Source organism: Haematobia irritans, chromosome 1 (genome assembly GCF_050003625.1).
Source record: "Haematobia irritans isolate KBUSLIRL chromosome 1, ASM5000362v1, whole genome shotgun sequence".
Lineage (NCBI taxonomy): Eukaryota > Metazoa > Arthropoda > Insecta > Diptera > Muscidae > Haematobia > Haematobia irritans.
Window position 1 is genome coordinate 107,625,048 of NC_134397.1, and position 111,757 is coordinate 107,736,804.

The 111,757-nt window shown below is 34.3% G+C and overlaps 4 protein-coding genes and 5 long non-coding RNA genes across 12 annotated transcripts; 3 read left to right on the plus strand and 6 right to left on the minus strand.

The window, feature by feature from the left end:
• Positions 1 to 18,390: 18,390 nt before the first annotated feature.
• On the minus strand, positions 18,391 to 18,868 carry LOC142241061 (uncharacterized). Its single transcript, XR_012723470.1, has 2 exons — positions 18,661 to 18,868; positions 18,391 to 18,593 (listed from the first exon to the last, which is right to left on the minus strand). It is a non-coding gene; the product is annotated as an uncharacterized LOC142241061 (long non-coding RNA).
• A 1,372-nt stretch (positions 18,869 to 20,240) lies between these two features.
• PolE1 (DNA polymerase epsilon catalytic subunit 1) lies at positions 20,241 to 27,364 on the plus strand. The gene is made up of 5 exons (XM_075291368.1): positions 20,241 to 20,387; positions 20,449 to 20,575; positions 20,636 to 21,658; positions 21,741 to 26,983; positions 27,043 to 27,364. Exons 1-5 carry the CDS (start codon positions 20,314 to 20,316, stop codon positions 27,341 to 27,343), a joined length of 6,768 nt encoding a protein of 2,255 aa, XP_075147483.1. The 5' UTR covers positions 20,241 to 20,313; the 3' UTR covers positions 27,344 to 27,364.
• Positions 27,365 to 27,379: 15 nt separating this feature from the next.
• Positions 27,380 to 28,279, minus strand: ATPsynCF6 (ATP synthase, coupling factor 6). Its single transcript, XM_075291370.1, has 3 exons — positions 28,121 to 28,279; positions 27,745 to 27,896; positions 27,380 to 27,681 (listed from the first exon to the last, which is right to left on the minus strand). The coding sequence occupies exons 2-3, from the start codon at positions 27,894 to 27,896 to the stop codon at positions 27,516 to 27,518; spliced, it is 318 nt and encodes a 105-aa protein (XP_075147485.1). The 5' UTR covers positions 28,121 to 28,279; the 3' UTR covers positions 27,380 to 27,515.
• A 22,829-nt stretch (positions 28,280 to 51,108) lies between these two features.
• LOC142241068 (uncharacterized) lies at positions 51,109 to 52,160 on the minus strand. The gene is made up of 3 exons (XR_012723474.1): positions 52,042 to 52,160; positions 51,650 to 51,976; positions 51,109 to 51,585 (listed from the first exon to the last, which is right to left on the minus strand). It is a non-coding gene; the product is annotated as an uncharacterized LOC142241068 (long non-coding RNA).
• Positions 52,161 to 52,184: 24 nt separating this feature from the next.
• Positions 52,185 to 52,540, plus strand: LOC142241075 (uncharacterized). Its single transcript, XR_012723478.1, has 2 exons — positions 52,185 to 52,289; positions 52,347 to 52,540. It is a non-coding gene; the product is annotated as an uncharacterized LOC142241075 (long non-coding RNA).
• A 1,439-nt stretch (positions 52,541 to 53,979) lies between these two features.
• On the minus strand, positions 53,980 to 54,467 carry LOC142241081 (uncharacterized). Its single transcript, XR_012723479.1, has 2 exons — positions 54,231 to 54,467; positions 53,980 to 54,173 (listed from the first exon to the last, which is right to left on the minus strand). It is a non-coding gene; the product is annotated as an uncharacterized LOC142241081 (long non-coding RNA).
• A 7,703-nt stretch (positions 54,468 to 62,170) lies between these two features.
• LOC142221621 (uncharacterized) lies at positions 62,171 to 65,158 on the minus strand. Its single transcript, XR_012718153.1, has 4 exons — positions 64,303 to 65,158; positions 63,104 to 64,245; positions 62,712 to 63,038; positions 62,171 to 62,647 (listed from the first exon to the last, which is right to left on the minus strand). It is a non-coding gene; the product is annotated as an uncharacterized LOC142221621 (long non-coding RNA).
• tex (THO complex 3 homolog tex) lies at positions 65,042 to 94,034 on the plus strand. 4 transcript variants are annotated; one of them, XM_075291372.1, is made up of 6 exons: positions 65,077 to 65,141; positions 65,217 to 65,266; positions 65,736 to 65,848; positions 65,899 to 65,994; positions 93,127 to 93,411; positions 93,465 to 94,034. In XM_075291372.1, the coding sequence occupies exons 3-6, from the start codon at positions 65,756 to 65,758 to the stop codon at positions 93,957 to 93,959; spliced, it is 969 nt and encodes a 322-aa protein (XP_075147487.1). In that variant the 5' UTR covers positions 65,077 to 65,141; positions 65,217 to 65,266; positions 65,736 to 65,755; the 3' UTR covers positions 93,960 to 94,034. The 4 variants fall into 4 exon arrangements, with proteins under 4 accessions (XP_075147488.1, XP_075147487.1, XP_075147486.1 ...); XM_075291373.1 differs by lacking the exon at positions 65,217 to 65,266 and having other exon boundaries at positions 65,042 to 65,141; XM_075291371.1 differs by having other exon boundaries at positions 65,127 to 65,266.
• Positions 94,035 to 96,377: 2,343 nt separating this feature from the next.
• On the minus strand, positions 96,378 to 96,776 carry LOC142230629 (uncharacterized). Its single transcript, XM_075301274.1, has one exon. The coding sequence runs from the start codon at positions 96,774 to 96,776 to the stop codon at positions 96,378 to 96,380; it is 399 nt and encodes a 132-aa protein (XP_075157389.1).
• Positions 96,777 to 111,757: the final 14,981 nt, after the last annotated feature.

The window sequence follows — 111,757 nt, forward strand, 5'->3', positions numbered from 1 at the left end:
TCCTCAATTTCATAGAGGCATCTACCAATTGGCTTCACAATTCTACATTTCAAGTATTTCCTGTTCATCTTGGCATTTATATTCCTGCTAAAATCGCTTAGCTGATGATTACGGCGATACACCTCTTGCCCGGGGTAAAATTTTACTAATCTCGTTCGCGTATTGTATTTCCTGGCTCTATCATTATAGCTACTCTCAAGATTTCTCCTTACTTTATCCCTAATCAATTCCAATTGTGTAGCCCTTGGTATCACGTTGAACTCCGGGTCTCGCATAGTATCCAGTTGTCTCACTAATCGGTATACACTACCATGGGTCACCATGTTCGTCCCAAACAGCGCGAAATATGGGGTCATTCCCAACGAGGAGTGGACCGATGACCGTAGCGCGCATTCTATAGCCGACAGATTTTCATACCACTCCCTTTGGTCCTCGCATAAATATGACCTTATGGCTGCCAAAATTGACTGGTTGACCCTTTCAGATGAATTCGCCTGTGGAGAGTACAGTCCAGTCTTGACGTGGTTTATTCCATATGCCTTGAGAAAGTCGGAAAAATCTCTTCCAACAAATTGCTTTCCATTGTCGGACATAACCGTCTCCGGTACCCCGAATTTGTGGAATACCTCGGCCGTCATGAACCTAATCACGTTCCTCGATGTCGCCTTGGCCATTGGTTTCAAAAGAACATATTTAGTAAAATGGTCCAATACAATGAATATAAAAGAATTACCCGATTTGGATCTAACGTATGGTCCCAAAAAATCCACGTAAAGTTTCTGAAATGGCCTCTCGATTTCCTCTCCAGAAGTCATAGGCTGTCGCATATTTCTATAATTCGGTTTCGATTCCTTACAAATGGTGCAATTGGCCACAAAATCTCTTACTTGGGCGTTCATATTTGGCCAATAATATAATTCTTTAAGCCTTTTTAAAGTCTTATGGTAACCGCCATGTGCAGCTGTGGGTGGAATATGTGCGTTTCGCATAACTGTGGTGGTCAAAGCCGCCGGTACCCAAAGTTTCCATACAAAATCTTCGCATGGTACATCGACGGTGATTGGTACGGTTCTCTTGTAAATGTAACCATCTTTAACAATCAAATCTGGCAGCGAATCCTTGTTGTTCTCTACGGTTTTTATCCTTTCCATGTATTCCTCACTTTGGAATTCCTTTGCATCCAGATCGATAAGCTGACAAAAATCTTGGCACAATTCCTCTATGTTATATCGAGAAAGGACATCTGGAACTATATTTTGACTGCCACGACGATGTTCAATTGCAAAGTCATGGCCTTGTAGCAACAAACTCCATCGAGCCAATCGTCCACTGAGGTCCTTGTTGGACATCAACCACTTCAATGAAGAATGATCTGTTATGACAGTGAAGGGCATGAGTTCTATGTAGGGTCTAAATTTCCTTATTGCCATGACCACAGCTAAGCACTCTCGCTCAGTTACAGAATAATTTTTCTGCGCCGACGTCAACTTCTGCGACATGTACGCTATAGGGTGTTCTCCCCCATCCTCGTCCTTTTGAAATAAAACCCCTCCTATTGCAACATCGGATGCATCGCATTGTATAAAGAAATGTTTCTCAAAATCCGGATGTTGTAAAATTGGAGTTTGGGTCAAACATTCCTTCATCTTATCAAAAGCCACTTTGGCCTCCTCGTCAAATTCAAAATTTTTCCCCTTCCGCAACGTATTAAACACAGGCGCAGCCATAGTGGCATAATCGGCAATGAAACGGCGGTACCACCCTGTCATTCCGGTAAACCTTCTAACTTGTTTTGCATTCTTAGGGTAGTCAAAATTTAAAATCGCCGATACTTTCTCCGGGTCTGGCCGCAACTTACCACCACCTATAACATAGCCTAAATATCGCAACTCACGGAAACAAAATTTAGACTTGGCGACGTTAATTGTGAGATTTGCCTCAGCCAATAATCTGGCCACTTCGCCTAACAGGTGTAGATGCGTCTCAAAGTCCGGGGCCACAATCAACAAATCGTCCAAGTAGACGAACACTCTCTCACGGATATGGGCTGGAATCACCTTATCCATTAACCGACACATCCTTTGGGCTGCATTACACAACCCAAAGGGCATGACGGTGAAATGATATAAGGGTCTGCCTGGCACAGTGAAGGCTGTTTTCTCACGACTTTTCACCTCCAGTGGGATCTGCCAGAAGGCATCCTTTAGATCCACGCTGGAAATAAAATGTGTGTCCCCTAACCTGCTGAGCAACCCCTCAATGTTTGGGAGAGGATAGGCATCCTTGACGGTGAGTACATTGAGTTTCCTAGCATCGAGGCACAAACGGTTTTTCGTACCCTTCCGTACCAATGTAACCGGGTTGTTCCACGGGCTCTGGCTTTCCTCAATGACTCCCATATCAAGCATCCTATCCAGCTCCGCATACATTAGTCGTTGCACAGCTGGCGATACTGGGTAATGCTTCTGCTTCACTGGCTCTGCACATGCCGTGTCGATTATGTGCGTCTCCAAGGGCGTTTTGCCTAGGCCGCGTATCTCAAATGATGGGAAAAGCTGTATGACCTTGTTCAAACGCGCCTCTTCCTCACTGCTCAGATCGTGTTTCTGCAATTCCTCATTCCCGGCTGCCGCATCCAAACAAATACTATCAATATTGATGTGCAAACCGAAAGACCGCATAAAATCCACCCCCAGATACAATTCTTTCTCCAAGGTTGGAATTAAAAAGAACGTAAATTCCTTCTCCACTTTCCGAACCGTTATCCTAACACGAACACGTCCTAAGATTCTGTGAGGTGTGCGATCTGCGGTTCTAATATAGGAATGATAGGGATAGACTGCCACGCCGGTTTTCTCCACCAGATCCATACACCCTTTCCCCAGACAACTCACTGTGGCTCCACTATCTAGGAGTCCCTCAACTTCCACTCCAGCGATCATAATCCTGACGTAAATCCTAGTATCTTCACCCTCATATAATGAGGCGGCGGCAATTTCTTTCCTGAGTGCCTTTCTGGCCCTAAATCTTTCCCTCGCCTTTTCCACTCTTGCCAATTTCTTATCTCCTGTATTTTCACTAAAGATTCTACTCCTTACTTCTAGATATTCCTTCATTCTTACGTGCCAAGGCCTAATTTCCTTAGCTTTTACTATTGTTTCTTCTCCCAAACTACTCCTATTACCTAAAATTATTTTTTCGCTCGCTTTCTGTTCATTCCAATCGATTTTTACTGGGGCTGTTGGGCCTTTGGGCGCGTCTGCCCCATCGTCGCACCCGCTGATATGTTTCCCTGACAACGAGGGCATTGGGGCTTCACAACATTATCCATGCCGCAGCCATAACAGAACAACCTCCTTGTTGTAGATGGACAGTCCATGAATCCATGTCCTTTTTCACGGCAATTCCAGCAAACATAACTCGCTTGTTTGCTTATGGCCTCCACTTCGAAATTGGGTTCAATCTCATCTTGTTCCAGCTCATGCACTCGTGGGGCAAACTGCTGACGGTTAGCCTGGGCCAATTGTCTTTGATTTGAAAGAAGAATCTCTGCCTTTCTACACTCCTCCCGGAAATGTTGAAGCCCAAATATTCGTACAGGAAACACAAGTGCTGCCATCGCGGGTTTCAAATTCCCCTTCATCATTTCGACAAACATGTTCTCGTCTATCGGTTCTCGCTGTTGGTTTCGAAGCCGTAGCATGGCAGTACAAAAATCTTCGAACGCCTCATGTGATCCTTGTCTACGGTCCATCATCTTTCTCTGAATATCAAAGTCGCTTTCAAACTTTCTAAACTGGGACAGAAAAGCTTGTTTGAGTTCCGGAAAGCTTCTAATGTATCCTAGACGTCTCTGTAACCAATACCATTCCTCCGCTGGCCCCTCGAGTAGCTGAGGAAACTTTATCAGAACTTCATCCCAATCGCATTGGTAATCCTCTCGAAGCTGTTCAAGTCTGAACATGAAATCTTCTGCACTAATGGTTTTTGATGTGCCGTCGAATTTTATACGCCATTTCTCTACATCTACCTTTTTCACATTAGCTCTAGATGGGCCTGGAGAAGACATTGGTGCATCCGATGTGTAGCCATGGTGCTCAAAACGCTGTGACGCCGCTTGGGGTATTTGTGGCAAAGTATTATGTTGTAGTCTTTGCCGACATACAGCCTCTGGTCTATTTAATGCCGGCCGGTTTGACATTTGCCGATTGTCGTCCGCTGCTGGTGCATTCTGTGTTTGTTGTAAATCTGATTGGTTGGTTGAAAGGTTCAAGTTCGCCAGGCTTTGTTGAACCAACTGTGGTACTAGCTGCCTCAACTTTTCCTCTAGCACTCGGAGAAGCTCCAATTGACCCACTCCAATTGCCGATGCTATCACCTCATTTAAGGAGCCTCCATGATGATGTACAGAGAGATCTGGTTGCTGCATACGCATTGGCTCATCATTCAACCTACGAGCCTCTGCTATAGCTTGTGCAGTTGCACTATTGAACTCCGGCGTGCTGGGGCCCTCGGACACATCTGACGTGGACGATGACGTGGTAGTGGTATCCGAAACATCTATGGACCCACCAACCGCTACATTTTGTTCTATCGTTGAAACCATCGGCGCATTCATAGCAACCCCCAATGCCGTGGTGTATGTTAATGTTGTGTTTGTTGTTGTTGCTGTTGTTGTTGTTGTCTCCATTGTCATTGATGGTCCCATAACCGTGTTGGAAGGAACAGAAATACCAAGTGAATATCTCCTTGCTCTAGTGTTAACCATGAAAAATCCCCCTAGAACCTAAAGATATCGTTATTTGGATACTAAATCTAGTTATCAAAAAAAAAATATATATATATTACCTCCTCTTCTAAAAACACTCAAAATACTATAACATCTATAAGGAAGGGTATCGCTTTAATCCTACTAGGAAAACAGGTGGACATATAAAGAGTAACGAGTTATCTAATGTACAGTTCCGTACCGAAATTAAGATCCAAATCTACCTCCCAGATCGAATCTTAGTATCCTTCTCCTGTGTTCTATGTACTGTGCGATCAGTATGAAAAGCAAAAAAATAACTGGTATTCCACTTGCCACTCTCGGACGTAACCACACGGCTATTGTATAAGACTGTAACAGCCTGCTCGACAATGTCTCATATGGCTCGCTGCAAAACAAATAATAAAGTAAATCTAAAATCGGACGGACCGGTGGACAAAATGGAATTTGGGCTATTGAATCCAAATCTATTGCATTAATGGTAATCCCTTTCTTACAGAAAACATCGCAATCAACCAAAGTAACTACAAAGCTCATAATCCGTTGAGTCTTACATTCCTGCATCGATCGAGAAATACCCATCCGCCACAACATTACCCTGGATTCTATGCTTCCTAGCTTGGCACTCGACAATCGCTTACAAAAAAAAACACCTGTCGGGACTCAAGCTAGTAATAATAGAAAACCCAAGCAATGTTGCTGGAGAATGATATTTTGAAACGGTAACTCCCGATTACTCGGGCCCCATGCTCGGGCGCCATTTTTGTCCTGTTCCCCTTAAAGTAGGGGCCGCTCTATTCTATGGAGGTGACAAAATGTGTTGACAGGCGCTGGTTGCTAGCGGTAGAGCTCCGGCTGTGGCTCAGTCGACGGGGCGCGGATTCTTGCCAACACAATTGCCGAGAATAGGGACAAAAAAAAAATTCTAAATCAACCAGCTTTATTGGATGTAAAATAAAAAAACAAACCACCACATTCCCTAGCACACAATAAGACTCAACTCGTTCGACTCAAGCACTCAACAGTTCATTATCTAGAGTGCCCTGGACATTCCCACCCCTCCATTGGCATCCTTCGTCCAACATTCTTCAATGGATACCCCATATCCTCTCACCTGTTTATCCCAGCTGGTCGCTCTATCCCTTCCTTACCTTTTTTTTTCTAGCCTTCCATCTTCAAAAGAAATACTCAATTCATTCCAATTTCAAAATTCAACAAAAAATTACAATTTTGGCTTTATTTCCTATTTCCCTTTTCAAATGACTATGTCAATTCATACTTTTTCTTAAAACAATCCTTATCAACAAAACGGAAAAATATTATAATATACAAAAAAAGAAAATATGCAAGAACTAAAACAATTTCGGCAAAAATTTCATTAAAAACAGAAAAAAAAAACAATCTCGTACATAAATTTTTCTCAAATAAATTCAAATATATAATTTATGTTATAATTGGTCTTTAAATATTATTATATTTTTTTCTTTCTCAATTTTATTGCAGGAATCTTCGGCAAGCATTCTCGGATCAACCATATCTCTAGCCTGGTCCCTCTATCGACTCTTGAACTCTGAATATATTTCATTCGTCTCATGGAATGTATATTCACTACTGTGTGTCTGTCCGTCTGTGTAAAAAAAATGTCGAGGTAAGTATAACAGTGTTGTCAAATCCTTTCCTTCGAATAAAGTTAAGTGTGTATTTTACTTTATTTCTTTACAGGATATTTTTAATTTTTTTTATCCTTTTTTTTTTTGCAGGATTTTTGTTTTATTCTTTTTCAGGTATTTTTCTTCTTTTTCTCTTTTTTTTTTTTTTATGGAGTAACAAACCACTTCTCTCCTATTTGTAAAGGGACAACATTAACTAATTTCCTATGGAGGACAAAACTTCTCTCTCCTGATTACGATGACGTCAGTACTAGAATGAGCTCAGCCTAAAACTGTACTATCTTGGGGCAATTTAGCCATGTAAACTAGGTAATTATTTCATTAATGTCTACCCTTGTCCTGCTTATTCTTTATTCAAACGTGATTACTCTTAATCTTTATTTTTCAGTTGGAAAAAGGTCTGTCCGTCCGTTATTGTGTTTGCAGTCGAAGTAAATGTGGAACAGTAGGAATAATACAGATGTACCTTGGCACTGTGGTTTGACCAGTGCTTGAAATTCCAGTCTGGAGGAGCAGATTCCCACGTTGCGGCAGAGGAGGTGGATAGTAAACGGGAAGTATCAGTTTGCTTTTTCTTATCTTCTTTGGTTCCCTTTTCCACTAAAGTCTTTTTATTTCGTTTCAGCTCAATTTTGTGAGGTTTCAGGTTTCGTCACAATGCTTCTTAAAGCTATTCACGATTTTTGCTTTATATAGTTATTTTTAAGTTTTTCTTCAGTTTTATATAGTTATTTTAAGTTTTTCTTCAGTTTTATATAGTTATTTTAAGTTCTTTCTCTTGTTTTATTTCAACTTTAATTCTAATTTCATTGTTCCTTTATTTGATCTCTGAAATACAACATTGCCTTTGTATAAGTTCCAGATCTCATTTCTTTAATAAATTTCACTTAAAATTCAATTGTTCACTTGTCCTTTTTTTTTTTTTGAGCTCACACCTCCGGCTGCCTCGTTGTTCGAAACCAAAAAGAAAGATCTTTTTTTCGATCTATTCCTCCTCCATTATAAAACCAGCGTTCCAAAATGACAACAATAAAAACATATGGGCCAAAAGGTGTAATATTGTCCCTAAAGGTACTCCATGAAAAAGTTCATACCTAGGGGGCGTTTCATGAACAAACACAGGGTGCACGCTACAACTCATACAAATACGTCCGCACGACTCTTAATAGTGTTGGAATCAAATCATGTTTAGTGCAAATTGAATCATCGTCCAACAATGGAAACAAAAGGTACTTAGTTAGATCAGTTTACATTCCATGTAACATCAACATACACTCTCTGAATTCCGATCTTCAGAAATTACTACAACTATGTGGTAATTACGATGGATTTGTTCTAGGCGGTGACTTGAACGCAAGAAACATCGTATGGGGTGATAGTTCAGATAACCCGAATGGTAAAACTCTGTCGAAATGGCTAGATGATAACAGCATAGATATTACTCGCCTATGTGATACTTCACCATCTTATCCAAACGGGCAATCCTTCCTGGATCACTTTTTAATAAGTGCTAACCTCATTGACAGAATCAGTAGTAACTTCGAAATCTCATCCCTTTCAACCTTTTCAGATCATTTCCACTTTTTCTGAAATTAAAAATGTGTTCAGATATTATAATGGTTTCACCTCGAACTTTTATTTCATATAAAAATACGAATTGGTATAATTTTCGCAATGACTTGGATAGCGTGACGCGTCAAATTACTCCAGAACACTCAATTAATCTCAATAATCAAGAGATTGATGCTCTCATAACACAGTTCAATAGTGCTTTCACGAATGTACATAATAATCATTCTGCCAAAACAGTCATCAAAGATGGCAAACCTCCCCTGTCGGAGAAAGCTAAAAAATACTAAAAATCAAACATCAATGGCAAAAAGAGCTTAAGAAGATATTTCACAGACATGGGAACAGACTTAGTAGCCAGTATAAGATTTTATCTAAGCAAATTCAACTTTTAAAGATAATTTTAAAAGAAACCATAGCATTGGAAAGCGCTCAAAAGTTTAGAAATAAACTGGCTAAAGGCCGGTACTATGTTCATTCTTGCGAAAAACTTTTATAGAAACCATTATTTCGCACATAGAAAGCGGTGTTTATTTAGGTAACTTGGAGCGCTATTTTACAGGGAGCGATATTGAATTAAGTTGGTGGTTGCTGCTTGTTATTACAAAATAAACATTTTATTTTCCTTGCGCAATTGATCTGCTACTCCTTTGATCCTTTGTATAGTTTCGGAACAAAAATATAATCCGTGTTTGTGTTATAAACCCACACAAATAGTTTTAATAAATAAATTATTTCTTAATTCACATTGCAAATGGCGCCATGCTATAAACGTCAGTTTTTCAACTCGAAAAAACAAAGTACCACAAATGGAAAAATTTCGCTAGTTTTTCGCATTTTTTAATTTAAGAGTACCGGCCTTAACATAAAACCAGATCCTTCAGCGTTTAAAGATATTTATAGTATATCTGGTAAAAATAAATCTCCTTTTTGCAATCAACTATGTACCAATGGCACAATAATTACAAGCAGCAGTGAAATAGCAGATCAATTCAAAAACTTTTATTCATCAATATTTCGTGAAACCATTCCATTAAATCCAGTACCTGATCTGGACAATAAGGTGACATCTTGCGTAGAATCCATTCCAGAACACATTTACACTTTTGATCAACATTTTCGCTCTTTTGACAATCCGGATGACTACCACTTCACAAGTCCTGAAAAGGTTAAAGAGGTTATTAATGCACTGAATAATAAAAAATCCTGTGGTATCGATGGAATTTCAAACTTCATCATTAAGAAATATACAGATTCAACAATAAAGTTAGTTATGTTAATATACAATCACTCCATCAACAACGGGTATTTTCCAACAGATTGAAAATGGCAAAAAATCATACCCATTAAAAAGAAGCAAGACGCTATGACAACTGCTGATTTTCGTCCAATTTCATTACTGTCCTTGCTCCATTCCTGTTTAACCTCTTCCTTCACCATTCTATATGCTGATGACTACATAATATACTCGCATCATAAATCACCAAGCCAAGCCTTACACAACGCGTCAAACCAACTGAACATTATCAGCAATTTTTATAAAACGTGGGGCATCAAGATTAACGCTGCAAAATCCGAAGCCATTTGCATCCGAAACGCGTCCGGAAAATGCCCGAAAAATGTTGTCCCAGAAAGTAAGACACTAGCCGCCTTCCTAGACGGAATTGAAATACCATTTAAAACATCTTTACTTAGGAGTATTATTTGACAATCTATTGAAATTCAACTCGCATGGAAGAACAACACTACAAAAAGAATAGCTGGGTCTTTTTCATTTCTATTTAAAGGCCGGTACTCTGTTTGTTGGTGCGAAAAAAGTTCCACTCAATCATTGTTTCGCGTTGAAAAATGATAGTGTTGACAATATATTTTGAGGGGAAAAATAACAGCCATTTTGGGACTTTTTTGCGTTTATTTCGTCGAAATGTATTGACAACATCGCAGACTGTCACGAAATGATTACATATACATACGCAACTAGTGGCTCGATTTACACACACACGCATACAAAATAAATAATTTGAAAAAGAAGAAGCAGGCGAAGTTATTTTACAAATATCTTTGGAAATAAAAAACTAATTTTACAGTGCTGCATGTTATTTTTTGGAACATAGCAATTAATTCTTGTGATTCCATTCATTGCTACTTCGGTACTATACATGTTGGATGAAGTGCTAATGCTTGTTTTGGAACATCAATTGCTGTGCCTCCTTTTGTTTACATTATGGTTTGTGTTTATTATCCCGATGCCCAGTACAAATGAAACGATTGTAAAATATAATTCACCAAATAAAGCTTTTATTTTTTTAACATTTGTGTTTAAATTTCATGTTATATATGTACATTATTTATATTCTACCATATAGTAGGGAGCGGCTAGATATTGTTGCTAGTTTATTATGGAAATACAACTCAATCTTATACTTTGTTTTATCAATCATCAGATTACATTTTTAAATAATAATCAGATCCACTTTTGTGTTATAAATTCACAAAAATCAGTTTAATAAATAAATTATTTCTTAATTCACATTGCAACTGGCGCCATGTTATGAAAATACTGACTACGCGAGTTACGTCAGTTTTTCAACTCTAAAAAAACAAAGTACCACAAATGGGAAAAATTTCGCTAGTTTGGTTTTTTTGGTTTTGTATGGATTTTCAACGCGAAAACCGAACAGAGTACCGGCCTTAACAACAAATACTTACCCATGAAAACAAAACTGCTCCTATACAAGGTGGCGATTAGGTCCGTGTTATTATACGGATTCCCTATATGGTTCACAATATCCCCAACAGTAGCCAAAGAGGTGGAAATATTTGAACGGAAAATCCTGCGTAAGTGTGTGAACAAACACTATGCACACAGGACAAAGAAATATTCCAATACTTATATATATGAAAACTCAGGAGTTGAGCCATTTTGCACATACGCTCTTCGACATCAAAAACTTTTTGCCGAAAAACTGCAAAGCCATGAAAATATCCTAATGAACAAAATCTGCATGTTATTTTTTGGAACATAGCAATTAATTCTTGTGATTCCATTCATTGCTACTTCGGTACTATACATGTTGGATGAAGTGCTAATGCTTGTTTTGGAACATCAATTGCTGTGCCTCCTTTTGTTTACATTATGGTTTGTGTTTATTATCCCGATGCCCAGTACAAATGAAACGATTGTAAAATATAATTCACCAAATAAAGCTTTTATTTTTTTAACATTTGTGTTTAAATTTCATGTTATATATGTACATTATTTATATTCTACCATATAGTAGGGAGCGGCTAGATATTGTTGCTAGTTTATTATGGAAATACAACTCAATCTTATACTTTGTTTTATCAATCATCAGATTACATTTTTAAATAATAATCAGATCCACTTTTGTGTTATAAATTCACAAAAATCAGTTTAATAAATAAATTATTTCTTAATTCACATTGCAACTGGCGCCATGTTATGAAAATACTGACTACGCGAGTTACGTCAGTTTTTCAACTCTAAAAAAACAAAGTACCACAAATGGGAAAAATTTCGCTAGTTTGGTTTTTTTGGTTTTGTATGGATTTTCAACGCGAAAACCGAACAGAGTACCGGCCTTAACAACAAATACTTACCCATGAAAACAAAACTGCTCCTATACAAGGTGGCGATTAGGTCCGTGTTATTATACGGATTCCCTATATGGTTCACAATATCCCCAACAGTAGCCAAAGAGGTGGAAATATTTGAACGGAAAATCCTGCGTAAGTGTGTGAACAAACACTATGCACACAGGACAAAGAAATATTCCAATACTTATATATATGAAAACTCAGGAGTTGAGCCATTTTGCACATACGCTCTTCGACATCAAAAACTTTTTGCCGAAAAACTGCAAAGCCATGAAAATATCCTAATGAACAAAATCTATGATATTGAAAGACAAACTATATGGGCTGAGTCAACTTACCTTTCCTCCGTTGGAATCCGCAACGAAATCCTCAGCAACTCAACGATCCACGATCAGCCTCCTCTCTACAAAAAAACATCTGGCTCCCACGGGGCTAAAACACATAAAAAAAGAAAATAATTTAGTATAAGTTTTAAACTAAATCCAAGACAAAAAAAAACAAATTTTACAAAATTTTGGTATCAAATAACACAGTACCTGAACGACCGCTTCAATTGTAGTCACTTTAAAATTATATATTATATAGCAGACACTTAAGCACTCATGTTATCAGCAGACACTATGTTTGCTTTCGTTATTTAGTTTATAGACTGTTGTTTTGTTTTTATATTTATTATTTATTTATGTTTGACCGCAACCATTGCCTGTCAGGTCTCTGTTAAGGCCGCGAGCAAGCCTTATTGTCTAGTCAATATGTATGTTAGTTAACATATAATCCATCTCAATCATGCTAGTAGCATTTCTCACACTTCATCGTGTATTAGAATACTCTGTTCGGTTTTCGCGTTGAAACTCCATACAAAACCAAAACATGCGAAAAACTAGCGAAATTTTTTCCATTTGTGGTACTTTGTTTTTTTTTTTTCGAGTTGAAAAACTGACGTAACTCGCGTATTCAGTATTTTCATAACATGGCGCCATTTGCAATGTGAATTAAGAAATAATTTATTTATTAAACTGATTTTTGTGAATTTATAACACTAAAGTGGATCTGATTATTATTTAAAAATGTACTCTAAAGGCCGGTACTCTGTTTGTTGGTGCGAAAAAAGTTCCACTCAATCATTGTTTCGCGTTGAAAAATGATAGTGTTGACAATATATTTTGAAGGAAAAAAACAGCCATTTTGGAACTTGTTCGCGTTTATTTCATCGAAATGTATTGACAACATCGCAAAATGTCACGAAATGATTACATATACATAGGCAACTAGTGGCTCGATTTACACACATACACGCATACATAATAATTAAATTAAAAAAGAAGAAGCAGAAGTTATTTTACAAATAACTTTGGATTTAAAAAATCTAATTTTACAATGCTTTACAATTTTATTTTTTGGACACAGCAATTAATTCTTGTGATTCCATTCATTGCTACCCCGGTACTATACATGTTGGTTAAAGTTCTAATGCTTGGTTGGTTGAAGTCAATTGCTGTTCTCCTTTTGTTAACATTTTGTTTTATGTGTATTATCCCGATACCCAGTACAAATGAAACGATTGTAAAATATTATTCACAAAATAAAGCTTTTATTTGTTAACATTTGTGATTAAATTTCATGTTTTATACATTATTTATGTTCTACAAGCGGCTAGATCTTGGTTGCTAGTTTATTACGGAAATACAACTCCATGTTATACTTTGTTTTCTCAATCGATCAGATTACATTTTTAAATAATAATCCGATCCACTTTTGCATTATAAATTCACCAAAATCAGTTTAATAAATAAATTATTTCTTAATTCACATTGCAAATGGCGCCATGTTAATAATTTAAACAAAAGGAGGTACAGCAATTGATGTTCCATACAAGCATTAGCACTTCAACCAACATGTATAGTACCGAGGTAGCAATGAATGGAATCACAAGAATTAATTACTATGTTCCAAAAAATAAAATGCAGCACTGTAAAATTAGTTTTTAATTCCAAAGATATTTGTAAAATAACTTCGCCTGCTTCTTCTTTTTCAAATTATTTATTTTGTATGCGTGTGTGTGTAAATCGAGCAACTAGTTGCTTATGTATATGTAATCATTTCGTGACAGTCTGCGATGTTGTCAATACATTTCGACGAAATAAACGCAAAAAAGTCCCAAAATGGCTGTTTTTTCCTCTCAAAATATATTGTCAACACTATCATTTTTCAACGCGAAACAATGATTTAGGGGAACTTTTTTCGCACCAACAAATGTATTGACAACATCGCAAAATGTCACGAAATGATTACATATACATAGGCAACTAGTGGCTCGATTTACACACATACACGCATACATAATAATTAAATTGAAAAAGAAGAAGCAGAAGTTATTTTACAAATAACTTTGGATTTAAAAAATCTAATTTTACAATGCTTTACAATTTTATTTTTTGGACACAGCAATTAATTCTTGTGATTCCATTCATTGCTACCCCGGTACTATACATGTTGGTTAAAGTTCTAATGCTTGGTTGGTTGAAGTCAATTGCTGTTCTCCTTTTGTTAACATTTTGTTTTATGTGTATTATCCCGATGCCCAGTACAAATGAAACGATTGTAAAATATAATTCACCAAATAAAGCTTTTATTTTGTTAACATTTGTGATTAAATTTCATGTTTTATACATTATTTATGTTCTACAAGTGGCTAGATGTTGGTTGCTAGTTTATTACGGATATACAACTCCATGTTATAAGGCCGGTACTCTGTTCGGTTTTCGCGTTGAAACTCCATACAAAATTAAAAAATGCGAAAAACTAGCGAAAATTTTCCATTTGTGGTACTTTGTTTTTTTCGAGTTGAAAAACTGACGTTTATAGCATGGCGCCATTTGCAATGTGAATTAAGAAATAATTTATTTATTAAAACTATTTGTGTGGGTTTATAACACAAACACGGATTATATTTTTGTTCCGAAACTATACAAAGGATCAAAGGAGTAGCAGATCAATTGCGCAAGGAAAATAAAATGTTTATTTTGTAATAACAAGCAGCAACCACCAACTTAATTCAATATCGCTCCCTGTAAAATAGCGCTCCAAGTTACCTAAATAAACACCGCTTTCTATGTGCGAAATAATGGTTTCTATAAAAAATTTTCGCAAGAATGAACATATTACCGGCCTATACTTTGTTTTCTCAATCGATCAGATTACATTTTTAAATAATAATCCGATCCACTTTTGCATTATAAATTCACCAAAATCAGTTTAATAAATAAATTATTTCTTAATTCACATTGCAAATGGCGCCATGTTATGAAAATACTGACTGATCGATTTACGTCAGTTTTTCAACTCGAAAAAAACAAAGTATCACAAATGGAAAAAATTTCGCTAGTTTTTCGCATTTTTTGGTTTTGTATGGAGTTTCAACGCGAAAACCGAACAGAGTACCGGCCTTAAAAGAAAGAAAATAGGCATCAATAAAATGTTATTCTATTCTATTCTTTACAAACACCGACATTCCGTCCGGAATAACTGATAATCTGTAAAGCGCATAAAGGTGAGTACTATGTTCTGTTTTCGAGTTGAAAATCACTTTATTTTCGCGATTACTTTTCCTGAAACAATTAAAATTATAAATGAAAACAAACATATTCCCATAATGTCTTGCCGACATTTGGAGGAACAAGAAACTGCGCATCAATTGAGTTAATTTATCTGCATTATGTTGAACTGTTTTAATAAAGTAACCGCGAAAATGTCAACTCGAAAAGCGAACATAGTACTTACCTTAAAGGTGGGTATTAAGTTCGAGTTTAGTCGCTAAAATAGTCATTTTTTCACGATTACTTTTCTTTAATAATCCATTTTAAGAAATGCAAACTTTGTGAAATTTGCTTTGGGTTATTCCCCATCAAGTTATAATGAAATCTGCAACAAATGTATATAATTTTATGACTTTTTTTACTGCTTTAGTTTTCACTTTAGTGAAAATTAGCGGCTAAACTCAAACTTAATACTCACCTTTAGCCGCTAATTAAATTGAAAAAGAAGAAGCAGAAGTTATTTTACAAATAACTTTGGATTTAAAAAATCTAATTTTACAATGCTTTACAATTTTATTTTTTGGACACAGCAATTAATTCTTGTGATTCCATTCATTGCTACCCCGGTACTATACATGTTGGTTAAAGTTCTAATGCTTGGTTGGTTGAAGTCAATTGCTGTTCTCCTTTTGTTAACATTTTGTTTTATGTGTATTATCCCGATGCCCAGTACAAATGAAACGATTGTAAAATATAATTCACCAAATAAAGCTTTTATTTTGTTAACATTTGTGATTAAATTTCATGTTTTATACATTATTTATGTTCTACAAGTGGCTAGATGTTGGTTGCTAGTTTATTACGGATATACAACTCCATGTTATAAGGCCGGTACTCTGTTCGGTTTTCGCGTTGAAACTCCATACAAAATTAAAAAATGCGAAAAACTAGCGAAAATTTTCCATTTGTGGTACTTTGTTTTTTTTCGAGTTGAAAAACTGACGTTTATAGCATGGCGCCATTTGCAATGTGAATTAAGAAATAATTTATTTATTAAAACTATTTGTGTGGGTTTATAACACAAACACGGATTATATTTTTGTTCCGAAACTATACAAAGGATCAAAGGAGTAGCAGATCAATTGCGCAAGGAAAATAAAATGTTTATTTTGTAATAACAAGCAGCAACCACCAACTTAATTCAATATCGCTCCCTGTAAAATAGCGCTCCAAGTTACCTAAATAAACACCGCTTTCTATGTGCGAAATAATGGTTTCTATAAAAAATTTTCGCAAGAATGAACATATTACCGGCCTATACTTTGTTTTCTCAATCGATCAGATTACATTTTTAAATAATAACCCGATCCACTTTTGCATTATAAATTCACCAAAATCAGTTTAATAAATAAATTATTTCTTAATTCACATTGCAAATGGCGCCATGTTATGAAAATACTGACTGATCGATTTACGTCAGTTTTTCAACTCGAAAAAAACAAAGTATCACAAATGGAAAAAATTCCGCTAGTTTTTCGCATTTTTTGGTTTTGTATGGAGTTTCAACGCGAAAACCGAACAGAGTACCGGCCTTAAAAGAAAGAAAATAGGCATCAATAAAATGTTATTCTATTCTATTCTTTACAAACACCGACATTCCGTCCGGAATAACTGATAATCTGTAAAGCGCATAAAGGTGAGTACTATGTTCTGTTTTCGAGTTGAAAATCACTTTATTTTCGCGATTACTTTTCCTGAAACAATTAAAATTATAAATGAAAACAAACATATTCCCATAATGTCTTGCCGACATTTGGAGGAACAAGAAACTGCGCATCAATTGAGTTAATTTATCTGCATTATGTTGAACTGTTTTAATAAAGTAACCGCGAAAATGTCAACTCGAAAAGCGAACATAGTACTTACCTTAAAGGTGGGTATTAAGTTCGAGTTTAGTCGCTAAAATAGTCATTTTTTCACGATTACTTTTCTTTAATAATCCATTTTAAGAAATGCAAACTTTGTGAAATTTGCTTTGGGTTATTCCCCATCAAGTTATAATGAAATCTGCAACAAATGTATATAATTTTATGACTTTTTTTACTGCTTTAGTTTTCACTTTAGTGAAAATTAGCGGCTAAAGTTGGGTATTAAGTTCGAGTTTAGCCGCTAAAAACGTCATTTTTTCACGATTAATTTTCTTTAATAATCCATTTTAAGGAATACAAACTTTGTGAAAATTTGCTTTGGGCTTTTCCCCATAAAGTTATAATAAAGTTTGCAACAAATATGTATAATTTCATGCATTTTTCTTACTGATTTAGTTTTCACTTTAGCCGCTAAAAACGTAATTTTTTCACGATTACTTTTCTTTAATAATCCATTTTAAGGAATACAAACTTTGTGAAAATTTGCTTTGGGCTTTTCCCCGTCAAGTTATAACAAAATTTGCAACAAATATGTATAATTTCATGCATTTTTCTTACTGATTTAGTTTTCACTTTAGCGATGTTAGCGGCTAAAGGTGAGTATTAAGTTTGAGTTTAGCCGCTAAAATCGCTAAAGTGAAAACTAAATCAGTAAGAAAAATGCATGAAATTATACATATTTGTTGCAAATTTTATTATAACTTAAAGGGGAAAAGCCCAAAGCTAATTTTCACAAAGTTTGTATTCCTTAAAATGGATTATTAAAGAAAAGTAATCGTGAAAAATGACGATTTTAGCGGCTCAACTCGAACTTAATACCCACCTTATGCGCTTTACAGACTATCAGTCGGAATGTCGGTATTTGTAAAGAATCTTACAGTGTGTCGGATCGATACGACATGTCGGCGATGACTAAATAATCGGTAAATGTGTTATCGATTCCATAAACATGCAGCAGTATCGATTATGCCTTCGGACTTAACTGATAATGTGCACAATATATGAGATATGTTCGACACGAGCTCTGTCGTCCGGAATAACTGATACCCTGCCAACATTTTTTGAATTTGGGGGCGCTTCTGAGAATCCCCAGTACGTCGAAAACAATCATATACGATATCAAAAACTCGTCAGAAAAGCGCCGTCACTATTGAGAAGTTGTACCACGCCAAGTTACTACAAAAAGGTTTCGCATGAGTGCAATTATTAGGTGCCTTTATAGATCAATTTAGAACGACGCCAATAAGAGACCCTCCAAACAATCAGAAAAAGCACATTTTAAGATAGTGGTAAAAGAATCATTGTGGTCGAGTAAAACACGTTTGTTTAGATATTTATTAATTTGATTAATCATTTACAAATTCTTAAAAATATAACATTTATACCACTATCACATCACATTTAACATAATTTTTTGCATTAATGATGATGTAGAGTTACAAGTAGCGAGTTACATGTTACAGCGTCTATCAGCCAGTGTTTTTATTCGATGGAGGCAGCGTGTCTGTAAAATATTTGAAAAACAAACACTTTATTCCATTTGGAAAATCAAAAATTGTTCACCAATATACCTTTCACAATTTTAATCGTAAAATCTATGTTTTCAGAACTTTATTTTCGTTTTTATTTAAATAAAATATAACAAGCTGGTTGCGCTTGGCGTTTAACAAAAAATGAAATGGCTTTTGTAAAAGTAGTGATGGCAAAATACATGTATGAAGTACATTTTGTACTTTATGATATGCTGCCCCCCATCACAGTAGGATGGTTGTAGTGACATTTACGAGTCTGTGGTAGCGATGAAGATGAAATGGAACTTTGAAATGCTGGCAGGGATAGTATGTAAAGCGCATTATGCGCTTTACAGACTATCAGTTATTCCGGACGGAATGTAGGTGTTTGTAAAGAATCCTACAGTGTGTCGGATCGACACGACTTGTCGGCGATGACTAAACAATCGGTAAATGTGTTATCGATCCCATAAACATGCAGCAGTATCGATTATGCCTTCGGACTGAACTTATAATGTGCACAATATATGGGATATGTTCGACACGAGCACTGTCGTCCGGAATAACTGATAGTTTGTAAAGCGCATTAAGGGCAAACCTGAACAAACAAACAAATAGGGGAACTATAGTCTGAACGGCGCATTAGAGAGATGTAAACATTTTATTTATTCAGTACGTGGTAACACTAAACAAAGAAATGAAATAAACAGTGTTGCCAATTTGGTGCTTTTAGCACCAAATTTAGTGCTTTTTGATTTCTAAAAAGCACCAAATTGCCTTTTTGGTGCCTTTTCAAAAAAAGCACCAACTTGGTGCTTTCTGGCATTTCATTTAGTGCTTTTGGTGCTTTTTTTATTTTGAACAGTATTAAGTTTAATTGATACAAACATTTTGATTAGACTTTCAAAAGCCGAAGAAACTCAAATTTATTACCAAATATAGAATTTTATTGTTATGAAGTTGGTATTGATTATTTTTTAATTAATATTGTTATTTAGGGTATTCTGTAGGAAAGTCGAGCGATGAGTGTCGAATTTTCGAATTTGGTAAAGATGTCATTAAAAACGTTTGTATTAAATTCACAAAAGCACGCACAACTGAAATAAGACTCCTTCCATATATTAATATAGACTCCTTCCATATATTAATATTTTGAAAGTTGAAAAACATCACTGATCAAAATGAATTGGACGAAAGCATTAAAACTGATCAAAGTGTATACTTGAATAGCGGTTCATAATGGTGAGTACTAAGTTCGAGTTTTGCCGCTAAAGTGAAAACTATATCAGTAAAAAAGGCATAAAATTATGCATATTTGCTGCAAATTTTATTATAACTTGATGGGGAATAGCCAAAAGCAAATTTTCACAAAGTTTGTATTCCTTAAAATGAATTATTAAAGAAATTGTAATTGTCAAAAAATGAATATTTTAGCAGCTAAACTCGATCTTAATACCCACCTTAACTTCTTAAAACTCAATTCACAAAAGTTCTATAATAGGTACATCTTCGGAAGTTTTTTTTTTTTTTTTTAGTAGAGCATTTAATTTTCGATTTTGTGGTGGAAGGTGGTATGTTAGAATTTATAATATATTTTTGGTGCTTTTTGGCCTTGGGGAGTTGGCAACACTGGAAATAAAAAAAATATTTCTTATTTGGCGCCAAGATTGTGCAATATTCTTATCCCTTTTCTTGTTTATCTATATTTTTACGATGGAAACAAATGCAGGCAGACAGCAAATATTGCAAAATACAGGAAAATTTGTTCCAGAAACAAGGACAGAAGGGTAATATTAATACTTACCAAATAAGTGCAATATGTTGTAATGATATTGTTTTTTAATATAGAGACGATTTTTTCAATGAAGCTGGGTATCGCCAATCAAGAGAAAATGATAAAATCGATTCAAAATATGGCTTCGATCGTGTTAAAGATGGATTGGAAAGAACAGGCTATCTCATAAATATGCATACTGTAAGTTCATTGTCAGCTTTTGAATAGTATGATTTCTATTGGGCACAAACTATTCCACAGACTGAAGTTTTGGATGAAGATCGACGTTTGGTTGCAGCTTTAGATTTGTTTTTTATACAGATGGATGGATCACGCTTCAAGTGTACCGTAGCTTACAAACCCTATATGCTAGTTAAACCCGACGAGAAACAGGCATTGGAATTAGCTAGATTTTTAAGCCGCAAATATTCTGGACAACTAGCCGGAGTTGAACACGTTTATAAGGAAGATTTAGATTTGCCCAATCACTTAGCAGGACTTAAACAACAATATCTTAAACTATCATTTCTTAACCAAACAGCAATGACGAAAGTGCGTCGAGAAATTATGGCAGCTGTTCGCAAGAATATCGAACGTGAAAAATCTAATACATTTTATTTACAAATGTTAGCATCGTCCCTAGCAGCCACATCGGCAAGTGAAAATGATAACAATAAGAAACAGTTGGATTATATGGATTCTATAAAGGAAGTTAGAGAGCATGATGTGCCTTATCACGTAAGAGTTTCCATCGATTTGAAAATATTTTGCGGTCAATGGTACAATATACGATGCAGAAGTGGTGGTTTGGAATTGCCAATTATAACATCGCGTCCAGATATTTTGGAGCGTCCGGAGCCTGTAGTTCTAGCTTTTGACATAGAGACCACAAAACTTCCTTTAAAATTTCCTGATGCACAAACAGATCAAATTATGATGATATCGTACATGATAGATGGGCAAGGCTATTTAATTACCAATCGCGAAATAATTTCAACGGATGTGGATGACTTTGAATATACACCAAAGCCTGAATTTGAAGGAAATTTTATTGTATTTAATGAAGAAAATGAAATGCAGTTAATCCAAAAATTTTTTGACCACATAATGGAAGTGCGGCCACATATTGTTGCAACATACAATGGAGATTTTTTTGATTGGCCATTTGTTGAGACCCGTGCAGCCCTATACGATTTGGATATGAAACAGGAAATTGGTTTCTCGAAATCAAGAGATGGTAATTACTTATCCAGGCCATCAATTCACATGGATTGTCTTTGTTGGGTAAGTGGAAATAAAAATAAAATAAAAACAACATGAATATATTTAGGCAATGCACACATATGTGTTGTTAATTTTAACGTAGGTAAGACGTGATTCGTACCTTCCGGTTGGATCACAGGGCTTAAAAGCAGTAGCAAAAGCGAAATTGCGTTATGACCCAGTTGAATTAGATCCAGAAGATATGTGTAAAATGGCTGTGGAGCAACCACAGGTTTTATCGAATTATTCTGTGTCGGATGCTGTCGCCACATATTATTTATATATGAAATACGTACATCCATTTATATTTGCATTAAACACCATTATTCCTATGGAACCAGATGAAATTTTACGCAAGGGATCTGGCACACTTTGTGAAACATTACTAATGGTGCAGGCTTATCATGCTAACATTGTCTATCCAAACAAGCAACAGAGTGAACTAAATAAATTGTCAAATGAAGGACATGTATTGGATTCAGAAACCTATGTTGGAGGACATGTAGAAGCACTAGAGTCTGGGGTATTTCGTGCTGATATACCTTGTCGTTTTCGTTTGGATCCTAATATGGTACAAACTTTAATGGATAATGTCGATCGCGTCTTAAAGCATGCTATTGAAGTCGAAGAGGGCATACCCCTTGAAAAAGTTACAAATTTGGACGAAGTCCACAAAGAGATTTGCCAAGGCCTACAAGGTCTACATGATATTCCCAACCGACTGGAACAACCAGTTATTTATCACCTCGATGTCGGAGCTATGTATCCCAATATTATATTAACCAATCGCCTACAGCCATCAGCTATGGTCAATGACACAGATTGTGCGGCATGTGACTTTAATAGGCCAGGAGCGAAATGCAAACGTGTTATGGACTGGTTATGGCGCGGAGAGATGTTGCCCGCGAGTCGCAACGAATTTCAAAGGATTCAACAACAGCTGGAAACAGAAAAATTTCCATCTCTTTTTCCGGGCGGCCCAACTAGGGCTTTTCACGAGCTGTCGAAAGAAGATCAAGCGGCATATGAAAAGAAACGTCTTGCTGACTATTGTAGGAAGGCTTACAAGAAAACCAAGATTACCAAATTAGAAACCAGAACTTCGACTATTTGTCAGAAAGAGAATAGTTTCTATGTAGATACGGTAAGAGCATTTCGTGATCGACGTTATGAATATAAGGGTCTGACGAAAGTGGCAAAAGCTGCAGTTAGCGCCGCTATTGCTTCTGGAGATGCATCGGAAATCAAAGCAGCCAAAGGTCGAGAAGTTTTATATGACTCATTGCAATTGGCGCACAAATGTATTCTAAACTCGTTCTATGGGTATGTCATGAGGCGCGGTGCGAGGTGGCATTCTATGCCTATGGCTGGAATAGTTTGTTTGACGGGATCCAATATAATTACAAAAGCGAGAGAAATAATAGAAAGAGTGGGTAGACCTTTGGAGTTGGATACCGATGGTATTTGGTGTATACTTCCGGCGTCATTTCCTCAGGAGTTTACTGTCTTAACAACACACGACAAGAAAAAGAAAATTAATATATCTTATCCGAATGCTGTTCTAAATACTATGGTCAAAGACCACTTTACTAACGATCAGTATCACGAATTGGTGAAGAAGAGAGACGAAGGTTCAACGGAGCCCCCAGAATATACAATTAGGGAAGAAAATTCTATTTTCTTTGAAGTTGATGGGCCCTACTTGGCAATGGTTTTGCCGGCTGCCAAAGAAGAAGGAAAAAAATTAAAAAAGCGCTACGCTGTATTTAACTTTGATGGATCACTCGCTGAGCTGAAAGGCTTTGAAGTCAAGCGACGTGGTGAATTACAGTTAATTAAAAATTTTCAAAGTTCTGTTTTTGAAGCATTTTTGGCTGGCAGCACATTGGAAGAGTGCTATGCTTCCGTGGCAAAAGTTGCAGATTATTGGTTAGATGTTTTATATAGTCGTGGATCTAATTTACCAGATTCTGAACTTTTTGAGTTGATTTCTGAAAATAAATCAATGTCGAAGAAGTTGGAAGAATATGGTGCACAAAAAAGCACTTCAATATCGACGGCTAAGCGATTGGCGGAATTCTTAGGTGAACAAATGGTGAAAGATGCGGGATTAGCTTGTAAATACATAATTTCAAGGAAACCTGAGGGTGCTCCTGTTACAGAAAGAGCAATTCCTTTGGCTATTTTCCAATCGGAACCTAGTGTTCGGAGACATCACCTGCGACGCTGGTTGAAGGATAATACCATGGGTGATTCTGATATCAGAGATGTTCTCGATTGGAACTACTACATTGAACGGTTGGGTGGAGCGATACAAAAAATTATTACCATTCCTGCAGCTTTGCAAGGATTGTCTAATCCTGTACCAAGGGTTCAACATCCAGATTGGTTGCACAAAAAAATATCCGAAAAAAATGACATCTTCAAACAGCGCAGAATAAATGAAATGTTTACAGCCAGACCAAAACCAAAAGTGGCCTTTCCTTCGTCCAGTAAAGACAATGAGGCTAAAAATGTAGATATAGCCGATATGGAAGATCTAGTCGGTTGCGAGAAGAATTTAGATGGCAGACCAAAGGTTACAAAGAGAAGACGAAATAATTCAGGCGATGAGGAAACGGGTACCTCACAACCTGAGGCGTCAACGTGGCGGCAGGCTTTTGGAGCGCCTCCACCAGTCGGAACAACACGCCAAGAAATAGTAGAATGGGTAAAATTTCAGAAACGTAAATGGGAGTGGCAATTGGAACGACGTCACAGATACAAACAGCAAAGTAAGCGCATAAGAAACGACAACTCAAGTAATATTAATGAACACCAAAGTTCATCCAGAGAGCCGACATCAACGGCAACATTAGGTGGTTTTTTAAGAAGGGCACAAAGAACTTTACTCGATCATGTATGGCAAATATTACAAATAGTTCCTGTTGACGATTTAGGACATTTCACTGTATGGGCTATGATTGGTGAAGAATTGCACAGAATTAAGCTAACTGTACCTCGCATATTTTATGTTAATCAAAGGAGTTTAGCCCCACCTGAAAAAGATCAAATGTGGAAAAAAGTTAACCGTGTTCTGCCACGATCTCGCCCAGTATATAATCTATACAGATATAGCGTTCCCGAGCAAGTTTTCAAAGACAATTGCTTGGGAATGTTGGCTGATCTTGCCACGCCCGATATCGAAGGAATTTACGAAACACAGATGTCATTAGAATTTAGAGCACTTATGGATATGGGCTGCCTATGTTCGGTGCAACGCGAAGAATCCCGTCGCTTAGTGTCATTGGCAACAAAAGATCTTGAATGCTTCTCTATAGAACAGTTAGAACAAAAATCGCAAGCTCATATTCAGTATCTCCAGGGCTCGAATACGAAATTGAGAAAAATTTTCTTATATCAGCATAACATTCCTACTGCAAGGAAGGAGATATGGGCTTTATTTCTTGTAGCTAGTAAAAAGGCAATAGTAATTGCTTTAGATACGGTACGTGCTAACCAAATGCCAAATTTGAAGAACTTGTACACAGCAGAACGATTAGCTCTCCTAAAGAATCTTCAAAAGCCTGATGATATTGATAAAATTCCAGCTGAAGATTTCCAATTTGAAATCTTTATAGAAGTGGATGTTAAACAAGTATATCGCCACATACAAAAAGCTTTGATGACGTACAAAGAGGAGAAACGGGGACCGTCGTTGATATGTATGCAAACAGCCATTGAATCTCGCAAGTTATGTGTGAACATGCCAATTGTTCTCGACTTTCCTCAAGCTCAAATTCACATATCAGATGATGCTTCATTATTATCTGGCTTAGATTGGCAGAGACAAGGATCTCGGGCTTTAGTTCGACATTTTTTGAATCTCAATAATGTAGTCGAACTGATGCTGGATCAATGCAGATATTTCCATGTACCTATAGGCAATATGCCTCCCGATACGGTATTATTTGGAGCAGATTTATTTTTTGCTCGTTTATTACAAAAACACAATTTCGTTCTTTGGTGGTCTTCTACAACAAGGCCCGACTTAGGTGGACGTGAAGCAGATGATAGCAGATTATTAGCCGAGTTTGAAGACAGTGTAACAGTGGTTCAAAATCAAGCAGGATTTTACCCTGATGTATGTGTGGAATTGGCCTTGGACAGTTTAGCTGTCTCGGCATTATTACAGGCTACTAAAATTCAGGAAATGGAAGGTGCGTCATCTGCCATAACATTTGATGTGATACCTCAAGCCTCGCTGGAGGAGATGATCGGAACAGTTCCAGCTGCAACACTACCTAGCTATGACGAAACGGCTTTGTGTTCGGCTGCTTTCAGAGTAATGCGTTCCATGGTAAATGGATGGCTGCGAGAAGTCTCAATAAACCGAAATATCTTTTCCGATTTTCAAATTGTTCACTTCTACAGATGGGTGCGATCCAGCAATGCTTTGTTGTATGATCCAGCCCTTAGAAGATCTCTGAACAACTTAATGCGAAAAATGTTCTTGCGAATTGTAGCTGAATTCAAAAGATTGGGCGCAATCATCATTTATGCGGACTTCAATCGTATAATAATATCGTCTGGGAAAAAGAGTGTTGCGGATGCCTTAGCATACGTTGATTACGTAGTTCAGTCATTAAGAAACAAAGAAATGTTCCATTCAATACAATTATCATTTGAGCAATGTTGGGAATTTATGCTATGGCTTGATCACGCGAATTATTCTGGAATACGTGGTCGTCTACCTAAAAGTATAGATGAAACTATCTTAGGAGATGTAACAGCAGCCGCTTTAGCAGCACAAACGGAACAGCGAAAGAACGTTGTTGATTCCGACAATAACGATGAAAGCGATGTAGAGGAAGTCATTAGAACTGAAGATGATGGTAATAGAATAAATGAAGAACAACTATCGCTAGAATTGAACTGGACAATTAGTGAACATTTGCCCGAAGAAAACGAATGCCGCGGGAAATTTGAAGCAATAATAACGCTTTTCATGCAATCTCTGGCAGAACGTAAAACGACTAAACAAGCCATCAAGGATATATCTCATGCCGCTTTTGACTTCGTTATAAAGTTACACAGAAATTACGGTAAAGGAAAATCTAGTCCTGGATTAGATTTAATACGTACAATTATTAAAGTTTTGAGCGTTGACAAGGGCTTAATGGAGGACATCAACGACTTACGTCGTAATATGTTGCGGTTAGTGGGTGTAGGTGAATTCTCAGATTTAGCCGAATGGAATGACCCATGCGATAGCTATACTATCTCCGAGGTTATTTGCAAGGCATGTAACCATTGCCGAGATTTGGATCTATGCAAGGATAAACATAGGGCCATAAAGGATGGAATGTAAGTACAATTAAAAATACGAACATCAAGTAACTGAATAAGATATGAATTCCTTTCAGACCTGTTTGGCTATGTGCTCATTGTTTTGTGGCGTATGACAATGAAGAAATCGAAATGCGTATAATCGATGTTGCTCAACGAAAATTAATGTCTTACGTCTTACAAGATCTTCGATGCGCCCGTTGCAATGAAATCAAAAGAGAGAATCTTGCACAATTTTGTACCTGTGCTGGGGATTTTGTGCCTCTTATATCGCATCATGAGATCGATCAACTTTTAAGAACCTTCCGAAAAGTAGCAGATTATCACAAAATGGATTTATTGTACGAAACAGTCCAACAAATTGTGTATAGTAAATAAAGCTGCAACATTCTAAACAAACACACTCTCCGATAGTTACTGATTTCAATTGTTTTATTTTTTACACATTTCTGTTAAAACAGAAGATAGACAAGGTATTTTCAAGACCTCGCATCAATCAACTTGAACAAAGGTAGGAATTATTTCTCTATTGCAGCTTTCGAAAATTATATTAGTTGGCAGATGTAATGGGATCCACTTTAACTTCGGGGAACTTGAATTCAGGGAATTTAGTCATGTCGGTATTACCATCACTACCATATTGTTTTGCAACTCGATCTAATTCGTTCTTCATTTCGCGTTGAATTTCGGGAGAAGGATCAACTATTTTTCCGCCACTAAAAAATTAGAAAAAAAAAAATTATATATGGGGTTAATACGCCAATGTCACTTGTACTTACGAACTCTTCTGTTTGTACTCCCGAACTTTGTCCAAGAACAATTGCTGAATAGGATCTGAAGCTTTGTTCATGGCTGGTGCAACGATGCCAATGCTGCGGCGAGCTTCAACTCGCAATACACGAACTCCATTCAATATTGTTTGCGACAACATCTGCAAGAATATAAACTCAGTTATACGCACTGAACAATTTTGTTAAAATTCTGCAAATATAGTAACCTAAAAACATATAACTAACTCATTACATAACCTTTAAAAAGAGATACCCTGTTACGTTTTTCTCTACAATACATGGCAAAAAAAAAACTAATATCCACTAACTCGTTCTTTCAATGCCATAAGAATCTTCTTTATATATTGATAATTGTTAATATTACCTTCTCCTTTCGGTTTTTGTACAATTGTAATTATCCTACAGAACTAAAATTCAATCGAAATCGGAGTGCAAGGTAGAGATGCAAAATAATCGTATCGATTTTAAATTCGATACTATCGATTGTTTTTTAGAAACTGTCGGAAATATCGAATGGTGCGAATATCGACCGTTTTGATCACTAATGCGCTTTATGTGCTTTACAGACTATCAGTTATTCCGGACGGAATGTCGGTGTTTATAAAGAATCTGATAGTCTGTAATGCGCTTTACAGACCATCAGTTATTCCGGACGACAGTGCTCGTGTCGAACATATCCCATATATTGTGCACATTATAAGTTAGAGGGCACCTTATAAGGTCGGATAAACCCTGCGACACAACACGTTGCGGCGACAAATCCGATTGTATAATGCGCTTTACAGACTATCAGTTATTCCGGACGACAGTGCTCGTGTCGAACATATCCCATATATTGTGCACATTATAAGTTAAGTCCGACGGCATAATCGATACTGCTGCATGTTTATGGGATCGATAACACATTTACCGATTATTTAGTCATCGCCGACAAGTCGTATCGATCCGACACACTGTAAGATTCTTTACAAACACCGAAATTCCGTCCGGAATAACTGATAGTCTGTAAAGCGCATAAGGTCGTGTTCGGCTGTCGCGGGGACGTGTTGGCATAAAATCAAAACAACTTTGATTTTTTCTGGTTGGGTGGTACTAATCATTGAGTGTAATGCGCTTTACAGACTATCAGTTATTCCGGACGACAGTGCTCGTGTCGAACATATCCCATATATTGTGCACATTATAAGTTAAGTCCGAAGGCATAATCGATACTGCTGCATGTTTATGGGATCGATAACACATTTACCGATTATTTAGTCATCGCCGACAAGTCGTATCGATCCGACACATTGTAAGATTCTTTACAAACACCGACATTCCGTCCGGAATAACTGATAATCTGTAAAGCGCATAAGGGGATGTTCGACAAACATCAAAGACAAATTTATTTTTACATTAAAAACAGGCATTTCTGCAATGAAATTAATGATGGATCGCCAATTCTGGTTGAAAATTAAAGAAATATATAAATCTAAACCAGTATTGTGGCAAAAACGTGGAAAATATCCACTTCCAATCAATGGGAAACCAGGCGACAAGTATTTTAAATTCATCAAGTAATTTGTAATATATTAAATGTGGATTACTTCAGGAATCATTGTTTTGACACATATACCAGGATTTTTTTTATTATTTTCTTCCATTTTTTCAGTAAAAAATGGTTTCACCCATAAATCTTCGTACAACTTCATTGTTTGTTTATGCTTCTTCTTATTGTTTCATGTTGTCATCACATTTGTTCGTGCAGTGTAAGGGCAAAACTTGAACGAACACACAACAAATAGACGAACCTCTGTCGGAGTGTTTATCCGACCGTCTAAGGTCCGCTTAAGTCCGAAGGCATAATCGATACTGCTGCATGTTTATAGGATCGATAACACATTTACCGATTATTTAGTCATCGCCGACAAGTCGTATCGATCCGACACACTGTAAGATTCTTTACAAACAACGACATTCCGTCCGGAATAACTGATATTCTGTAAAGCGCATAATGCGCCGTCCATACATATAAGTTTATCCGGACGACTGTGTTCGTGACGAACATATCCCAGATATTGGCCACACAATAAGTTATTTCCGACCGCATAATCGATACTGTTGTTTGTTATTGTGATCGATAACACATTTCATATTGATGGGCACAGTGTAAGATTCTTTACAAACACATATTCCGCCGGAATAACGTATAGTCTGGTCGGCGCATAATACAAGGTCGCCGTTCCTTTGTGGCGATCAGTCCTATCAACTCTTGGAGACTAAAAATAGCTAGGTCAAATGAAATTTGTGGCAGAAAAATTTACAGCCTATTTGCTATCCGAATTCTAGTCTTCGTTCGCATACAAAACGAAAATCAGCTGATTTGGATTTCTCTAAGCTCTATCTAAACCAAAGATTATAAATTGTAGGATGATAGGAAATTAGCTACTGAGGAGATCGAACCATTTACCATATTAGTTTAATACTCGAACCAAACGAGTATGCGACAAGTATTCACATAGCATTAAAATGCAAAAAAAAAGAAATTAAGTGCACCAAATAAATTTCCACAAAGGGGAAAATGTAATTTTGTTGTTGCCTAAAATTTAACATTGTTTCATTAAGAAATTTTTCATTTAAAAAATAAAAAGGAAAAACAACTAAAAGATTACAAACATGTATTAAACTAATCTGGTAAATCCAACACTTGGTATGACGCAAGCCAATTTCCTATCTTCCTCAAATCTATAATCTTTGATCTAAACGACAAGTGAGACGAAAATCAATGCGAACGAAAACGTAACGTTATGCGCTTTGCAGACTATTGCGCTTTACAGACTATCAGTTATTCCGGACGACAGTGCTCGTGTCGAACATATCCCATATATTGTGCACATTATAAGTTAAGTCCGAAGGCATAATCGATACTGCTGCATGTTTATGGGATCGATAGCACATTTACCGATTATTTAGTCATCGCCGACAAGTCGTATCGATCCGACACATTGTAAGATTCTTTACAAACACCGACATTCCGTCCGGAATAACTGATAGTCTGTAAAGCGCATATCAGTTATTCCGGACGACAGTGCTCGTGTCGAACATATTCCATATATTGTGAACATTATAAGTTAAGTCCGAAGGCATAATCGATACTGCTGCATGTTTATGGGATCGTTAACACATTAACCGATTATTTAGTCATCGCCGACAAGTCGTATCGATCCGACACACTGTAAGATTCTTTACAAACACCGACATTCCGTCCGGAATAACTGATATTATATAAAGCGCATTACACTGCACGAATAAAAATGATGACAACATGAAAAAATATGGAGAAGCATAAACATAAACAATAAAATTATTGTTGAAGCCATTTTTTACTAAAAAAAATGGAAGAAAACAATAAAAATCCAGGTATATGTGGCAACACAATGATTCCTGAAGTAATCCACAGCTAATAAATTACAAATTACTTTATGAATTTCAAAATACTTCTCGCCTAGTTTTCCATGAATGGAAGTGGAGTTTTTCTATATTTTTGCCACAATTCTGGTTTAGATTTATATATTTCTTAAATTCCCATTCAGGATTTTGCTATCCAACATTAATTTAATTGCAGAAATGCTTGTTTTTATTATCGAACATCTCCTTACACGTAAAGATTTGTGCCTCCCAACCAAAAAAAATAAAAGTTGTCCCCGCATCACGCGAACATAACCTCCCTGTCGTACATGTAGTTAACTTTAAATTAATTTAAAGCTAGCTATTTCTCAATTAGTAATGGTTGACACTTGGATTGATTTTATATGGACTCAACTAACTATTTTAACATGGCGATGTCATACGTTAATTTCAAGTTAGTTTTTAATCAACTAAAAGTTAGTTAATTAAAAGTTGTCGCTAAAATCTATATTTTTAAGCTTACAACAATAAAAGGGGGTTCAAAGATGTATATTTTAATAAATAACTGATAGTCTGTAAAGCGCATTAAGGCCGGTATGCACCTCTAGCGAAAAATTTAATTCCCATAAGAAATGCATTGCTATTTATGCTAACGAAATTTTCGGTAGCGTTCAATTTCGTAAGCTGGTACGCACCTCTAATGAAAATAACAGGGTTGTCAAAAGCATATTTTGGCAGCAAACATTTAATTTATTACAATCATTGTGTGCGTAAAAGTTTTAAAAGGTCTGTAAATAATAAACAATTTATTTGAGGAATATTTGGAACATATATTAATGGCCAGTTTCTCATCCTCCGATTAATTTTAACCGGAGGATAGACCTCCGGTTAGTAAAATTTTTGTATGGGATCAGCTGTTTTATCGACACCATAAATAATAAAACAACATTGAGAAACTGGCCCTAACAATTTTTTAAAGCGATTAGCTGGTTTAAAATTTGTGCACACAGCCCTGTTTTTTTGTTGTAGACTTAAATAAATTTTTGCTACCGAAAATTTCGCTAGAGGTGCATACCGGCCTTTAAGTAAAAAGACGTTGTGTTTTCAACTTCAATAATTTATTAGGTCCAAGTGACCTACTTCTCTTCAGCTTCTTAACTTAACTAAACTTTTGAATTCATTTTGGTTTTAACAAAAGGTAAATAAAGGCAAAAGGAAACGGTATTCATGTACAAAAAAAGGGAGATAGAAGCATAACAACAAAATGGAATATAAGTAAGTAAAAATAAAAAGTAATTTCAGGATGAATGTGAAAAACGATAAATACGTATATGAATGGGAAAACAAATAATAAAGGAAAAATAGAAAAATATTGGTGCGAAACCATTTGAGCTCTTCGTAAGTCGATAATGCCGTGAATTCATCTTTATTGTTGAACTTGCTTCAACAAATGGAAATATTGTATTTTGAGAAAGTTTCAACTCTATTAATTTTTTGTGTACGTTTGTTAAACTAACTAAAACAGGAAAAAAATTAACACAAATAATGCGCTTTACAGACTATCTGTTATTCCGGACGACAGTGCTCGTGTCGAACATATCCCATATATTGTGCACATATAAGTTAAGTCCGAAGGCATAATCGATACTGCTGCATGTTTATGGGATCGATAACACATTTACCGATTATTTAGTCATCGCCGACATGTCGTATCGATCCGACACACTGTATGATACTTTACAAACACCGACATTCCGTCCGGAATAACTGATAGTCTGTAAAGCGCCTAAAGTGTAAATATTTAATAAATCCGTGTTTCTCACAATTTCAGAATTTCTTAACAATTTTAAATTTCACCGCAAAGGCATTCGTGCAATTTTGAGCTCCATTTTTTTCTTTCAAACTAAATCCGTGTTTAGGCCGGTACTATGTTCATTCTTGCGAAAAATTTTTATGGAAACCATTATTTCGCACATAGAAAGCGGCGTTTTTTTAGGTAGCTTGGAGCGCTATTTTACAGGGAGCGATATTGGATTAAGTTGGTGGTTGTTGCTTGTTTTTACAAAATAACATTTTATTTTTCCTTGGGCAATTGATCTGCTATTCCTTTGTATAGTTTCGGAACAAAAATATGGTCCGTGTTTGATTAATAAACCCGCACAAATAGTTTTTAATAAATAAATTATTTCTTAATTCACATTGCAAATGGCGCCGTGCTATAAACGTCAGTTTTTCAACACGAAAAAACAAAGTATCACAAATGGAAAAAATTTCGCAAATTTTTCGCATTTTTTTGGTTTTGTATGGAGTTTCAACGCGAAACCCGAACAGAGTACCGGCCTTTTCTCACAAAACAGTTCAGAATTTCTTAACAATTTTAAATTTCACCGCAAAGGCATTCGTGCAATTTTGAGCTCCATTTTTTTCTTTCAAACTACGAAATTTCCTTTAACAATTGAAAAAAATAATTAATTTCCTTGATTTAGTCGACACTTACTTTTGTGATAACCGCGTTTCAAAGATCATTTGATGACAATGTAAAAGAAATTGAAGTTTTTACATTCTTCAACCAAAATTGTTGCATCGGCTTTAAAGGGAACAATCCGTCTTCTATTAAAATTCACGAAGAACCGTAAAATTGAGACAATGAGCAATCTTAAATTTCAATAATTGTGTAGATAATCTGTAAAGCCTAGTACTAACTCACGTTTTCACACGAAAAACTGTTATACTCCTTATAAAAAACGTTAGCGCGGAATAAATCCGAAATTTTTGTTTTGAGCATTTCTAAACACATATTTATACAACCCTGGATTTTTCGCACCAAAAATAGGCAGACATATTATTTCGCATAAATAAGTTAACATCCCTGCGTTTGAGACCCTATATACGGAGGTAGATAAAGATATTCGTTTTTCGCAGAAACGAACTTAGTACTAAGTATAAGTTAGCTTTTTCGAGTTAAGGTAGGTACTATGTTCGGTTTCCGCAGCGAAATCCCATACAAAACCAAAAATGCGAAAAACTACCGAAATATTTTTTCATTTGTGGTACTTTATTTTTTTTTTCGAGTTGAAAAACTAACGTAAAGCGCACAGTCCCTAATTAGATCGTGTTAAATCCTTCCATATGTTGAGATTAGTTAGTTTCAAAACATGGCGCCATTTGCAATGTGAATTAAGAAATAATTTATTTATTCAAATGATTTGTGTGAAATTGCAACACAAATGTGGTTCGCATTGTTATTTAAAAATGCAATAAGATCGATTGACAAAATAAAAATAACTTGGAGTGGTGTTTTCGTAATAAAGCCACCATCTAGCGGCTCCCTACTACATGATAGAATAGAAATAATGTACATAACATGAAATTTATAGAAAAGTGTTAACAAAATAAAGTTCTATTTAGTGAATTTCATTTTACAATCGTTTCTTTTTACTAGGTTTAGGGATAATAAACACAAATGCTGGCCGTGCATCGTAATTATAAAGAAGGCAGTGCGATTGATGTTGCAGTACTATGGTAGCTACGAATGGAATCACAAGAATAAATTGCTATGTTCCAAAAATAAAATGCAAAAATTAATTATGCATATATATTGCATTTTATCGATTCAAAACACTGGTTGAATTTTATAACGTGACTGAAATAGTTATAAAATTATACATTGGGAGAGTAAACATTCTTCAGTAAACCAGCCACTTTGCATCTCAATGTATTAATTTCAGTCAACGAAGAGTTCCTGGTATAGAACACTAACATCCCTTTGTGACGAATTATCTTGCGAAATATAAGTTGGGAACAGTGACTTTTGCTTAGGAACTACCCTTGAACGTGAGTTATGCGCTTTACGCATTATAGGCTTATGTTGATTGAACAAAAAGTTTCACTTTGACTATAGCTATTGTCAAGGCATATTATTAAAGGTAAAGTCACGAGCAAACGTGTGTACCCCCCATGATAATTATAATGTCAAACTAAAATGGCAGATGACTTAAGTTGACATTTTGTGTATGTGTAGTGTTGTTTTCAGCCAACAATTGTTTATTACAAAGAACAAAAAGTCATTTGAAGTTAAATATATGCCTATGGCAGACATCAATACAAAACAACAACAAAAAATGGGGCGAAATTTTTCCGCTACATAAGCGAACGGTATCCTTGTCTCAGTGAATTGGCCTGGAAACAATGCGTAAGTGTGGAGTGACATGTAACAAGTTGGAGGACATAATTATGAGCTTCTTGTGTATTCTATTTAGGTTCCCGATTTTGATAATCTTTATTTGGATATGAATGGCATTATTCACAATTGCTCCCATTCCGATGATACAAACATCCATCTCAACATAACAGGAGGATATGTTGAAGGACATATTCAACTATATTGACAAGTTGTTTTTTTCTAATTAAACCATAGAAATTATTCTTTATGGCCATTGACGGCGTGGCCCCTCGTGCAAAAATGAATCAACAGCGTAGTAGACGTTTTCGTTCAGCCAAGGAAGCTGAACTTTGGAACGATTAGCGCAGAGCCTGGGTTAAGTGAGAGAACACGAACGATTCGGTAGCAATTGTATTACACCAGGAACAGAATTTATGGATCGTTTGCATGAGGCATTGCGCTATTTCATAAAAAATTATTACTGATCCTATGTGGCAGAAGTGCAGAGTTACCCATCAAAAAATTTGGAAGTTCTTCCGAAGGCACAACTTTAAAAGATCTTCCAGAAGATGTACTCCCAATGATGTTCTTCATTTTAACTACACAGGAAGTTCTTTTCATTCAATTTTTTATAACATGTTTATTCATATTTTTAATTGGTAATGTTAAATTTTTTGTTTCAAATTGGTTAAAAACTGTTTAAGCATTCATAAAATGGTACAAATTATTTAAATTTTGTCGAAAAAATGCTAAATTCAATCTGAAAAAGTTATGAATTTTTGAAAATATTTGAGGTCAAACGTTTCAGACAAGCGATAGAATCCATTAAAAATTATAAAAAAATATAAAAATTATTTATTATTTATCTTTCCGGTATTATGAGGTATTGCTCAATTCAATTCTATTTGCTTTCCGTGCAGATGTGTCCAATAAATAGTTATAGGACATAAATACATTGTCTGCATCTTCAATCAATTCTTTGGCTCCATAATATGGACACATTTTGAGTTTTTACCTACTTTAACCAAGTCTTCAATGTCCAGATCATCTTTGCGCGATTCCACACGATGATGAAAGGCACAAGTTCTTTTTTGGACTCGCAATCGACAAATCGATCTGTGTTTTATTCGAATTGCCCTGTTCTCGCAATACCTCGGGATATATACACAATTGATCTCTGGATCCCAAAACCACCGCTCTCGTAAATGAGTAAGATGTCCGCTTTAATTCTTACATAGCTTGCGTTAGTTGTGAATGGGTACCTCAAGTACCCATTATATATATTATTTTAGGAAGACCCCAGCTATCACCCTTTGACTTTGCACGAGCAATCATTTACAGGTGCTCCGCCTAAATAGGATTGTTTTTAAAATAATTGGTGGCGGTGCTGTTTGTTGTATTTGCATCTTCATTTCCTCTTTTCGGGATTGCAGCTATTCCAAAGATGAACATAAGGTTTTACCGGTTCCTATGAGAAAGTTTTTGTTTTATTGGTGGTTACATTGTTGTACATTATTTTATACACGTTGGGGATTCCAGAAAACCATTTGATCCATCTCGTCGACATATGATGACCTTTTCCATATAAGCTCTTTGAACTTCATAGGAATCCCATGATTTATTGCTATTGCATCTCTTAGACTCCTTAATGGCTCAATTCGTACACTCGAACCATAGTGTTTCAGTTTAATGTAAATAAAAGCAATATATATGTAAACAAAGAATGTAAACAAATCTACTAAACGTAAACAAAGCTTTTGACAAGATGAATGTCGATATTAGTCACCTGATTGCATGACTTTACCTGGATTAATATGCCTTGCGCTATTGTATGGTGTACGTGTTTTAACTGGTCACCCCATGATGTTGTTCCCCCGAGGTAACAACATTGGCAAATGAAATGGAGTTATTATCCTTTGTGGGAACCGTGGCCACTTGATTTGAAATTGCTAGTGAGGCGGCAACAGCATGGGCATAAGTACACTCTTGTCCGCTGGTATTGCAATGCGATTGTGTAGATAATGTGGACACCAACGAATTAAGTTTGTTGATGAATGAGTCCATTGCTGCGCATGATGTAAAAGTTAGCATAACACCGGAATCATATGTTTGTTAGATGGGCGTTACAAATTGACAGTATCCATTTGGAAAATCTGAAGAAGACGACAATGTACCACATGTCGTTAAAGCTGTTGCCGAATGTGGTAAGACACCAGGAGTAGAGCGGCTGGCGTTTTATTCTTAACAATTATTAGTGTCCAGTGCTGTGTGAGGTTTGGTTGCAAAACAATTTAAAAACTGGTAGAAGAAACTTTTCAAAACAATTATCATGAATGCGTGTGTGTAAACAATCTAATCAGTTGCTGCGTATACATATGTAATAATTTTATGACGTTTGGCGATGTTGTCAATTAAATTTCGGAGAAATAAACGCGAAATATTTCCAAAATGGCTGTTTTCTTCCATCGAAATCTATTGTCAACACTCTCATTTTTCAACGCGAAAGAATGATTTAGGGACTTTTTTTTTCGTGCCAATAAACATAGTACCTACCTTTAGCCGCCACTTTTCACTATTATTTTTTCTCTAATTATAAAGAAATTAAACCTTATGAAAATTTGCTTTATGATATTCCCCATTTTAATAAATTTTGCATCAGAGGTATAATTTTATACTGTTTCGAACTTAATACCCCCCTTATAATAAATAACAAACTATTTACAATTTTTATTTTATTTCATTTTATTCTACTTATTTTTTTTCAATAAATCCTAAAAATGACTAAATTACAATTTACGGCCATTTTCATGCATCTTCGTTAGGATTTAAGTTAACAGAAAGATATATACTGAAAAAATTTTCGGCAATAAACTGGCTGATAGACGCTACAACATTTAACTTACAACTTGTAACTCAACATCAATCTCTTATTAATGCATAAAAATGTGTTAAATGTGATGTGATAGCTGTATAAATGTTATATTTATGAGAATTTATAAATGTTTCATAATATTAATAAACATCTAAACAATCGTGTTTTACTTGACCACAATGATTCTTTTACAACTATCTTAAAATGCACTTTGTCTGATTGTTTGAAGGGGCTCTTATTGGCGTCCTTCTAAATGTATCTAGAAGGGCTCCTAATAATTGCACTCATGCGATACTTTTTTGTAGTAACTTGGCGTGGTACAACTTCTCAATAGTGACGGCGCTTTTCCTGTTTTCGACGTAGTGGGGATTCTCTGAAGCGCCCCCAAATTCAAAAAATGTTGGCAGGGAATATAATTACTTTGGTTGCGGCCGTTGGCAAGGCATTAACATCATCTTCTAAATTGTAAGCTAGTCCATTTTGGTGTATATATTAAACAAAAAAAAGCCGATTTAATACGTATATAATTTAGTTTGACAAATTTTCTGTAGAGATAACATTTTGACAACATTTTCTATAGAAATAAAACTTTGACAAAATTCTCTATAGAAATACAATTTTGACAAAATTTTTTATAGAAATTAAATTTTGACAAAATTTTCTATAGTAATAAAATGTTGACAAAATTTTCTATAGAAAAAAAGTTTTGGTAGATTTTCTTTTAAATAATTTAAAATTAAACAAAGACCATTAAAAGATTGATAATTTCTCACTTATTCAGGTTTTCACATGATTCGAATAAACACACTGAAAAAAATATTGTATTGAGGCCAAAGATTTTTTGCTCTTAAAATGAGAGTGCGCGTAATACTTAGAGACGAATTTCGCTAATATAACGAATGGATAAACATTTACATCAATTTTCATGAAGCTCCGTTAGTGCTACGTTAGCTAACGAACTTTTAAACCGCACTATGAACATATCTGTCATCTTGCCTATATATTCCAGATGTCAGTTCGGAACTTAACTGCTGACAATTTTTCAGTTAACGTTAACCGAAGAGAAGATATTTGCAATTTACTTTCTGTTAACTGGCAGTTAAAGCCTAACGGAGCTATATGAAAATGGCCGTTAATGAAATTGTTTTGACCTTACATTTAAGTGATTCGACTTCAAAATGGGTATCTTTACAAGAAAGAAAATGTTGTTGGACTATGGACAACTTGGCTTTAATAATTCTAAAAATTTCTTTAAAATTAATGAGGTCATATAAGTGTTATTCCGGCATTAAGGTGAGTACTATGTTCGGTTTTTTCACCAAAACACTGAATTAAAAGTACAAATATATTTATGAAGACGATTATATTTTGATCGATTCTTGCCAAATAATGGATGGAAAAGATTCAAGGAATTGATAGTAAATAATTTTATATTTCTAAACTAATTAATTAAAAAAAGTAACCGTGAAGACAAGCTGGTTTTCAGCTTGAAAACTGAACATAGTATTCAGCTTTAAACCGAAATTATGATGAAAATACAAATATTCAAACTAAGACTTTCAACCAATGTTGCTGCTTATTAAGACCGTTTTAAATATTTCAAGGAATAAAATTATTTAAAAATAAACATTTACAACTACTGTTGTTTTCTTTTCTGAAAAAGTGCTTTGCCTTTATTTTGTCTGAACAGAATGCGCATTTTTTAATTTTGCCAGCAACCTAGAATAATGCTATAATTGCATCGGGTAGAAAAGAATTCAAAGGAACAAACAGGGCAATCGCAGCACTCTCGTTTGTCGGCAGTGCTGAAAATGCCTGCATTTTGCATTTTCGCACTTTTTTTAGAAATTAACCTAAAAGTACATTTTCCGGGCAAAATGCAAAAGAAGTGCGCATTTTTTACAAGAAAAGTAAAAACCATGATATTAAGTGTCTCATACATTTAAAAATCTTTAAAGTTTTTGTAACTTTTAACTATAAATGTTAATAGTTGATACCATAGCCATGCTGTTTGATTACTTCATTTGATACGGCGATCGTGATCGCGCTGAATAATCCATGCAGACGGATTTCTCGGGATTGTTATGGTAATATTATATGAGGCAAATGTTTTTGAAGACTCGGGGCAATAACCAGAAAATGACCCCCAGACCATAATATTGTCCCCACCAAGATTGATGAAACTTTTTGGATGAATTTGATTAAAATTGCGACCTCGCCTTTGATTACAAATTTTGTTCACAGACATTGCTAGATCGACTCAGAGGCCGGATCGTCTCCTTAGAATATTACACATTCCACGAGAGTAATGCGCTTTACAAACTATCAGTTATTCCGGACGACAGTGCTCGTGTCGAACATATCCCATATATTGTGCACATTATAAGTTAAGTCCGAAGGCATAATCGATACTGCTGCGTGTTTATGGGATCGATAACACATTTACCGATTATTTAGTCATCGCCGACAAGTCCTATCGATCCGACACACTGTAAGATTCTTTACAAACACCGACATTCCGTCCGGAATAACTGATGGTCTGTAAAGCGCATAAAGGTGAGTACTAAGTTCGAATTTAGCCGCTAAATTGAAGACTAAATCAGCAAAAAAAAGCATAAAATTATACATAGAATAGCCCAAAGCAAATTTTCACAAAGTTTGTATTCCTTAAAATGGATTATTAAAGGAAAGTAATCGTGAAAAACGACGAATTTAGCGGCTCAACTTGAACTTAATACCCACCTTAACGCAAAATCCAAACAAATTCTTTTTTGTATTTGAAATTCACTTGAGATGTGTTCCTTTCCGAGTATTATTTTAGTTGCCAACTCATATTTTTACAACTACAAAATTCGCATATCATGGTGACTCTGGTGCGACTTGCACTGATAGATGTTCTGGATAGAACACCAGTGCAACGATTGCCATACAAAAGTTGTAATAAGTGCAAAAAGAAAACAGCCCTATAGTTGTAAAAGAATCATTGTGGTCAAGTATAACACGATTGTTTAGATGTTTATTAAACATTTATAAATTCTCATAAATATAAAATTTATACGACTATCATATCACATTTAACATATTTTTTATGCATTAATAAAAGATTGATGTTGAGTTACAAGTTGCAAGTTAAGGCCGGTACTCTGTTCGGTTTTCGCGTTGAAACTCCATACAAAACCAAAAAATGCGAAAAATTAGCGAAATTTTTTCCATTTGTGATACTTTGTTTTTTCGTGTTGAAAAACTGACGTTTATAGCACGGCGCCATTTGCAATGTGAATTAAGAAATAATTTATTTATTAAAAACTATTTGTGCGGGTTTATAAATCAAACACGGACCATATTTTTGTTCCGAAACTATACAAAGGATCAAAGGAATAGCAGATCAATTGCCCAAGGAAAAATAAAATTTTATTTTGTAAAAACAAGCAACAACCACCAACTTAATCCAATATCGCTCCCTGTAAAATAGCGCTCCAAGCTACCTAAAAAAACGCCGCTTTTTATGTGCGAAATAATGGTTTCCATAAATATTTTTCGCAAGAATGAACATAGTACCGGCCTTTACATGTTGTCTATCAGCCAGTGCTTTTGTTCCCAATGGAGGTAGCGTGTCTGGAAAAATATTTGAAAAACTATCACTTTATTCCATTTGGAAAGTCAAAAGTTGTTCACCAATATACCTTTCACAATTTTAAGTGAAATAAGTATGTTTTCAGCACTTCATTATAATTTTTATTTAAATAAATTATAAGAAGCTAGTTGTGCTTGGTGTTTCACAGAATATAAAGTGGCTCTTGTAACAATAGTGATGGCAAAATACTTTCATGCGAATAGTAATGGCAAAATACTATCACAGTTGGCGATTGTTGCAGTGTCACTTACGAGTCTGTGGTAGCGATGAGAATGAAATGGAACTTTGAAATGCTGGCAGGGAAATTAAAACTTAAGATTAAAACTGTTTTCTTTTAGCACTGGATACCCTAAGCCGTGAAGGACTAAAAGAAAACAGAGTGCTCGTTTAAGGCCGGTACTCTGTTCGGTTTTCACGTTGAAACTCCATACAAAACCCAAAAATGCGAAAAACTAGCGAAATTTTTTCCATTTGCAATACTTTGTTTTTTTTCGAGTTGAAAAACTGACGTAAATCGATCAGTCAGTATTTTCATAACATGGCGCCATTTGCAATGTGAATTAAGAAATAATTTATTTATTAAACTGATTTTTGTGAATTTATAATGCAGAAGTGTATCGGAGTATTATTTAAAAATGTAATCTGATAGATTGATAAAACAAAGTATAACATGGAGTTGTATTTCCGTATCTAGCCGCTCGCTACTATATTGTAGAACATAAATAATGTATAAAACATGACATTTAAAAACAAATGTTAACAAAACAAAAGCTTTATTTGGTGAATTATATTTTACAATGGTTTCATTTGTACTGGGTATCGGGATAATAAACACAAAACAAAATGTTAACAAAAGGAGCACAGCAATTGATGTTGCAAAACAAGCATTAGCACTTCAACCGACATGTATTGTACCGAGAATGAATGGAATCACAAGAATTAATTGCTATGTTCCAAAAAATAAAATGCAGCATTGTAAAATTAGATTTTTAAATCCAAAGTTAAGGTGGATATTAAGTTCGAGTTTAGCCGCTAAAATCGTCGTTTTCTCACTAAAGTGAAAACTAAGTCAGTAAAAAAAGGCATAAAATTATACATATTTATTGCAGGTTTCATTATAACTTGATAGGGAATAGCCCAAAGCAAATTTTCACAAAGTTTGTATTCCATAAAATGGAATACAATCGTGAAAAAATTACGATTTTAGCGGCTAAACTCGAACTTAATACCCACCTTTAAGCTCAGATTACGTTCAGTTTTCAAGCTGAAAACCAGGTTGTTTTCACGGTTACTTTTTTAATTAATTAATTTAGAAATATAAAATTATTTGCAATCAATTTCTTGCATCTTTTCCATCCACTATTTGGCAAGACTTGATCAAAATATAATCTGTAGTATGGCCGTTGTCCGAATAAAACACAATACGCCTGCTTCGTTCTTCAAATATTTTCAAACTAAACTCATTTTTATTCATATGACAATTAAAGTTGATCCAAAGTCTAATCGAAAATAACTTAGCATGCTATGACAAATAAAAACTCAAAAACTACTTGAACAAATGTAACATTCCATGTTGTTAACACATACATACATAAATACAGAAAGTACAATATTGAAACTACTTAGACTAAAATATATTAATATAATAACAAGTATATATAGCATGGGTAACTGCTTGGGTATTAAAAGTATTATACATATATCTTCTTAATCCAAAGGATACCTTATTGCTACAACTCGGCCATTCTGACCGAGAGAACTCCTGGTCTCTCATCAACTACTTTTCCTACCATCAAACCAAGGACGTATGTTTGAAACTGCCCACACACCTTTATAGGGTGTCCGAGACTGCTGAAACCCATCCACATCCTCGAGCAAATAACGATCATTTCTTAATACCTTAGAGACTCGATAATGACCCCTAAATTTCGGTATTAACTTCTTCGAAACTCCTGTTGTGGTGTCAAAATTTTTCACCATTACGTAGTCACCAGTATTGAATACTCTTGGTTCTTTTCTATATTTGTTAACGTAACCCTCATTGTAACGCTGAAGTTTCTGCTCACGTTCTCTAGCATTATCTCTTATCCTCTTGTGGTCAACTTTGGGATCCGCATTATTTTAAAAAATTGCACCGGAGTTAAAATATTCAATTAATTTAGCCAACCTATCATCTTCCTTTCCTCTCTGTCTTAATCCAAATAACATTACACTTGGATACTCACCTACAGAACGATGTATTGTATTATTAAGAACGTATTCTACTTGTTCTACTACATTGTCCCAGTATGTGCCATTCTCGGCATCTACTAATTTCGCCAACATTGGGCCTATGGACCTATTCAATCTTTCGACTTGGCCGTTGGCTTGGGGAGAACCCGTAGCCACTGATATTTGTGAAACTTCATTCGACTCCAAAAAACTCTTGAACTCTTTCGATGTGAAACAGGATCCTCTATCACTAATCAAACATTTCGGACGGCTATACGATCTGAAATAGTCTCCTAGTGCCGCAATGGCCTCCTTAGATCCAGTTGCTTTAGCAGGGTAAAGTCTAACAAACTTCGTGCAAGCATCCACAATCACTAAAAGGTGTTTCATGAACCTACCATTATCAATAGGACCAATGTGATCGACATGGATAACTTCAAAAGGAGCATTGGGCTTCGGAATATTATGAAGAAACCCCTCCATTTTGCCCTGCTTGCATGAATATGAAATGCACCTTAAGCAGTTTTGAATATGCGCTGAAACTTTCGACCTAAGTTTGGGAAACCAATAACTCTTCATTATTAAATCCACCATTTTATCTATCCCAATGTGACCCATCTGATCATGATATTTAAATAAAACATGGCCTTCCATAGCTTCCGGTACATAAAATAATAATCTATCACCTGCATGTTTTCTATATAACACCCCGTTTCGCATCTCAAAATATGGGTCTTCATCTTCTTGCAATTTCTGTGTCATTTCCTTTATTTTTTTCATAGCGATTCTGGCAAATTATCAAATTTTCCTCAAAGGTATTGGACTCAATAACTATTATGCTGGTGCTTCTGCTCAATGCATCCACATGTTCCATTCTCTTTCCTGACCTATGTTCTAAAATATAGTCATAGTTCTGTAGCTCCAAAGCCCAACGAGCAATTCTTGGATTCAATTCCTTTTTATTCAGGGTCAAAGTTAGGGAATCGCAATCAGTAATAATCTTAAATCGTTTTCCCTGCAAATAAACCCTGAAACGTTGTACAGCGTATATTATGGCAAGTGTTTCAAGCTCGAAACTATGATATTTTGATTCTGTATCCGTTGTTCTTTTAGAGAAGTAAAATACTGGGTGAAGCTTTCCATCCTGTTTACGTTGTAATAAAACAGCCCCAAAACCTATCGAACTCGCATCACAATGGAGTTCCGTTTCATCTCTTGGATCGTACAAGGCCAACACAGGAGATTCCACTAACTTTCTTTTTAGCTCCTCGAATGCTTCTAACTCCATTTCTCCAAAAACAAACTTCTTGTCTTTCCTAGTCAAATCATGCAATGGCTTAGCAATTACAGAAAAATTTTTAACAAAACGTCTAAAATATGAACATAGTCCTAGAAATCTTTGTACGGAATGCGTATTCTCTGGAATTGGAAAGTCTCGTACAGCAGATAACCCGGAATCGTCAGCCCTAATACCACTCCCATCGATATTGTATCCTAAATATTTTACAGAAGTCTGCAAAAAATCACATTTATCGGTTCTTATGCGCTTTACAGACTATCAGTTATTCCGGACGACAGTGCTCGTGTCGAACATATCCCATATATTGTGCACATTATAAGTTAAGTCCGAAGGCATAATCGATACTGCTGCATGTTTATGGGATCGATAACACATTTACCGATTATTTAGTCATCGCCGACAAGTCGTATCGATCCGACACATTGTAAGATTCTTTACAAACACCGACATTCCGTCCGGAATAACTGATAGTCTGTAAAGCGCATTACTTCCAACTTATTTTCTACCAATCTTTCAAATACATCTTAAAACCAAGAAGTGTTCTTCCATGGTAGTCGTCGCTATCATTATATCGTCCATATATATAATCAATTTATCATCTCTTACCATATCCGCAAAAACCTTATTTACAAATCGTTGAAACACTGACGGGGCATTTTTTAAGCCAAACGGCATCCTCAAAAACTCGAATTGACCCAAAGGTGTCACAAAAGACGTGTATTTCACCGAATCCTGATTAACAAATACATGGAAAAATCCGTTTTTTAAGTCCAATTTAGTGAAAAATTTCTTCCCAGTAAGTCTGTCTAACAAGTCGTCAATTAAGGGTATGGGATAGTTATCCTTTGCCGTAACTTTGTTCAATGTACGATAATCTACACACATCCTTAATTCACCGGTTTTCTTTTTAACAAGCACAATTGGAGAAACATACTCGGAGTCACTAGGTCTTATATATCCTTTCGTTAAATACTCATCCAAAAGCTTTCTTAGTTCGTTCTTCTCAGAATAAGACAACCTCCTTGGCCTACAACAAAACGGTTTTGTATCATTTAAAGTTAACTTGATCTCTCCATACGTCTTTGGTTCTGATGGGCGTTCTGGGCGCAAGTAGACTTTATCATACAAATTCACTAGTTTTTGCCTGTTCTCAAAGCTTGTTGACTTACATATTTTGAGTTCGGACATATCACTTTCATCCAAATCTATTGACATAATTGCTTGCTCAAACTGATCCTCACGATCCTGCAATTTCTCTACATGAGCAAGCCGCAAATTACACTTCCCTAAAAAATCCCTTCCCAATACACACTACTAACAATTCTACAGAAACACATTTTTTATCAAATTTCATAAAACAATTGAATTTTCCGAAAACTCTCAATTGAGATCTATTTATTCCATAAAATTCAAATTCAGAATGCGAAAGAACATCAAAATCGATCCTGCCTACCATGCATGACTTCCTTACAAAGCTGACCGGACTCCCAGAATCAATTAGACACTCTAACGAAAATTTTGAAGTAAAATTAGAATTTAAAGATAAATCTATATACTTAACATACTCATTGTCTTCCATCTGCTTCTGCACATCTGACTGGGATTTCGGGCAAGTTGCTATTCTGTGTTCAAAGCTTCCACAAGCGTAACATGCACCAAAAGTTTTTTTAGGTTTCTTGCATTCCACCGCCATGTGACCAAATGAGCGACAATTGAAACACTGAAAATTGTTCACATTTTGCTTTTCAAAGGACCCATTGTCACTGAAAGATTTCATTCGTGATTGTTCAACTTTCGAAAGGGCTTGCAAAAGTTGTGATCTGTTTTTAAAGCTCTGCAGACTAGCTTGCATCTTAAGTTGTTTATCAGTAATGCCATATATTATGTTATCTATGAGCTCATCTTCGGCAATGTCTAAATGAGAAGCCAGCTCAATTTTGTCATTATAATAATCTACGAAAGATTCATTATATTTCCACATACGTGCCTCAAACTTTCGTCTCATTACGAGTTTTGACTCCTTCATAGAAAAAACTGCTTCCATTTCTTCTAACAATTCACTTACATTTTGGGCAGCGAAATTGGGTTTGGAGTGCAACCAAGCCTGCACTTTTCCTTTAAGTTTACTTAATAAAAGCGCTTTAGCAGTGACATCATTCACATCGTAAACTTTGACTATGCTAAGGAATTGATTTATCCATATTTCTGGGTACACTTTTCCATTATAATCAGGAACAATATCCTTAATAACGACAAAAGACGAATCTATTTTGCCACGGTTGCTGTCATCCATTTTTTGATCTAAACAATATTTTGTTTTCGGCATACTTTCAAAGCCATGACAGACATTTTTTCCCACCACTGCACTCTTCAGGAGCTCGTTCTCTCGGCGAAGCAATTCTTTTTCACGTTTTACAATATCCAGCTCCTTTTTTATCAAATTGTACTGCACCAATTTGTTTTTCTCATACAAAGCTTCGAAATTTTGAGTTACATTATTTTCTGGCATACCTTTTTCTTCTGATGCAACTATTTCATCATCGCTTTTTCTTGGAAAGTTAGATGTTGCTCCGATTTCAGCATTCTCACAATTTTGCCGCTTGCCTTCTTATCATCGTGAGCATCATCAATGTCATCTTCCACATTAACCAACATTTCAGGACATTCTCCTCGTTCTAGGGGATCAATCTCATTGAGTCTTATTACCAACGTATTTTTTGTACCCGATGATGATTTTCCAAGTCGTTGCAACCAAAACCGCAATTGAGGCACGGTATAATCTTTAGCACAAATATTCTCCATTATTGCAAAAACACAAAAAGCACTGGGAAAAAAAATTTGTGTCCCACTTCTGAAAATTGTAGTATGGCCGTTGTCCGAATAAAACACAATACGCCTGCTTCGTTCTTCAAATATTTTCAAACTAAACTCATTTTTATTCATATGACAATTAAAGTTGATCCAAAGTCTAATCGAAAATAACTTAGCATGCTATGACAAATAAAAACTCAACGACTACTTGAACAAATGTAACATTCCATGTTGTTAACACATACATACATAAATACAGAAAGTACAATATTGAAACTACTTAAACTAAAATAAATTAATATAATAACAAGTATATATAGCATGGGTAACTGCTTGGGTATTAAAAGTATTATACATATATCTTCTTAATCCAAAGGATACCTTATTGCTACAAATCATCTTCATAAATGTATTTGTACTTTTAATTTAGTGTTTTGGTGAAAAACCCGAACATAGTACTCACGTTTAAGGTGAGTACTAAGTTCTTATTTTTCACCAAAACACTAACTTAAAAGTACAAAAATATATATGAAGACGATTATTTTTTTATAAAGTCTTGTGAAATAATGAATTGAAAATATCTAAGGAATTGATTGTGAACCATTTTATATTTATAATTTCATTAATTTAAAAAAGTAACAGTGAAAACAAGCTGATTTTCAGCTTGAAAACTGAACATAGTACCCAGCTTTAAGGTGGGTATTAAGTTCGAATTTAGCCGCTAATTTTCACTAAAGTGAAAACTAGATCAGTAAAAAAAGTCATAAAATTATACATTTTTGTTGCAGATTTCATTATAACTTGATGGGGAATATCCCAAAGCACATTTTCACAAAGTTTGTATTCATTAAAATGGATTATTAAAGAAAAGTAATCGTGAAAAAATTACGATTTTAGCGGCTAAACTCGAACTTAATACCCACCTTTATTTGTAAAATAACTTCTGCTTCTTCTTTTTCAATTTAATTGTTATGTATTCGTGTGTGTGCCTATGTATATGTAGTCATTTCGTGACATTTTGCGATGTTGTCAATACATTTCGATGAAATAAACGCGAAAAAGTTCCAAAAGTTTTTTTTCCTTCAAAATATATTGTCAACACTATCATTTTTCAACGTGAAACATTGAGGGGAACTTTTTTCGCACCAATAAACAGAGTACCGGCCTTTATCCAAGACATCTCCAAAAATATGCAACACTGTCATCAGCTATTTAAAAACAATCACAGAAAGGAAGTGAAATTTTGCATTTTTAAAGTATGAAATGCTGTATCACTTTGAATTTCGTGTTTTTCGAAAAAAAAAAATAGTCACAATAAATTACTATTGTGAATCGAAGAAGCGTCATTTTATCAAAATACCATCTGGCAACATCGGGGCGACTTGCACTGATGAGATGTTCTTGATAGAACACCAGTGCAACGATGTTCTGGATAGCCCATACAAATGTTGCATCCACTGCTAAAAGAAAACAGCCCTATTGTTGCAAATATTTTTCAACCAAAATTTGTATAAATATATAAATTCTATGAATTTTATATAATTTATTAATTTTCGTCAAAATAAAATATATAATGACACACTACACTACATCCCTGGCAAAATTTTTGAATTTCACGGCACTACTGAATCCCCACCACGTCGAAAACAATCATATACGACATCCAAAACTCGTCGGAAAAGCGCCGTCACTATTGAGAAGTTGTACCACGCCAACTTACTACAAAAAGTTTCTCATCAGTGCAATTATTAGGTGCCTTTTTAGATTAATTTTAAAATAATAGCCCCTTCAAACTATCAGAAAAAGTGCACTTTAAGGTAGTTGTATTAAAACAGTTCAATAGGAAGCAGATAGATTAATTCAATTGATGTACAGTTTCTTGTTCATCTAGATTTCGGCAAGACTCTACAGGAATATGTCTGTTTTAATTTATAATTTCGATTATTTCAGGAAAAGTAATCGCGAAAATAAAGTGATTTTCAACTCGAAAACCGAAGATAGTACCCACCTTAAACATGAACTTAATGCCCACCTTTAAGGCCGGTATGCACCTCTAGCGAAATTTTCGGTAGCAAAAATTTATTTAAGTCTACAACAAAACAGGGCTGTGTACACAAATTGTAAACCAGCTAATCGCTTTTAAAAATTGTTAATATATGTTCCAAATATTCCTCAAATAAATTATTTATTATTTACAGACCTTTTAAAACTTTTACGCACACAATGATTGTAATAAATTAAATGTTTGCTGCCAAAATATGCTTTTGACAACCCTGTTATTTTCATTAGAGGTGCCTACCAGCTTACGAAATTGAAGGCTACCGAAAATTTTGTTAGCATAAATAGCAATGCATTTCTTATGGGAATGAAATTTTTCGCTAGAGGTGCATACCGGCCTTAAGGCCTTACAATCATTGGATGCGTAAAAATTTTAAAAGGTCTGTAAATAATAAACAATTTATTTGAGGACTATTTGGAACATATATTAACAATTTTTAAAAGCTATTAGCTGGTTTAAAATTTGTGTACACAGCCCTGTTTTTTGTTGTAGACTTAAATAAATTTTTGCTACTGAAAATTTCGCTAGAGGTGCATACCGGCCTTTAACAGAAAAGCTGTTGCATTTGACGCTCATCCTGTGTTTATTCCCAATAAACACAAACGTTTGAAAAATACTAAAATTCAATAATTTTTCAAACATTTTTTCAAAGGATTAGGGTAATATTCAAGTTGAGAAATTGTTGAGAAAATCGCGTTCTCAACAAAAAACAGACATTACCCTCAACAGTAAAATTCAACACAATAGCAATAATTTCTCAATTGTAATCCTCAAATTGAAATGTATCGCTACTCAATAATTTCTCAAACAGTTTTCAATGTGAGAAAAATAAAAAATTAGCATTGTTGCGAATACTTTCAAACCACAATTTGTATGAAAGTCAATCCTAGTTCTAACTGAAAGTCAATACTAAATATCTAGGGATTTTGTAAATTTTATTATTTTTTTTCGTTAACAAATATAATAATCTTAAAAATAACATTAATAATATATAAAAATAATAATATAATACCAATCAAAATGTAATTATCTTATTAAACGTATTAATGAATAAAACTATGAATATTATACAATACAATACAATGTTGGTGTCAAATAACTATTTTTTAATATGCTGGCAATTTGAAATAATTACTATCGGGGAACTTGCTGGCTTGTGTGTTAGAATAGATTCCAGCAAGAGGAAATCACAAAATATCAAACTGATGACGGGATGTAAATTGATGTAAAATGCATATTTTCATCCAGAAGTTCTTGATATAGGAATTGTTGCACTTTGTTTTAATTGGTTGCACTTTGTAAGTTTTCTGAAAACTTTTCTTTGTTGTTTCCTTCATCGGTTTTTCATCGGCCAACATCTTCCAAGAATATACCATCCAATGATTTTAGTTTTCTGCAAAACAATCGAGTTTTGTGATTTCCATTATGTTTTCATTTCACTTTTTATTTTGACTTACCAATTTGTATTTCTTCCAACTGACCACGTACTTCGTGATTTCCTCAAGAACGTTGGTGTTACAAAATTGTTGTTATTAAAATACTGGCAATTTTCAGGAACTTGATGACCAGATAATTGGAATAAATTTCCAGCAATTTCAATTCACAAAATAACAAATTAAACCGATGTTGCGATGTAAATTAAACTGTCGATGTGATGCGAATTATCATCCAGTAGTTGTTGATATGGAAAAGCATAAATACCAAGTTTTTTTGGTTGTACTTTGATTTTTGGAAACTTTCTCTCGATAAGTGTCCAAGAATCAGCATCCAAATATTTTAGTTGTCTGCAAAGAGATTTGAGTTTAGTGACTTCCTTAAAGTTTTCATTTCGTGTTTTAGTTTTACTTACCAATTATTACCCTGCCAGCATTTCAAAGTTCCATTTCAACCTCATCGTTACCACAGACTCGTAAATGTCACTTCAACCATCATGAAAAGGTACATCAAAAAGTACATGCAAGTAATTTGCCATCCCTACTGTTAAAAAAGCCATTTTTTTTGTGAAACGCCAAGCGCAACCAGCTTGTTATATTTTAATTAAATAAAAACGAAAATAAAGTTCTGAAAACATAGATTATACGCTTAAAATCGTGAAAGGTATATTGGTGAACAATTTGGTGATTTTCCAAATGGAATAAAGTGATTGTTTTTCAGATATTTTACAGACACGCTGCCTCCATGGAATAAAAACACTGGTTGATAGACGCAGCAACATGTAACTCGCTACTTGTAACTCAACATCATCATTAATGCCAAAAATTATGTTAAATGTAATGTGATAGTGGTATAAATGTTATATTTTTAAGAATTTGTAAATGTTTAATCAAATTAATAAATATCTAAACAAACGTGTTTTACTCGACCACAATGATTCTTTTACAACTATCTTAAAATGCACTTTTTCTGATTGTTTGGAGGGTCCCTTATTGGCGTCGTTCTAAATTGATCTATAAAGGCACCTAATAATTGCACTCATGCGAAACATTTTTGTAGTAACTTGGCGTGGTACAACTTCTCAATAGTGACGGCGCTTTTCCGACGAGTTTTTGATGTCGTATATGATTGTTTTCGACGTAGTGGGGATTCTCAAAAGAGTCCCCAAATTCAAAAAATGTTGGCAGGGTATGTTCCAAATATTCCTCAAATAAATTATTTATTATTTACAGACCTTTTAAAACTTTTACGCACACAATGATTGTAATAAATTAAATTTTTGCTGCCAAAATATGCTTTTGACAACCCTGTTATTTTCATTAGAGGTGCGACCAGCTTACGAAATTGAACGCTACCGAAAATTTCGTTAGCATAAATAGCAATGCATTTCTTATGGGAATGAAATTTTTCGCTAGAGGTGCATACCGGCCTTTAATGAAAAAAGTTATGTTAAATGTGACGAGATAAACGGAAAAATGTTTTATTTTTAATGTTTAACCAAATTAATAAACATCTACAAAACCGTGTTTTACTTGACCACAATGATTCTTCTACAATTACCTTAAAATTCACTTTTTCTGATAGTTTGCAGGGGTTCTTATTGGCGTCCTTCGAAATTGATCTAAATAGGCACCTAATAATTACACTGATAAGAAATTTTTTCGTAGTAACTTGGTGCTTTGCCTTCATTTTGTCTGTACAGAATGCGCATTTTTAAAATGTTACCAGCAACCTAAAAAAATGCTATCATTTCAGCGGGCAGAAAAGAATTCAAAGAAGGAAACAGGGCAATCGCAGCACTCTCGTTTGTTGGCAGTGCTGAAAATGCCCGTAATTTGCCTCTATGCGTGGCGCTATTTTCACAACAGAATTCGAAGGCTTTTCGCACTTTTGCCTGTTTTTTTAGAAAAGAACCTAAAGAGTACATTTTCCGGGCAAAATGCAAAAAAAGTGTGCATTTTTTACAAGAAAAGAAAACGCCATAAGTCTACAACAAAACAGGGCTGTGTACACAAATTGTAAACCAGCTAATCGCTTTTAAAAATTGTTAATATATGTTCCAAATATTCCTCAAATAACCCTGCCAACATTTTTTGAATTTGGGGACTCTTTTGAGAATCCCCACTACGTCGAAAACAATCATATACGACATCAAAAACTCGTCGGAAAAGCGCCGTCACTATTGAGAAGTTGTACCACGCCAAGTTACTACAAAAATGTTTCGCATGAGTGCAATTATTAGGTGCCTTTATAGATCAATTTAGAACGACGCCAATAAGGGACCCCCCAAACAATCAGAAAAAGTGCATTTTAAGATAGTTGTAAAAGAATCATTGTGGTCGAGTAAAACACGTTTGTTTAGATATTTTTTAATTTGATTAAACATTTACAAATTCTTAAAAATATAACATTTATACCACTATCACATTACATTTAACATAATTTTTGGCATTAATGATGATGTTGAGTTACAAGTAGCGAGTTACATGTTGCTGCGTCTATCAACCAGTGTTTTTATTCCATGGAGGCAGCGTGTCTGTAAAATATCTGAAAAACAATCACTTTATTCCATTTGGAAAATCACCAAATTGTTCACCAATATACCTTTCACAATTTTAAGCGTATAATCTATGTTTTCAGAACTTTATTTTCGGTTTTATTTAATTAAAATATAACAAGCTGGTTGCGCTTGGCGTTTCACAAAAAAATGGCTTTTTTTAACAGTAGGGATGGCAAATTACTTGCATGTACTTTTTGATGTACCTTTTCATGATGGTTGAAGTGACATTTACGAGTCTGTGGTAACGATGAGGTTGAAATGGAACTTTGAAATGCTGGCAGGGAAATTATTTATTATTTACAGACCTTTTAAAACTTTTACGCACACAATGATTGTAATAAATTAAATTTTTGCTGCCAAAATATGCTTTTGACAACCCTGTTATTTTCATTAGAGGTGCGACCAGCTTACGAAATTGAACGCTACCGAAAATTTCGTTAGCATAAATAGCAATGCATTTCTTATGGGAATGAAATTTTTCGCTAGAGGTGCATACCGGCCTTTAATGAAAAAAGTTATGTTAAATGTGATGAGATAAACGGAAAAATGTTTTATTTATAAATGTTTAATCAAATTAATAAACATCTACAAAACCGTGTTTTACTTGACCACAATGATTCTTCTACAATTACCTTAAAATTCACTTTTTCTGATAGTTTGCAGGGGTTCTTATTGGCGTCCTTCGAAATTGATCTAAATAGGCACCTAATAATTACACTGATAAGAAATTTTTTCGTAGTAACTTGGCGTGGTACAACTTCTCAATAGTGACGGCGCTTTTCCGACGATTTTTGATGTCGTATATGATTGTTTTCGACGTAGTGGGGATTCTCAGAAGCGCCCCCAAATTCAAAAAATGTTGGCAGGGTATATGGGATATGTTCGACACGAGCACTGTAGTCCAGAATAACTGGTATTCTGTAAAGCGCATGATAGATGCTGCAATACGTAACTTGCTACGTGTAAAACAACATCGTTCTTTTGTTAAAGGCCGGTATGCACCTCTAGCGAAATTTTCGGTAGCAAAAATTTATTTAAGTGTGTAAATATAACCATAGCGATAGGCGGTAGGCGAACACTTATTTACGTGTATTTCTTATGGGAAGCCCAAAATCCGCGACGGAATACCGTGACGGCTAGCGGAGTGTCGCTAAATTAAAACTTATTCTAACTCCTTGACGAAAACTGGTATAGTGTTGCATCGCTTATCAATTTTTTTAACTCACCACTAGGAATTGCTGTTGCCTGGACACGTGTAGATTGTTTTTTCTTGAAATAACTCAACAAATAACAAGCCATTGTATGTTTTTATTCAACTTCATTGTTTAATATTGTCAAAGCATGCTGTATTGACAACAAAAACGCTAGGAAACGTGAAAAAGGGAATTATTCGCCGTCAAGCTTATTGTATTTGCCGTTGCGGCAAAAATGTTTCGCCTACCGCCTATCGCTATGGTTATATTTACACACTAATGGTGTTTTCTTTTCTGAAAAAAGTGCTTTGCCTTCATTTTGTCTGTACAGAATGCGCATTTTTAAAATGTTACCAGCAACCTAAAAAAATGCTATCATTTCAGCGGGCAGAAAAGAATTCAAAGAAGGAAACAGGGCAATGGCAGCACTCTCGTTTGTTGGCAGTGCTGAAAATGCCCGTAATTTGCCTCTATGCGTGGCTGAAACTTTCGACCTAAGTTTGGGAAACCAGTAACTCTTCATTATTAAATCCACCATCTTATCTATCCCAATGTGACCCATCTGATCATGATATTTAAATAAAACATGGCCTTCCATAGCTTCCGGTACATAAAATAATAATCTATCACCTGCATGTTTTCTATATAACACCCCGTTTCGCATCTCAAAATATGAGTCTTCATCTTCTTGCAATTTCTGTGTCATTTCCTTTATTTTTTCATAGCGATTCTGGCAAATTATCAAATTTTCCTCAAAGGTATTGGACTCAATAACTATTATGCTGGTGCTTCTGCTCAATGCATCCACATGTTCCATTCTCTTTCCTGACCTATGTTCTAAAATATAGTCATAGTTCTGTAGCTCCAAAGCCCAACGAGCAATTCTTGGATTCAATTCCTTTTTATTCAGGGTCAAAGTTAGGGAATCGCAATCATTAATAATCTTAAATCGTTTTCCCTGCAAATAAACCCTGAAACGTTGTAGAGCGTATATTATGGCAAGTGTTTCAAGCTCGAAACTATGATATTTTGATTCTGTATCCGTTGTTCTTTTAGAGAAGTAAAATACTGGGTGAAGCTTTCCATCCTGTTTACGTTGTAATAAAACAGCCCCAAAACCTATCGAACTCGCATCACAATGGAGTTCCGTTTCATCTCTTGGATCGTACAAGGCCAACACAGGAGATTCCACTAACTTTCTTTTTAGCTCCTCGAATGCTTCTAACTCCATTTCTCCAAAAACAAACTTCTTGTCTTTCCTAGTCAAATCATGCAATGGCTTAGCAATTACAGAAAAATTTTTAACAAAACGTCTAAAATATGAACATAGTCCTAGAAATCTTTGTACGGAATGCGTATTCTCTGGAATTGGAAAGTCTCGTACAGCAGATAACCCGGAATCGTCAGCCCTAATACCACTCCCATCGATATTGTATCCTAAATATTTTACAGAAGTCTGCAAAAAATCACATTTATCGGTTCTTACTTCCAACTTATTTTCTACCAATCTTTCAAATACATCTTAAAACCAAGAAGTGTTCTTCCATGGTAGTCGCTATCATTATATCGTCCATATATATAATCAATTTATCATCTCTTACCATATCCGCAAAAACCTTATTTACAAATCGTTGAAACTCTGACGGGGCATTTTTTAAGCCAAACGGCATCCTCAAAAACTCGAATTGACCCAAAGGTGTCACAAAAGACGTGTATTTCACCGAATCCTGATTAACAAATACATGGAAAAATCCGTTTTTTAAGTCCAATTTAGTGAAAAACTTCTTCCCAGTAAGTCTGTCTAACAAGTCGTCAATTAAGGGTATGGGATAGTTATCCTTTGCCGTAACTTTGTTCAATGTACGATAATCTACACACATCCTTAATTCACCGGTTTTCTTTTTAACTAGCACAATTGGAGAAACATACTCGGAGTCACTAGGTCTTATATATCCTTTCGTTAAATACTCATCCAAAAGCTTTCTTAGTTCGTTCTTCTCAGAATAAGACAACCTCCTTGGCCTACAACAAAACGGTTTGGTATCATTTAAAGTTAACTTGATGTCTCCATACGTCTTTGGTTCTGATGGGTGTTCTGGGCGCAAGTAGACTTTATCATACAAATTCACTAGTTTTTGCCTGTTCTCAAAGCTTGTTGACTTACATATTTTGAGTTCGGACATATCACTTTCATCCAAATCTATTGACATAATTGCTTGCTCAAACTGATCCTCACGATCCTGCAATTTCTCTACATGAGCAAGCCGCAAATTACACTTCCCTAAAAAATCCCTTCCCAATACACACTACTAACAATTCTACAGAAACACATTTTTTATCAAATTTCATAAAACAATTGAATTTTCCGAAAACTCTCAATTGAGATCTATTTATTCCATAAAATTCAAATTCAGAATGCGAAAGAACATCAAAATCGATCCTGCCTACCATGCATGACTTCCTTACAAAGCTGACCGGACTCCCAGAATCAATTAGACACTCTAACGAAAATTTTGAAGTAAAATTAGAATTTAAAGATAAATCTATATACTTAACATACTCATTGTCTTCCATCTGCTTCTGCACATCTGACTGGGATTTCGGGCAAGTTGCTATTCTGTGTTCAAAGCTTCCACAAGCGTAACATGCACCAAAAGTTTTTTTAGGTTTCTTGCATTCCACCGCCATGTGACCAAATGAGCGACAATTGAAACACTGAAAATTGTTCACATTTTGCTTTTCAAAGGACCCATTGTCACTGAAAGATTTCATTCGTGATTGTTCAACTTTCGAAAGGGCTTGCAAAAGTTGTGATCTGTTTTTAAAGCTCTGCAGACTAGCTTGCATCTTAAGTTGTTTATCAGTAATGCCATATTATGTTATCTATGAGCTCATCTTCGGCAATGTCTAAATGAGAAGCCAGCTCAATTTTGTCATTATAATAATCTACGAAAGATTCATTATATTTCCACATACGTGCCTCAAACTTTCGTCTCATTACGAGTTTTGACTCCTTCATAGAAAAAACTGCTTCCATTTCTTCTAACAATTCACTTACATTTTGGGCAGCGAAATTGGGTTTGGAGTGCAACCAAGCCTGCACTTTTCCTTTAAGTTTACTTAATAAAAGCGCTTTAGCAGTGACATCATTCACATCGTAAACTTTGACTATGCTAAGGAATTGATTTATCCATATTTCTGGGTACACTTTTCCATTATAATCAGGAACAATATCCTTAATAACGACAAAAGACGAATCTATTTTGCCACGGTTGCTGTCATCCATTTTTTGATCTAAACAATATTTTGTTTTCGGCATACTTTCAAAGCCATGACAGACATTTTTTCCCACCACTGCACTCTTCAGGAGCTCGTTCTCTCGGCGAAGCAATTCTTTTTCACGTTTTACAATATCCAGCTCCTTTTTTATCAAATTGTACTGCACCAATTTGTTTTTCTCATACAAAGCTTCGAAATTTTGAGTTATATTATTTTCTGGCATACCTTTTTCTTCTGATGCAACTATTTCATCATCGCTTTTTCTTGGAAAGTTAGATGTTGCTCCGATTTCAGCATTCTCACAATTTTCCACAATTTTGCCGCTTGCCTTCTTATCATCGTGAGCATCATCAATGTCATCTTCCACATTAACCAACATTTCAGGACATTCTCCTCGTTCTAGGGGATCAATCTCATTGAGTCTTATTACCAACGTATTTTTTGTACCCGATGATGATTTTCCAAGTCGTTGCAACCAAAACCGCAATTGAGGCACGGTATAATCTTTAGCACAAATATTCTCCATTATTGCAAAAACACAAAAAGCACTGGGAAAAAAAATTTGTGTCCCACTTCTGAAAATTGTAGTATGGCCGTTGTCCGAATAAAACACAATACGCCTGCTTCGTTCTTCAAATATTTTCAAACTAAACTCATTTTTATTCATATGACAATTAAAGTTGATCCAAAGTCTAATCGAAAATAACTTAGCATGCTATGACAAATAAAAACTCAACGACTACTTGAACAAATGTAACATTCCATGTTGTTAACACATAAATACATAAATACAGAAAGTACAATATTGAAACTACTTAAACTAAAATAAATTAATATAATAACAAGTATATATAGCATGGGTAACTGCTTGGGTATTAAAAGTATTATACATATATCTTCTTAATCCAAAGGATACCTTATTGCTACAAATCATCTTCATAAATGTATTTGTACTTTTAATTTAGTGTTTTGGTGAAAAACCCGAACATAGTACTCAAGTTTAAGGTGAGTACTAAGTTCTTATTTTTCACCAAAACACTAACTTAAAAGTACAAAAATATATATGAAGACGATTATTTTTTTATAAAGTCTTGTGAAATAATGAATTGAAAATATCTAAGGAATTGATTGTGAACCATTTTATATTTATAATTTCATTAATTTAAAAAAGTAACAGTGAAAACAAGCTGATTTTCAGCTTGAAAACTGAACATAGTACCCAGCTTTAAGGTGGGTATTAAGTTCGAATTTAGCCGCTAATTTTCACTAAAGTGAAAACTAGATCAGTAAAAAAAGTCATAAAATTATACATTTTTGTTGCAGATTTCATTATAACTTGATGGGGAATATCCCAAAGCACATTTTCACAAAGTTTGTATTCATTAAAATGGATTATTAAAGAAAAGTAATCGTGAAAAAATTACGATTTTAGCGGCTAAACTCGAACTTAATACCCACCTTTATTTGTAAAATAACTTCTGCTTCTTCTTTTTCAATTTAATTGTTATGTATTCGTGTGTGTGCCTATGTATATGTAGTCATTTCGTGACATTTTGCGATGTTGTCAATACATTTCGATGAAATAAACGCGAAAAAGTTCCAAAAGTTTTTTTTCCTTCAAAATATATTGTCAACACTATCATTTTTCAACGTGAAACATTGAGGGGAACTTTTTTCGCACCAATAAACAGAGTACCGGCCTTTATCCAAGACATCTCCAAAAATATGCAACACTGTCATCAGCTATTTAAAAACAATCACAGAAAGGAAGTGAAATTTTGCATTTTTAAAGTATGAAATGCTGTATCACTTTGAATTTCGTGTTTTTCGAAAAAAAAAAATAGTCACAATAAATTACTATTGTGAATCGAAGAAGCGTCATTTTATCAAAATACCATCTGGCAACATCGGGGCGACTTGCACTGATGAGATGTTCTTGATAGAACACCAGTGCAACGATGTTCTGGATAGCCCATACAAATGTTGCATCCACTGCTAAAAGAAAACAGCACTATTGTTGCAAATATTTTTCAACCAAAATTTGTTTAAATATATAAATTCTATGAATTTTATATAATTTATTAATTTTCGTCAAAATAAAATATATAATGACACACTACACTACATCCCTGGCAAAATTTTTGAATTTCACGGCACTACTGAGAATCCCCACCACGTCGAAAACAATCATATACGACATCCAAAACTCGTCGGAAAAGCGCCGTCACTATTGAGAAGTTGTACCACGCCAACTTACTACAAAAAGTTTCTCATCAGTGCAATTATTAGGTGCCTTTTTAGATTAATTTTAAAATAATAGCCCCTTCAAACTATCAGAAAAAGTGCACTTTAAGGTAGTTGTATTAAAACAGTTCAATAGGAAGCAGATAGATTAATTCAATTGATGTACAGTTTCTTGTTCATCTAGATTTCGGCAAGACTCTACAGGAATATGTCTGTTTTAATTTATAATTTCGATTATTTCAGGAAAAGTAATCGCGAAAATAAAGTGATTTTCAACTCGAAAACCGAAGATAGTACCCACCTTAAACATGAACTTAATGCCCACCTTTAAGGCCGGTATGCACCTCTAGCGAAATTTTCGGTAGCAAAAATTTATTTAAGTCTACAACAAAACAGGGCTGTGTACACAAATTGTAAACCAGCTAATCGCTTTTAAAAATTGTTAATATATGTTCCAAATATTCCTCAAATAAATTATTTATTATTTACAGACCTTTTAAAACTTTTACGCACACAATGATTGTAATAAATTAAATGTTTGCTGCCAAAATATGCTTTTGACAACCCTGTTATTTTCATTAGAGGTGCCTACCAGCTTACGAAATTGAAGGCTACCGAAAATTTTGTTAGCATAAATAGCAATGCATTTCTTATGGGAATGAAATTTTTCGCTAGAGGTGCATACCGGCCTTAAGGCCTTACAATCATTGGATGCGTAAAAATTTTAAAAGGTCTGTAAATAATAAACAATTTATTTGAGGACTATTTGGAACATATATTAACAATTTTTAAAAGCTATTAGCTGGTTTAAAATTTATGTACACAGCCCTGTTTTTTGTTGTAGACTTAAATAAATTTTTGCTACTGAAAATTTCGCTAGAGGTGCATACCGGCCTTTAACAGAAAAGCTGTTGCATTTGACGCTCATCCTGTGTTTATTCCCAATAAACACAAACGTTTGAAAAATACTAAAATTCAATAATTTTTCAAACATTTTTTCAAAGGATTAGGGTAATGTTCAAGTTGAGAAATTGTTGAGAAAATCGCGTTCTCAACAAAAAACAGACATTACCCTCAACAGTAAAATTCAACACAATAGCAATAATTTCTCAATTGTAATCCTCAAATTGAAATGTATCGCTACTCAATAATTTCTCAAACAGTTTTCAATGTGAGAAAAATAAAAAATTAGCATTGTTGCGAATACTTTCAAACCACAATTTGTATGAAAGTCAATCCTAGTTCTAACTGAAAGTCAATACTAAATATCTAGGGATTTTGTAAATTTTATTATTTTTTTTCGTTAACAAATATAATAATCTTAAAAATAACATTAATAATATATAAAAATAATAATATAATACCAATCAAAATGTAATTATCTTATTAAACGTATTAATGAATAAAACTATGAATATTATACAATACAATACAATGTTGGTGTCAAATAACTATTTTTTAATATGCTGGCAATTTGAAATAATTACTATCGGGGAACTTGCTGGCTTGTGTGTTAGAATAGATTCCAGCAAGAGGAAATCACAAAATATCAAACTGATGACGGGATGTAAATTGATGTAAAATGCATATTTTCATCCAGAAGTTCTTGATATAGGAATTGTTGCACTTTGTTTTAATTGGTTGCACTTTGTAAGTTTTCTGAAAACTTTTCTTTGTTGTTTCCTTCATCGGTTTTTCATCGGCCAACATCTTCCAAGAATATACCATCCAATGATTTTAGTTTTCTGCAAAACAATCGAGTTTTGTGATTTCCATTATGTTTTCATTTCACTTTTTATTTTGACTTACCAATTTGTATTTCTTCCAACTGACCACGTACTTCGTGATTTCCTCAAGAACGTTGGTGTTACAAAATTGTTGTTATTAAAATACTGGCAATTTTCAGGAACTTGATGACCAGATAATTGGAATAAATTTCCAGCAATTTCAATTCACAAAATAACAAATTAAACCGATGTTGCGATGTAAATTAAACTGTCGATGTGATGCGAATTATCATCCAGTAGTTGTTGATATGGAAAAGCATAAATACCAAGTTTTTTTGGTTGTACTTTGATTTTTGGAAACTTTCTCTCGATAAGTGTCCAAGAATCAGCATCCAAATATTTTAGTTGTCTGCAAAGAGATTTGAGTTTAGTGACTTCCTTAAAGTTTTCATTTCGTGTTTTAGTTTTACTTACCAATTATTACCCTGCCAGCATTTCAAAGTTCCATTTCAACCTCATCGTTACCACAGACTCGTAAATGTCACTTCAACCATCATGAAAAGGTACATCAAAAAGTACATGCAAGTAATTTGCCATCCCTACTGTTAAAAAAACCATTTTTTTTGTGAAACGCCAAGCGCAACCAGCTTGTTATATTTTAATTAAATAAAAACGAAAATAAAGTTCTGAAAACATAGATTATACGCTTAAAATCGTGAAAGGTATATTGGTGAACAATTTGGTGATTTTCCAAATGGAATAAAGTGATTGTTTTTCAGATATTTTACAGACACGCTGCCTCCATGGAATAAAAACACTGGTTGATAGACGCAGCAACATGTAACTCGCTACTTGTAACTCAACATCATCATTAATGCCAAAAATTATGTTAAATGTAATGTGATAGTGGTATAAATGTTATATTTTTAAGAATTTGTAAATGTTTAATCAAATTAATAAATATCTAAACAAACGTGTTTTACTCGACCACAATGATTCTTTTACAACTATCTTAAAATGCACTTTTTCTGATTGTTTGGAGGGTCCCTTATTGGCGTCGTTCTAAATTGATCTATAAAGGCACCTAATAATTGCACTCATGCGAAACATTTTTGTAGTAACTTGGCGTGGTACAACTTCTCAATAGCCCTGCCAACATTTTTTCAATTTGGGGACTCTTTTGAGAATCCCCACTACGTCGAAAACAATCATATACGACATCAAAAACTCGTCGGAAAAGCGCCGTCACTATTGAGAAGTTGTACCACGCCAAGTTACTACAAAAATGTTTCCCATGAGTGCAATTATTAGGTGCCTTTATAGATCAATTTAGAACGACGCCAATAAGGGACCCTCCAAACAATCAGAAAAAGTGCATTTTAAGATAGTTGTAAAAGAATCATTGTGGTCGAGTAAAACACGTTTGTTTAGATATTTATTAATTTGATTAAACATTTACAAATTCTTAAAAATATAACATTTATACCACTATCACATTACATTTAACATAATTTTTGGCATAAATGATGATGTTGAGTTACAAGTAGCGAGTTACATGTTGCTGCGTCTATCAACCAGTGTTTTTATTCCATGGAGGCGGCGTGTCTGTAAAATATCTGAAAAACAATCACTTTATTCCATTTGGAAAATCACCAAATTGTTCACCAATATACCTTTCACAATTTTAAGCGTATAATCTATGTTTTCAGAACTTTATTTTCGTTTTTATTTAATTAAAATATAACAAGCTGGTTGCGCTTGGCGTTTCACAAAAAAAAATTGGCTTTTTTAACAGTAGGGATGGCAAATTACTTGCATGTACTTTTTGATGTACCTTTTCATGATGGTTGAAGTGACATTTACGAGTCTGTGGTAACGATGAGGTTGAAATGGAACTTTGAAATGCTGGCAGGGTAGTGACGGCGCTTTTCCGACGAGTTTTTGATGTCGTATATGATTGTTTTCGACGTAGTGGGGATTCTCAAAAGAGTCCCCAAATTCAAAAAATGTTGGCAGGGTATAAGCAATTTCAATTGATTATTAAAAAATTTCCACATTTTTGTATTTCTTCCACGAACTTTGTTGTCCAAAGTAGTATTGAAAACCATGTGGTTTTTTCGTTGTATTTCAGGGTAGTATTTTGTAAAAGTTTTCTCCAATTATCTTCAACACATTTTCAAAGCTTTCGTCAACATTTTGCCAAATTGGTTGTAATTCGCAAACAATTTGAAGATGTATTGAAGATGAGCTGTTTCAAGTCAAGTTGAATTTATGTTGAAAATGAAATTTACCCTCAAACTGAAAAGGTGTTGCATTTGAAAAACGCTCATCCTGTGTTTATTGGGAATTTGGACATAGCTCTTAATGATAAAAATTGGCATCCCTGGTCCACCTATTTTTTTTTAAGGCGTTAATTTTTCTTGGCCGGCTTTAGTGGCATCTATTTTTTGTGTGAAGCGTTCATTTTTTTTGTCCGGCTTGGTGTTTTTGTGTAAACCATTAATAAAACTTGGTAAAGTAATATATACTGTATATAAACATAATAATATATATTAGAATGATATAGTATATAAACTTGATTTCATAGAATTCGGCCAAGTTTAAGATACAGTGCGCATTTAATTGTATACATTAAAGGTAAATAAAAGTATTTTATTATAAAAATTTAAAAAAAATTAAATGGTTTACAATTAACACCATGTAATAAAAAATAATTTGTAATACATCATATTATCTTGTAACATTTTATAAAGTGATAAAAGGAATACAACTTTTCTTAATTGTTTGATATTGCTATGTTGATAACTAACATAGTCCATTATTAAAAAAGAGGAAATCGCTAAAAGTTGGGTATAAATCCAAATTTGTAAAAATAAGGTTATAAGCACATATTTTTCAGACTGTACCCTATTTGCATCGATATATTTTGAACCACTTATTACAAATCCTATTGTACATTGTTTGTCTCCTGAATACCTTGTGTTGAATTACCAATAACGATATAATCGAACATTTCTAACTCGAGATAGTGAAAAAGGATGAATTTAGGAGATGAAAATACATACAAATGTACAATTTTAGTGTAATTACTAATTATTTTTTTTAGTTATTGTTTATGGTATAGCAATGGGTCGAACAAATACTGTGGTGGAAGAAGAAATGAGGAACTACTTCAAGACACATAGCAAAATAAGGGAACAGAAGGCGCACACATCCAAGGTATAAATTGAATCGGAAGACCAATATAATACAATACATTTTTTTAATAGGTTCACTCTGTTGGTTGGAGCTGTGATGGGAGAAGATTGGCATCAGGTTCCTTTGATAAAACAGTAGCAGTATATACTTTGGAAAGAGAAAGGGTGGTAAGTATTCATAAATAATTTTAACCTAAAATTTCCATTGTTTTTGTAAAATCGAGTCCCTACTTGGATTGCATTCGGAATTTGGTCGAATTTGAACAATAGTTCTGTCACATGAAATAAGATGACGAAGAATGGTAGACAGGAATAAAAAGTTGGTTAATCTCAACATCTATCTACCATAAATTTCAATTCGAACGGACGGTATCGGAATTGTATAGGAGTTCAAAAAAAGAGAAAAAAAATGTGAGATGGGTATACGGCATTTTATTCAAAGTACATTTTGTAACAAGAATGAATGCGAGTTTCATAAATTTGCTTTTGACAAATTGTGAGAGAATCGTTCCTAAAACTTTAGTCATTAAAAAGAACACCCCAAATAAAAATATATAGACGCCTGACTATACATGTTTGCGATCGGACGAATAAACTTTTTCTATATATCTCTGTCAGCTATGCATCATCTCTTCATATAACTACAAATCTCTTTATATTATATATCATTTTTGTTACTGCAGTAAAGTAATGCAGCAACACGAATTTTATTTATTTATTTCTTTTTATTTGAGCAATGAGCAATTCAAAGCCTTTAAAAAGCCAATTTAGCGAATTACAATGTACTACTCTAACGAATATTACAATCCTAACTGAATATCAGTGTCAAATAATCTTAAATAATTGTAAGCGAACAAGTTGACTAGAAAAAGTAGAGTTTGTGTTTTATCTTGTAAAATAACAACAACGATCTGAAATCAACAAATCCTGAAAAGGAACATCATATGAAGCGTACCCTATTGTATTTTTTCAAATCCGGTTCTAATAGTCACTATGTGGGAGTCCGTGTAATTGTGTGTGTGAGTTTTTTTAATTCAAACGAAATAAGATTCAACAAAAATTAATTCAGCCCCGCGAAGTCTAAAAACTTGTATGCAGGGATTATTGAATAAATTATTGTATACCACTATTAGATAAATTATTTAACAAATATGATATTTAGATATACTAGTTTTTTCTTGTATTTTTTATATAAATTAAAATAAAAAAAGTATATGAATTCGGAATTATATTCCTTCATTGCATTGATATTAGGTACTCTTTTATTTTCTTCTTTCTTCTGAAAACGTTCCGTATCTCGACAATCTCTAATGGCATTCCATTCTTTCTAAATCCTGGTACATGAAATTTTCCCGCTTCTCTTCTTCTGGTATTATATGCATGTTGTATCGGAATCAGTAATTTATCTTTACAAAATTCGTTCAAAATTGTCGCCTTGTATAGGTTTTTCAAATTCATAAAGTTGGTTTGTTTGGCAAAGCTCTGAATATTGATTCCTTGTTGTCTGTTTTCACCTTAGTTGTGTTTGTTCTTCATTAAAATCCTTATAATTCTATTCTGCGTTTGTTGTAAGATTTTGCCATATTGTACTGCTCCGAATGCTGTTATACCATGACGTAATTGGGATTCAACAAGCGCAAAGTACGCCTGCTTAGCAACATTTGCAGACAGTTGTTGAGATGAAAGAAAACGTATGCCGCCTTCCGAAGTTTACTATTTAAAGTTAGAATTTGAGTCTTCCACGTCATATGCTGGTCCACTATAACGCCTAGATATTTAATTGTGTCCACTACTTCGACAGTCTCTTTACAATCATTATTATTATTTGAGGTTATGTTATTATGAAGGCATTCAGTGTTGTGGAATTTAACCGTAATGTTCGATTGTGGTATGCTGGGAAGTCTGATATGAAGCATTTTAGTCTTCTCAGTGTTGATTATTAGATCATTGTCGTGACACCATCTAGCTAATATGTTGAGCTCTGATTGCATTATTAATTGTGCTTGTTCAAGATTTGTGTGCACAACTAAAATAGCCGTATCATCAGCATACGCAAATTTACTTTTTTTTAAATTAATGTCATCTTCTTTGCGTATATAAGGTATAATAAGGGACCGAGTTTTGACCCTTGTGGTACACCACTCGTTACAGGCATTTCTATACTGGTAATGATGTAAATCGAGCCTGTATAATTGCTAAAACGAGCTCAACTTGTTTCTGCTTCCTTCAATGTGCAATACAGACACTGTCGTTGCCAGTTTAGAAATAGCCAAATGCAAATATTGGGTATCTTCGGTCTACATGGGACATGACAGGGAGATGCCTCCATATGCCGTTAAGACCTTAGTGGAGGAGTCACTGAAAACAAAGACGAAACTCATTATGGGATGCGATGCGAATGCACATCATAGTATATGGGGAAGTAGTGATACTAATGCAAGGGGAGAGTCGCTAATAGAGTTTATTTTGCGTACTAATCTGGTAGTTTGCAACAAGGGAGATGCCCCAACCTTTGTCACTAAAAACAGGCAAGAGGTTTTGGACATCACCTTGGCCTCGCAAGAACTGAATGAAATGACATCTGAGTGGCAGGTTTTAAGTGAACACAGCTTCTCAGATCATCGCTACATCAGTTTCAAATTTGATGTTCATATCACCAAGACCATATTTCCGCCAAATGTTAGGAAAGCTGACTGGAATAGGTATAGGGAATCGTTCAATATGATGATACCGGAAATAACAGACAAATATGAGAAATGTGCAAGATATCGAACACGCAGTGGAGCAAATTACTAAGGCCTTCAACATCTCACTGAAAGCTGCATGCCTTAGAGGAAAGCCAAGGGGGAAACATCGTCCACCATGGTGGTCTACGGAATTAAGTAATATGAGGAAATCCTGCAGCAAGCTCTTTAACAAGGCAAAGTCCACCAGAGCCCCTGAGGGCTGGGACGCTTACAAGAAGAATCTGAGAGGATACAAGCGAGAACTGAGAAAGACTCAGCATAACTCTTGGAATGATTACTGCAGCAGTATTGAGAATACGTCCGAGGCTTCCAGACTACGGGAGGTTCTAGCATCCACCAACTCCGCTCCAGGTTTCATTAAAACATCGGAGGGCAATTGGACAACGTCCAGTGAGGAGACGCTGGAGGTACTATTGGACACACATTTTCCTGGAAATCAGACGGTTCAACAATGCACTGGCGGTGCCACAGTTGCTCAGCGGTCGTTACCTGTCGAGGAAATTGTATCGGAAACTAGAATAAGATGGGCGCTAAATAGCTTTGGACCATTCAAATCCCCCGGACCTGGTGGAATTACTCCGGCGAAGTTACAAGCTGTAACTGACAAAATTATCCCCTGGTTGTCGGTGATATATAAAGGATGTATCAACTTATCATATATCCCAGGAAAGTGGAGGGAAACAAAAGTCGTTTTCATACCTAAAGCGGGAAAAGCCTCTCACTCGAGGGCGAAGGATTTCCGACCAATCAGCTTATCCTCATTCCTACTTAAGACTCTGGAGAGGATGATAGATATTTATCTTAGAACTAGCATCGATTCAAGTTTATTCTCGAAACGACAGCATGCATACCCGAAGGGCAGGTCTACTGAGACCGCACTACATGAACTAGTCAGCTTTATTGAAAGCTCACTATTTGTCAAAGAATACACAATCGTGGCGTTTCTAGACATCGAAGGGGCGTTCAATAATGTCCATCCGAGCTCGATATTAAATGGACTGACAACTCTGAATGTTGATCCATGTATACTCAGGCTGTTAGACGAACTGCTAATGAAGATACGTACTTCAGCCACACTAGGACAAGCAAACATACAAAGGTATGTGAACAGAGGCACTCCCCAAGGAGGAGTTCTATCACCTCTTCTTTGGAATGTTGCTATAAATGGCCTTCTGGTTGCTCTAGAAAAAGAAAGGATAAAAGTGGTGGCATACGCAGATGATGTGGCTCTGGCAGTCAGGGGAAAATTCCCATCCACAATCGGAGATATTATTCAGAGGGCCATCCGGATGACTGAGAAATGGGCGAAAGACAATGGTCTTGGGGTAAATTCTGCAAAGACAGAATTAGTCATGTACTGCAAAGATCGCAAAACTCCCACGGTTAGGCCTATTTCCTTAGGGGGTATTGAAATTCCCTTTGGTGATTGTGCAAAATACCTTGGCGTTATTTTGGACAGGAAGATGAACTTTAAGCTTAATATTGAAGAAAGGGCGAGAAAGGCAACTGTAGCTTTGTACTCGTGCAAAAAGGCAATAGGAAAAAAGTAGGGACTAAAACCAAAAATTGTGCATTGGCTATACACGGCAGTGGTTAGACCTATAATGCTATATGGTGTTGTAGTCTGGTGGCCGGCACTTCAGAAACCGACTTGTTTAGATAAAGTTCAGCGTATGGCGTGTTTGTGTATTCCAGGCGCATTCAGCAAGACAGGAACAAATTCCCTTAATGTCATGCTGCATCTATTGCCTTTAGACATTTTGGCCAAACAGTCAGCTGCAACAACGGCTGTGCGGTTGCGCGAACTATCGCTGTGGTCGGAAAAAGGTTACGGTCACAGTTCTGTCCTCAAAATAATGCCAGATGTGCCTAACGTAGTGGATTGCACTTTGGCGAGTCCACTTTTCGTTTGATATTCTAATCCCCAACAGTGAGGCGTGGTGCACACAGACCCCGGGGAATAAAGAATATATAGATTTCTACACTGATGGCTCCAAATTGAATGGACAAGTGGGGTTCGGAGTATATTCTAATGATCTGGAACTTCGAATAGCGAAAAGATTACCTAATCACTGTAGTGTTTTTCAGGCTGAAATATTAGCAATAAGAGGTGGCGAATTGGCTGAGAAGTAATGTTCCAAAATATGTGGGCATTAATATATACTCAGACAGTCAACCTGCAATAAAATCCTTGGACTCTGTGTTCCTCAACTCGAAAACGGCCATCGACTGCCGTAAATCTCTCAATGAGATGGCTGAGCAGTACAATATTCACCTAATATGGGTGCCTGGCCATAGGAACATACCGGGGAACTGCGAAGCGGATGAGTTGGCAAGGCTAGGGACTACCTTACATATTCCAGGGGAACTAGAATTTGTTGGTATGCCCCTAGCTACCTGCAAGCTCATGCTGCGTGAGAAGGCTGTTATGATGGCAAATGTTCGATGGGAGAATTGCAAGGGTTGTAACGACACCAAGCAAATATGGCCCCATTTCAACTTAAACCGCACAGTAGATATGCTAATGTTCTCGAGACGTCAGATATCACTCCTGATATCTGCTATAACGAGTCGCTGCCTGATAGGCGATTTTGCAAAACTATTGGCGCGAAGTATAATGACTATTGTATGAGCTGTCATGATGCGAAGGAAAAAGAATCAATTAAACACCTCTTGTGTGAGTGTCCTGCATTTTGTGTAAAGCGCAAGCAACTTTTAGGAGCATATAGCTTCAGATTACTGGCGGATCTGGAAAACGTTAACTTAAGCAGTCTGCTAATGTTTTTGGAACAATCTGGTTGGTTCAACAAAGAAAAATAATCAAGAAGGTTCAGCGGTAAAACTAGAAGTGCCCATATGTAATAGGTACTTTTACTTAATGTGGTATCACAATGGACTGAATAGTCTAAGTGAGCCTGAATCTTAATCGGACTGCCACTTTAACCTAACCTAACCTACAGGCATTTCTTGGCTAACATTTCCATCGATTTTAACTTTGAAAGTTCTAAATTGTAGGTAGTTTTTGAACCATAGCAAACACACCTCGAATTCCATATCTCTCAAGAGTACATATGAGTTTTGCATGAGAAAGGGTATCAAATGCTTTACTAAAGTCAATGAACAAAGACAAACAGTGATTGCGTTGCTCCAGGTTTTGATTTAAATGGTTGGTGCAATGTCCCAATAGCTTGTTAATGTTCTTTCCTTTTTGGAAGCCATTTTGATTTTCACTTATGATGTATTTTTTAAGAAAATTGTTCAACCTCCTCGCCACAATTTCCTCCAGAACTTTCTCTATCACCGGTGGTATCGAGATTGGTCGATAGTTATTATAATCTGTTTTTGTTCCTTTCTTGAATATTGGTTGTAACATACTAATGTTTCTTTTTCAGTAATTCGGGTATTTTACATTCCTGCATGCTTGCATTTATGAACGATGAGATTATTGGTGTTAACTGCTCCGCATTATTTTTTAAATCTTTTGGCCTTATACCTTCAACTCCAGCTCCTTTATTAATATTCAATTATTTTAATATATTCAGGATTTCCATATCATCCGCTTTTTCGAAACATTGAATTTGTTGTTCGAACTTTTCTATGGAGAAATGTTTTTATGTTACAATCGTGCAAGATATTGTCAACATTTTCCTTGAATTTGCAAGCAAATTTTTCAGTTACGGTTTTGATGTTTTCATTTTTAAAATTGTTCTTAATTTCAAGATCGAGGTTATTATTTTTTTACCAATGATACCCTTATATTCGCACGATTATTTATAAATACATTTTTCAAGTATTCATTTTTCGCTTGGTTTATTATTTTATTCAGTTTGTTGTTAAATAGTTTATATTCATTTTCTTTCGTTTTATTATTTTTTACTTTTTCTGTATTTTTGATATAATTTGTCTCTGATTTTACCATAATTCAATATTCAATTCCATAATTAAAACTAGAAGTGCCCATATGTAATAGGTACTTTTAGTTAATGTGGTATCACAATGCCACTTTAACCTAACCTTAACCTAACCTACCATAATTCAAAATAGTTTTGTTAAGCCATGGAAGATCATTTCTCTTTCTTGGCATGCATTTTTCTTGTTCTGATTTTTTATAAATTTCATTAAATTTGTTCACTAATTTTATAAATCTTGTAGTTGTTGTCATGTTGTAATAAAACAAAATAAAATCGTAGTTTTTTATAGTGTTATTTCCAAAAAGAAAACGAAAAGAAAATACATACCATACTAAGGATGAACGATTTCCCAAACAATACAATTTCGGGCTTAATAAGAAGAGCAACAGGAAACAAAAATAAAAGTACGGTTGAAAAAGAACTTAAGATATACAAAGGATTGAAATTAATAGCCACGATAAATCGAATGTGGTGTACAAGATCACAAGTAATGGGGACAAGTCTGACATATGCCAGAAGGTATATGTCGGCACTACAAAAACAAAATTAAAAACTAGACTCTCTGGGCATAAATCGGATCAAAAAGCAAGAGATAAACCATTGGAACAGAAGACGGCGCTATCAGCTCATTGCACAACAACGGGGCATCAACCTAATCTGAAAGATGTAGATATTTTAGCCCAGGAAAACAATTATAAAAGAAGATATATGTTAGAAATGCTGCATATTATAAATATACCGGCAGAAAAAAGAATAAATTATAAGACTGACACGGACCACTGGTCGCATATATATAGAAATATTGTTAAAAAATACAGTAAAAAGAAATAGTTTTTAGTGTAAACTCAAACGTAGTGGCGAGCAAGTCAAAACAAGACCACCAGTTCAAAATGTAAATTTTATATTAATTTTTGTAATATTTTAAAATAAAATTGTCTTTTTGTTTGGTTAATTTGTGTTAAATTTTCTTCTTTTGTTAAAGTGAATTTCCCTGAAGACGGACAACGATGGTGTTCGAAATATTGGAAAGAAAATAAAAATAAAACGCTATAAAAAGAACTAAGATTTTATTTTGTTTTATTACAACATGACCTCAAGCATTACAAACTCTACAAAAAAAAACTATCTTCACACCTTCTATCATTCATGATATCAGCCCAATTCTCACTTTTTGGCAGTTTATTTACTTTATATGAGTTTATACTAAATGTTTTGTCAACGCAATTTTCACTTTGCCGCGATAGGACAGTGTTGTTTCATTACGTTCGGTCGAAAGTATAGAATCAATAGAAAGATATAGATCAATTAAAAGTGTGTTATTTGGTTTCACACAAATACTACCGTGTTATGGTCAACTATTGCGTGTCGGCTACGAACGGGTCGGGCAGTGTAACCGATAATATTCCATTAAAATTGTTTAATTTTTTGGGCACAAAAACACTTAAATACTTTGCTATAAAAATATTACAAACAAAAAATACTGCTGGTGATAGAGAGAGTAAAAAAATAAGTAAACAAATACATCTGTTCTATTCGTTCAGAACATTTGTTAGTGCTACCGGATCGTCTACTTTATCCAGCGGTTGGTTAGTAGGCCAACCAGCTGGTTACAAATAACCCAGTAGGAACAGATAGTAGAAACAACCCATTAAGAACAAACAAACAATGAGTTTCCAAAACTCTCGCCAAGACACACCAATATCAGAGTTTAGGGTCAACCGCGTTAATGAATTGGAAGCAAAAAATGTAAATTTAATTCAAAGAATCAATGAACTCGAAGTTTATGTTCTAACCTTCTCCAGGAAAATAATAAATTGAAAAATGAAAACAATTCGCTCATAGAGGAAATCAATCTGAATTCTGAAGAAATAGTGGAAACACAAAACCAACTACAAACGGGTGATGACACATCAGCTGATAAAACGATGAATGGTGAGTACGTCACTGACGAGCAAGAACTCAATCGTGAAACGGACTGGATCGTCCAGAGACACAAAAAGGCAAACAGGAACAAAGGCTTTAAACTATCAACAGAACCATTCACATCCAAGCAAGCGGAAGAAATGCGTAAACAAGAGAGAAAGAAATGCACAACTAAACATGCCACCGCCGATTATAGTTTCTTTTGAAACTTTACAATGAGCTACACAATCTTGTTAAAAAAATTTTAAAAATGATTTTACGATTAAGCTACTAAACAATAAGTCGTACAAGATAAATACTATGGAAGTCGAGGACTACCGAAATGCTACAAAATCACTTAATGATTCACAAATCACATGGTATACCTACGAAGACAAACAGCATAGACCAATTAGGGTCATGGCAAACAGTTTGTCTCACACATGCGATCCAAGTCAAAGGGATACAAAATTATTATTGCTTTCAATAAGACTAAATTCAAACCAAAAGGAACCGCTCGAAATCAGAAGTACGAATTATGCTATGGAATGCAAATGGTCTTCTAAAGCACAAAACTGATCTGCTATATATCCTACAGTCCAAAAACATTGGCATCTGTTTCATAAGCGAGACCCACTTTACAAGAGAGTCGTATATTTCATTTGAAAATTACAAAATATATCACACCATACACCCGAATAATAAAGCCAGAGGAGGCAGTGTAATTATTATTAAAGACAAAATAAATCATTGGGAGGAACGAACAATTTCAGCCTACAACTGTCACCGTTATGGAAAATAACGAATACCTAACAATCACATCATTATATAGTCCGTCAAGACAAGACCACAACGAAAGGAAGAGAACTAATAAAAGAAGTAAAACAGTGTGGATGCAAAGTAATATCTACTGGCTTACCTACATATTGGCCAACAGACTTAAGAAAAAGCCCTGATCTTACCCTGCCAGCATTTCAAAGTTCCATTTCATCCTCATCGCTACCACAGACTCGTAAATGTCACCACAACCATAGCGAACTGTGATGGGGGAAGCATATCAAAAAGTACAAAATGTACATGAAAGTATTTTGCCATCACTACTGTTAGAAGAGCCATTTTATTTTTTGTGAAACGCCAAGCGCAACCAGCTTGTTATATTTTATTTAAATAAAAACGAAAATAAAATTATGAAAATATAGATAGTACGCTTAAAATTGTGAAAGGTATATGGTGAACAATTTTCGACTTTCCAAATAGAATAAAGTGATCGTTTTTCAAATATTTTTCCAGGCACGCTGTCTCCATCGAAAATAAACAAACTGGCTGATAGACGCTGCAATATGTAACTTGCTACTTAAAACTCAACATCATTCTTTTTTTAATGCAAAAAATTATGTTAAATGTGATGAGATAAACCGAAAAATGTTATATTTATAAGAAATTATAAATGTTTAATCAAATCAATAAACATCTACACAATCGTGTTTTACTTGACCACAATGATTCTTCTACAATTACCTTAAAATTCACTTTTTCTGATAGTTTGCAAGGGTTCTTATTGGCGTCCTTCGAAATTGATCTAAATAGGCACCTAATAATTGCACTGATGAGAAACTTTTTCGTAGTAACTTCTACAACTTCTCAATAGTGACGGCGCTTTTCCAACGAGTTTTTGATGTCGTATATGATTGTTTTCGACGTAGTGGGGATTCTCAGAAGCGCCCCCAAATTCAAAAAATTATGGCAGGGTATAGACTTTTTTATAACAAAGTACATTTCTCAAAACCAAATGAAGGTTGAGGAGGGGTTTGAAATAAACTCAGATCACTCGCCAATTTACTTAACGTATACAAACAGAATAACGGCTAAAGGCCGGTACTATGTTCATTCTTGCGAAACATTTTTATGGAAACCATTATTTCGCACATAGAAAGCGGCGTTTTTTTAGGTAGCTTGGAGCGCTATTTTACAGGGAGCGATTTTGGATTAAGTTGGTGGTTGTTGCTTGTTTTTACAAAATAACATTTTATTTTTCCTTGGGCAATTGATTCCTTTGATCCTTTGTATAGTTTCGGAACAAAAATATGGTCCGTGTTTGATTTATAAACCCGCACAAATAGTTTTTAATAAATAAATTATTTCTTAATTCACATTGCAAATGGCGCCGTGCTATAAACGTCAGTTTTTCAACACGAAAAAACAAAGTATCACAAATGGAAAAAATTTCGCTAATTTTTCGCATTTTTTGGTTTTGTATGGAGTTTCAACGCGAAAACCGAACAGAGTACCGGCCTTAACGTTGAAAAGCCACAATTAATAAGGTCAGACACAGACAGCGGATTATTTAAAATTCTTGTTAATAAAGGCATAAATTCGTATTCACCAATCGAAACTCCAGATGATCTTGAAAATGAAACTCATAACCTCACAACTGTAATTCAAAATGCTTGTTGGTACACCGACTTAACAAAAACCGATTTCATGTCACTCGTATCCCTTGTACATAAGAAACCTGGTGAAACAAAAAAGGAAATAACGAAAGAAATGGCAAGTAAACAGATCTCCTCATGACAAAAAGTTATTGAATGATTTGACAAAAAAATTGAGGAAAGAAATTAAGAAAACCAACAATCTGAAGTTTTCCCAGTTCATAACAAATCTGAGTTACAGCAGTAAAACCAATTATTCCCTATGGAAAGCCACAAAAAAACTAAACCGGCCAAAAACTCTCAACCAACCAATTCGAACCATGTAAAATACATGGGCTAAAACTGACCGCGAAAAAGCTAGCGTTTTCATTTCATTTCACTTGAAGATGCTGAAGTTCTTTCTTAAAGAACGAATGTTTAAATATAATACAGTTAGGGCCTCAACATTAATTTCATTGAAGCTTGATAATAATTTACAATTATTTTCCATGTTTGCTTTATTTTACACGTTTTTTCTGATGTCTTTGCAATATGCAAAGATCGATGATGTATTTTATTTTAATTTTATTTTTTTCGAGTCTATTTTCTCGCACCTATAGTTTAAATTTGTATGCGTAAAATTGATGTTTCGTTGTAATATTTATTTATTGTATTATATTATACGTTAACAAATAAGTTCTATACCTGCTTCACCATTTATTTTCAGAATACTTTCATTCTCCATTTTACGACCAAAAATATCACCTTCGCGAACCCTATAAATTTCCACTTAGACTCCTTTGCCTTTTTCTTAGCTAACCACAACAAACGGCGTTTGTACGTGGTTAGTTGATCATTAATGTATAAGTATTTGTTGTTCTCATCATTTTTCTCTTCATTTATGTCGGTCGCGTCAATTCTTCGTTTGTTTGTCTTACTCATCAATTCTCTCTTTTTGCGAAGAGAGCAAAATTCAACTATGGCTTTATTTTTTCCTTTTATTATGTACGCGTTCTCTATGTCGTTCTCATTTATGTCCATATCTAATTTGTTTGCAATTTTATCTATTATTTCATCCACGCTTATATTCTCATTTTTGATGTTGTTTATTTCAGTTCTTTCTTATAAGTTTTTTTCCAATTTGTTTATTGTTATTTCCATTTCATTTATTTTTTTCTCTTTTTCTTTGTTTTGCATTTGGAGCTCAGAGACTTGGCTGTTTAAGTTGAAAAGGTTTTTGTTTATTTGTGTTTGTGTCTCTTGTTGGTTTTGTAATTGTACATTTATTGATGCAAGTTGAGTGGTGATGCTGGCTAGATTTTGCACCGTTATTTGCATTGGATCGTTCTCCCCATTTATTTGTTTTTGGTTTGGTGTAAGAAACGCAGAGTTTTGGTTGTGGAGAGAGGCTTTTAAAACGTTTTGTTGAATCTTCAACAAATTGAACGTCACTGTAATCTTCTTCATTTCGTTTTTGTTTTTGTTTACTACTTTGTTCTGATGTAGATATTACCACTTCATATGCAGTATTTGAGTTTTTTCTTTCTCTGCATTTATGACATTTCCATGCCGCTTTTTCACTGAGTTCATACGACGATTGTTGCAGCGAACAACAGGGAGAGAAATGAAAATGAGATTTGCAATCTCCACAAACAATATGCTTATCGTTTATATTTAAACCGCATTGGGCACATATTGGAAGATTCACTGCAGGACTTGCCATCGCGTTAACATACGGATAAATATTTAACGTTTTTATACCCACCACCATAGGATGGGGGTATATTAACTTTGTCATTCCGTTTGTAACACATCGAAATATTGCTCTAAGACCCCATAAAGTATATATATTCTGGGTCGTGGTGAAATTCTGAGTCGATCTGAGCATGTCCGTCCGTCCGTCCGTCCGTCTGTTGAAATCACGCTAAATTCCGAACGAAACAAGCTATCGACTTGAAACTTGGCACAAGTAATTGTTATTGATGTAGGTCGGATGGTATTGCAAATGGGCCATATCGGTCCACTTTTACGTATAGCCCCCATATAAACGGACCCCAAAATTTGGCTTGCGAGGCCTCTAAGAGAACCAAATTTCATCCGATCCGGCTGAAATTTGGTACATGGTGTTAGTATATGGTCTCTAACAACCATGCAAAAATTGGTACACATCGGTCCATAATTATATATAGCCCCCATATAAACCGATCCCCCGATTTGGCTTGCGAGGCCTCTAAGAGAAGCAAATTTCATCCGATCCGGCTGAAATTTGGTACGTGATGTTAGTATATGGTCTCTAACAACCATGCAAAAATTGGTCCACATCGGTTCATAATTATATATAGCCCCCATATAAACCGATCACCAGATTTGACCTCCGGAACCTCTTGGAAGACCAAAATTCATCTGATTCAGTTGAAATTTGGTACGTGGTGTTAATATATGGCCTCAAACTCCCATGCAACAATTGGCCGATATCGGTCCATAATTATATATAGGCCCCATATAAACCGATCCCCAGATTTGACCTCCAGAGCCCCTTGGAAGAGCAAAATTCTTTCCATTCGGTTGGAATTTGGCATGTGATGTTAGTATATGGTATCCAACAACCATGCAGGAATTGGTTCCTATCAGTCCATAATTATATATAGCTCCCATATAAACCGATCCCCAGATTTGACCTCCGGTGCCTTTTGGAGAAGCAAAATTCATCCGATCTGCTTGAAATTTGGTACATGGTGGTAGTATATGATATTTAACAACCATGCCAAAAGTGGTCCATATCAGTCCATAATCGTATAATCCGAGTGAGTTGAAATTTGGTACATTGTGCTAGTATATGGTCGTTAACAACCATGCTTAACTAGGTCCATATCGTTCTATAGTTATATATGACCCTCAGATAAATCGATCCCCAATCACACAAAAACTGGTCCATATCAAGTTCATAATTGTATATAGCCCCCATATAAGCGACTCCCATATTTCAATTCTGGCTCTCTACGTACAAAAAGTCCATATCGATTCGTAATTATTTGTAGACTTAACTATACATAACTTTTTTGTCTAATATATACCACGTATGGACTAAATCACAATTTAGAAAACGATGTTAAGAAGTTTTAAAATACCACAACCCAAGTAATTCGATTGTGGATGATAGTCTTTCGTAGAAGTTTCTACGCAATCCATGGTGGTGGGTACATAAGATTCGGCCTGGCCGAACTTGCGGCCGTACATACTTGTTTTTTTTTGTTTTTAGAAAAGAAAAACAGTGAAACAACTGTAATTTTTTCGAAATATTTGAACGCACTCGCTTAATCACTTCCTTTCGCAATGAAGGCTACAGAGAGACTGTCCGTTTGTATCATAGGTATGTATGTCCGTTTTGATCATAGGTATGATCGACCTGCATATCGAGATAATTTAAAATTATGTAGTTTATAAAGGAGAATTTCTCAAGAACCGTATAAGATACAAATTAATTTTTAAGTCTTACTTATTGTAGAATTTCTTTTAGAATGTAGAAATTCCAAATAGTGATAATAGATCACTGCTGAAATTGACTTAGAGCCACTTTAGAATGAATAAAGCTTTTTGCGTTGTTCCTCTAAGTAGACTTAGCATCCTTTTATCGGAAATTTTATCTGCATTGGTCGTCTAAGTACATATGTATATTGGTTTGGAGAATGAAAATGTAACAACTTACTTAGAATATGTTTAACTGTGTTACAAAAACATTTATATAGAGTGTTATAAATTTAATTTTAACGTAACACAAAAGTTAATATTTCCAGGCGACACAGTTCAAACAAATTCGTCCATATCGGGTTCTATATAAATATTTCGATGTAATCTTTTAAATATACGCAAAAAAAATAATTCTTTTCTCCCAAACGAAATTTTACACCAACAAATATCGTTTCCCATTAGCTTTTCGCTCTAAGGAAATTTGTACGGAAGAAAAGTATATACTTTTTATGATAAGCGTTGATTTTTTACACGAGGTAAAAAAAAATCATAAAGACTAACTCAAAACAAATTTCTTTCCTAGCTAATTGCCTAGTCTTCCCTCAAATCTTTCTCATTCCTACGAGGTTTTTTAGTTCTTTTTAGAAAAAAATATTATATTATATTTTATATTTTTGTTTTAAATTTTACCTATTGCCTGGACGGCGCAAAGCTGTTATTGCATTAACTGATAATTATCGCTATGAAACTTAAAAATGTGTCTTATAAAAGACTTAAGAGTCAGAACAGTGCTTGATATAAACTAAATGGACTGTGTATCAAAACTGTAGTGTCTTTCACATCTACATTTGAATCCCTATTTGTTATACAGGTTTCAATCTGTCATCACTTCATCCTTACATAGCAGCCATATTTAAATCGTTACAGTATGTGTTTAATATCCAATCAGATAATGTCGTTGCGTAATTGATCATATTGTCTTTTTTTGTTTAATAAATAGCAGTTATGTTTTAATATAACATTACGTGTTCATCATTAGGGCTGTTTTCTTTTAGCACTGGATACCCTAAGCCGTGAAGGACTAAAAGAAAACAGAGTACAGTGGATAACGGATATAAGAAACTCAGTAAAATACACAATTTTTGTTTCTTATATGCGTTTTTTCCTTATAGGCAATTATTTTTCAAAAGAAAAAAGTGTATGGTGTTTTTAATGACTTTCTTATATGAGTTGTGCTTATATCCGTTACCTACTGTACTCGTTTATCCAGGACATCTCCAAAAATATGCAACACTGTCATCAGCTGTTCAAAAACAATCACAGAAAAGACGTGAAATCTTGCATTTTTAATGTGTGAAATGCTCCAATTAGTAATAAATATTTACTGATGCGATTATTTTTGACACTATACCACTTTGAATTTCATGTTTTTCGATAAATTAGTCACAATAAAGTGCTATTATGAATCGAAGCGTCACTTTATCAAAACACAATCTGGCAAGATCGGCGCGACTTCCACTGATGAGATGTTCTGGATAGAACACCAGTGCAACGATGTTCTGGATAGCCCATACAAATGTTGTATCTAGTGCAAAAAGGAAACAGCCCTATTATTTTATAAATGGATTCTGAGCGGTAAAACCACAACAATTGGCGACGAGGATAAAACCGTATAACCAAGTGCATTTCAAATCTATCAAAATCAAATAATAAATAGCAATAACATCTATGACTTCGGCTCAACAGCAAGCAACAACCAGCACAAACACCGTTCAACCCAAAACCTATAAAGAACGCCTGGAAATTCATTTTCAATTAAAAGGAGTTTTCGATAACAATGACCTGTGCGCAAAGCGACAACTACACACCAAAATCCGTATCGGATATGATGTATGAGGAACTAATTTCACTTCTAGAACAACAATTTTGTGTGTGTGTCAGAAGTCGGTTGCAGATATTTTTTCAAGAGCACAGTTCATCAGAGGTCTACGCGACAATACAATACGGGGATAGTTGCTTCAAAAACCGGAGGACTCTTTCAGACAAATAGTGGAAAAAGCAAACATTTTAGAAGCGGCGAAAATAAATAACAATGAAATATCAAATACAGCCAGTGGTGTGCATCATATGCGGCAATCGGCAATCGATCATCAGAAGAGTGGTAATCGATATCAAAATAAACGACCGGCGTCGCCACTTAGCACTAAAATTACAAGGATTTGGGAATAGAAGAATTATGTCTACGATATGGTAAAGGTACCCACTATCGAACTATCGAGTGTAAAATCGATAAAAACAAACTTTGATGTTCCATAAGTAAGAAGGTAGGTCATGTTAAGGAAGTGTGCATAGCAAGAAAATTGCAATAACGTAAACAGAATTCATATACATCATATGTCGAATTGTAATTATCGGATGACGATGGTATTAATCAAATTATCGACATTTATAATAAAACAATAATACCATCACCAGAATTCTCTATTCAACCGTCGAACGGAACGGACGTGTTTTTCAATAGCGGATAAACTCATCGTAATAGGTACCTACTACGAATTTCAAGTGTGGTGGGATATTAAGCCACCATGCAGCGAAATTCCAAGTCATCCACTGGGTTGCTAACTTCAGGGCCCAGTGGACGGGTATCGACTGGAGTTATAAATCTGGACAATGACCAAGAGTTAGGCCCAATTAGTCGACCTGTAGACGGGTCGACAGGTGGCGACACTCTGAAAAGTCGAACTTTTTCTAAGGTAACGACATCAAAAGGAGGTAATCCCTCACGGAAGAGATTCAAGGAACGCAGAAATGCTTTGTTTATCCTAAAGAAGTTAGGATCAGTCGACCCAAGCACGCTGTCGGCTAAACAAAGCGATTCCTTAAAATGGGCTCAAGGAATTCTTGAGACTGGAAAAAGGGAACGATCGCCGGATGAGCTGCCATCCTCCAAAAGGGATCAAAGATCGTTTGCCTCTGTTGCTAAAGATAGCCTTGTGATGGCTATCATTAATAAAGGAGCATTGGACTGTATGGTTCCAAAGCAAAAATGGGGGGAAATTGAGAATGCTCTGTCTGTCGTCTACTCACAGGTGCTGGAAAAGTTTCCCGGCCCAGATCCTCGACACCAAGAGGCTGGTTGGTATCAAGGACGATTTAAGCTAGCCGCATTTGAGGACAAGAGGTCTATAGAATGTTTTAAAGCTGCTCTGATACTAATTGGTGAAGTTTGGGAAGGAGCTGCTCTAAAGTTAGTCGAGAAGAAAGACATACCGGCTAGACCTAGAGCACATGCCTGGATACCTGCAAACCCTTCTGACCCTGAATCTATTTTAAATAGACTGAAACGATGCAATCCAGATCTTCCAACAGCTGATTGGAAGGTTGGCCGTTTGGATGAAGTGGATGGACCAAGACGGCATGCAGTGTTTATATTGAACACTCAGTCTTTGCCACATCTGGCAAAGGCCGTGTATGTTATGGCTTTCATTATATCCAAAAATATATCTTCGCCTTTGTCGTATTAAACAGTCAAAGAGTTGGCAGAAGACATCATCCGCAAACATGAATGTCCTACATACTCCTGAGCCTATTGCTCGATTAAGGTCATTCATATATAGTCCTAACACGGACTCCTGAGGCACACCAGCAGTTAGAGATAGTGGATTGGATCGGGCACCATTTAACACAACAAAATTACCTATTGCTCAGGTAGGTTAGGTTAGGTTAGGTTAAAGTGGCAGCCCGATTAAGATTCAGGCTCACTTAGACTATTCAGTCCATTGCGATACCACATTAACTAAAAGTACCTATTATATATGGGCACTTCTAGTTTTAACCGTTGAACCTTCTCGATTATTTTCTTCTGTTGAACCAACCAGATTGTTCCAAAAACATTAGCAGACTGCTTAAGTTAACGTTTTCCAGGTCCGCCAGTAATCTGAAGCTATATGCCCCTAAAATTTGCTTACGCCTTACACAAAATGCAGGGCACTCACACAATAGATGTTTTATTGATTCCTTTTCCTCCGCATCATGACAGTTCATACAATAGTCATTATACTTCGCACCAATAGTTTTTGCAAAATCGCCTATCAGGCAGCGACCCGTTATAGCAGATATCAGGAGTGATATCTGGCGTCTCGAGAACATTAGAATATCTAGTGTGCGGTTTAAGTTTAAATGGGGCCATATTTGCTTGGTGTCGTTACAACCCTTACAATTCTCCCATCGAACATTTGCCATCATGACAGCCTTCTCACGCAGTAAGAGCTTGCAGGTAGCCAGAGGCACACAAACGGATTCTAGTTCCCCTGGAATATGTAAGGTAGTTCTTAGCCTTGCTAGCTCATCTGCTTCGCAGTTCCCTGGTATGTTCCTGTGGCCAGGCACCCATATTAGGTGAATATTGTGCTGCTCAGCCATCTCATTGAGAGATTTGCGGTAGTCGATGGCCGTTTTCGAGTTGAGGAATACAGAGTCCAAGGATTTTATTGCAGGTTGACTGTCTGAGTATATATTAATGCCAATATTGCTTGGAGCATTACTTCTCACCCAATTCACCACTTCTCTTATTGCTAATATTTCAGCCTGAAAAACACTACAGTGATCAGGTAATCTTTTCGCTATTCGAAGTTCCAGATCTTTAGAATATACTCCGAAACCCACTTGGCCATCCAATTTGGAGCCATCAGTGTAGAAATCTATATATCTTTTATTCCCCGGGGTCCGTGTACACCACGCCTCACTGTTGGGAATTAGAGTCTCAAACTTTTTGTCGAAAAGTGGACTCGCCAAAGTGTAATCCACTACTTTAGGCACATGTGGCATTATTTTGAGGACCGAACTGTGACCGTAACTTTTTTACCGACCACAGCGATAGCTCGCGCAACCGCACTGCCGTTGTTGCAGCTGACTGTTTGGCCAAAATGTCTAAAGGCAATAGATGCAGTATGACAATAAGGGAGTTTGTTCCTGTCTTGCTGAATGCACCTGAGATACACAAGCACGCCATACGCTGAACTTTGTCTAAACTTGTCGGCTGGTGAAGTGCCGGCCACCAGACTACAACACCATATAGCATTATAGGTCTAACCACTGCCGTGTATAGCCAATGTACAATTTTTGGTTTTAGTCCCCACTTTTTTCCTATTGCCTTTTTGCACGAGTATAAAGCTACCGTTGCTTTCCTCGCCCTTTCTTCAATATTAAGCTTAACGTTCAGCTTCCTGTCCAAAATAACGCCAAGGTATTTTGCACACTCCCTAAAGGGAATTTCAATACCCCCTAAGGAAATGGGCCTAACCGTGGGAGTTTTGCGATCTTTGCAGTACATGACTAGTTCTGTCTTTGCAGGATTTACCCCAAGACCATTATCTTTCGCCCATTTCTCAGTCATCCGGAGGGCTCTCTGTATAATATCTCTAACTGTTGATGGGAATTTTCCCCAGACTGCTAGCGCCACATCATCTGCGTATGCCACCACTTGTATCCTTTCTTTTTCTAGGGAAACCAGAAGTTCGTTTATAGCAACATTCCAAAGAAGAGGTGATAGAACTCCTCCTTGAGGAGTGCCTCTGTTCACATACCTTTGTATGTTTGCTTGTCCTAGTGTGGCTGAAATGCGGCTCTTCCTTAGAAGTTCGTCTAACAGCCTAAGTATACCTGGATCAAAATTCAGAGTTGTCAGTCCATTTAATATCGAGCTCGGATGGGCGTTATTAAACGCCCCTTCGATGTCTAGAAATGCCACGATTGTGTATTCTTTGACAGATAGTGAGCTTTCAATAAAGCTGACTAGTTCATGTAATGCGGTCTCAGTAGACCTGCCTTTCGAGTATGCATGTTGTCGTTTCGAGAGCAAACTTGAATCGACGCTAGTTCTAAGATAAATATGTATCATCCTCTCCAGAGTCTTAAGTAGGAATGATGATAAGCTGATTGGTCGGAAATCTTTCGCATTCGAGTGAGAGGCTTTTCCCGCTTTAGGTATGAAAACGACTTTTGATTCTCCACTTTCGTGGAATATATGCTAAGTTGAGACATCCTATATATATCGCCGACAACCAGGGGATAATTCTGTCAGCCACCCCTTTTAACTCCGCCGGAGTAATTCCATCAGGTCCGGGAGATTTGAATGATCCAAAGCTATTTAACGCCCATTTTATTCTAGATTCTGATACAATTTCCTCGATAGGAAACGACCGCTGAGCCACTGTGGCACCGCCAGTGCATGGTTCAACCGTCTGATTTCCGGGAAAATGTGTGTCCAATAGTACCTCCAGCGTCTCCTCACTGGACGTTGTCCAATTGCCCTCCGATGTTTTAATGAAACCTGGAGCGGAGCTCGTGGATGCTAGCACCTTCCGTAGTCTGGAATCCTCGGACGTATTCTCAATACTGCTGCAGTAATCATTCCAAGAGTTATGCTGAGCCTTTCTCAGTTCTCGCTTGTATCCTCTCAGATTCTTCTTGTAAGCGTCCCAATCCACAGGAGCTCTCGTGGACTTTGCTTTGTTAAAGAGCTTCCTGCACGATTTCCTCATATTACCTAACTCCGTAGACCACCATGGTGGTCGATTTTTCCCCCTTGGCTTCCCTTTAGGGCATGCAGCTTTCAGTGAAATGTTGAAGGCCTTAGTAATCCTCTCCACTGCGTGTTCGATAACTTACACAGTGCTCATATTTGTCTCTGGTATTTCCGGTATCATCATATTGAAGCGAAGATCTGAGAAGCTATGTTCACTTAAAACATGCCACTCAGATATCATTTCATTCAGTTCTTGTGAGGCCAAGGTGATGTCCAAAACCTCTTGAGTGTTTTTAGTGACAAAGGTTGGGGCATCTCCCTTGTTGCAAACTACCAGATTAGTACGCAAAATAAACTCTATTAGCGACTCTCCCCTTGCATTAGTATCACTACTTCCTCATATACTATGATGCGCATTCGCATCGCATCCCATAATGAGTTTCGTCTTTGTTTTCAGTGACTCCTCAACTAAGGTCTTAACGGTACATGGAGGCATCTCCCTGTCATGTCCCATATAGACCGAAGATACCCAATATTTGCATTTGGCTATTTCTAAATTGGCAACGACAGGTCTGCATTGCACATTGAAGGAAGCAGAAACAAGTTAAGCTCGTTTTTAGCAATTATACAGGCTCGAATTACATCATTACCAGTATACTGCTCAGGTAGGAGAATATTAACTTGCATGCAGACCTAAAAAAGTTGAAATCGCTCCTATGTTTGGTTATTAACCTAGAAAAACAAATTGAGTTAAAAGCCTTTGAAGGGTCAAGGGAGACAAGAACACTTAACTTGCAATCATTAATGTCATTACGGCCCGAATCAGTTAGGCTAAGAAGCAATTGAGTGGATCTGAGCCCTTCTCAAAAACAAATTGGGAATCAACAATTAGATTAGATGCCACCTCTAAAATCTGTGTCTTCATAATGTGCTCCAAAATCTTTGATATGGCAGGTAAAATAGATATTGGGCGGACATCTTAAGGTGCAGATACCACTTTAGTCTTGGGAATTGGAACTAGAGGTGTGCACGTGACACGAAACTGTCGTGACTCACGAACATTTTCGTGATTCGTGCGTGAGTCGGGAGTCACGCTCATGACAACAGCGTGAGTGTGCGTGAGCGTGATTAACAAACCAAAATGTCGCGCGTGAGCGTGAATCACGAAAATAATATCTTCGTGAGTGTGCGTGAGTAAAGAATTACACTCACGAAAATATTCCTGCTCACCAACATAAAACGCTTAAGAGTTAGGTTAGGTTAAAGTGGCAGCCCGATTAAATTTCAGGCTCACTTAGACTATTCAGTCCATTGTGATACCACATTTAACTAAAAGTACCTATTACATATGGGTACTTCTAGTCTTAACCACTGAGCACGTGACACGAAATTGTCGTGACTCCCGAAAATTTTCGTGATTCGTGCGTGAGTCGGGAGTCACGCTCATGACAACAGCGTGAGTGTGCGTGAGCGTGATTAACAAACCAAAATGTTGCGCGTGAGCGTGAATCACGAAAATAATATCTTCGTGAGTGTGCGTGAGTAAAGAATTACACTCACGAAAATATTCCTGATCACCAACATAAAACGCTTAAGAGTTAGGTTAGGTTAGGCTAGGTTAAAGTGGCAGCCCGATTAAATTTCAGGCTCACTTAGACTATTCAGTCCATTGTGATACCACATTTAACTAAAAGTACCTATTATTTATTTTTGCTGAACCAACCAGATTGCTCCAAAAACATTAACAAACTGCTTAAGTTAACGTTTTCCAGGTCCGCCAGTAATCTAAAGCTATATGCTCCTAAAATTCACTTACGCCTTAGACACAAAGCAGGACATTCACACAAGAGGTGTTTAATTGATTCCTTTTCCTCCACATCATGACAGCTTATACAATAGTCATTATACTTCGCACCTATAGCTTTTGCAAATTCGCCTATCAGGCAGCGACCCGTTATAGCAGATATCAGGAGTGCTATCTGACGCCTTGAGAACACTAGCATATCTAGTGTGCGGTTTAAGTTTAAATGGGGCCATATTTGCTTGGTGTCGTTACAACCCTTGCAATTCTCCCATCGAATATTGGCCATCATAACAGCCTTCTCACGCAGTAAGAGCTTGCAGTTGGCCAGAGGCATACCAACAGATTCTAGTTCCCCTGGAATATGTAAGGTAGTTCCTAGCCTTGCTAACACATCTGCTTCGCAGTTCCCCGGTATGTTCCTATGGCCAGGCACCCATATTAGGTGAATATTGTACTGATGGCTGAGCAATCTTGTTGAGAGATTTGCGGCAGTCTATGCCGTTTTCGAGTTAAAGAAGACAGAGTCCAAGGATTTTATTGCAGGTTGACTGTCTGAGTATATATTAATGCCAATATTTGTTGGAACATTACTTCTCAGCCAATTCACCACCTCTCTTATTGCCAATATTTCAGCCTGAAAAACACTACAGTGATTAGGTAATCTTTTCGCTATTCGAATTTCCAGATCTTTAGAATATACTCCGAACCCCACTTGTCCATTCAATTTGGAGCCATCAGTATAGAAATCTGTATATCTTTTATTCCCCGGGGTCTGTGTACACCACGCCTCACTGTTGGGAATTAGAGTTTCAAACTTTTTGTCGAAAAGTGGTTTGGCAGTGTGTAGTCCACTACGTTAGGCACATCTGGCATTACTTTGAGGACCGAACTATGACCGTACATTTTTTCCGACCACAGCGATAGCTCGCGCAACTGCACAGCCGTTGTTGCAGCTGACTGTTTGGCCAAAATGTCTAAAGGCAATAGATGTAGCATGACATTAAGGGAGTCTGTTCCTGTCTTACTAAATGCGCCTGAGATACATAAGCTCGCCATACGCTGAACTTTATCTAAACAAGTCGGTTTCTGAAGTGCCGGCCACCAGACTACAACACCATATAGCATTATAGGTCTAACTACTGCCGTGTATAGCCAATGAACAATTTTTGGTTTTAGTCCCCACTTTTTCCCTATTGCCTTTTTGCACGAGTACAAAGCTACAGTAGCTTTTCTCGCCCTCTCTTCAATATTAAGCCTAAAACTCAGCTTCCTGTCCAAAATAACGCCCAGGTATTTTGCACACTCACTAAAGGGAATTTCAATAACCCCTAAGGAAATGAGCCTAACCGTGGCAGTTTTGCGATCTTTGCAGTACATGACTAGTTCTGTCTTTGCTGGAGAAGTTCACCAATGTGGTATCACAATGGACTGAATAGTCTAAGTGAGCCTGATACATCGGGCTGCCACCTAATCTAACCTAACCTTTGCTGGATTTACCCCAAGACCATTATCTTTCGCCCATTTCTCAGTCATCCGGAGATCGAACAGCCATTCTGAAACTGATGTAGCGATGATCTGAGAAGCTATGTTCCCTCAAAACTTGCCACTCAGATATCTTATCATTCAGTTCCGGAGAGGTCAACGTGACGTCCAAAACCTCTTGTCTGTTCCTGGTGACGAAGGTTGGTGCATCTCCCTTATTGCAAACTACCAGGTTAGTACGCAAAATAAACTATTAGCGACTTGCATTAGTATGACTACTTCCCCAAATACTATGATGTGCATTTGCATCGCATCCCATAATGAGTTTTGTCTTTGTTTTTAGTGACTCCTCAACTAGGTTAGGTTAGGTTATCATGATATCTCTGGCTACGACAGTGTCTGCATTGCTCAATGAAGGAAGCAGAAACAAGTTTAGTTCGTTTTTAGCAATTATACATGCTCGATTTATATCGTTACCGGAATTATGCAAAAGTTTGAAACCCGGAGTGCTTAATTCACAGATCTTGTTTTTATATATGTATGGTTCTTGAATAAGAACTATATCTATGTCTCCTTTCATCAGGAGAACTTTTAAGGCAGCACAAGCGGCCTTACAATGGTGAAGATTTATCTGGAGGAACCGTAGAACCATCTAAATTTTCAACCACCGTCACATCAGCCGCTTCAATTGAGTCATCAAGGGCTTCCTCTTCACAGATCTCGGTGACTCTCGCAACAATCCGCGGTTCAGCTTTGGTGAGGTTTGAGCCTGTAGAAACTTCCCGCATATGATTTTCGCCATAGTGTGCCGGTTTTATGTCTCCTTCGGCTTCGCTAGGAGATTTTTTCACTGCTGACTCTACCGGAGACTTGCTCGTTTCGGAATCCTTTGGCTGATCGCTTTTGTATACCTTCATATGGATATCATGAAAGCCATAACTTACACATCCTTGGGTCTGGGGTAGATGTGGCAGCGACTCTATGTTTAATATAAACACCGCATGACGTCTTGGTCCATTCACCTCATCCAAACGACCAACCTTCCAATCGGTGGTTGGAAGATCTGGGTTACATTCTTTTAGTCTCGCTAGTATTGACTCAGGATCAGGAGGGTTTGCCGGTATCCATGCATGTGCTCTAGGTTTAGCCGTTATGTCTTTTTTATCGACTAACTCCAAAGCGGCTCCTTCCCAAACTTCACCAATTAGCATCAATGCAGCGTTAAAGCAATCCATAGACCTCTGGTCCGCAAAAGCTATTAACTTATATCGTCCTTGATACCATCCAGCACCTTGCCGTCGAGGACTTGGCCCGGGAAACTTTTTTCGCACCTCTGAGTAGACACCAGACATCGCGTTCTCAATTTCCCCCCATTTTTGCCTTGGAATCATACCGTTCAATGCTCCTTTATTAATAATAGCCATCACAAGGCTGTCTTTTGCAACTGAGGCAAACGATCTTTGATCCCGTTTAGAGGATGGCATCTCATCCGGTGATCGTTCCCTTTTTCCAGCTTCAAGAATTCCTTGAGCCCATTTTAAGGAATCGCTTTGCTTAGCCGACAACGTGCTTGGGTCGACCGATCTTAATTTCTTTAGGATAAACAAAGCATTTCTTCGTTCCTTGAATCTCTTTCGAGAGGGATTGCCTCCTTTTGATGTCGTCACCTTAGAAAAGGTTCGACTTGCCAAAGTGTCACCGCCAGTCGACCCGTCTACAGATCGACTAATTGGGCCTGACTCTTGGTCGCTGCCCAAATTTATAACTTCAGTCGTTACCCGTTGGCCCTGAAGTTAGCAACCCAGTGGATGACTTTGAATTTCGCTGCATGGGGTTTATTATTTCCACCAAATTCGTAATAAGTACTTATTACGATGAAATACTCCGCTATTGGAAAGCACATCCGTTCAGTTCGACGGTTGAATGAACTTAAGAGTTAAATTCAATTACGATTTTACTAATGCTCATGTTTTCAGACACTTCGGTAAGGTAAATCAATCATAAAATTATTCGTTTGCCTAACATCGCAAAGACCAACAAGAGTCAGTGCAAAATACGACGCGAAGCTAAGCAGACGTGCTCTTTCACATTACACAGTTTTTATACTAAAAACCATTTCATTTTAATTACCCCTAGTTTTCTATTATTCATTAAATACTATTTCTAAATTGACATTATTGAGCCAGTGATTTATAATATTAAAAATACTACATTCCTAATAGTTTACTGACAGTTTATCTAAGGAATTTGTTTACGTTAACTTTTATGAATATCAGGAAAAAACTTTGCAACAACGTGTATTTGCTGCAAAAATGCCCGGCATAATGGCGGGAATCATTATTAATGTTTCAATTGAGCTTTGAAATAGGTGGAAACCCTTATTCTGGCAGCAAAGCTTAGATAAAAACGCCGTTTCATCCACATTTCAATAGAAACATGTCGAAAATAAAAAATCTAAAAATAGTTAAAACAGCCATGAAAAAAGCCAGAAAAAAAGCTAAATGCATTTTTTTCCCGCTAAACGACTTAAAAAAAGCCAAATCTAGCGGGAAAATAGCTAAATTTGCAGAGCTGGTTATTAATAACATTTCGAAGAAATAAACGCAAAAAAGTACCAAAACGGCAGGTCTTTCCTTCAAAATATATTGTCAACACTATAATTTTTCAACTCGAAAGAATGATTGAGGGGAACTTTCGCGCCATCAAACATAGGCCTTATGTCTAAACAGAATTCTAAAATTTTTAGGTCCCTCATTTTGGTCTGGAAGTACGGCTATGAAGAACAGCATAATCTAATCAATGCTAAAAAACTCACATTCGTAGGACAAGAAATCTTTGGTTTTATGACAATATATTTTTTAGTGTATTTTTTTACAGTCTGTTGGGCGGTATCCCGTCAAAAATTGCATTCGTTTGTCCCCGTTTTCTAATAATGTTCCCGTACCTTCGGTCAGAACTTATTATTCTAATTAAAACGCTTCTTACATACATCATATTTTCTATTTAAAACAGACTCGTCACGATATCTTTACTATACAAATTTATTTTTCAGAGTAAAGAAAATACTTACCGAGGTCATAGCGGTTCTGTCGATCAATTATGTTGGCATGCTTCAAATCCTGATTTACTTAGTACGGCTAGTGGCGATAAAACGGTGAGAATTTGGGATATTAGAGCAGGAAAATGTTCATCAGTAACCAACACAAAGGGTGAAAACATTAATATAACATGGTCCCCTGATGGAAAAACCATAGCTGTGGGTAATAAAGAAGATCTTGTGACATTCATTGACACAAGAACCAACAAAATACGTGCAGAGGAACAGTTCAACTTTGAGGTATTTATATTACATTTAATAAATAGAACTGCTTAATCTTTTGAACATCTTAGGTAAATGAAATTGCATGGAATAACAGTAGCGACCTTTTTTTCCTCACCAATGGTATGGGTTGCGTTCACATACTAAGCTATCCTACCTTAGAATTGCAGCATATATTGAAAGCCCATCCTGCCACTTGCATATGCATTGAGTTTGATCCGACTGGCAAATATTTTGCAACAGGTTCCGCAGATGCTTTGGTATCTCTGTGGGATGCGAACGAATTGGCATGTTTGCGTGTGTTATCGCGCTTAGATTGGCCAGTGCGAACTATATCATTTAGTTACGATGGAAAGCTCATAGCTTCCGCATCTGAAGATTTGCTTATTGACATTGCGCATACGGAAACTGGGGAGAAGATAGCGGGCGTGTCTGTGGATGCTGCCACATTTACCGTTGCATGGCACCCAAAACAATATTTGCTAGCGTATGCTTGTGATGATAAGGACAGCAACGATCGGCGTCGCGAGGCTGGCAATTTAAAAGTTTTTGGATTTCAAGAATAGAATTAAAATGTACCGCAGCTAATAAATAAATTAAAATGTAGAAATTCACCCCGTGAGGTGAATTTTCAATTTGAATTGTTGGATTCTTTATTGTAATTGGATATTCTTCAAATTGAAATTGTGGATTTTTATGATAATTAAAATTCTAATTAAATATCAAAAGTACCGGGTTATATTCCCGACCGGGATGGTGCTTGCAAAAAATAATTTACGTACGTGGTGATACATTAAACCGCCACGCAGCGAAATTGAAAGTCTACCACTGCACACAATTTTTTTTTTATTTCAATCACGAAAATCGCGGATTCAATCATTTTTTTTATTGAAATGCCTTCAATCACTAAAATGATAGTATCAATCACCCATTTTGATTGAAAACCAACACGATTTTCAATTGTCACGGACTCAATTGTGTGATTAAAGCAATTAAAGAAGTGATTGGTATTTGGCATAAAATTCAATCAATATATTAAAATATTAATTAATTTCGTAATTCAATTAATTAATGATTCAATTAAATAATTAATTGTGTTGCGGCACGGTTGGCTGAGTCGAGTTTAAATAAAACACAAAATGTTTAAGAGCACTCCATGTGCTGTATATTAACAATTTATTAAAGTTCATTAAAATTAAATCTTCGCGATATATATAGCGGGAGCGAGAGCGCTTTAAAATAATTTTGTATTTGACCGTGCCTATTAATCGACTGTCCAAACTCATTTGTCCTCTTCCTAGGTGATAGCTATTGATTGGCATACGTGACAAATGAATATGGGCCGTTAGAATTCTATGCGGAGTTGAATATCATAAATAAATATGAAAGCAAAAGGAATTACAATAAATAGGCAGACATGTATGTGTGTATGTACATATGAAGAAGTAAATAGAAAATATTTGTTACATTATTATATGTACATAGTAACTTTTGCAAATTCTAATGGGATGTATCCCTATTGAAATAATTAAAAAATAAAATGAAAAATATTTTTATAAATCCAATTAACAATTTTATCTCGTGGATATAACATTCCCCTCCTTGTAAATGAGTACAATGGATGAGTTTACTTCGCTGTAATGCCGACATCTAATTTTGCTAATTTTGTTGCTGGTCGTTGGTAAACACTGTTTGTTGTTTGGAATGTTGCTTGGCGCACTTGCCTGTCTTTGGCAATAACCGTTTCCACAATTCTTCCTTTTGGCCAGCAATGGCGAGGTAAGTTATCGTCTATAATAATGACGATATCTCCGACTTTGAGTGGTGCCGTTTTTTCAAACCATTTTCCCCTTCGTGTGAGTATAGGTGTGTACTCTTCAAGCCAACGCTTCCAAAATTTATCTGAAAAAAAAAAATTATCTGTTCTGCTCGTTCGAAATATTTTGTTTTGTGGCCATCGGATGATCCAAGTAGCAAATGATTTGGGGTCAATGGTTCATCGTCGTTCGATTCTAGTGACACGAATGTGAGAGGTCTTGAGTGTACCATAAACTCACAAATGCATTTTTAAGTGTTTAGTCGGTGAAAGTCATCTGTGGGCATATTTGGTAACGTGATTTTTTAACAACTGAACGCACTAATCTCTCCCAGGCTCCACCCATATGTGGCGCTGCATGCGGATTGAAACCCCATTTTATGCCATCGACTGACTTTGACATCATGTTGTAGTTAATTTCAGTTGCGAGAACTTTCGAGGCAGATTTAAAATTGGTCCCGTTGTCGGTATAGGTTTCTTTTTGTGTCCCTCTGCGAGCCATGAAATTGCGTATGCACATAACACAGGAACTGTTGTCTAATCTATGTACAATTTCGAGATGTAGAGCTCGAACTGTAAAGCACGTGAATAGTACATCCCATCCCTTTTCTCTTCTTCTTCCAACTGTTACATATAATGGGCCGAAGTAGTCAATATCCACGTAGGTGAATGGCCTCCCAAAACTTGCTAACCTCGAAGGTGGGAGCGTTGACATTTGTGGCGTAATAGGTGACGCGGATGCACCTATTACGCCTGCAATTATGGCAACATCACACTGGTGTTGACTGACGACCCGGATGTAGCAAACGGCTGCGTAAGCATCTTCACCCGCATCAAGGAATGTCTGTTGCCTCATTCAAATATTGGGAGTAACATCTTGGAATCTCAACAGCTGACATACGGTCGATTGCAGCTTTCCAATTTTGCCATTTTTTATATAAAAAGTTGTGGATTTCGTCATCCCAATTGATGTCAGATCGCCAGAAGAAGAATTTTGAATGTTGTTGTATAACATGGTATAAAGCCCAGTAGATTGAATATGGACATCAATGCTTGCAACAGTTCTCTTTTCGTGTGAATTATTTACACATGTACACAAAACCATCGTTATTGGGTTCCCAATACATACCCAAAATCTTTTCAGTATTTGTGAGGCCTTTTGGCGTTTTTAGGCAGAAGTTATCACTTCGAAGTAGTTGGTGACTGCGTCATTATTCGAAGACCAGTTTCGAATGTGAAATCCAGCAGCGGCGTGAATCGATTTTACTTGTGACGCTAATTCGATGGCTTCTTTACATGAAATTCCAAATGTTAATGAACACATTACATAAACACTAAGCTTCCCCGGAAGATCATTTTTGTCCCACCACAGGAATCTTTGAGTTTGCATGTCGTTTTCTCCAATTGTTATTTGGTGAAACATATCTGCTATATCTCCGCAAACTGCAACTTTACCCACCCGGAAACTTAGCAACACATTGACAAAGGGTTTTAATAGATCGGATCCGCTGTGCATATAGTCATTGAGACAAACACCATTACTTTTGGTAGGGGCATCCCAGACCATTCTTATATTTCCCGGCTTGTTAGGGTTTTTAATTAAAAATATTGGTAAGTACCACATTCGTTCAGCTGATTTATTTAGATCCTCAGCATTCAGTTTCTTTGCGTAGCCTTTTGCAAGTAAATTATCAATTTGACTTTGTAACACGTAGTCCTCAGCGTCTCCATGGATTTTGAATCTTCAGTTGAAATTAACACTTACTGACTTGTTCTTCTATTTTAAATTGTTCTTTGACCTGTTTATGTAATTCATTGCAGTTCTTTTCACATTCGCAGGTGTATATATTTAACCAAGTTGTCTGTTGCCCGTTACCATGAGGGCCTTCATTCAACCGTCACTTCATTCAACCTTCGAACGGAACGGACGTGTTTTTTAATAGCGGATAAAATCATCGTAATAAGTACCTACTACGAATTTCAAGTGTGGTGGGATATTAGGCCACCATGCAGAGAAATTCAAAGACATCCACTGGGTTGCTAACTTCAGGGCCCAGTGGACGGGTATCGACTGGAGTTATAAATTTGGTCAATGACCAAGAGTTAGGCCAATTAGTCGACCTGTAGACGGGTCGACAGGTGGCGACCCTTTGACAAATCGAACCTTTTCCAAGGTAACGGCATCAAAAGGAGGTAATCCCTCACGAAAGAGATTCAAGGAACGCAGAAATTCTTTGTTTATTCTAAAGAAACTAGGATCAGCCGACCCAAGCACGTTGTCGGCTAAACAAAGCGATTCCTTAAAATGGGCTCAAGGAATTCTTGAAGTGGCAGCCCGATTAAGATTCCGGCTCACTTAGACTATTTAGTCCATTGTGATACCACATTAACTAAAAGTACCTATTACATATGGGCACTTCTAGTTTTAAGCTGAACCTTCTCGATTATTTTCTTCTGTTGAACCAACCAGATTGTTCCAATAACATTAACAAACTGAAGCTATATGCCCCTAAAATTTGCTTACGCCTTACACAAAATGTAGGACACTCACACAAGAGGTGTTTTATTGATTCCTTTTCCTCCGCATCATGACAGCTCATACAATAGTCATTATAATTCGCGCCAATAGTTTTTGCAAAATCGCCTATCAGGCAGCGACCCGTTATAGGAGATATCATGAGTGATATCTGACGTCTCGAGAACACTAGCATATCTAGTGTGCGGTTTAAGTTTAAATGGGGCCATATTTATTTGTTGGTGTCGTTACAACCCTTGCAATTCTCCCATCGAACATTAGATGCAGTATGACATTAAGGGAATTTGTTCCTGTCTTGCTGAATGCACCTGAGATACACAAGCACGCCATACGCTGAACTTTGTCTAAACTTGTCGGCTGGTGAAGTGCCGGCCACCAGACTACAACTCCATATAGCATTATAGGTCTAACCACTGCCGTGTATAGCCAATGCACAATTTTTGGTTTTAGTCCCCACTTTTTCTCTATTGCCTTTTTGCACGAGTATAAAGCTACCGTTGCTTTCCTCGCCCTTTCTTCAATATTAAGCTTAAAGTTCAGCTGCCTGTCGAAAATAGCGCCAAGGTAGTCTTGTGTCGTACCGGAACGAACTAGTTTCAATGAACGGTTCACTAAAAGGCACGACTGCCACTAGTTCCATCTCTTTCGTTCTCATCGTTCCTTTTGTCATTTATTTTTATTTTCAATTTACGCTCCATCGTTCTTCGGATCGCAGTTTGATTTTTTTACTTCTTTTTGAGCTATTTACCAATTCATTCATTTTGGTGCGTATGTATTTAAACCATTGACTGATATGCTGCAATTTAATAGAATCTTTAATTCCATCTCAGGCTCTTCACAAACGACAAAAAAATCGTACTTTCTTGCAATGAATAATTTTGCACAGAGTATACTATTATTCAATTCAAACATCCACCCAGAGTTTGGCTTCCTGAATTTAGTTATTTCCTGAAATTTTCCATTCCTTTAATTTTTGTATATTACTATAAACTATTTGAAGTAATTTCACTCAATTTTCCATATTTTTGTATCTTTCAATTGACCACGAACTTCGTTACACAAAGTAAACAAACAATGTAATGTCTGTCTTTCGTAGATGACAGTGATGACAAATATACAAATCCGGAACGAAAAGGAACGATTTGAAGGAACTAGTTCCTTTGTACAAAATGAATGATGAGTCCGAATCACTACGGTGAACGATTTTGCCCAAGACTAGCCAAAGGGAATTTCAATACCCCCTAAGGAAATGGGCCTAACCGTGGGAGTTTTGCGATCCTTGCAGTACATGGGAATTTTCCCCTGACAGCTAGCGCCACATCATCTGCGTATGCCACCACTTTTATCCTTTCTTTTTCTAGGGAAACCAGAAAATTGTTTATAGCAACATTCCAAAGAAGAACTCGTCCTTGAGGAGTGCCTCTGTTCACATACCTTTGTATGTTTGCCTGTCCTAGTGTGGCTGAAATGCGTCTCTTCCTTGGAAGTTCGTCTAGCAGCCTAAGTATAACTGGATAAACATTCAGAGCTGTCAGTCCATTTAATATCGAGCTCGAATGGATGTTATTGAACGTCCCTTCGATGTCTAGAAACGCCACGATTGTGTATCCTTTGACAGATAGTGAGCTTTCAATAAAGCTGACTAGTTCATGTAATGCGGTCTCAGTAGACCTGCCCTTCGAGTATGCATGCTGTCGTTTCGAGGGCAAACTTGAATCGACGCTAGTTCTAAGATAAATATCTATCATCCTCTCCAGAGTCTTAAGTAGGAATGATTGGTCGGAAATCCTTCGCATTCGAGTGAGAGGCTTTTCCCACTTTAGCTATGAAAACGACTTATGTTTCCCTCCACTTTCCTGGAATATATGCTAATTTGATACATCTTATATATATCGCCGACAACCAGGGGTAATTCTGTCAGACACCGCTTGTAACTCCGCCGCAGTTATTCTATCAGGTCCGAGGGATTTAACGCCGATTTTATTCTAGATTCCGATACAATTTCCTCGACAGGAAACGACCGCTGAGCAACTGTGGCACCGCCAGTACATGGTTCAACCGTCTGATTTCCAGGAAAATGTGTGTCCAATAGTACCTCCAGCGTCTCCTCACTAGACGTTGTCCAATTGCCCTCCGATGTTTTAATGAAACCTGGAGCGGAGTCAGTATGATAGCACCTTCCGTAGTCTGGAAGCCTCGGACGTATTTTCAATGCTGCTGCAGTAATCTTTCCAAGAGTTATGCTGAGCCTTTCTTAGTTCCCGCTTGTATCCTCTCAGAATCTTCTTGTAAGCGTCCCAATGCACAGGAGCTCTGGTGGACTTTGCTTTGTTAAAGAGCTTCCTGCACGATTTCCTCATATTACCTAGCTCCGTAGACCACCATGGTGGTCGATTTTTTCCCCTTGGCTTCCCTCAAGGGCATGCAGCTTTCAGTGAAATGTTGAAGGCCTTAGTTATCCTCTCCACTGCGTGTTCGATATCTTGCACAGTGCTCATATTTGTCTCTGGTATTTCCGGTATCATCATATTGAACGATTCCCTATACCTATTCCAATCAGCTTTCCTAACATTTGGCGGAAATATGGTCTTGGTGATATGAACATCAAATTTGAAACTGATGTAGCGATGATCTGAGAAGTTATGTTCACTTAAAGGTAGAATTACATATCATGTGTTCAATGCGTTGAAATTTCTCTTTGAAATCGAAAGTTCGAATAGTCTGTCGCAAACAGAAAAAAATCAACCCTTCCATCAACGCAAAAAAAAATCGCTTCTGTAACATATACTCCCAAACATATTTTGCTTCAAGCATATACATTTTTGGGTATTGCCCAAACATTTATATGTTTGATCTCTACCAATATATAATATGTTTGAAAGCATATTGGTCTAAACAATATATGTTTGGGTAGTCTAAGTTCCAAACATTTTGTATTTTTGCATCCAAATTCAATAATGTTGTCTTCCAAAAAACAATATGTTATTATGTGACCATATAATATGTTTGGAAGCATTTTGCACCCAAAAATATTATATGCTTAAAAAAAAATCTCCCAAACAATACTGTGCTCAAAATTTTATTTATTGATTTATATATTTACAATCATAATGAATTATGAAAATAAACAGGTAATATAGGTGCTAACAACATAGGTTTTCGACCTGAATGCTCAAAATTTTGTTTCTGCCCAATTGTATATTCCCCGACATCTTTCTCACTTCCACGAGATTTTTTAGTTCTTAGCACCTTTTTCTGTAATACAAACATTGTAGAAGAAATTATTCAATTTTATGATTTTTTTTATTTTTATTTTACCTTTTGCCGGACGGGGATTCGAACAGCGGACCACACAGTTTGTAAGGATCAAAGAAGTAGCTGATCAATTGCCCAAGGAAAAATAAAATGTTAATTTTGTAATAACAAGCAACAACCACCAACTTAATTCAATATCGCTCCTTGTTAAATAGCGCTCCAAGCTACTAAACACATATATGTTTATAGGCTATTTCTAAATTAATATATGCTTGCATCCAAGCATATTATATTTACAAACATTTTATGTCCCAAACATAATATGTTCTAACATATTAACATATATGTCCCAAATATGTTATGCTAGTTTATGAACATTATATGCTTGCACTCAAAAATATTGTGTTTAAAAATTTGTGTTCCAAACATATAATGTTTATAGCCAAACATATGAAAAACAGTCTTTTTCATCCGTGTAATTTAACATTAAAACCTGCCAATCAGATATCATTTCATTCAGTTCTTGCGAGGCCAAGGTGACGTCCAAAACCTCTTGCCTGTTTTTAGTGACAAAGGTTGGGAAATCTCCGTTATTGCAAACTCCCAAATTAGTACGCAAAATAAACTCTAGGAGTGACTCTCTTGTTGTATTAATGTCACCACTTCCCCATATACTATGATGTGCATTTGCATCGCATCCCATAATGAGTTTTGTCTTTGTTTTCAATGACTCCTCAACTAAGGTGTTAACGGCACATGGAGGCATCTCCCTATCATGTCCCATGTAGACCGAAGATACCCAATATTTGCATTTGGCTATTTCTAAACTGACAACGACAGTGTCTGTATTGCACATTGAAAGAAGCAGAAACAAGTTTAGCTCGTTTTTAGCAATTATACAGGATCGATATTGTTGGTTTGTCGCTTTATACGAGTTGATAGGCACTCCTGCTAGATAGGGATATTTGGCAATCATATCTTCCTTATCCAACGATTGCGTCGGAAGGTCTAAATTTTCCATACAGTGGACACCATTAAGCACACATTTTGACCCATTTTCGGGGTTCAAAATGTTTATAGATGCTTGAACTGAAGATTTATCTACACGCGAAGTGTTGCCAGTCCATTTTAGGCAAAGTTGACACCATTTGCACCGAGCGAGTCGTATGTGTCCTTTTCAATTAGAGTAACAAACGAACCTTCGTCGAGGAAGGCGAATGTATCGATGTAAGCACCTTTCCTTTGAAGTCGTATAGGCAAAATTGCTGGCAATTTTACAAGAATGTGAGTTTAATAGATTTAATATGCTTCCGAAAAACGAACACCTGCTCAACAACTTAATCACGAAGCTATTCTTCATAAATTGAATGAGATTCATGATACCTTTGCAGAGACTTTCAACCTGCATTCAAAAGAATTTTCTAAACTTAGAAATGTTATAAATCGATTGGAAAGTAAATCGTCTGATACGATATAGTATGAAATGCCGATTATCTCAAACATATTTTATTCAATATCAAATATATTTTATTATTCAAGATACTGGAGGCTCAGCTCAAGGAGAACATTCAATATCATAAAGACCGCAAGGGAATACTGCCTCCCAGATCATACGCCTTCAGTAGTGGCAGGTCCACTTCAAACTGTGTAAATGATCTAATGGGTACAATTAAGACCAAGAGAGCTGAAGGAAATTATATTCTTGGTATGTGCGTGGATGTGCAAAAAGTATATTCAATAAGCAAAAGACAAACATTATGTACTTCAGCACTAGGCCACACAATCTTCAGATTAACATAGATGGAACGGACATAAACCAGGAACCCACACAGAAAAAAAGTGTCTCGTAAATTTAAGAAGATTTTTACAATAATTTAGTACAAGAATTTTCCAGAATTTTAGTTCATTTTTCGTATCTTTAACGAAAATTAACTACTCGAAAGGAAATTTTACAAATTTTAAGTAGCAATCGTTTAGTTCATAGCCTACAAAATACGATGGAAATTTCCTTAAAAAATTTCTTAACTGGTAGTTAATAATTCCTTCGTCATACTATAAAACTACTTATGAAATGTAAAATACTTTCTAAGTAATAAGTGTAATTTACTATAAAAAGTTTTTGTATGAGAAAATATTTTTTTACGAAAATTGAACTTGAAAGCGGATAGCAATTTCTTACTGGCAATTCCTATAGTTAATAATAGTTGGTACAACATTTCTCAATGAAATATTTTTAGTTCACATGTAATTAAATTTATAGACATTTTCGTCAAAAATGGGTAGATATCATTTCATGAAGTTTTTGCTAATTTTAAGTTAAACGTTTCATCGTTCTTATACTGATATGCATTTAAGAGTATTGTTTTTAGAGTAAATTGTGGACAGATGCGATGAACTAATGCATAGTACAGAGATCTTTCTCGACAAAGTGGAATATAATTAATGTAAAGATGATGTTACTTGAAAATTTTTTTTGAGAGTGAGAGCATGCAATGCCATAATGAGAAATGGTAGTGAGTGATGGGAATGTTGTGTATATCTGAGCGTGGGGTTGTTTTTATTTTTGTTGTTTCAGTGGTTTGTGTGTGTTTATTATTCGCGAATGGTTTATTTGTCTGGATGAGGTGTTATTTTCAATGAAGGCACATGCGTTTTTGTTGTTGTAGAAATGTTTTGGTTTTGCTTGGTTTTGTTTGGCATGCTTCAGTTGTATAGTTAGCGTTGGCGTGGGTTGTTGCACCTTTTTAGCAAGTATGTAACAAGGGAATATAAAGGTATGGAAAATTTTGGTTTTTGAGACATATATTGGTGTTTGTTTATTAAAACTTTTAAATGAAAGTTATTAATATTTTAGCGATGAGGTGTACAATGGCGAAGTGATGATCGGTAGCTTAGAAAAAAGTTATTAAGAATGTTCAATGTAGGAAAAAATGCTGAAATGGAAAGTATATTGAAATTGTTTTATCTAATTTAATTTTTATTATTCAATGTAAAAAATAAATATTAAATTTCAGAGTAAATCCAGATGAATTTGGAAAATTGTTTGTTACACCTCAGCGTATAGTTTAATCATAAATAGGTAAGTGTTCTTTATTCAATGTGGTTTTCTTTCAAAAATAATATTCTTTATGTATATTATTATTATTATTACTATTATTATTATTATTATTATTATTATTATTATTATTATTATTATTATTATTATTATTATTATTATTATTATTATTATTATTATTATTATTATTATTATTATTATTATTATTATTATTATTATTATTATTATTATTATTATTATTATTATTATTATTATTATTATTATTATTATTATTATTATTATTATTATTATTATTATTATTATTATTATTATTATTATTATTATTATTATTATTATTATTATTATTATTATTATTATTATTATTATTATTATTATTATTATTATTATTATTATTATTATTATTATTATTATTATTATTATTATTATTATTATTATTATTATTATTATTATTATTATTATTATTATTATTATTATTATTATTATTATTATTATTATTATTATTATTATTATTATTATTATTATTATTATTATTATTATTATTATTATTATTATTATTATTATTATTATTATTATTATTATTATTATTATTATTATTATTATTATTATTATTATTATTATTATTATTATTATTATTATTATTATTATTATTATTATTATTATTATTATTATTATTATTATTATTATTATTATTATTATTATTATTATTATTATTATTATTATTATTATTATTATTATTATTATTATTATTATTATTATTATTATTATTATTATTATTATTATTATTATTATTATTATTATTATTATTATTATTATTATTATTATTATTATTATTATTATTATTATTATTATTATTATTATTATTATTATTATTATTATTATTATTATTATTATTATTATTATTATTATTATTATTATTATTATTATTATTATTATTATTATTATTATTATTATTATTATTATTATTATTATTATTATTATTATTATTATTATTATTATTATTATTATTATTATTATTATTATTATTATTATTATTATTATTATTATTATTATTATTATTATTATTATTATTATTATTATTATTATTATTATTATTATTATTATTATTATTATTATTATTATTATTATTATTATTATTATTATTATTATTATTATTATTATTATTATTATTATTATTATTATTATTATTATTATTATTATTATTATTATTATTATTATTATTATTATTATTATTATTATTATTATTATTATTATTATTATTATTATTATTATTATTATTATTATTATTATTATTATTATTATTATTATTATTATTATTATTATTATTATTATTATTATTATTATTATTATTATTATTATTATTATTATTATTATTATTATTATTATTATTATTATTATTATTATTATTATTATTATTATTATTATTATTATTATTATTATTATTATTATTATTATTATTATTATTATTATTATTATTATTATTATTATTATTATTATTATTATTATTATTATTATTATTATTATTATTATTATTATTATTATTATTATTATTATTATTATTATTATTATTATTATTATTATTATTATTATTATTATTATTATTATTATTATTATTATTATTATTATTATTATTATTATTATTATTATTATTATTATTATTATTATTATTATTATTATTATTATTATTATTATTATTATTATTATTATTATTATTATTATTATTATTATTATTATTATTATTATTATTATTATTATTATTATTATTATTATTATTATTATTATTATTATTATTATTATTATTATTATTATTATTATTATTATTATTATTATTATTATTATTATTATTATTATTATTATTATTATTATTATTATTATTATTATTATTATTATTATTATTATTATTATTATTATTATTATTATTATTATTATTATTATTATTATTATTATTATTATTATTATTATTATTATTATTATTATTATTATTATTATTATTATTATTATTATTATTATTATTATTATTATTATTATTATTATTATTATTATTATTATTATTATTATTATTATTATTATTATTATTATTATTATTATTATTATTATTATTATTATTATTATTATTATTATTATTATTATTATTATTATTATTATTATTATTATTATTATTATTATTATTATTATTATTATTATTATTATTATTATTATTATTATTATTATTATTATTATTATTATTATTATTATTATTATTATTATTATTATTATTATTATTATTATTATTATTATTATTATTATTATTATTATTATTATTATTATTATTATTATTATTATTATTATTATTATTATTATTATTATTATTATTATTATTATTATTATTATTATTATTATTATTATTATTATTATTATTATTATTATTATTATTATTATTATTATTATTATTATTATTATTATTATTATTATTATTATTATTATTATTATTATTATTATTATTATTATTATTATTATTATTATTATTATTATTATTATTATTATTATTATTATTATTATTATTATTATTATTATTATTATTATTATTATTATTATTATTATTATTATTATTATTATTATTATTATTATTATTATTATTATTATTATTATTATTATTATTATTATTATTATTATTATTATTATTATTATTATTATTATTATTATTATTATTATTATTATTATTATTATTATTATTATTATTATTATTATTATTATTATTATTATTATTATTATTATTATTATTATTATTATTATTATTATTATTATTATTATTATTATTATTATTATTATTATTATTATTATTATTATTATTATTATTATTATTATTATTATTATTATTATTATTATTATTATTATTATTATTATTATTATTATTATTATTATTATTATTATTATTATTATTATTATTATTATTATTATTATTATTATTATTATTATTATTATTATTATTATTATTATTATTATTATTATTATTATTATTATTATTATTATTATTATTATTATTATTATTATTATTATTATTATTATTATTATTATTATTATTATTATTATTATTATTATTATTATTATTATTATTATTATTATTATTATTATTATTATTATTATTATTATTATTATTATTATTATTATTATTATTATTATTATTATTATTATTATTATTATTATTATTATTATTATTATTATTATTATTATTATTATTATTATTATTATTATTATTATTATTATTATTATTATTATTATTATTATTATTATTATTATTATTATTATTATTATTATTATTATTATTATTATTATTATTATTATTATTATTATTATTATTATTATTATTATTATTATTATTATTATTATTATTATTATTATTATTATTATTATTATTATTATTATTATTATTATTATTATTATTATTATTATTATTATTATTATTATTATTATTATTATTATTATTATTATTATTATTATTATTATTATTATTATTATTATTATTATTATTATTATTATTATTATTATTATTATTATTATTATTATTATTATTATTATTATTATTATTATTATTATTATTATTATTATTATTATTATTATTATTATTATTATTATTATTATTATTATTATTATTATTATTATTATTATTATTATTATTATTATTATTATTATTATTATTATTATTATTATTATTATTATTATTATTATTATTATTATTATTATTATTATTATTATTATTATTATTATTATTATTATTATTATTATTATTATTATTATTATTATTATTATTATTATTATTATTATTATTATTATTATTATTATTATTATTATTATTATTATTATTATTATTATTATTATTATTATTATTATTATTATTATTATTATTATTATTATTATTATTATTATTATTATTATTATTATTATTATTATTATTATTATTATTATTATTATTATTATTATTATTATTATTATTATTATTATTATTATTATTATTATTATTATTATTATTATTATTATTATTATTATTATTATTATTATTATTATTATTATTATTATTATTATTATTATTATTATTATTATTATTATTATTATTATTATTATTATTATTATTATTATTATTATTATTATTATTATTATTATTATTATTATTATTATTATTATTATTATTATTATTATTATTATTATTATTATTATTATTATTATTATTATTATTATTATTATTATTATTATTATTATTATTATTATTATTATTATTATTATTATTATTATTATTATTATTATTATTATTATTATTATTATTATTATTATTATTATTATTATTATTATTATTATTATTATTATTATTATTATTATTATTATTATTATTATTATTATTATTATTATTATTATTATTATTATTATTATTATTATTATTATTATTATTATTATTATTATTATTATTATTATTATTATTATTATTATTATTATTATTATTATTATTATTATTATTATTATTATTATTATTATTATTATTATTATTATTATTATTATTATTATTATTATTATTATTATTATTATTATTATTATTATTATTATTATTATTATTATTATTATTATTATTATTATTATTATTATTATTATTATTATTTTTAACCAGTTTCATGTTTTTCTTTGTTGTAACAAATATTTAATTTAAGAGCAAAACCAGATGGATTTGGGCAAATTTTTATATTTCTCCTCAGCGTATAGTTTAATAGAGAAGTGGTAAGTTTTGGCTAGAATATTTACATTTTATGACCTTTTTATGATCAAAATTACAGGTTTTTAATCCTTTATTTTAGTATTACTTTAATCAAATATTTTTGGAAACCAATTTAATATTTTTAATGTTAAAAAAAAAATAAATATTTAATTTCAGAATAACAATTTGGAAACATTTTTATGAATTGGTAAGCTTTCTTTAATATTCATTTAACCAGAATATTTACTTTTTTATGCATATTATTTCTTTAATTAGATCTTTTGGAAACCAATTTAATGCTTTTTATTTAATGTAAAAGTAAATATTTAATTTCAGAGTAACCCCAAATGAATTTCGATAACATTGTACAGCGTACATTGTAATAGAGAATTGGTGAGTTTTATACTAAAACTTTGGCTTTCTTTTAACAAGAATATTTATCGATAACAACACAATTTTATGAGTTCATATATTACTTAATTAATTATTTCTCTAATTGTTTCAGGTACAAACTTTATGAGGTACGTTTATCTAAGAAAAGTTGAATTCCTTACACCATTTAATAAAATGCCCCCAAATATGGTAAGTTACAAGCTAATTTAAAGAGCTAAAAAATTATATTTTATTACATGTTAATTTTTAACAATTTTCATTATTTCTTCCATTTTTTCAGCAGATATGTGAAAAATATACTTACGATGAATAAAAAACTAAGGAAAAGTCAAAATGTCCATAAAGCGAGTTAAAATAAACTACTTTCTTATTCCACGTGGTCATAATTTTTATTCACAAAAACATTGTATTAAGAACTTTCATCATAAGTTTTTATAATAAAGTACTTTTGCTTAAACAAAGTTTAATTTTATTGTATGAAAATTTTCATAATAGTAAAACGGTTTGTTGTTCCTTTAATTATTTAATTTCTCTGTACTGTGGAATGATTGATTTAAAAATAGTTTAGTCGTCGACATTTTAAAGAGACTGTTAACCAATTTTTATTATCGGGTTTGCCAAAAAATAAGCAAGTAAACCAAAATAATACTGACTTTTTAACTTAGTAGGGGTATATTAATCGTATGGTGTTGTAAAAATGAACTAAAATATAATGTTATGGATTAACTAAAATTTAAGAGAATTATAAACTAGACAAGTTGAAAAAAATCTTAAGGGCTAAATCATGGTCAATATTATTACAGTTTAGTTCATTTTGCAATGGAAAAAGGTTCACTGTTTTTTCAGTGCATAATCAAATTTCTAGGAATGATACTGACACCAAGTGGTTGCATGGGGGGCTACAGTTGGGCGCAGCGGGTGTACTTTTGGCGTGGATCCGACAAGAATTTGGTAATAAGCATGTTTGGGATGGGGTTAAACATTCATGTGATTGAGTGGATTCTAGATTTCCATAAAAGGAGGCGATTAATCTTGGGAAGCCACACTGTGGCAATCAACAATGGCCTGGCTCAGGACAGTAGTTTAAGCCCCACGCTATTCAACATCTATACCATAGACCTCCACATAATCAATGATAATAACACCATTCTGTTGCAATTTGCTGATGACTTTGTGATACTAATTAATCTACAACCAAAATTTTGCTGTGGCTGAATCAAAGTTAAGACAGAAGATCATTGAATTCCGTAATGGATGTGAATCACTCAACCTGCGATTCAACATTTCCAAGACAAACATTATGTACTTCAGCACTGGGCCTCACAACCATCACACCAACATAACAGGTTGGCTGATAATTCCAACATATAGAGGGCGTCGCTAGTATTAAATGCATATTATTTTTATATAGTACCAACCTTCAAATGATTCGTGTCAAAATTTGACGTCTGTTTTCTGAAGGAAAAAATACGGTGGCAGCAAAAACTTGGCTTGATAACTCTGCCCCAGGGAAATCAACAATAATTGATTGGTATGCAAAATGCAAGCGTAGTGAAATGAGCACGGAGGACGGTGAACGTAGTGGACGCCTGAAAGAGGTGGTCACCGACGAAAACATCAAAAAATCCACAAAATGATTTTGAATGACCGTAGGTTATGTTAGGTTAGGTTATGCGGCAACCCGATGTATCCGGCTCACTTAGACTATTCAGTCCATTGTGATACCACAGTGGTGAACCTCTCTCTTATAACTGAGTGCTGCCCGATTCCATGTTAAGCTCAATGACAAGGGACCTCCTGTTTATAGCCGAGTCCGAACGGCGTTCCACATTCCAGTGAAACCACTTAGAGAAGCTTTGAAACCCTCAGAAATGTCACCAGCATTACTGAGGTGGGATAATCCACCGCTGAAAAGCTTTTGGTGTTCGGTCGTAGCAGGAATCGAACCCACGACCTTGTGTATGCAAGGCGGGCATGCAAACCATTGCACCACGGTGACTCCCTGAATGACCGTAAAATGAAGTTGATCGAGATAGCAGAGGTCTTAAAGATATCAAAGGAACGTGTTGGTCATATCATTCATCAATATTTGGATATGCGGAAGCTCTGTGCAAAATGGGTGCCGCGCGAGCTCACATTTGACCAAAAACAACAACGTGTTGATGATTCTGAGCGGTGTTTGCAGCTGTTAACTCGTAATACACCCGAGTTTTCCGTCGATATGTGACAATGGATGAAACATGGCTCCATCACTACACTCCTGAGTGCAATCGACAGTCGGCTGAGTGGACAGCGTAATGGTCTCTGTTTTTTGGGATGCGCATGGAATAATTTTTATCGAGAAGGGAAAAACCATCAACAGTAACTATTATATGGCGTTATTGGAGCGTTTGAAGGCGGCAAAACGGCCTCATATGAAGAAGAAAAAAGTGTTGTTCCACCAAGACAACGCACCGTGCCACAAGTCATTGAGAACGATGGCAACAATTCATGAATTGGGCTTCGAATTGCTTCCCCACCCACCGTATTCTCCAGATCTGGCCCCAGCGACTTTTTCTTGTTCTCAGACCTCAAAAGGAAGCTCGCAGGGAAAAA

Bases quoted from the DNA above. Each gene is read 5' to 3' on its own strand.
- ATPsynCF6 (XM_075291370.1), bottom strand. From the start codon at position 27,896: ATGTTGTCGCAAACAATATTGAATGGAGTTCGTGTATTGCGAGTTGAA. The intron at 27,682-27,744 runs GTAAGTACAAGT...CTAATTTTTTAG, and splicing joins GAGTACAAACAGAAGAGTTC to TGGCGGAAAAATAGTTGATC.
- LOC142230629 (XM_075301274.1), bottom strand. From the start codon at position 96,776: ATGGTCTGGGATGCCCCTACCAAAAGTAATGGTGTTTGTCTCAATGAC.
- tex (XM_075291373.1), top strand. From the start codon at position 65,756: ATGGGTCGAACAAATACTGTGGTGGAAGAAGAAATGAGGAACTACTTC. The intron at 65,995-93,126 runs GTAAGTATTCAT...TTTATTTTTCAG, and splicing joins CTTTGGAAAGAGAAAGGGTG to AGTAAAGAAAATACTTACCG. The intron at 93,412-93,464 runs GTATTTATATTA...TGAACATCTTAG, and splicing joins AGGAACAGTTCAACTTTGAG to GTAAATGAAATTGCATGGAA.
- PolE1 (XM_075291368.1), top strand. From the start codon at position 20,314: ATGGAAACAAATGCAGGCAGACAGCAAATATTGCAAAATACAGGAAAA. The intron at 20,576-20,635 runs GTAAGTTCATTG...ACTATTCCACAG, and splicing joins ATCTCATAAATATGCATACT to ACTGAAGTTTTGGATGAAGA. The intron at 21,659-21,740 runs GTAAGTGGAAAT...ATTTTAACGTAG, and splicing joins ACATGGATTGTCTTTGTTGG to GTAAGACGTGATTCGTACCT.